The sequence below is a fragment of the Phoenix dactylifera genome, chromosome 2 (assembly GCF_051530095.1).
Source record: "Phoenix dactylifera cultivar Ajwa chromosome 2, Ajwa_hap1_PhDact_Kaust_v1.1, whole genome shotgun sequence".
NCBI classification, from domain to species: domain Eukaryota; kingdom Viridiplantae; phylum Streptophyta; class Magnoliopsida; order Arecales; family Arecaceae; genus Phoenix; species Phoenix dactylifera.
In genome coordinates, this window is record NC_143191.1 from 40,517,704 (window position 1) to 40,624,741 (window position 107,038).

Genomic DNA, 107,038 nt, shown 5'->3' on the forward strand with positions numbered 1-107,038 from the left:
CCTTAGCTACGGCTATGTATATATATAGAGGATAATTGATTCTCCAACAAAATATCAAGTAGTGCCTGGCCGACTGCTTCGTAGATGGGAAAGGTGGGAGATTAGTTCTTTCTTGAAGAGCAACATAGGCTTGTAGATGTTCTAGCTGAAGTACTTTGATGATTTGACTTAGAACTGCTGTTTTTCCTCGCAGCAAAAGGTGGTGATAAGGCTCGGCATGACGGATGCAAGGAAGGTCTCCAAGGCCCTCAAAATTGTGGTTGGATTCAATGGTAATTTTCATCCTAATTAATATCTTAAAGTGGAAATGACTCATTACTATATCATAAAGAATATACTTTTGTCTACACCGTTGTATCAATCATAGAGGTCCTTTGCTCCTCCTAGGCCTCTGGTTATTGGTTCTAAAAATCTGTTTAATTTCTCCATAAAGCCTTTTTGAGTTAGAAATATACTCCATTTCATGACTATTCAATAATTTTAATATAAATGCACACACACGCATGCAAGCATGCATACATTCATATTTGTAAATATTTATGATTTCTTTCATTTCTTTTTGTCTTAATCATTCTGTTTATTATCTATTTTTTTATTAAGGTTTATTATGATATAGATCTTACTATAACTATGATTTTTATCTTTTTAGGATATATTTTGTTGCAAGAAAATTTACGTAAAAAAAATTTGATTTTTTCTCAAATTAGTTAAATTTCTATCAAGACAAACAAAAAGGCTAAATTCTTCCAAAAAATTTTATATAATTTTTCTTGCAACCAAAGATATTGCTCAAGAAATATGATGATGTATATATGCAGTCCATGTTAGATATGGATGCCACTAGTTCACTTGAAGGTAATTCTAATATTGTTGAGTAGGTGTTAACTTTTTATAGTTATAAAAGCATCTTATATCACCTACTCATGGAATTATTGCAGGTGTAACATCTGCGAGTTTAGATAGTAAGAAGAAGGACCAAATAGTAGTTGGTGGTGATGGGATCGACCCAGTTTCCCTGGTAAAAAGGCTAAGAAAGTATATGAAATGTGTAGAGTTACTTAAAGTGGAATCGGAGGATGAGAAGGAAGAGAAAGACAAGTCCAAGGATTTGATCAAGGCTATGGAGCTCCTCGGTTGGCCTCATCATTTTGGCATAGGGCACCCATATACATATTGTCTAGATTATGACCCTTGGTGCTGCATCATGTAGAATTCTGGCCATCCTAATATATTGTAAATTTGGATGGTTTAGATGGGATGGTTGATGAACAGTTTGATTAGCTGTGGAAGAAAATTTGCTTTCCTTTAGTTGTGTAAGTTAGGTTGGAACCAGACGAAGTACATGTATGTGTTGGTAGTTTAGGTGGGGCTTGTTTATATTGTCGGATGTCATGGTAACTTTGATGTACTACAACAAATATAGTTTATAGTATCCGAATTTTAGCATGTTTGACAAAATCTATTACTACAAATGCCTTTTAGTAATAATTTTAAAAAATATCACAAAAGGTATATAATATTGTAGCTTGTTAAGAGTGTTACGGAAAGTTATTATATAGCAAAGGTACCTAATAATTATTAAAAAAATATATTTTATAGTAATAATTTTAAAAATTATCATAAAAGTACTATAATATTGTAATGATTATTTGTGTCCGTTGCTAAAAAAAATATTGCAATAGTACCCTATAAGGGCAATTTTTTGATTGAATAAAACTTAATTGGCAATAAAAATATTTTATAATTTTGGTAGTATGGATAGCAATGATTGCAGCTGCTCCAATAAGTTATACCAATGGTTACAAAGGGTCATTATAGGATGACTCAGTATCATTGTTATAGAGTTATTTATACCAACGGTCATCTAAACCATAATAAGACTTTCAGCGATGCCACCTGTTGTCGCGGTTTACCAATTATTATTATAAGTTTTACAATTTCATGAAATAATGATGCATACCAGTCATTTCATGAAAGAAAAAAAAAGAAAAAGTAGACAGCAGAGAATGTTTCCTTTACAATTTGAACGTCATAACCGTAATCATGAGGTCTCGTCCCAAAACTTTTGATAATGATTTAAGAATTCTCATGTATTAATTATTCCAGTTAAAGGCACCGTTGCTTTTGCTGCAAGCTACCTTAAACCTTCCTACAGTTTGCATACATAAAACTTTCAAATAAAAATGAAAAAAAACTGTTGAGCTTGAAGGTTCTTCTTGGTTTTTTCCAATTATCAGAGGATCAGCTGTCTAATTAAAATTTTAATTAATTAAGTACTGGCATAGGAAAATGGCATGCATCTCTCAAAGGTTCCATCTCAAATTGACGCGTAACTCTCGAATCATCTCTTTCAACACAGGTTGAGTACTATCTAAGAGAATTATTCCTGTCAGGATGGTAAAATTTAAGCAAACTCTACGACCCAAATTCATGCCTCTCTCTGAATACAGCTCGAGAAGGATTAGGGGGTTCAGGTTTTTTCCTGAAAATACAAAAAAAAAGCAACTCTACTACCCAAATTCACTAAGCTTATTCCCTGCCCGTCAATATTCTATGAGCTTCCATGCAGCATTTCAGACCCAAAATCTCTTACCATCCTTTATCTCTCGATCTTGGTCTTTCGCTCCATGTAGGAAATTACATGATATAAGCATACATGAGGAATTGAGGTGGGGACACTCCAAGCACAAGGAAATTTTGAGGGAATAAAATGTGGAAGACCAAGATCCTAGTAGGAGAGGGTGCAATGGAGGTAGAAGATAGGAGAGAGTGCACCCAACAAATTCATCTGGGAGGACATTTTCTAGCTTGTAAAACATCAAAGAGGAAGTTCCAGTTGATATTTTCAAAAGCCTTTTCGAAATCCAACTTGCAAAGCACACCTTTGTGTTTGACCTCTCACATTATCCAAGCATTAATTTCTTGTGCTGATAGAAACTTCTCAACAATACAACGTCATTTGATGCAAATGGACTGAGATTGATTCATCAATCAATAGGTGGAGGATTCGAATGCGGCCAGTCTTTTCGCAAGAATCTTCGTAATAATTCTAGAGTGGCTGCTAATTAATAAGCCTGATTGGTTGCAGATCCTTGACTGTGAGAAGACAAGTACTTGTAACATAAATAAAAGTCACTCTTCTCATGCATCTAAATATCACATTTTTCCAACGTGTCCTTGTCATTGGCTTATTCCATGTCCCTTTAAATAAATTTTGTTAATGAGGTTTCCTTCAATTAACTTGAAAGTGCGTTTTCCTTGCTCGTCCTACCTCCTTGATTGCGGTCATCTTAACTCTTTATTCAATCAAATTCTGGTGCCCTCAGTATCCTCATCACCTTTCCCTTATAAATTCACAAAACATGGAATACTTTGATGAAGCAGTTAGAAATGATCCTGCACCTATTGCCTGTGCTCATGGAAGACCTTCAACCCAAGCACCTTTCAAATTAAGAGAATCCCTCCTTTCTCTCCCGGCATGCGATGTGGCATCAAGAACTGATGAATTCTTTATACCATCAGTCTCCTGAATAGCACTGCCTCTTGAACATCGCCAATCTTCCTAATGGGACAGAGTTGTATCTTTGGCATGAAAGAAGTATTCACCTTCCTTTGAACGAATCCACTGTTGGATCATGGAATGGTAGCTTCCAGATCTATTCAAAAGGATGGAATATAGGAGCTTCGAGTGCAGGCCAGGTGCAATCCTACCGTCAACGTTGTCGAAGAGCATCAATCATCCTTTCGCGTGAAAGATACACAACCTGCGCCGCCCCCAATGGATCATAGGCTCCATTCGTTTGGAACAACATCTTTGTGGAGGGCACGCTAAAATGTTCCAATAAAAAACAAATTAGATTGTGTTTTCTGCAGGGGCAAAGAGTGAGATGCTGCTGCATAGACGTAACAAGATATACATAACGACTGTCAATAAACTTCGAGTTCTCATGACTTGGTGAAGCAAAGCAGACTAGTTGGAGCTTGCCCCCCTGTGTGGATACAAGTCTTTTGATCCGAATCTGCTAACCAAATTTAAGCCGGTAAGATACACCATAAGCCAAGGCTCGAAGATGAGAGTAGATTGAATAATAACTATCCAGATCCATTTTCAAATCCAAATCTATCCGAATATATATAAAAATTTAACTATTTTGCTAATATTTGTATTCGTACCCATATCTATAAAAAAAATATAGATATAAATAGACAACAATCCAAGCAGTATTCGAAAATCTGATTCTATTTATAATTCTATCTGTTGGGGGAATAAGATATTTCCCCCCGGTGACACAAATGCCCCTAAGAAGTCGCACAATCGCCGACCCTGGACGGCCGAAGTCGACGTCCGACCTCGGAGTGCCCGACCTCAAGACATCCGACCTCGGAACCTCCGACCTAGGAAAACCCTGATGCTCAAGGTCTACCCTTGTCAGCCACCTACTACGGCCATACCCCTCTGAGGTCCGGCCGAGGACCATACTCTGCCGCTCCCCCGGCATTTATTGCGCATGGCCACTGTAAACCTCCAGTTCACTCAACAATTAATGCGGATCTCCGGCTTACTCCACAATTAATGAGGATCTCCGGCTTACTCCACAATTAATGCGGATCTCCGGCTTACTCCACAATTAATGCGAATCTCCGGCTTACTCCACATTTAATGTGCATGGCTCCTGTCATCTACGGACTCTCAGCTCCTCACGGCAAGTTAGCCCAGCAGAGTCCAGTCGACTATGAAAAGTCTCTGATCTCGGCCTTACCTCCGACACCAACGCAATAATTCGCCAGATAGCGTGTTAGTTCGGGTCGTACGACGACCTCACCGCCGACATCAACACAATGATTCATCCGGCCGTGCACCGACCTGAACCACATGCCGAGCCGTACTATGGCCTCGCCCCGTTACATCACAGGTAAACCGACCCCCGCCTATAAAAGGGAGCCTTGGCCTCTCAGGAAAGGGGGTTGGGAAATTCCGTGCTCTACAAACACTATTTATCTCCTCTCTACACACTTTGCCCCCCTTCTGACTTGAGCGTCGGAGGGCCGGCGCCGAAAAATCCGGCCACCGGTTCGTGTGCAGGCACCCAGACGGAGGACGCCGCCCGTCGACGGATCGCCGCTCCCCTGCGAGGACCCCCCGCTCCCTCTCTCCGACCGAAGATCGCCCCCGGGTCCAATTTCCAGCAACAGTTGGCGCTAGAGGAAGGGCCCGAGTAGTGATCATGAAGTTGAGAAGCAAGGGAGCCTCCAACATCTCCCGGCGTCCCCCACAGAGTCCTGGACATTCCGTCCAGAATCCGCCTACTCCGGCTGACCCGATTCCTCAGGTCCAGCCGGAACAGTTTAATGCCTTGGTGCAACAAGTCCAGGCCCTGACCGCCGCCGTCCAAGGCCTGCGGCACGAGGAGGCTTTACCGACGCTTCCTCTACAGGCCCAGGTCCTGCCGGAATTTCCTCCCAACGGCCCAGTTCTCCCCGCCAGAATTTGCATGGCTCCTCCAGAGCCAACAATGAAGAGCGGACTTTCCCCCGGAGAGAGCTACCGGGGGAAGATTTCAACAGAAGACCCCAGCCTTCTGAGGCTGAGTCAGCCCCAGACCGCCGTGAGCCGGCGCAGACCACGGCGACAATCCCACGGGCGGGGGAGCTCGACAGGAAACTCGAGCATCTGGAGCGTCAAGTTGCAGCGCTCCACAGCAAGAAGGCGAGACAAGAGGGAGACTTTGAGTTTACTACCAAGTCCCCCTTTTCTTGCCAGATCGAGGATGAGCCGGTTCCCACAAGGTTCAAAATGCCTCAGGTGGAGCCCTACAGTGGAATCACCGACCCCCTCGACCACTTAGAGAGTCATCGGGCCCTCATGGCCCTACAAGGGTCCTCGGAGGCCATACTTTGCAAGGCCTTCCCAGCAACCCTCCGAGGGACCGCTCGGCTTTGGTTCTCTGGACTGAAGCCGAACACGATATCCTCCTTCGAGCAACTCGGCAGGCAGTTCGCCACCAATTTTGCTGCTAGCCGACGCCAACGACGGACGTCAAATTCCCTCTTAGACATCAAACAGAAGGAGGGGGAATCCCTCAAGGAGTATCTGGATCGCTTTACTGCCGCCACATGGGAAGTTCGCGAGCTAGACCAGTCAATAGCCATGTCGGCTTTGAAGACTGGGGTTCGCTCCTACCGATTCCTCTTCTCTATCGAGAAGAGCTTCCCGGCCGACTTCACCGAGATGCTGGCCCGAGCCCGGAAGTATGCCAAGGCCGAGGAGGCGGTCGCCTCCAGGCGGGGAGCAATTGAGCCCGCCTCAAAGAAGCAGAAGAAACGCCGCGAGGAACGCGGCCGACAAAGGAGCCGATCTCCCCGTCGAGAGAAGAATCTCCCCCGGCTGAGGAGCCCGCCCCGGCAGCAAGGACGACCCCAGCAGAGGACCCCTCCTCGACCGAGGTCTCCACCACGGCCTCGGACGTACACAGGGAGGTACAAGAACTACACACCTGTCAACGCTCCCCGGGCCGAGATTCTGATGGAAATCGAGGGTCGGGACTTCTTCCGGTCCCCGCCTCCTATGCGAGACACGGGAGTTCCCCGTAATCCCAGGAAGTACTGTCGCTTCCATCGAGACCGTGGGCACGACACGGAGGACTGCTTCCAGCTCCGGGACGAGATAAAGGCGCTCATCCGTCGGGGAATACTCAACCGGTTCGTGAGGAACCGACGTGAGAAAAGGAGGCCGACGGAGAATACCGTGCCGCCCGAAAATCCGGACGACAACAGACCCATCGCCGGCACCATCAACATGATTGGGAGGGCCTCGGCAGGAGCAGCCGCCCAGGGAGCACCCCCGAAGCGCCCACGTACTGATGAAGTCATCTCGTTCTCGGACGAGGACTTAGAAGGGGTCGAGACCCCTCACGATGACGCTTGTGGTCATCTCTATGATTGTAAATAGGTTTGATGTAAAGCGTGTCCTAGTTGACAATGGAAGTTCAGCCAACATTTTGTATTATCACGCCTACCAAAGAATGGGGTTGCCAGGAGGACATCTCCGGAGAATTAATGCCCCACTGGTTGGGTTCACCGGAGATTCGGTCCCAGTTGAAGGTGAGGCCAGTTTCCTTGTTACAGTTGGCCTCGCCCCCCGGGAGAGCACTGTGAGGACAGACTTCCTTGTGGTTCGTCTGCCCTCGGTCTACAACGCCATCCTTGGGCGGCCAGGGCTGAACGCCCTTCGAGCCGTAGTTTCAACCCACCATTTGCTCATGCGGTTCCCTACCGGCCAAGGAGTAGGCGAGGTCCGTGGAGACCAGCTGGTTGCCAAGCAATGCTACATGGCGGCCCACAAAGTAAGGCAACCAACCGAGGCGCCGATCCAGCCAACGGGCCCCTCACTATCCATAGAAACCCTCGATGCGAGGGACACTCTCTGGAAGAAGCAAGTAGAGCCCGGTGAGCTTCTTGTTCAAGTTCCACTACAAGAAAATTTTTTCGAGCTAACTGTGCAGGTCGGCTCCGGCCTTGGCGCCCGCGAGAGGGATCGCCTCGTCAGCTTTCTGCGGGATAATGCTGACGTTTTCGCCTGGTCGCCCGCGGACGTGCCAGGAATTGACCCTGAGGTCATGGTCCATCGACTCCAGGTGAAGCCGACCAGCAGACCTGTAAAGCAGAAGAAAAGGGGTTCCGCCCCGGAACGACAACGAGCTGCGGCCGAGGAGGTGGATAAACTCCTCGGAGCTGGCTTCATCCGGGAGGTCTCCTATCCGGACTGGCTCGCCAACGTAGTCCTCGTAAAGAAGGCCAACGGAAAATGACGCATGTGCGTGGACTACACCGACCTGAACAAGGCTTGCCCAAAAGACAGCTTCCCTCTCCCAAGCATCGACCAGCTCGTCGACTCCACCTCAGGACATCAACTACTAACTTTTATGGACGCCTTTTCAGGATACAATCAAATCCGAATGGCGCCAGAAGATGAGGAGAAGACGGCCTTCATCACCGACAAGGGCACCTACTGCTACAAGGTGATGCCCTTCGGCCTGAAAAACGCTGGGGCCACCTATCAGAGACTGGTCAGCCAAATTTTCAAAGATCAGATCGGCCGAAATATGGAAGTTTACGTGGACGACATTCTGGTGAAAAGCCGAGCGGCGGAACACCATGTAGCTGACCTCAACGAGACATTCTCCAAGCTCAGGAGATACCGAATGAAGCTCAACCCGACGAAGTACGCGTTCGGAGTCACCTCGGGCTAATTCCTGGGTTTCATAGTCACCCAACGCGGAATTGAAGCCAACCCCGAGAAAATCCGAGCGCTGCAGAAAATGGCGCCTCCGAAGACAGTCAAGGAGGTGCAGCGCCTTACAGGGCGGGTTGCTGCCTTGGGGAGGTTCGTCTCCCGATCGGCTGAACGCTGCCTCCCATTCTTCAAGAGCCTCAAACGGCCGAAGGACTTCCGATGGACAGAAGAATGCCAGCGGGCCTTTGAGGAGCTCCGGAGCCTTCTGACCTCTTCCCCGCTACTCACCAAGCCACAGAGGGGCGAAATCCTTTACTTATACCTGGCCGTCTCCCCAGTTGCAGTAAGCTCAGTCCTCGTCCGGAAAGAGGACAAGCTCCAAAAGCCGGTCTACTACATCAGTCGGGTCCTCAGGGATGCTGAGACCCGATACTCCAAGCTCGAGAAGACCATCTTCGCTCTCATCATCTCGGCTCGAAGACTCAGGCCTTACTTTCAGGCCCACACAATAGCTATACTAACCGATCAGCCTATGAAGCAAATATTGCAAAGGTCGGATCGTGCAAGGAGGATCGCCAAATGGGCGGTTGAGCTCGGGGAATTTGACCTCGAATATCGGCCCAGGCCGGCTATCAAAGCTCAAATACTCGCCGATTTCATCGTGGAGTGCACCCTGCCAGACGACCCCGAGCTACCATCCGAATCCACGGAGGAAGCACCAAAGCCACCATGGGTCCTACACTCGGACGGGTCTTCAACTTCGGGGGGTAGCGGAGCCGGACTCATCCTCACCAGTCCAGATGGAGTGGTGGCCGAGCAAGCTTTGCGCCTTGAGTTCCCGGCCTCGAACAACGAGACTGAGTATGAGGCCCTCATCGCCGGGCTTAAGTTGGCGAAGGAACTCAAAGTGGAGGACCTGACGGCCTTCAGCGACTCCCAGCTGGTAGTGAACCAGATCCAAGGAGACTTTGAAGCTAAAGAGCCATCCATGCAAAAATATCTCCAAAAGGTGCGGGAACTCACGTCTACCCTGAACTCTTTCAGTATTCAGCACATTTCCAGAGCGGAAAATCTCAGAGCAGACCAATTGTCCAAATTGGCGACCTCCCGCATGAGCGAGCTTCCCAAGGGAACAACGCTCGAGTATCTTCGGACCCCAGCACGGAGGAGCCAGAACCTACCATGTGCGTCAACTTTGAACCAAGCTGGATCGACGGGTTCGTCTGCTATCTCAAAGACAGGACCCTACCTCATGACGAGACGGAGGCTCGCCGAATCAAGCGCCAAGCCCCCCGGTATGTCTTATACGAGAATAGACTCTATCGTCGATCATTTACTTCTCCCCTCCTCAGATGCCTCCGCCCCTCCGAGGCGGACTATGCCCTCCGAGAGGTCCATGAAGGAATCTGCGGAAATCACCTGGGGGGTCGGGCATTGGCCCATAAGATCCTACGGCAAGGATATTACTGGCCCACGCTCCAGAAAGATGCGACGGATTTCGTCCGGAAGTGCGACTGATGTCAACGGAACGCTAATATCCAACGCCGACCTTCGGCCCTGCTGACTTCCATCATCGCCCCCTGGCCGTTCGCCCAATGGGGGATCGACATTCTGGGGCCCTTTTCCTTGGCCACCGGACAAAGAAAGTTCCTGGTCGTCTTCATCGACTACTTCACCAAATGGGTCGAAGCCGAGCCTGTAGCCCGGATCACTGAGCAAAAGATGCGGGACTTCGTGTGGAAGTCCATAATTTGCAGATTCGGGCTGCCCCGTATCCTTATATCCGACAATGGTCGGCAGTTCGACAATGTCCACTTCAGAAAATTTTGCTCTGAGCTCGGCATTGACCACCGCTTCACCTCGGTTGCCCATCCCCAGACAAACGGAAAAACTGAGGTTACTAACCGTACTATTTTGCAGGGGCTCAAGGCTAGGCTTGATCGGTCCAAAGGACAGTGGGTCGAGGACTTGTACAACATCCTCTGGGCGTACCGGACCACTTTTCGACTGCCCACGGGAGAGACCCCCTTCAACCTAGCGTACGGCACTGAAGCCGTCATCCCGCTAAAGATCGGCCTTCCTTCTCCAAGGGTGGAGCATTACGACCCTGACACCAATTCCTCCCAGCTCAGGAGCAACTTGGACCTCGTTGAAGAGACACGAGAAGTCGCCCGGGTCCATATGGCAAGATACCAACAGAGAACGGCCCAATACTACAACTCTAGAGCCAAGCCCAAGCTCTTCAAAGTGGGGGACCTCGTCCTCAGGAGAGCCGAGGCTTCTCAACCGACCGAGCAAGGAAAGCTCGCCCCAAATTGGGAAGGGCCGTATCAAATCGCCCGAGTACAGCGACCCGGAGCATACAAATTGAAGTCCCTAGAGGGGACTCTGATTCCACGAAGCTGGAACTCCGAGAATCTACGAATGTACTACCAGTGAAACCCCTAGGGGTTCAAGACAGTCAGGACAATGACTCAGCCTCTTTTCTGCAAATAATTCTCCCATCTTGATGACTATAATTCTCTTCTAATGTTGGGTCGTTTGTGATCCTCAGATTCCCCGACCTAAATCGGGATGCCTCGAGGCTCGACCGTAGAGTCCCAAACTCCCTCGACCTCGGAAAGTATCGCAGGACGATGAAAGCTCGACTTGGCGCAAAATTTCCTCGACTAAGGTCGGGATGCCCCGAGGGTCGACCGTAGAGTCCCAAACTTCCTCGACCTCGGAAAGCGTCGCAGGTCGATAGAGCGTGCCCAGACCCATCGACCTGACGAACGATCCCTCGACTAAGATCGGGATGCCCCGAGGGTCGACCGTAGAGTCCCAAACTCCCTCGACCTCGGGAAGCGTCGCAGGTCGATAGAGCGTGCCCAGACCCATCGACCTGACGAACGATCCCTCGACTAAGGTCGGGATGCCCTGAGGATCGACCGTAGAGTCCCAAACTCCCTCGACCTCGGAAAGCGTCGCAGGTCGATAGAGCGTGCCCAGACCCATCGACCTGACGAACGATCCCTCGACTAAGGTCGGGATGCCCCGAGGGTCGACCGTAGAGTCCCAAACTCCCTCGACCTCGGGAAGCGTCGCAGGTCGATAGAGCGTGCCCAGACCCATCGACCTGACGAACGATCCCTCGACTAAGGTCGGGATGCCCCGAGGGTCGACCGTAGAGTCCCAAACTCCCTCGACCTCGGGAAGCGTCGCAGGTCGATAGAGCGTGCCCAGACCCATCGACCTGACGAACGATTCCTCGACTAAGGTCGGGATGCCCCGAGGGTCGACCGTAGAGTCCCAAACTCCCTCGACCTCGGGATGCACTGCAGGTCAGCAAAGCGTCCTCAGACCCGCCGACCTGACACAAGACTCCTCGACCAAGGTCGAGGCACCCCGAGGTCCGAGTGTAGGGTCTCAAATTCCTTCGGCCTCGGAAAAAGCTACAGATCAATAAAGCCTTCCCCGATCCTCTCGACTTCGGCGGGCGTCATCGGGTCCGTAAGAGGCTCGAGCCCCCCCCTAACAAGTCAAAGCGACCCCGAAAGTCGACAAGGGGAACAACCCACTCTGCCGTGTGGAACACAATTCTGGGAATACAAAAGGTACATTTAACTCGACGCCCTCCTTGTCAAGTTTTATCTACGTTCTGCTACCGGAATCCCAGTCAAAGTTGGAGCCTTATTTCGCCCAAAGTTGGGCTACTCCAATGAGTCGGCCTAAGACCGATCTCCTAACAACATTATGCATGCTCCGCTTGTCAACTCTCCACAACTCGTACAAGTCTTCATAAATTAGGGCCCAACTCGGCCCCCATACGTAGATTCCGATGTCTAACTGAGAAAATGATCCCGACCGCGGGCGTACCAGTCGAACACAAAGATGCCGAGGCAATCTTTGAAAGTTCCAGCCTTGCTCACCGAAATCTCGGCAGAGTCCGAGAACGATAACTATGAAAACCTTCGGCGATAATTCGACTATTAGCCCGCGCTCCCTACGAAGGATCCGGGAGTCGAGTTCGGAAACCCGACTAGACTCTCCGAATAGCGGCACGTACAGACCTAGCCCGGTCTTACTTGAAGGGCTAAGGCCCGACCCTGATGCCTTAGGAACCTAAAGGCCAGGCATGGCAACTTCTGCGATTCTAAGATCCGAGTTATAGGACTTAGAGAAATTTTCTAAAAACCTAAGCTCGGAGCTCCCTTTGGTCGGAATGACTGGAATCCGAGAAGGCCAAGATATAGCCCAGGAAAAAGGGCGACTTCGTTAAGCAGCTCGAAAACTAAAATACAAAGTTAGAAGTCGGAGGAACGATAGATTAAGGCTCCGGCCTAATTCACGACGAGAAAAGGGAGAAGAACGAAGTAATAAAGGGGACCTTTCATTGATAAAGGGCCGGAAGGCCAATTACAAAATTAGAGGTCAGCCATTCGAAAACCGACCTCGGATACAACAAAAAAAAAATACGCCAAGTCCTAAGCGGCAGCAGCAGCGTCCGCATCACCCTCGGGGTCGTCCACGGTGATGACCTGGGGGCCTTCGGCAGGTGCGGGCTCGGGGTCTGTAGCGGGGGCCTCGGCAGGTGCCTCCGACTCGGCCACCGCCGTCGCGAGCTCGGCGGCGTCGCCTTCATACAATCCCGCCTCGGACGTCAAGATGGCGGGGATGTTGTCCGTATCTGACCCGTAGCCCAGGTTCATCCTCGGACGAACTGTGGAAAGATCGAATTGGGGGCAGATCCGAGCCATCTGCTTCCGGAAGTTGTCAAAACCCCGGAGAAACCCGTCCACCGTCTCCTCCTCTAACATGTCGCGGAACTCTTCCGACTCCTTAAAGAGTTCCACGGCACGCTCGGCTCGCTCGAACGCCCTCTTCTCCCGGGCCTCGAGCTGCTCGATTTTAAGGCGGAAGACCCCGCCCTCATACTTGAGGCCCGCAACCTCGGATTGGGCCTCCCCCAGGCGCGCCTCCAAAGCGCGCAGGGCCGACTTGGTCAAGGCATGGGCGGCCTTTTCCTCCTCGAGCACCTCCGCCATAGCAAGGCGCCCGGCCTCGGTGGCCTCCCTCCGAGCCTCGGCCTCGGCCAACGCTGCCTCCAGCTCGGCGATTCTTTTCTTGGCCGGCTCCAATTGCCGGCCGAGCTGCCGAGCCTCCTCCTGGCACCCTTGGGCGATGAATACCAGGGTGTCAAGCTCATGGATATGCTGCAAAGAAAGAAACAAAGATGGTCGTGAGTCGAAAAGCACATAAGTTCACTAATAACTTTAAGAAAATTAAGAAGAGAACTTACCCGGGCGGTGTTGCGGTAAGTACCGTCAACAACTTCCTCCAATGGCAGGTTCCGGAACTCGGCCCGGTCTGCAGGAAGCATCGCACGCCGAAATACAGCGCGTGCGACCTCGGCGTCATGGATGGCCGAGCTCCCCTCGAGAATAGGGGAGTCCGGCTCAGCCGACTCCTCTCGGAAGGCCCGGGAAAAGCCCGGCACACCCGAGCCCGAGGTCCCCGAACCACTCGCTTCGGGGCCTCGGGTCGGCTCGGGCCCCGGGCGCTGCAGCCGGATCATGGACGGCCCCTCCCGCTGGGCAATGGGGGCAGGACAAGTAGGGGCCGCTGGGCTCGCGTCGCTGGCGGCCTGCACCCGCCTCGGGTCGGCTGTGGAGGCTCCCGCCTCGGGGCCACTCGTCCCGGCCGATGTGGAAGCACCGGCCGACCTCGCCTTCTTCCGAGGCTGGGGAATAGCTCCCCCGGCCTCGGCCTCTCGCCTCTTCAGGCGGGAGAAGAGGGACACGTTGCTGGTCGGCATGTGAGGGATATCTGAAATCAAAAATTTTCCAAGTGTTAGACCAATGTAAGCGAAAAGAAAAGGCAGACAAGAAGGTAATGCAACTGCTCTTACCCTCGGGGCGCGCCGAGCTCAGACCCACGCTCGCCAGGGCGTCCTCCCGTAGGAGCTCGGTCAGGTCGTACCCCTTTCCGAGAGCCCGCAGAGCGTCCAGGACCCTCAGCTCCCTCCCCGAGGGCTCGGAGAGCTTGTTGAGGGTCTTCAGCCGAGGGTGCCCCCACCTTGGGTTGAACCTCCACGGCGCCTCGGACGCGAGGAAGAAAAACTTCCCCTTCCACTCATGAATAGAGGAAGGGGCCCCATGAAAGAGTGACATACCGCCCCAAAAGGCGAAGTATAGCCACTCTGCGTCCGCCGGGTTCTTCTTTAATAAGAAACACCGACGGAAGATGCTCACCGAGATCGGGATCCCATGCCCGAGGCATAGGGATAGGAACCCGATTATGGTTCTCCACGAGTTCGGAGCCAACTGTGCCGGGACGAGCTGGTACTCGACCAGCAGGTTGTTCACAAACTCGTGAACAGGAAACCGAAGGCCAGCCCAGAGGGTCTCGCGGTGAACCGCGATCCGACCTGGGGGCGGCCGCGTCACCCTATCTTCCGGCCCCGCAGTTTCGAGGCGAAACCCGGGCTGGAAGAAAAACCGAGAGCGGATTAACTCCAACTCCTCCCCCGACAGACTTGATCCCACCTCCTCAGGACCGAGACCCATTTTTACAGAAGAATGAAACTAGATTGAAAACTGAGGAGGGAAAAGGAAGAGGAACCCTAGCAGTTACAGGGTAGGAACCTACGGGACATCGCCGGAAATCGCTTCGGGCACCAACGGCAAGATTTGGTCAGGGGGTAGAGCAAGGAGGGAGACGGCGAAAATGGAAAATGCAAAGCAACCAAATGGAACTCTTAGGGCAGGCTCATGGGGTTTATATAGACCCCCCTGACGGCCCAGATCGACAGGGTCGGTTCCCATCCCCCGACTGGATTGCGCCACATGTCGACCTCGGAGGCCGAGGCACCGCATTCACTCCGGATCAATAAATCGGGTACGAAATCGAAACGCTGTCCCATCGGATCTCGGGGCCTCATCATGGGTCCGCAGGATCAAATCGCCTTGGAGAACGAGCGGACATCACCCTCGCTCCCCTCATTTAATAAGGCTCTGGGACACGTGGAGCCCCGATATAGCCTCCACCTCACTAGATCTATGATCCACTAACACGAGACCGGAAGCGTCCGATCTTAGGTCATGCCGCGTGTCCGTTTTGAAGCACGAAACGGCATGCTCATTGATGAGCAGGGAACCCCGACTACGAGATCGAGGCGCCGCCTCGTCGAGCTCGAGGACCCTCATCATGGGTCCGCCGCACGAAGCGATCTCGGAGATCCGAGAGGCGCCACCCCCGTTACAGCTGCTTCGGAAAACGTAAGGATACACGCCCCATCATTAGTTCGCTGAATAAAGCAACCTCGAAGCGCCCAAGGGCGCGGGTTCCGTCATAAAGGCGCCGAGAAGTGCAAGGGTGCGGACGAGATTCCCCCCCCCCCAACTTTAACGATAGTCTCTACTTCCCACATCCGAGCCCGCAAGCCGCTCGAACTCGGAAGTCGGGGGTAGTGTTGGGGGAATAAGATATTTCCCCCCGGTGACACAAATGCCCCTAAGAAGTCGCACAATCGCCGACCCTGGACGGCCGAAGTCGACGTCCGACCTCGGAGTGCCCGACCTCAAGACATCCGACCTCGGAACCTCCGACCTAGGAAAATCCTGATGCTCAAGGTCTACCCTTGTCAGCCACCTACTACGGCCATACCCCTCTGAGGTTCGGCCGAGGACCATACTCTGCCGCTCCCCCGGCATTTATTGCGCATGGCCACTGTAAACCTCCAGTTCACTCAACAATTAATGCGGATCTCCGGCTTACTCCACAATTAATGAGGATCTCCGGCTTACTCCACAATTAATGCGGATCTCCGGCTTACTCCACAATTAATGCGAATCTCCGGCTTACTCCACATTTAATGTGCATGGCTCCTGTCATCTACGGACTCTCAACTCCTCACGGCAAGTTAGCCCAGCAGAGTCCAATCGACTATGAAAAGTCTCTGATCTCGGCCTTACCTCCGACACCAACGCAATAATTCGCCTGATAGCGTGTTAGTTCGGGTCGTACGACGACCTCACCGCCGACATCAACGCAATGATTCATCCGGCCGTGCACCGACCTGAACCACATGCCGAGTCGTACTATGGCCTCGCCCCGTTACATCACAGGTAAACCGACCCCCGCCTATAAAAGGGAGCCTTGGCCTCTCAGAAAGGGGGGTTGGGAAATTCCGTGCTCTACAAATACTATTTATCTCCTCTCTACACACTTTGCCCCCCTTCTGACTTGAGCGTCGGAGGGCCGGCGCCGGAAAACCCGGCCACCGGTTCGTGTGCAGGCACCCAGACGGAGGACGCCGCCCGCCGACGGATCGCCGCTCCCCTGCGAGGACCTCCCGCTCCCTCTCTCCGACCGAAGATCACCCTCGGGTCCAATTTCCAGCAACACTATCTAATTTTATATAACACTAATGAATTTTTAGAGAAAAATAAATGACCATATTAACATACTATTAGCTTGATTTATCTTTTATTTAATATTTTTTGATTTGATAATTATAAAATTTAATTATCTGCCTTATATTCATACTTTCAGTATCCGATTTATATCTGTTTCCGTTTGAAATAAATATAGATATGAATTTTAGCATCAACTAACATCCGTATCTTTATTCGTCAAATAAAATAAATATAGATATGGATATACCGGTATTTGATCCATATCTGATCTAGTTCCAGCCCTAACAGAGCTTCAAGTTCCAAGTGACTTGTTCGATCATTGCGGATGGCTATGGGTTTCAGGGACTAGGATCAAACTTTTTAATTTTCCATGTACTTCAAAACTGTGCATATAAAAGGTACACGCACCTAAGCATGAATTATTGTATCAGAAAATCAAGTCATTTGGATCAAATTGCCTAGTAGATTATCCCGGATATCAAAATCAACCTGTCAAAAGGAAATGCCATTGTAGTCAGAAAGGGAGGGAATATGTCTTCCTCTGAAAGATCTAGTAGGACGAGTCGATCTTCGACGACAATGTGACGGGGTGTCTGCTGCGAAGCTAGTTGGGCTTCTAGTATCCTATGTTTTGGGGAAACTTGGATACTTCCAAAACTCAAAAACTGCCACTCATAGCATCGCGTTAAACTAATCGACATAGATTAGACCAGAATGAAGCCAACTTTAAAAAATTGACAACGGAGAGACGAGTCAATATCAGTTCCAGTTCACTCTTGATTTCTAGGCCAACTAAATCATGTTATCCAAATTCACTGCTGTTATCGTCCTTAGCAGTGGCTCCATGTATAGGGAGGATGATTGATTAGATTTTAGGCCATTTAGACATTACCAAGCACCCAAAAATAATATCCATTTGGTGTCTAGAGAATTGCTTCATAGATGGCAAAGGTGTGGGAAGTTAATAGAAGAATCTCTCTTTCTTGAAGAACAATATCATAGGCTTGTGGAATTTCTAGCTGAACTATTTGATGATTTGACTTAGAACTGTTGTTTTCCACACAGCAGAAGATGGTCACAATTAAAGCTCTGCATGGTAGATGCAAAGAAGCTGTAGCTCCAAGGCGTTCCAAATTATGGTTGGATGGAATGGTAAATTTTCATACTAATATTTTAAAATGGAAATAACTCATACTTATATCATAATGAAAACTTCCATGAAATTCCACTAGTGTATACTTTTATCCATACCCTTGGGCTTAAACTTGGTATCAATCATAGAGGTCCTTTGATCCTCCTATGCCTCTTGTTATTGATTCTAACTAAAGTCTGCTTAATTTTTCCATAAAGCCATTTTGAGTTAGAAATATACTCCATATCATGAACATTCAATATACATATTCGTAAATATATATGGTTTCTTTCTTTTCCTTTTGTCTTAATCATTTTTTTATTATCTATTTTTTTATTAAACTTTATTATGATATTTTGTTAGATCTTACTATAATTGTGATTTTTATCTTTTTTGGATATATTTGGTTACAAAAAAATTTACGTAAAAAGAAAAAAAAACTTGATTTTTTTCTCAAATTTGTCAAACTTCCATTATGACAGACCAAAAAAATAAATTTTACCAGAAAAACTCATATAATTTTTCTTGCAGCAAAAGATATAGTCAAAAAATATGATAGTATGATGCAGTCAACATCGGATATGGATGTCATCACCAACAACTGCAATATTTCGGTCCTTCTCCTTATCGTCTACATTTATAGATGTTACACCTACAATAATTCCACCAGTAAGTGATATAAGATGCAAAGTTGCTTAGCGTGGCATCGGCGGATGAGAAGAAAGAGAAAGCCAAGCCCACGAAAGAGGTCAAGGTTACAAAACCCACAAGTAGGCCCTGACAGCTTACAGCCAGTATTTTATCAATATTGCTTGGACACAATTATCGAATCTGATTTAATACAAATGGCCCAGCTAGCTTTCAAGATGGCCACATTAGAAAACCAAATCAATGCTACCCACCTAATGCACATTCCGAAAACCATCTTCATCTTCCTCGGTCATCTTAGTTTGATTAAATAAGAAACTAGAGAATCTCGAATAGTCCAAAATTCTAGTCATTAATGAATTGTTTGTCGAATGCATTGTCCACAAAGATGGTTTACAAATGAAGCATAGGAACTACCGCCCAATAGTGCTTTAAAAGCCGATATCTGGTGGACAGTGCTTTTGCTTTTCTTGTGTAATAGAGAGCATCTTTGGTTTGCTAAAATAGGAGCAATATAGATGCCATCACCAACAACTACAATTCGGTCCTTCTCCTTATCATCTACACTTACAGATGTTACACCTACAATAATTCCATGAGTAAGTGATATAAGATGCGAAGTTGCTTAAAATGGCATTGGCGGATGAGAAGAAAGAGAAAGCCAAGCCCAAGAAGGAAGTTAAGGCTACAAAACCCATAGGTAGACCCTGACGACTTCCACCCGGTATTTTATCAATATTGCTTGGACGCAATTATCGGATCTAATTTAATATGAGTAGTCCAACTAACTTTTGAGATGGCCACATTAGAAAACTAGATCAATGCTACCCACCTAGTGCACATTCCGAAAACCATCTTCGTCTTCCTTGGTCATCTTAGTTTGATTAAGAAGTCGGAGAATCTCGAATGATCCAAAATTCTCGTCATTAATGAATTGTTTGTCGAGTGCATTGTCCTCAAAGATGGGTTTACAAATGAAGCATAGGAACTACCGCCCAACAGTACTTTACAAGCCGATATCTGGTGGATAATGCTTTTTTTATTGTGTAATAGAGAGCACCTTTGGTTTGCCAAAATAGGAGCCTGGCCTCAAATATCATAATGAATCATCTAATATAGGGTTAGTAGTTACAGTGTCACTAGACCAAAATGGAAGGATCAAGTGTTTTGCTAACTTGCAACCCATACATGAAGACACATCAAACGAGTTAGAGGACTAAAAACTAAAATCACCTAAACACCCTATATATATATATATATATATATATATATATATATATATATATATATATATATATATATATATATATATATATATATATATATATATATATGTATGTATGTATGTATGTATGTATGTGTGTGTGTGTGTGTGTGTGTGTGTGTGTGTGTGTGAAATTTGTACTCTGAATCATGACCCTTGGTGTTGCATCATATAGAATTCCAGCCATCCTCATATGCTGCACATTTGGGTTGTTCAAATGGGATGGTTGACGAACAGTTTTGCTAATTGTGAAAGAAAACTTTCTTTCATTTAGTTGATTTAGTTGGGTTGGAACCAAGCAAAGTGCATGAACGCTTTGGTGGTTTAGGTAGGGCTTGCATTGTCAGATATCAGGGAAACTTTAATGCACTACAACAAATATAGTCTATAGCGATAGAATTCTAGTAACAATCGAAAAAATTTGTTACTATAAATATTCTTTAATAATGATTTTAAAAAATATCATAAAAGTTATTATATAGCGAGTATTCCTAAAAGTTATTATATAAAGATAGTTCTTAATAGCTGCAACAAAATATTATATTTTATACTAACAATTTTAAAAAATATCGTAAAATTATAATATTCTAACTTATTTATGTATATTGCTAAATTTTTTTATATTACGGTGATATCTTGTTAGGAAAATATTTTCTAGTTAAATAAAACTTAGATGGCAATAAAAATATTTTGTAATTTTGGTAGCATGTACAACAACGATTGCAACCATTGTAATAAGTTATACCAATGGTTACAAACTATCGTTGTAGGATAGCTCAAAACCAGGACGACCCAATACATTTGGAGGCCTAAGGCGAATTTAGAGAGGCTTTTTTTTTAATAATAAAAAATTTTAATAGGGACCTAGACATAAAAAGCTACTGTCAAGAGGGATTTAAATGGGAAATCAAACCAAAAAAAAAATGTATACAAGATAACTACTGAAATCAAATTGATCAATTAGTAGTTGCAAAGATGCCACAGATCAATTAACATGCATCATCTACTACTCGAAGAAGAAACATCCAGAAAAGAACAAACAACCAATCCAACCTACTCAAAGTAATCAACCACCATGTTGCCTCAGAAATGTTTATATTCAAAATTAAGAGGACCTATCATCCAGCATGGTCATAAATCTATATTCATATATTTGTGGATATATATCCATGTATATAAATTTACGTATCTATGTTGTAAGTATAAATATATCTATGGGTGTGTGCAGTGCGCGCGCGCACACGAATATATCTACGATGAAGTAAAACGGGTTCCTTCTTACCTTAGTTATTTCTCCATCATGCCTCCCTCAATTTCCTTCTCCACTCCAAAAAAAAAGGGGTTTTTTCTTGTTGAGGGAAAAATGGATTGCTCAAAGCACGTGGATATATCACCGGCAGTTGATGGCAAGCACGACGGCGGCAACCCTCAAGACGCCCGACTTCAAGGCGCCCGACCTCAGCGCGCTCGGCCTCAGAGCTTGCAGCCTTGATCTTGGTTAAGTTGAGCCCGATCGACCTCAAACCCAAAGGAGACCTAGTCAAAGGAAGAAGCAAACCCCTCCACTCCACCAAAAATCAAGTCCCCCTCCTCCTCATCCGGGGTCCAATCTCGCGATCTCCGCCCCAGCGACTGTCAATGATTAAATGCGCACGATCTCAACGGACCTCCAGCCAGCCCAAAATCTCGGGCCGTCCATGGCAACTCATTAATTCACACGATCACGTCCAATCATTATGATAACAATTCGCACAGTCATATCATAGGTAACCCATACACCCCCCTTATAAAAAAGGGGGACTTCTTCCTTCAAGAAAGAGATATTTTTCTTTTACGTAAACTCTCTGCTGGCTCCATCAAAAAACCCCTCTAACTTAAGCATCGGAGGGCCGGCGTCGGAGCTCCCGGCCACCGGCTTCTTGCAGGTCCCCCAGAGAAAGCTGTCCACCGTCGCACCTCCTGCCGGAGCTCCTCCTCCTCGGTTCGCGGTCACCCCCGGGTCTAATTTCCAGCAACATTTTTCAACCTATCTCTCACCCCTCATCAGCTTGATTCTTCTAAATCTATCTTCTAAAAATAAAATTTCATATTTTCAATCCATATCCTTTACACAAAAAACATGCCTAGATTACAAGTCATCGGACTTGAATTTAACCAACAGGTAAATTAGTCGATTAAAGTATTAACAAGCAAAAAAAAAAAAATGCAAAACATGAGATTTGAATTTGAAAACATAAAAAGACGAGGAAGATGAGCATCAAGATATATAAACTAACAAAAACAAGAAAATTAAAAAAAAAAATCAAAACTAACCAAAATCTAGCTCACTAACTGCCTAATCAGCGCCTCATATCAACACATCAAAATAACCCCAATGCTCATATCAAGAACCCCAACAAGAAACCCCAACCGAAGGAACCTAAGAAGCGTCATTTCTTTACCCAAGAAACGTCTCTAGGTCCTGACCGGATTAAAAAAAAAAAAGGTCCTTCAAGTCACTTTCTTGAATCGCTTCTTAATACTTACACCAAGTAACTGCAACAAAGAGAACAGAACACCCTAAAGGCGGAACAGAAGCTCACCTCCGGCGAGAATGGAGAGCTGGGCTGAGAAAGAGAAGAGACGCTATCTTCCGTCATGTCGGCGACGCCGCCTCCCTGATTCCCTCATCACTCTCTTCGGGCGAGTGCTAACAGCGACTCTTCTCCTTTGGCCGAGTGCCCACGGCCCGTCGGCAGAACCAGAAGGATGGTGGCGGCCGACGGATCGCCAGGTTCTTGCCTTCTTGGAGCTGGAAGATGGTGGACTTTGGAGTCGGAGGACAGTAAACTTTAGAGCGGAGTTGAGAAGGCCGGAGCTCAGAGGTCGGAAGAGCCAAGGACGGCGAGGAGAGCTGGAGAGGAGATCCGAACACCGGAGCAGGGGCGGCCCAAGAACTAAAAATTTGAGACACCTCAAACCGTCGACGGTTGAGCCAAGAAGGGAACTAGGGAAGGGCTAAAGAACTGAAGAAGCATTGGGGGGAGAGGAGAACTGAAGAAGCTGAGTCTGCCGAGAAGGTTTAGCAAAAAAAAAGAGCACCGACAGAGAAGGAGGGAGAAAAGAGGGGAGGAAATGTCTGTTGTTTGTCAATTGTCATAGCCGTCGTCGGTCGCCCGCCTGTAACCCTATTAGGCTATTACCTCACCTCAGTCACCTATAGCCCGTAGTCTGTCTGTCGTCGGGGATGCACTGTAGCAGCATAGCCAGGCGGTAGCTCACTGTCCTACTAGCTTTCGGTTGTGAAAGCTGTGCAGCGTTAAGCAAAAGAAAAAAAAATTTGTGCAGCGGTGGCAGAGCGGGGCCTTCCTTAGGCCGAGGGCCTTAGGCGTCTGTCTTAGTCGCCTAAGGCTCGAGCTGGCCATGCTCAAAACTATTGGCATAGAGTTGCTTGTACCAACGATAAACTAAACCCCAGCAATAATTTTTAGTGACGCTACCTATTGCCATGATTTTGACCACTATTATAGATATTTTTATTGTAGTAGTGACAGTTGGCTTGGAGTCAATTGAACCATATTCTCCATTCATATAATTTAAATAATGGGAATGAAACTTTGTTTCCTGGAGGCTAGGCTTTTAAGTTTTATACTTTCCCGCTTTAATTAGATAAGTCAATGATTTTGGCGTCGAGTACGACTTTTCATTGTTCCCGGATTTGCATCACGGGTAAATCTATTGATGACTTTCTTTACGTGGATAAAGAATTTTTTTCTAGGAAGGGCTCTAATTAACTACAATGGACAATTCCGTAATCACTTATACGACTAATTTATGCATTCTTTTATTCATTAAAAAATTTAACTCAATATTTTTCTTATTATTTATACTAATATAAAATAGCCAACATAAGAAATATACATGTCTATTTACAACTTTGCAATGGAGACAGAGATCATCGGACGAATTCATTATTATAAAATTTATATATTTTTATCTCTCTATATATATATATATACACACATACATACATACAACATACATACACACATGCAAAAGCATTAATTTGTACGTGCACATGTAAACTTGCACCGCATGTGTGTTTGTGTACATACATGTGCGTGTGCGCATGTGTGTTTGCATGGTGCATGCGTGTCTACTTGCATGCATGTATGTGCATGCCCATGTGCATGCATGCGCCATATGTGCGTCCGCGCGTGCGGCATGCTATAAAAACCCAATCAGGAAGGAGATAAAAGTCGCGGTTAGTAAACAAATGAGTGAGGAATTGGAGGAAAAAAAAATGCTAAGGTTGGGAGACAGCAATCATTTCACTAGAGAATGCCATAACCGTAATCGTGAGGTCTTGTTCCACAAATTTTGATAATGATTTAAGAATTGTCATTAATTAATTATTCCAATTAAAGGCACCTTTGCTTTTATTACAAGCTATCTTAAATGTTCGTACAGTTTGCTGTTGAGCATAAAGGTCTTCATGGTTTTTTCCTTTTATTAGAAGATCAGCTGTCTAATTAAAATATTAATTAACTAAGGATTAACAATGGAAAATGACATGCATCTCTCAAGGATTCCATTTCAAGTTGACGCATAACTCTGAAATTATATCTCTTTGAACGCAAGTTTAGTGTCTAAGGGAATTATTCTCCTCAGGATGAATAAAATTTAAGCGAACTCTGACCACCCAAAATTCATGCATCTCTCTGAATACAGCTTGAGAAGGAGTAGGGGGTCTAGGTTTTTTCTGAAAATAGGAAAAAAAAAAAAAGCAAATCTACAACCCAAATTCACTAAGCTTATTCCCTATCCACCAATATTCTATGACCACCATAGTTCCCAGTCATGTAGGAAAATACATGAAATAGGCATACATGTGGAATTGAAGTGGGACACTCTAAGCACAAGGAAATTTTGAGGAAATAGAATATGGAAGACCAAGATCCTATAGTAGGAGGAACAAGCAAAATAGCAAGAAGAACAAGCTTGGAGAAGCAAACAAACAGTCAATATTTCATTACTCAAACAAAATTATGAAGGAACTGACTTTGAGACGCTTAACATATTTCTTGCTCGCTTGGTTGTCCCACATACAAAATGGCTGAACATAAGGGTTAATATAGACGCAATACAATCTCGTGTATGTCCTTCGCATAAATCTACCACTACAACCCAAAAGGCACCATTACTGAATAACTATATAACTCTAAGAGACATTACTTAAAAGCACTAAAAGACATGCTCATGAACACTACATTAATTAGTTCTTATTAATTTTTATTATATTTGATTTCCTTTTTTACACCCTTTTAAACCCAGTTTTCTTCATTTGTCATTTTAAATAGCACTTCTAGCTATGCCTCAGAAATCTCTGATATCTCCGCATCCACTCCCACAACAATCTCCCAAAGATCTTGCCCTTGGATGTATACTTTCATGGAAAGCCTCCAATATTAGTAATTAATGTTGTTTAGCTTCTCCACTTCGAATTGGTTCAAACTGCTGCAGTTGGAGTCCATTCTTAGCAATACACGAATCATCCGCAGATATGTTTTTCTGTTGGTCTTCCTCCTCGCAAAGCTGCAGGCGCCACTAAGCCTTCCAAGGAATCCCTCATATTGTTTAGAGAGTAAAACCATTGTCAAAACTGTAGGTAGCCACCCTAGACTACATATGCAGGATCGTAGCAGAAGGATGAAATAAAATACCAAGAAGAACAAGTTTGGAGTTGCAGATAAATATTCAATATTTCATTACCTCAAATAAAATTATAGAAAAAAAAAACTGATTTGAAGACACCTAGCATACTGTTTGCTCACTTGATTATCCCACTTACAAAATGACTTAGTGTAGATGATTATATAGATAGAATATGATCCTTTGTATATCGCTTACATAAATTTATCACTACAATCTGAAAGGCACAACTATTAAATAACTACATAGAACTTCAAGAGACATCACTTAAAAATACTAAAGAGACATGTTCATGAACACTATTAATTGGTCCTAATTAGTTCTTCCTCAAATTTGATCCAATCTTCGATGTAAAACCATTTTATTTTTATCATGCTATAATCCAATTTTACTTTGCTAGACCATGCCCTTGCTTTCTTGGCTACTATAAGAATAACTTTTATGCACATCATTGTGAATTACGTATGCATACATTACCGATATTTTGTGCATAAACTCTTATAGTGTGCACTGAATGTGCATCATATGAGGAGGGCATGCATAGGCATGATTCACCAAATCTGTATCATATATAAGTCAATCACATAATACATGTTATACTCCCAAAACAAGAAAAAAAAGGCATAATAGATGTGATAACTTACAAAACCTCTCCTCTGAATTTATTCCAAATTATCACAAGCTGCATTCTCTATCTAATAGAGCGTGAATGATTGGTTGCCTTCTGGTACCATTGTATTCTTATGTGTGAAAAGTACTGTTATTTCATCCTGCGAGGAAAAGGTCTTAGGATAGATTGGTCCTTTAAGAACCAGCCATGATGATTTGTCATTTGCCTCAATTAGACGATATATATAGGAAAAATGCACTGGGGAACAAGGGACGAGTTGCATAGTAGACTCTTTTGTCTCTCTGAATCCTTCTTAATAATCTCTGAAAATATATGCTGTCATTTTGTCGGTTATGGCGTAGGCCGGTTTAAATTTTAGATCCTCTGAATACTTTTTGAGTTTTACAGTTGTACACTATTCTAGATATATGTCTGATTTGGACTGCACAAACTTCATGTTAGGCAAGAAGCTTCTGACAGCCATACTATACCGAACCGTTCTAAAGGAAAAAAGAGTTACATCAACCATCTACTACTGTTTAAAACCAAGGCTTCAGGTATATTCTGTCAAGCATTACAAGCCCAAGATACAAGAGGCCTCCAGCTTATACTAACATTTGATGGTTCATTAGCTCATATGATTTCATATCATATCATAAAGCATTATGTGTCTAAAATGATCGAATGAATTATAAGAAATGAGTCCATATACCATACAGATTCGCAGACTGGAAATCGGAAGCAGATGTTACGGAACCTGGTGCAAGTCCCGAAAAGTATATATGGGCGTTTTCATGAGAAGATGAATAATTTCCACCCCTGAAAACTAGAAAAAAAAGATGCCACTGCCACAATGTAATATCGAAGGTGCATCTTTCCCTGACTTCGGCTTTTAGTTTGTGGCTGTTCTATTCATCTGCAGCTTGGCTTAGCCAACGAACCATTAGACTAAAGCGTTTCCCAGCAACATTCCTGGAAAAAACCCTTCATGCATCGGTAGCGCTATGTATATATATATGCTGCCGTTCAATGACCAATCGTCCATGATAATAGCTGGCATGAAATGTAAAAATCCACAAACAAAATAGGGAAGGTCTAGTAGTAGGAGTGCACCTGAAACCAGTCGCCATGATTGGTTAAAAGGTCTGCATGACTCCCCGAATGCCAACTAGGAAGTGCATCAACCCTTTTGACGAACCATCTTAGATGGCATTCAGGGAGCCAGGCAGACCCATCCTGTAAGCCACACTGGACATCATATGCAACCTACATGGAACCCAAGAACATACATGTTAACGCATGCCACGCATCGATCCTTAGCAACTTACACCCATAAAATATCAAACAAAATCCCGTTTAACTTACATTCCACTTGCTTCTAAGAAGTATGCCAACCATGCCACTGGAATCGAAGATCAGCTAGCTCAGAGACTCGAAGTTAACTAGCGCTTTATTCTTTCGCTTAGCTCTCGCAACGATTCAAAGAGATGGGGAACTTATAATTAAACAGTATACGGAAGGAAAGACACTTGAATGGCTCTACTTATGGACAATGACTCACATCCAGTAAATTAATGAGGAGGGGAGGGGATGAGTATATGAAGGTAGGAAAGGAAGGAAAAGGAGGGCAGGGAGGACAGGGAAAAGGCCATCAAGGCATGTGGAAGGAGGGGCGGCCAGCCTCTCCTCTCTTAAAATGGACGGCAAACATGACTTCATCTGCACTATAGTTCCACGAGAAGAGCCAAAGGCAGCCTGGGTTTTGCAGGAAGAGGGCTTTGGATTCTTCTCTCCTCGTGGAGAGTGAGAAGAAAATTTCATAAAGTTGCAGGCTATAGGTTAACATAGACTTCGGTCTACATTAAATTCCAAGTGCTCGTACTCGTTTGGACCGTTTACTTCGAGTCAATGCTCGCATGGTCCGCGAGACAGCGGCTGTCGGGGTGCAGTGTTTCGTTGTTCCGGTGGAGCATCCTACCAGGGCGCTTCAAATAACCGGTAGTTGGCGGTCGAAGTTGACGGCATTGGACCATCGTCCGCCGGCGCCAGCAAGTAAAACATGGACATGGCCGACGAGGTTAGGTGACGGCTGTTTGGTACAAGTCCATGACGGGTGTGGTGTGGCCTGCTCTCTCATGGTCACGGTGCCATGGGTGCGCCGAGTCCAGGTGAAAAGGATCGAGGGGGAAAACGCGAAGTGGAATCTGGTGCGGTCCATTTCAGGTGGGTGGGTCGCTGCAAGAGGAGTCTGAACAACACCTAGCTAGGGCCCAGGCTCTGAACAACTTCAAAGTGACATGTGTAAGCGAATCCAACCGGGTAGGATCACTACCAGGATGCTGATGATCATAGAGGCTTATAAATCTGAAGGAAATTAAGCTTGTTTTTTTCTTTTCTTTTCTTTTTTGGATTTTTCGTTTTCTAAGGGAGATCCTTGACTTCGTGAGGACTGCATAATCGAAGGGTCTAGAAGAAACATGGCATTAGATTTTTTTGGAAGAATTAATTTGCTATTTTTTTTTCAATGGAAGACTGACAAATTTGAAAATCTTTATTTCTTGTTTTCTATTTTTAAAAACAAATAAAATTATATAAATAGAGACAAAAATATGTTTGGTACTAATGTTTTTATCTTTTATTTTTAAAATATATTTTTATTATTTCTAAAAAATGAAAGGAGGAAAATCTTTCTTCATCTTGACTACCGCCACCATTATTGCTATTGTCACCTCTATCGCTATCACTATCGTTGTTACCTTCATCAACACTATCATTGTCACCTCTGCTATGTCGTTGATGCTCTTGCCATTACTTTCACAACCACCATCATCGTCTTTGCCATACCATCATCAGTGTCACCTCTGACATATATGCCATGCACCCTCAAATTAATTACCAACACCACCATTATCTCCATCACGTTCTTTATTGCTCCTACCATCATTATAGTTGCTTTTGAAAGAATTAACTATACCAAAAAAAAATATTTGCTTTCTAAGAATTATGACAAAAAGAAGTAAAATTTTCTGCTTTTACATTTTTGAAAAATTAAAAAAATGAAAGTAACTCTAAATGCCACCTAAATATTGGAATTTTTTTCTTTTCTATGAGAAGTCCTATCTTTCCTTTGTCTTTATGAGAGATCCTTACAATCAGTTTGAAGACTTGGTGGAAGAATGTAGGTCCAAGATTTGAAATAAGTACTATGATTGTCAAATAATTTCTATAAAATATTAAGGAATCATTATGTTTTGCCAAATTTGTGAATGGCAAGTATAACTACTCCAACAAAAGACTATAGTAAGCTATTTCTAGTCTGTGGCTTTATTTTATGTTTACCTCTCCTTTTCATGGATGAAAAAACGCCTCAAGCTAAATTTACTCCAAAAATTGTAGGCACACACAAAATAGGAATTTTATTTTAATGTATAAAACTCTTCTTACCCCACCTTTTCTTAAAAGCATCCAAGCGCACTTCTTCTATAGTTGATTGACCAGCTTGAACAAATTTGTCATAAGATATATATATGTATCGGATTGTAATCGATTGTGCTTGAACAGAGAAGTTAAGTTTTTTAGATTTTTTTTTTAATTCAATTTGATAGTTTGGATTAAAAAATTGATTTACAAATTTATATCTACTCCTAGCTCAAGAAGTGGCTAGCTGATTTTAAAGCCCGATATATACCACCGAGGTGGTAGCCCAGTGGAAATGAGGCATGTCTTCCATCAGATTGATCCAGGTTCGAAATGCGCGGGCATTGATTAAATTCGGAGACCGGATGCTCCATGTCTGGACGCTGCTGGTGGGAGTGCATTGGTCTGCTGGCAACAGGAGTGGTGCTAGGGTGACGTACTCATACGTGGGTTACCACGAATGGGGAGGGCATGCGAAAATTTGCAACCTAAATCGAACATGCTCCAGCGGAGAGGGGGCCCAGTGGAGATTGCTACGCGGGTAAGGTTCTCCTCGTACCCTTCTTCTCTTTTTTTCTTACTAAAAAAAAAAGCCCAACATATCTACAAGCAAACAAGCCCTGGTATTCTAAGAACTACATGAACAGACTTGCCACAACATATTCTAGGCCCGACATGGGCACCTAACTTGACATGGAAGCCTGTGTGGCACCCGAGTAGGACGTCTAATCTAGGTTCTTCTAAATTTGAACCCCTCAGTAAATTTTCCTGCAATTTATAATCCCTGTCATTTATCATATAACCAACATATCTGCCAAACTACATGTAATTGTTCCAAGTCCGGACACGTCATTACTGCATTTTTTATAATTTTTTTCTTTTTATGTTTCAGAGAGAATTGCGAAGAATTAATACAGCGCAAACTGGCAACAGAGGTCATGGCAAAAGAGAGAATAAGCTTGTAGAAAGGAGCTCAACATTTTATTTATCAAAGAAATAAGGAAACCAAATACTCTCAATATCCATGTATTCCGCCTTTTTAAAGGGCACCGAACAAAAGAAACGGAGGAGGAAAAAAAAAAAAAAAATCAAGACCACATTTTGAAAGGTTCCCCACCAATATACCTAGCTGAAGTTCCTAATGAATTTTGGGCATAGTCATCTCCTTCAGAGGCAGCAAGTGATTATAAAAATAAGGAACAAACCAAATGGCTAAAATTCATGTTCACAGATGGACAGTCAGATTTTCATATCTAGAGGTACAAAGGACAATGCAGGAAGAGAGAGAGAGAGCGAAGGGGAAGCCTTTGAGCAAACACAAGAGGGCTGGACAGCAGATAAGATCCCCCACAATTTACGACTGTGAAGGAAGGTGTCTTGTTGTTGAAAGGATTGAGGGCCGTAACGTGAAATGTTGCACCTTGCTCTCTGTACGTAATTTCATCCATAATCTGTGGAAATCCATGTTATTTTTCCCTCCATATGGTACTTGATGAAAAAATAGGACTCCAATATGACCATTTAATAGTTTTTGTGTACCTCATCGATAAAAGGGACTCTGCAAAGTTCACGGTTCCGAAACCAGTTACTATAGCTTCCTGATAAGGTACGGCATACACATCATGCCAACGCACTATTTTCTCATGTCCGGCCATAATACTATCCGAAATCAAGCAGTACCGAACCGTACAACACAGAACACGATGATATGATGTAACATATATGGTACTAGATAGTTTGAGACAATTCCGATCGATACGAACAGATTCTTCTCACGTACCAAATAGGACCACGGTACCGAACAGTACCTTAGCGATACAATGCATACACTATAGAATGGTACAAGTTGGTACAGTAAATCTAACTCTATATGTATCATGGACGTTGCTTAATATTGCTAAATACTGATAATAAAGCATATAAAATTGCAAAAGTGAGATAAATCACTGTTGTGGTTGAAATCTGGCACGAGGATAACCACGTCGGAGGAGTCGCCGGCCGGGATGGAGAAAATGTGGCGCCTTTTGCGCTTCAGGGATACTGCACAAAGCTTTACCAGAGATTTCGCTGAGAGCCCTCCAAAGCTTAAGTTAGAGCGGATCTTTAGTGGGTTCAAAAGTCCTCAGACGTTATCTGATGTGGACTATTTATAGTCTCTATAAAGATACTCAGGTGGCGGAAGTATGACTCGTCCTCATCATAAAAAGAGATGGCTTTGGCCAAGTGGCGTGTAGCCAAGGTTTGCTTGAGGCACATGATTTGGGCAGTCTTTATGGACAGCATGGCGTTGACAGGTGTGGCAGGGTATGGCCCTTGGCAGTAAGCATGGCTGGGGCAGCAAAACATGGCCTCTGGTTGATACATCATAGCGTGGCCAGGAAGCAAGACATGGTGTGGTGAGGTTATGATGTACGGCCGCCTGCGCAAGTATGGACGCGTACATGGGTGAGGCCGCGGGCAAAGTCGGGGAGGCTCGGAGGCCGCGGCATACGCTTGACGTGGTCAGCTCGGTAAGCGCTGAGGTCAACCCAGCGTTTGGGCGAGGTCGGCTCGACCTTCCTCTGGCGGAGGTTAGCTCGTCCTTCGGTGGGGTCCAAGGTCGGCCTAGCCTCTGATCGAGAGGCCGACGCCATTATAGATTCCTATGGTCGCGGGAGCCTCTTCGGCTCTCGATCGACTCTGCAGGGCACCCTGAGTCCGACTCGAGGGTCGTCATTAATTGTAGGCACCTGCGGTCAACGGAGCCTCTTCGGCTCTCGTTCGACTCTGCAGGACGCCCCGAGTCCGGCTCGAGGAGCATCATTGTAGATACCTACGGTCGACGGAGCCTCTTCGGCTCTCGATCGACTCTGCAGGACAATCGAGGGCTGCTCGACTCTGAGGTCTGCTCGGCAAAAATTGAGTGACTCGAAGCTACAGCAGGACAATCCATTTTGCCTCCCATCAATCACCGTTTTGGAGTCATTTTCGTAATATAGGATCATAGCCCGCTTTAATGGTTACAAGGTTGTTGTAACGTTCAAATTGGACTTGCATGTTCGAGTTGGCTAAGGAAAAGCTGCAATTTGATGTGACATCTACATGCACATCCACGTGAACCAAAAGCTTCCCTCTTTCTTTATGTGGGCCCAATGTCAATGTGCGAGCACGAGCCAAAAGATGGCGGGGTGAGGCACACAAGACATGTAGGTGGTTATCATCTACAAACACAAATGTAGATCTTGCAACCTTAAGCTGCATCGGAGCATGTTACCATGGAAAGGTATGAGATGTGTGCCATGTTAAAATAAATAGATAAAAATAAATTTGCAGGCAAGAATTTCACTAAAAAGACTATAGAAACTCTGCAAAAACAGCTAATTACTGTAATTACACCGGCACCATATGACTTGTTCCACATACTTGGCTATTCAATAGTTTGACACCAAAAGTAATTACAAGAGCAACAACAATTTTCCTAGCAATTTATCTATTTCATAATTATTGATGACATGCGATATAGCTGGACATGAGATTTTGCCAAATGAACACCCAGAACATTTTCTTTGATCAATCATAATAGTCTGCCAACCAATCTATTAATAGTTTTTAATTAAAACTAACATACAGTATGTGCACTGCATGTTTAGTTTAAAAATACATTAGAGCAAAATAATAATTAATATTAAAAAAATTAAAAATAAAATAGGAAATAAAAAATTGAGACAGGAGTTAAAGATAGGAGGTAGATAAAGTTGTCAGAGAGAGATAGAGGGGTAATAAATTTGTTAGAGAGACATTAGCTAGGATAGAGAGAAGAGGATTTGGGAAGTTACAGAGATCCCATGGGATGCCAGAAGATGGGTGACACAGGATGTAAATAAATTGTGTCATTTATCATTATACTGTCAGTAAGCATCATTTGTGGCACAATCATCTGCAGAAGACCCACAAAAATCAGACAAGCTTTGGTGCAGATATAAATTCTCAATATAAGAAATAACTGATGCCCAATATAGAGAAATTCTCACAATATAAATTCTCGTAATAGGATTATAGATATGTGCAGATGTTCTGAGTTCCGGATGTTCATAATATATTACTGTACAGATAATAAACAATCAGCTCATGCTTCATTTTATTTGAGACTCATAGTTTACGTCGACTCATGTTTGTTAGATATAATAGTAGGTTTCATCATTTTTGTGACGTGTTATTTTCAAAATTTGTAGTTTATATTTTAGGTTTCTTATTGTATGCTATTGTGTGATAGATTGTTTGAGAGTTTATGTTTGTCCTCACCTATGTTAAATAGATTTTCTTGAATAGAACCAATAAACTTTTGTACGGATTTTTTCCTCAACTTTTGGATAACCCAAACCAACTTGATGTTGGTTGGGTTGGTCAGTTGGTTCCAACGTTGACTGGTTCAGTTTGGGTTCGAAAAAAATACAGAACCAATTAGTAATGTTTTGGGTATGGGTTAACCCCTAACCCAAACCAACCTGACCCTTGCGCGCCCCTAGAAATCACAGCCTCTAACTTGGATTTCCATTCAGTTACAGACAGCTCCAGATTGTCCCTCGACTTGCAAGATGCAATTAAATATATAAGAGAAACAGTGAGAGATGGTAATAGATGCAGATTTAGAGGGTGAAAAAAAAAATACAAGGAAGCAGTTGGATGTAATTCAGAAAAGTAAAAAAAAATTAAACTCATGGGCCTGAGGCAATTTCTATTCTTTAAAGCAAAGCTTCATCATAATGCAACAACAATCAGGATTGCTCCTACCAAATACTGATTTGAGCTTGGCAGACCCTTCGGTAACTGAATCAGTTGCTCAGCAAATGCAATCCTTCCAGTATATATGGGCATTGTCCATCTTGATAACAAAATAGATCAAGGTGAGACAGGCATATATGGTACAATCACCCATGTTCAGGACATGAGCATCATTTCTCAATGCCTCGAACGAGCTGCGGAACATTTTTTACAGGCTCCCTAAGCACCACACCTGTAGCAAAAACATTTTTTACAACAGACCATGCTTTTAATATATACATACGTACATACATACATAAAAATATACACAAAGGTATCTATGTGTATATGTGTGTGTGTACATATATGTATATACATATGTACATATATGTATATATGTGTGTGTGCGCGCGCGCGCATACATACATACATATATATATATATATATATGCCACCAATGCCTAAGTTAAAATAAAATCATGAATAATTATAACATTCACCTCCATCTAGAACTTCCCATCCAGAGCAACAATTTTATGTGACTTGTCCATAAACTCAATGAATGACTACTTCCTATCACATTGATCCAATGATTTGTGGTAAATAATACTGCATCTGAACTCACTTGACAATAAATGTTTCAGAGATAAAAGAAATGAATCTAAAACAATCTCGTGTGGTATACTAAAGCCAATTCATATCCAAAAGTAAGTAAATCAACAATGAAATGAGAAAATTATAATAAAATAGCTCAATCTGGTGAGGAGATAAAATGTTCAAGCACCGAGAAACAACCAAGCAGAAAACTGAACTGAATATCACACCATAAACATAAGCTTATCAGCATGAGATTGCTTTCTTATATAGTTAATGTATGTGGATGTTTTACAAAATGATCCTGGGAAAGGGTAAAGGATTCTTTCACCAAGGAGGAAAGCTTCCTCTTCTTCTTCTCCACTATCTCTGAGTCAGTCTGGCTCGTCTTGACCATCTCCTCAACCTCCTCATACCACCCACTTGTCTCTGATCTCATTGCCCTCAATATCACAAGTTGTTTCTAGTAATTAAAGGATACATATAGAAGAATTAGAAATCTCCAGTTGATATATGCTGTCCCAGCCAACAACCAAAACAAGATGCCTGTGCCTGAATTATCAAATCTAGATATAAGAGGCACTTAAAAACCCAAAAGACAATCAATTCTCAGACTAAGTTTCAAGTCAATCATGAGTCAGGTACAATTGACCGAGTTTGTTGTAATATCTACTAACCCTTCATCGACCATAAGTTGTTAGCTAGCATCCAATATTACTTAGGATGAGTAACTCAAACAATAATTGTGGCATAAATTTCTTAATTACCATGAGAATACAGACCCTTGATAACAGTTAAAGAGCTTCAAGCAAAAGACCTTCTAAGGATGGCATTCATATAATATTACATTACAAAGGAAAAGCACATGATGAAAAAAAATCATGGTCCACAACAATCGCCAATTCTAAAATCTAATTGTACTAAACTTATAACCAATCTGTGGAAAAAGCAGGATTTATATTTCTCACAGATGGCCAGAATGAACATAAGCAAAAAAAAAATGCTTAGAAGACATGTAACAAACGGTGGGAGAGAAAAGGAGGAGAAACTTCTATATGTTTAACAAAGGTTAAATAGATTTGAAATGGTAGGGAGAATTGACATGACTTTCAGTAGTTAAATGACATAAAGAAGTTTGCCGTGGTAAAGGGCATAGAATATAACTGACCCTACCAGATCATATAAGGATATAGACTGTCATATTGCAAAAACATGTAGAGCTTATTTAGTAAATTCTGTTTATATATATATATATATACACACACACATTCTGAATGGTCAGAGTTGGTTGGAAGAACAAAAATCTGGAATTGATTTAACATTCACAGCACTAATGTATAGTTAAATAAGATTTTAAAATAAGATCGAGTCAACTTTATGTATCATATTTCCTCCAGCTTTCACTTTCTGTGTAGATCCTCCATTGCAGCATAAAATTTTTTATGCAACTTGTCCATCTTAACTTCCTATCACAATGATCAAATGATTTCATGTGAATAACTCAGCATTCTTAAATCATTGACACTAAACATCTCAGAGACCAAAGAAAGGAATCTAATACAATTTCTTGTGGTATATTAATATATATCCAAAACAAGTAAATTAACAAACAAAGATTAAAAAAAAAAGTTATAACAACATAGCTCAACATGGTATAAGCAATAAGTGGACAGAAGACTTAAAATTTGATCATAAAAACAAGATTATCATCATTACATTGCTTTGCATGCCAATACATACTAATGATGAACAAGAATGCAATCGTAAAAGCTCAGATGATCAAGAATCACCAATAGCATACATAACACAACATTTCACAACATTAGGAAACAGAAGAGAAGCTACAAAATTGTTCCTGTAAAACTAATTTTAGGAAATAACTTGAGATCAGCTTTACTATAGGCATAATATCGACACTGATGTAATCAAACAGAGAAATCCAAAACCTGAACATAGAGGAGTGTGTGGGTGTGTGTGCATGCGCATGTGCATCCTTAATTGTTTGAAAATTTGAATTCCTAGCTTTTGTTTTCAATATCCAACAGCCAATAATTTATCAAAACTACTTTCAACTTTTGCAATAAAAGAAATTGCCTTAAACAAAAGTACCAAATAAGATAGGTGATGCAAGAGTGCAAATCTTGAGCTAAGAAATTCCTACATATGTCTCCGTCATAGTTCTTACAAGCCAAGACAAAATGACTTCTATTTTAACTGCAAACTTAACCATGTCATCAATGTGACAATATCCATAATTATACCTGTAAAATATCACATGAAATGAGAAAAGTACAAAGATTTGGATATGCCAGTGAAGTCAAGCAGTTGGAGACGAGAGAGAGAGAGAGAGGGATTTTTGACAGCTTAGCAACAAGAGAGAGACAATAGGAGAATTGGTAAGAAAAAGACCAAGCTAGAGTTCTTTCTCCAAGGCCTCTATCTAGGATACTTCTGCTCCTTGATGAATTTCATTGTGGCCTGCTCCCTGACCACTGAATCCCAAAAACAAAGATATTGAGGCGCAGAAGGAGAGAGAGAGAAAGAGAACAAAGGTGAATTTCAAAATCCACCTGCATTCTATCAAAACATCGCCAACCCTCATCGACCAACCCGGCATGCAGACATCACAACTACCAGCATCACATCATCAACCACCACCCCCTCACTTCTCATCCTATCAAACAAACCAGCCTATTTCGTATTGGGTTTGTAAATAGCTATTTCTAGGGTTTCTCCATTGTATATTTTCTATTTTCTTTTGCTTGATCCGAAATTGGGGTTTTGTGCTGCCAATAGATGACCTAATTTAACTTTCTTGGTGCAAGAATTAGTTTCAGAAAAAAAATTCTGTTTTTATTTTTTTTTAATTTCTTGATGACTCTCATAGGTGTCCTCTAGTTTGAAATTTTGCTGTAATTCTACGATAGTTGGTCTAGTTTTATTGCTGGCGTTAGTAACTCTAACCAACAACTTTGTTTCCAACGATTACATTTACTGAAAGTTTTGTTTTCTAAATATGCCAATGTGAATATCAGTTTGTATATAATATCGCTGGTCTTAGACTGTGTGATCTATTTTGCAATTAATTTTTTTTGTTGTTGTGAAGACATTTTTATTGTAATCACCATCTATATGGTCTCTGTTACTGGTGACTTTAATTTATGTCCTTCAGCGCTATGTTAGTAAATTAATCGACCATCCATTTTCACAGGTTCACATTCCTGCCAGGTGTATGGCTAGAGTAGACTTTTGGCCAAGATCTTCTCCCTCTTCTACAGCACAATTTTCTCATTCAGATTTTGATTCTGTTTTCTTCTCTAAAGTTTCTCTCTCTGATTATTTGATATTTATATCATTTCGGTTTCACCAATGATTGTGTTTTCTTCTATAAAATGTCTCTTTCAAATTCTTTGATCTCTATAGCAGCCACAGATCAAAGAGAGATCAAGGCACTAGAGAGGTGCGGAGGTGGAGGTGTACTTGAGGACATGAAGAGCTTGCATTCTCAAATGGATGGTGATTCCTTCTACTCCGTTCTTTTCTTTTGTTTGGTTGATTTATCTTTGGATCTCTAAATATCATGGAGTTTAGATTAGAGGAGTTCTCCTTTGTTCTCTCTCTCTCTCTCTCTCTATCTCTCTCTCTCTGCCCCTCAATATCTTTGTTTTTTGGGATTCAGTGGTCAGGGAGCAGGCCACAATGAAATTCATCAAGGAGCAGAAGTATCCTAGATAGAGGCCTTGGAGAAAGAGCTCCAGCTTGGTCTTCTCCTTACCAATTCTCCTATTTTCTCTCTCTTGTTGCTAAGCTGTCAAAAATCCCTCTATCTCTCTCTCTGCCTCTTTCTGTTTCTCTCTCGCATAAAACACTGAGACATGCACACAGACACACTACTACACATGTTGGCAAGAGAATGGCACATTCTAGTGGACAATCGAGATTTCTGTAACACTTTTTCCTGTTACAATGGCCCTGGATGTTGTCATTTGTGGCTGTCATATGGGAAACAACAACGTTTATAAGCTACCTCCAGACTATTTTATCTGGAAACTGGCTGCTGGAAAGGTTTTCTTTAGCCATTACAGTAGAGGGAAGTCTCCTCTCCTCCGAAGGAAATGGACAAGAATGCCCTGGAAGGGGAGCACAAAGCTCTGTTGGCTGACAGAGCTGGAGAAATGGAATGTTCGCCCTCTTTACAGGATCAGATCAATCAACTAAAGGTTGTAATTTTCATTTCTAAACCCTCTGCTAAATATCATAATATGTGCTCTAAAGTTTGAGAATAAGGGCCACTCGTATAGCCTATCAGGTGCTCATGAAAGGCTAAAAACAGCTGAAATGAACAAAATACTTATCTGACTGGCACAGACTATTATACATCGATAACTACGTTAGGACAGAGTTACTATTATAAAACCCTAGCTTTCACATTAATTGCATACTTTCTGGTAATATTTTCAGTAATCTTATTTCTCTTGGCTCCTCCCTGTCATTCTATAGCTTTTGTTATTATCATATTGAACAAAATATTTGTGTGGTTTTATGACAGATGTAAAGTAGCAATCAAATATGCAACGCCTCAATCTCTTTTTGATCCATGGCTGCCTTAGAGATCAAAGGATCTGAAAGAGAAACTTTATAGAAAAAACACAATCATCAGAAGAAAACAAAATCAGTGGCAAAATCTAGCTAATTGTGCTGTGCAAGAAAAAGAACATCTCAGGCAAAGCTCGTGTCTCAGATTGCTTGAGATAAAAGCCCTGCAGGCATGTGAGCCCATGATAATCGATGCTCATTTAAGTTTCTAACATAATGCTAATGAGCATGATCGCTTGCTTCTTATGCAGTAAAAAATATCTACAAATATTTGACAAGAGAGAAGACTTGCTGACTGAGACTTAACAAAAGACAACAGTGAGGTGGGCTAGGCTTTGATTGGAGACCACCATGACTTAAATTTTTTTGAGAATATATAACCTCTGCAACTTCTATGTTTAGAATATATAATTCCATGGAGGCTGAGTTTGTTGATGATTATAATATCCAAAAGTCTAACGTTAGAGCATCCAAAACATAATAATGATGATCAAGAATGCAACTGCCAAAAGAGCGGACATTAGCACACACAGAAAAGAGAAGTCATGTACACCTAGTTCTTGGGAGGAAGTAAATTGAAATCACTAGTAACAGATACCATAAAGAAGGTTGATCCAGTGAAAATAACTTGACAAAAAGAAGAAAAACTGGAATAGCAGAAGGATCCAACAATCTAAGACCACTAATACTATATACGAGTTGATGTTCACATTAGAATTTATAGAAAACAAAATCTTCCGTAAATTTTGTCCCTAGAAAACAAAATCCTCCGTAAAAAAAATAAAAAAATAAAAAAATAAAAAAAATAACATCGGTGATGACATTAGATCAACTGTAGAAGCAATACAGCAAAACTTCAAACCAGAGTACACTTCAGGCAAGTTGTTAAAAAAATTAAAGCAAAATATTTCTTCCAAAACTAAATCTTGAAAGCTAAATCAGGTCATCTGTTGTCTGTAGAAAACCCTAAATACAGATCAGGCGAAAGCAAATAAAAAACACATAAGGAAAAACCCTAATGACGGTTCCAGAAAACTCTCAAGAACCTCAATTCGGAATGAACTAAAATAAAGATATTTAATGCCAAAAAATTATCTTAAAAAACACTTAGAGCTCTCAAAAGAGATCGTGGATCACCCGCGAATCCACTATTGCCACAGCTTCGTTCCATGTCATGGCGACTCCTAATTTGATGATCAGTCTTGGAAGATCAGAAGTAGAATTCATAACATGCCTAGCATCGAAACCTTATTTTCTCCATTAAAACTCTATTCCAGAGAAATAAAAAGAAATAAAAAGCATCGAGGAACACCATTGTATTCATAAGTCGAAAACCTAAAATTTCTTTGGAAAGATCTCTAAGCACGATTTCGAGAAACATAAAACAATGATCGGAGCCGAAGAGAAAATTTTCTTGCTAGAGATCTCAAGAAGAAGCAACAAGAACGATCGCGAAAAAAAAAAGAGGGCCAAGAAATCATACCTAATGAAGAAACAACAAGAACGATCAAAAAAAAAGAGAGAGAATGACAAGAACTCATACCTCAAGAAGCACGAAGAACGATCAAAAAAAAGAGAGGAGAGAACGCCAAGAACTGAGAAGAAGCACCACGAACGATCACAAAAAAAAAAAAGAGTAAGAACTCATACGTTTGACCCAGAGCAAAGAAGAGGAGTCTCCAGCAATGGGCGAATGGAGGAGACCGATCCGATCGGGGCGTTGGTCGTGAATGAAGAGCTTGGGAGACTCGGGGGGACGGTCGGAAGGAAAAAAGAAAGAAAGAAACCCACGCCGTTTCGTTTCGACTTTCGAGAGCGGGAAGGAGGGAGATAACTCACTACACACATGAGTGAAGAGGGTGGGACCACAGTGGCGGAAGTGGGAGATGGAGGTGGTATTTATAGGCCTAGGGCTCGATACCATGTGAGTCGGGTAGAAAGACGTTACCATGTATAGATTTCTTAGGCGCATTGCGTGAATAGAACACGCTATGCGGTATGAGTTGTATAGAATACATGTAATTATGTATAATTATTTCTTTTATAAAGACGTCTAAGCAAGGAAGCATAGACTATGAATACGATTGCATATGTATAAAATATATAATCGGCCAAGCAGACGTTTGTCGATCGAAAGCCGGACAATGATCAATACATCAATCCTGCGTAAACGCTGCCACGCACGCATAAATAGCAAGCCAAGTGCAGACGAAGCTAGGCTTATACTCCATCTCGCTCACATTCCAATAATATTAAAATATTATTATTTTGTATAATACTATTATAATATAGTATAATGTTATATTCAATACTACAGCATAATAATATAGCATAATAATATAACATAATATGATATGATATGATATAATAATTTATTATTAATAGTACTGACTGTTGCCGCGTCATCGAGCCCAGCGGCTCACTCTCCTTCGATCATCTCTTTGGGCCAAGAAGCCCCGTTTCATCAAACATCTTCAAGTCAAATGACTCAATGCCAGTCTGCTGCAATATAATATCATATTATTTTAATTATCACATAATATATAATAAAATATTATAAAATAATATTATAAATATATGTTTATATTATAATAACATTATTTTATAATAATATAACCATATGATGGAATATAATATATCATTAATAGTACAATATTACTGCAAGATAATATAACATAATATTATATTATCTTGTTATATTATTAATAGTATATTATAATATTGTTGTATTAGTTTTATAATATAAAATAAAAATATATTATATGATAATTATTCATTACCACAATAATATAATATATTATACTATTATAATGTAATAACAAAATACAATATAACATAATATTTTATTTAATTTATTATTATATTATATTATATTTATAGTAAAATAATATATTATGATATGATGTAATATACAATATAATCACGAGATTTGTTGATAGACATTTTGAACATTAGAAAAATTTTATTAAAACCAAAAGGACATTGGTAGGAAAACGAGAAGCTCCAAAATAGAATTTTTTTCAAATAGACTTCAGCTTTCTGGCAAGACAAAACAACTTTCTGATTTTTTACTAAAAATCAGTCACCATGCCAGTGTACTATCCAAAAATGATTTTAGGGGTCTAGAAAGCACTTCCTAGCTAACCAAAAGTTTTAAAAAACTAAGCCCTACTTGTTTGTCATAGAGGAACTCACCTGTTGCACTTGTGCTTCCAATAACTTGGTATTAAGTTTGAAATTAGCTGTCATACATGGCTTGCCGGACCAGTTCAAAACTTAAGAAGCTATTACATATAAGACCCTAAAGAGGTTTTACTAAATATTATACCAGATTCTCTTAGTTTTCGCCATCAACTCGCATTCTCGTCGCCATCCTCTCTGATTTTTGCATAGGCTTTGTGTCAAAATGCTTTGGAATCTAGCTTTCAATATTTTCAATCTTCATAAATTATTTCAGATCTCGAGCGAGAGGACAGAGGATCTCCTGAATTTGAACGTGCAGCTGTTACGCAAGGGAAATGGCTTGTCACACCTTCCTCCATCTCCTCTTTTGTTCTTATAACCAGGGTAGTCTTCAATATTAAAATTAGAACATTCCACCAGAATAAGAGAGTTCATGAAAGCAAGTTCATCAACGTTCCATTTGTCAAAAGGATAGCATATTTTATGGCTCACATGCACTTCCCCGTAGGGTCGAAGCATGCGGCTGGCATTTTCAAAGAAGCCGTGCACTAGTTCCCTGTGCAACCTAAAGCACACACAATAGAAAAGATAGATCAGTTATCAACAATCTTCAAACATCACTAACACTAAAAACAGTACTATAAGAATGACATATCAATCATACACCTCTCTTTATACACCTTACATTCTATGACAACACAGATGCTTACTCGGGTATGTAGATGTCCTTTCTAGTCTGGAATTTAATATATATAACTACTAAGCTAGTAATAAATATAGAAAAAAGTACAAATTCTCTATTTACGGACCTTACGTTCTATGACAAAACATATGCAGATGCTTGCTTGGGTGTGTGGATGTCCCTTCTAGTCTGGAAGTTAGTACAACTATTAAGCTTGTAATGCATATAGAAAAAAAAAAAAAGCCACACATAATAGAAAAGATAGATCAGTCATCAACAATCTTCAAATATCACCAACACTAAAAATAGTAGTATAAGGATGACATATCAATCATAGACATTCTCTCTTTACACACTTCATATTCTATAACAATACAATGCTTACATGGGTGTGTAGATATCCTTTCTAGTCTGGAAGTTAATATAACCATTAAGCTAGTAATGAATATAGAAAAAAGTACACATTCTCTATTTACATGCCTTACATTCTATGACAAAACGTAAACAGATGCTTACTTGAGTGTGTAGATTTTCCTTCTAGTCTGGAAGTTAGTACAACTATTAAGCTAGTAATGCATATAGAAAAAAAAGAAAACCTTCATTTCATGAGAAGCATTTCATGAGAACATCATAAACTTAATCAATATAATTGAAATTTACAGAAAACACAAAAATGTAATATATTAGAACTTGATTTTGTCCAGGCAAATCAAGGCAATTATAGTTTGAAAGAAAGAGCATAGTTATTACAGGTAGATAAACAATCAAAACTTGCTTAGCATGTCTATAAAACTCATTGCTTATAAATATTAACTTCCGCTGGCAAGCTTCAGCACTGCATTCTGTGCATGGTTGCATGTGCAAACTGTATCTGACCAATTTTCAACAGCCTATGCCTGATCAGTCCAAGGAAAAACTGTGTTCTTATTTAAATTTGAGTACAAGGATTCCATGGATATAAACAGTATGGTTTCAAAGAGAATTACATTTTCTGGATGGAAAGAATATTTGCTGGAAAATGCAAACTGTAGGTGGCTTTATACTTATCGAGCAACAACATCATTAGATGATGCCGATCCTTCTCATCAAGTCCTTCACGAGAACTATGCAGTGGTCTCTAAAATAGCAATTAGCTTATTATTCAAGATTACCACTTCTATCCTCTAAAATACTTGTTATCCGTTCTTAGCACTATCTAGATCATACTAATCATGCATGCCCTTGAAGTTCTATTTTAGTTTGAGTTCTTTCTAGCACAAAAATTGTCACTAAAGCCAAACATATATGATTGCTGTCTGATTCACAATAGACGCCCTATCTATGAAATATTTTACAAATAAAAAAAACATGAAGCCAATTACATATATTTGCTATAAGTGTAGTTTGTTCTCATCTGATAATTAAGTATGATCACTGTTGGGGGGAAAAATGGACCACCCCACAAATACAATTAAAGCACCCAAATCCGACAGCGAGCCGAGCTCATCGGCCAAGCCGAGCTCAGAAGGCCGAGGCCGAGCTCAGAAGGCTGCCGAGGCCGAGCTCCGAAGGCTGCCGAGCACAGAAGGTCGAGCTGACCTCAGAAGGCCGACCTCGTCGTCTGTATGCTGCGGCCATGCCCTACAGCAGCCTCACCGCACCATGCTTTGCTTGCCGACATATCGATCAGGAACCATACCCTGCTACGACTGTCAACGCCTCACCATTCCCAAGAATGTACTGCACTGCGCGCCAGAAGCAAGCTCTGGCTACGCGCCATCTCCTCCCATGATGGGAACGGGCCATCCACGGCAACTCATTACTTCACACGCCCACGTCCAATCGTGACGGTAACCCATTAATTCGCCCAGTCACATCACAGGTAACCCTGCCACTCTCCCTATAAAAAGGGAGGCTTCTTCCTCCCGAGGGGGGACGGCTCCTAACTCTAATTTTCTGGCTTGGACTGCTACATACGAACTACATCTCCTTCTCCAAAATTAAGCCCCCCTCTGACTTAAGCATCGGAGGGCCGGCGCCGGGGAGCCTGGCCACCGGCTTCTTGCAGGTCTCCCGGAGGACGCCGCCCGCCGACGGACCGCCACCCGCCATTCTCGCGCCGGAGCTCCTCCTCCTCAGCCGACGGCCGCCCCCGGGTCCAATTTCCAGCAACAGTTGGCGCTAGAGGAAGGGCCCGAGTCGTGACCATGAAGCTAAGGAGCAAAGGGGCCTCCAACGCCTCCCGGCGTCCCGCACCAAGTCCTAGACACTCAGTCCAGAACTCGCCACCAAGGCCTCCGGCGGATCAAGTCCCTCAAGTCCAACCAGAGGAGTTCAACCTGCTTGTTCAACAAGTACAAGCACTCACTGTGGCCGTTCGAGGCCTACAGCAAGTAGAAGACCAGCCTCTACTCCCTCCTCACAACCATGAGTCCTCAGGACGCCGCTCGCAACATCATTTTTCTGTAGAGCGTCGCCACCACCAAAGCTCCCACCGAACTCGACCATCGAGCCGGGAGGGCTTGTCGCGCATCCATTATCCTGCGAGCTCGCGCCGAAGCCTGACGCCTCGAGCTCGGGAGCACCCATCTGAGGCGGGGCCTGCCCCATGCCGAGCTGCAACAAGAGTCCCACCCGAGCTCGGCAGAAAGGTCGAGAAACTCGAGCGGCAGATCGAGGCGCTCCACAGCCAGAAAGCAAGGCGTGAAGATGACTTTGAGTTCACCACCAAGTCACCTTTCTCTCGCCAGATCGAAGATGAGCCGGTCCCACCGAGGTTCAAAATGCCTCAGATAGAGCCCTACAACGGGACCACCGACCCCCTTGACCACTTGGAGAGCTACCGAGCCCTTATGGCATTGCAAGGGTCCTCGGAGGCCGTGCTCTGCAAAGCCTTCCCTGCAACCCTCCGAGGAGCGGCTCGGCTTTGGTTTTCCGGTCTGAAGCCGAGCACTGTGTCCTCCTTTGAGCAGCTCGGCAGGCAGTTCGCTGTCAACTTCGCTGCCAGCCGACGCCAGCGGCGAACATCAGATTCTCTCCTCAATATCAAGCAAAAGGAAGGAGAGTCCCTTAAAGACTACATCGACCGTTTCACCGCTGCAACGTGGGAGGTTCGCGATCTCGACCAAAGCCGCAGCCCAAAACTCAACGCCTACCTCCTAAGGGTCTCCAACGACTCTCCGCCGGTGCTGAGCTAAGTCCTGAGGGACTTCGAAGCTCGGGAATCGTCAAAATGCCTACAAAAGCTCCAACGTCGCCCCGATCTGAGTGGGGGCGCACGGTCGCCAACGGACGAGGTCCGTCGTCTCCGGATATCTACATCTCCAACGTCGCCCCGATCTGAGTGGGGGCGCACGGTCGCCAACGGACGAGGTCCGTCGTCTCCGGATATCTACATCTCCAACGTCGCCCCGATCTGAGTGGGGGCGCACGGTCGCCAACGGACGAGGTCCGTCGTCTCCGGATATCTACATCTCCAACGTCGCCCCGATCTGAGTGGGGGCGCACGGTCGCCAACGGACGAGGTCCGTCGTCTCCGGATATCTACATCTCCAACGTCGCCCCGATCTGAGTGAGGGCGCACGGTCGCCAACGGACGAGGTCCGTCGTCTCCGGATATCTACATCTCCAACGTCGCCCCGATCTGAGTGGGGGCGCACGGTCGCCAACGGACAAGGTCCGTCGTCTCCGGATATCTACATCTCCAACGTCGCCCCGATCTGAGTGGGGGCGCACGGTCGCCAACGGACAAGGTCCGTCGTCTCCGGATATCTACATCTCCAACGTCGCCCCGATCTGAGTGGGGGCGCTGCTGAGTCGACCACAAGCCAAAGAAGGCCGCTGAGTCAACCTGGAGTACTTAACTCCAACTGCATTAGAGGTACATCCTACTTGGCACGTACATCTCTATACATATTTGGCTATATTACAGGATGATCGACGACTGGACTACTTCCTTCGCCCGAGCCAAAAAGCAGCTCGAACTCGGAAGTCGGGGGGTAGTGTTGGGGGGAAAAATGGACCACCCCACAAATACAATTAAAGCACCCAAATCCGACAGCGAGCCGAGCTCATCGGCCAAGCCGAGCTCAGAAGGCCGGGGCCGAGCTCAGAAGGCTGCCGAGGCCGAGCTCCGAAGGCTGCCGAGCACAGAAGGTCGAGCTGACCTCAGAAGGCCGACCTCGTCGTCTGTATGCTGCGGCCATGCCCTACAGCAGCCTCACCGCACCATGCTTTGCTTGCCGACATATCGATCAGGAACCATACCCTGCTACGACTGTCAACGCCTCACCATTCCCAAGAATGTACTGCACTGCGCGCCACAAGCAAGCTCTGGCTACGCGCCATCTCCTCCCATGATGGGAACGGGCCATCCACGGCAACTCATTACTTCACACGCCCACGTCCAATCGTGACGGTAACCCATTAATTCGTCCAGTCACATCACAGGTAACCCTGCCACTCTTCCTATAAAAAGGGAGGCTTCTTCCTCCCGAGGGGGGACGGCTCCTAACTCTAATTTTCTGACTTGGACTGCTACATACGAACTACATCTCCTTCTCCAAAATTAAGCCCCCCTCTGACTTAAGCATCGGAGGGCCGGCGCCGGGGAGCCCGGCCACCGGCTTCTTGCAGGTCTCCCGGAGGACGCCGCCCGCCGACGGACCGCCACCCGCCATTCTCGCGCCGGAGCTCCTCCTCCTCAGCCGACGGCCGCCCCCGGGTCCAATTTCCAGCAACAATCACTATGAATGATGTCAGTTGGATGTGCCTATAAATTGTAAACAAAAACATAATTGTTTTTAGAGAATAAATGCCTATCTTTGTTTATTTTCCTGGAGATGATAGTCTAATGGCTCGTACAGATGCACCAGAATTTATACAATAAACAATAATGGCATTTTAAGAAATATTTATTAAATAAGATCATATGCAAGTTCACGTACTAGTCTTTCAGTAATTAGTCAAACAAGTCAGGACATTAAAAAATATATGAGAAATTACTTTTCCATCCCTCTAAAGACCCCGCTGTAACAAGAGGTTTCTGTTGACCCAAAAAAAAACTTCCCCAAAAAAATAATATGAGTGACTAGTTATACATACTCGATCAAATACATATGGCTCTCGTTTCCTTTAAAGCCTGCATGCGGAAAGTTGAACACAATCCGATCAAATTCCCTCATCTTCAAATCAGTATGAAGTTTCATTTTCGTCGCATCAACCCCATGTAAGATGGTTGCTCCCATCTTCTCCAGACTTTCCAAATGTGCCTTAGCTTTTGCATACTTGGCCACCACATCATCTGATTCAAGGTGATATGAATATTTAAGAAACTGCAAGAAGGGCGAACCTCAAAGAACAAAAGGTTAAAAAATAGAAATTATTTCTGTGCAAAGTCTAGTAAACTAACTAGAAGGGGGAAAAGTAACATCTTTGCAGCCAAAATCAGTGGAGTAACATTTTTGAGACCAATATTCCAGCGAGAAACTAGGTGGCTCGAGAAAGTGAAAGCAGCTAGCGACAACAAATCTCTATTTTTCATATCTAACTGATACCTCCTGTGAAGTGATATAATCTAATTCCCAAAAAAGATTAGAGATTAGTTATCACCCGGTCTACCAATCTATCTTTAAGCCTTCGAAGTTCCTCTGACAACTTCAAACGAGAAGTCTCCCAACGGAAAGTCTTATTGGACCGCTAAGATCTTCCGGCATCCAAACAGGCCCTTCAAGTGATCCTTGTGTTGTTTCAACAACATGGGAACAACACCCCTATATATACAGAATAACCCACTGGAAAAATATTTCCTCAGAAAGGACATCTTGCAGCTGCTAAGAGTTAGTGGTTTTTCTCCAAGGTAATGTTGGTGAGAGTTAAGATAGTAAGCAAATATTAACCATGATCGGTACGTAACAGCAACTTTAAGAGGTTGTGACTCATGAAAGTAAAACCAAAAACGCTGTGACTCATGAAAGTAAAACCAAAAACGCTCTCATACCATCCAAAATTTTGTGCAGTGTACAACGCAACTTAAATATCAGGTTAAAAACATCATCCTTTGCTTCCTATAGTAGGTTAAAAACACAGCAACTTAAATATCAGACTCTGAATTTAAGTATAAAAAAAAGGGTCAGAACCTGGATGAGACAATAGGCGAAAAATAGAAAATGGCAACACATAACGCTCATCGACTTTTTAACTTTTAAAGACTATCCGTTATCAAAAAAGACGACCCATCAGCACCCCATCTCCTCATAATAAAGAAAGGAAAAAAGCAATGCATCTAGAAAATCCATAAACGTTACTAATAATCCTACGTGCATTATCATACATGCATGCATGCATAGGAAAATAGAAACAAAGAAAGAGATTCGGAGAAGAGGGTGGGCGATGACCATGCGAATCTAGGGACGTGGCAACAATGTTGGATGCAGAGCCAAAGGCATGGGCTAGAGAGAGGGAGAAGGAGAAGTCTCCTTCCCCCACCAACAGTATCTCATGCACTGACGAGTAGTGATTGAGCCAAATCACCTTCTTCGTCTCCTCCTCGTTCGCCTCTTCCTTGGCTTCTTCCACAGCCTCTGGTGGGAGCTCCATTCTCGCTCTCTTCTCTTTCGAGTTCTCATTCCCTTGTCACTCTGCAACAGGATTTGAAGGCGGATGCATCGAAAAAAGAGGAATACGAGAAGGCGCGTTGGCCCAAAGCCATATGTTTCTTTTACCCCTTTTTTTCTTCTTGGTACTCTGCAAGAAGTTTTTTTTAACCTTCCTCGTAGCTGATATTATAATTTATGTTTTGAGCGAGTTCCCTCGGTTTCCTAGTTACTGATGATATTGCCACGAGAGCCGTTTGCGTTCCCGAACCGACAGTTTCTCGACGCCAAGTTTGAACATACCATTCGTGCCGTTTGGTTTCTCCGATAAACGCTAATTTTGAATGTTCCAACTACGTGATGAGTGTGCGATGTGACTGAAAATTTTATAAAGTTTTTTCCGTACATATCTTTCTAAATATTAAAACTGGCATAAATGTTTTTTCAAATTAATGTTTGCATATATATATATATATATATATATATATATATATATATATATATATATATATACAGTTTTTTTATTTTTCATGTATAAATATATATATATATATATATATATATATATATATATATATATATATATATATATCCACACCACCATCGCGAAAAAATTAATGTTTTAAAATTAAAACTAATTGTAATACACTTAATGCATAGACATGTAAAAAAAATATTGATAAAGATATATATTGCTCACAAAAAAAAAAAGATATATTTGATAATTAGATAATAAAAAAGTTAGAAAAAAAATTTCACTAACCAAAAATTATTTTATTTTATTTTTTTCATTTATAACAATCACTATACCTTATTTTATATATTATAGTCTTGAATATTAGTTAGATCTGATCACTAATATTAGTCTGTGAGTTCCGCGAGTCCATGTCAGGGTCTAGAGGAATGTCAATGAGGCTCCCGAAGAATGTCGTCCGAAAACTAATCTCTAAAGGTTTTCTCCTAATAATGCGTTCAGAAGCTTAGAGGAAAGAATTTGAAAAACCGACGCACCGCGTTCTTCCTTCACCTTCTGGAATTTCCCCTGCCGTGGGCAGACGTAGGCAACGTAGCGGCGAGGTGGAAGCGTCGCGCCACCCAAACAGCGAGCAGATATAGTGATGTAAAGGACAAGGAAAAGTGATGGCGCCGCATCTCAGGCGACGTTTCCGCTCGCCTAGGCGTCATGATAACATCATTTTTGAGATCTGCAACGATGGAGAGGCAGGCGAGCGAGCGAGCGAGAGAGGGAGTCGCTCGCTGGATGGCCCTTAGCACTATTTCAGAGATAGCATTTGATTAAGGAGCAAATTTTTAAAAAATATTATTTGTATTTTCAAAGAGATAAATTCATCCTATAAAAACAAAAAAAGTTTGGATATTTGATTAAAAAAGTAAATATAGAAAATAAAATGGAAAAAATGAGATGTATTTAATATATTTAATCATCCACTTTCTATGTGCGTATATGGTGAAGAGGACAAAATGATGAATGGAGGGAATAGGATCGCAGTATATAATGGCATAGTATTTACCTCTAATCATGCAGCAAAAAAGAGACATGGCACTCCGAACATGCATGAAATACTAATGCTAATCAACCAACAATACAAACACAAGTTTTACGCAAAAGGAGCAAACCATTCTAACAAAAGGGAGACCACAAAAGAATGTCAAATTCAAAGAAAGAAAATGGTAGAGCAAAGGTGAAACCAAAAACATGTTACTTCAGATAGGTCAGATGACTAGAAACATGGCAATAGAGTTCTTTTTATGCTGCAAGATCACGAATTAAGGGGAAACGCTGCTTGCTGCAACCAGAAGAGATGTCAAAGTTGTAAACAATAAACATCATCCTTAAGAATGATGCAAATTGCAGGAATTGCAGCAATCGCCTCTTTCATCTCTAAAGCTGATTATAAAAGAAATGCTGCAATCCCTGCATTAGCGCTGAGCTCATGAACTCAATGATAAGAATGCCAGCAATTTTTGCACTACCTGAATACTCTTACATGGTGGAAGACAATGCATAGAGATGCCTTGCAAATGAAAATTGATTGTGGCCCTGGACAGGAATCAGAAGCAAATAAAAGAAACAAATTTGAGTTCATGGGTCCGCATGAGAGAATGGTGGGCACTCACAGAGACTGGCTGGAGCTTCCCTTTTTTTTACTGAAGCAAGCTACATAGCACTCAATTACACCTCAGAAAGATACAAGGTGAGTATTTTTGTCAGCAACATTCGCACATATGTTGGAATAAATGCAGAGGCAGCAACAACCACCAGAATTTATGATTATAAACAGTCAATTTGGGGAAATTACCCTTCAAGTCAATCTTTCAGTTCCTCCGGCATCCATAACCTCGAAATCAGCCAGGAAATAGGGCCCAAGAACGAAATTTTCATCTACGGAGGAAACAAGGCTCCATGTGGCCAACATCATGCTAAATATTATACCACAGTTCATTGAACTGGGGTTTAGCAAGTCATACGCCTGCATTTTTCTACAGTTAAGCCGAACAAATACACCCTGAGTGAAGTTGTTTAGATAATCTGAAAAAAAATAATACGAACCCATGGAATTGGTAATAACTCAGGGGGACTGGTCAGTACCAAAACTAGTTCGCATAGCAGTTCAAGTATTTGACCATAAATTCATAATTCATATGGTCCTCTCAGATTCACCTTTAACATAACAAACTTAAACATACACCATTCTATGAGTTATAAGGCTTGGCGTTTTTGTAATTAACAAACACTAACATGTTTCACAAGCCACCGAATCTGATCTTCAGTGCACAATAGAAAAAGTTCCATATAAGGGTAGTGTCAACGATTCAGTGCAATGGCTTAAAATTCTCTCTCCATCCATCCGAGAAGGCCATTTTTTAGTCAACAATAATCGCATGGCAACTAATCACATGTCAACCAAATTTTCTTGAAATTGGAACATAAAGACATAAGAGCTAAAGCTCATATCAGCAGTTATGTGTATCTTGCTTCTCTGCTACTGCATGATCATTAGATCTAGCAATGTTAGTTGACATAATAACAAGCTGTGAACTTTCTTTTAAAATTAGGTTTGTCCTTTGTTTGGAAGGAAAGCCATAACTAAATACTATCTAAAAGCAACTGACTTCCTCAAAACTCACTACCCATATACTTGGTTAGTAGGTTTCTCTAACTAAAATCTAATTTTTCAACTGTAAGGGCTTTCAAATGCCAAATGCCCCCCCTTGTTGGAGATTCACTTCTGGACTCAATATGTTTTCCCTTTTTCTCCCCTGCTTAATTCTCTATCAGAACTTCAGTGTTACAATGACAAAAAGATCAGAGATCTTAATGGTGGAGTTTGCCGCTTGTCCATCACCACAGCCTTTTCTTTACCAAAATATGGTGAGGAAAGTATCTTGAAGCTAACAAAGATGAAGGAGAAGAAGTAAATCTTTGGAACAAGTTAGATGCATAAAGAACCGGAACAGTAGAGAAGATCACAATTGATGATATTACTTAAAGGAAGAGAGAATACTCTCAGAAGTTGTTGAGAGTTTTGGTCGCTAGCTCTTAAAAGTGAAGATAAAAAAGAAGCAAACACACTGTTCTGAAAAGTAGAGAAGGTACTGACATTTAAGAAAATTATATGAGGTTCCAGCATGAACGAAGAGTTCAGGCTTTAGGACCATAGTTAACATTAAGATTAGTACTAAGTCATGTGACAAGTTATTGTCATCAATCAACCTTTAAAATGAGATATTAAGGCAAGCCAACAATAAGGAAAGATAGGTGAAAAAAAAGACACACAAAACACACACATGTACACACAAAAATGCACCATTCATAGCTTATGAGTTCAAAGCTAAAGGCGAGGATACCTGAATGAAAGTAAAGAAAAATACCAAAAGTTTTGGGAAAACAATAAGGCAGTTTGCTGAGATAGAACATGTAGTAACTGAAGTTGTTTTTCTTGTATATCTAGGAAATTTCAAGCAAAGAACAGGTCAATTTTTTTCTTGGTTCAGAAAGCAAGGACAAAGCCCTGATGGCCCTTGGCTTTCACCATAGGCCATAGGCGAGGTTGAGAGCCATGCACTTGTTATACATGCATCAATCGTTCGTAATTCATATACTGGTGAGGAGACCCATAGATGCCTTATCCAAACCCTTCAATTTAGCCTAAACTACGTGCACCTGATACTTAAAACACAGGTATTGGTATGACACTTGAACACAGAGCCATAAGATGACGACTTCGGATATTTAAAGGATTCGACACAAAGACCCATACCCCCCCCCCCCCCTCCTCGCAGGCAAACCCAAGTTCATGTAACATAGCAGCTTGGTGTATCTTGCGTGCTTGGAGTGCTGCTTGATAAAACAAGGAAGAGAGTGCAACATTAAATTAGAGAGGAAATGCTACAGAATATAAATAATTGAAAATCGGTAAAAACAAAAGAGTGCACAGATGCAAATTCAAAGGGTATGTATGTGTGAAGGCAATATGAAATAAAAGCAATAAATTCCCCAAACATATAGCTTTCGCTACTCCAATTCCATTCAAATGGATGTAGAGATAAATAAGGATGCTCAAATAACATAATAGCAAGGTGGATGATGAGAAGGCGCACATTAATCACTACTGACTGACCAAATTCATCAAGACACCGAAGAACTAATAACAGGTTGATTTTAAATCAAAAAATTAAGAAGTCAAGAGGACATATGAGACTAAGATTGGTAGAAACTATGATGTTAATGCAAATCTCTAGTGTGAATAAAGGGATAATTTGAAGGAACACCTAAGAGAAAATAAATGGAGGCAGAACAATTTGAGATAGGTCGGCCCAAACAACTTCTAATCTAATTTTGCAAATTTCTGAGATGTGCACGCATCATTACAAATAGAAAAACAACTCTCAAAAAAATAAAGAGAAAACAACTCAAGAATACAATTTAATAATATCAAAGGATGGATGTGGATAATAATTCAGCATGAGCAGCATCCTTATGTTTCTTAAACTAAAGCCCCTTGATACAAGAAAATTGAAACACCCAAAGAAAAAAATGAAGGCATCATTACCTAATAAAAATTACCAATTCTGCAGAAATACTGAAGACTACCTTCCTTGACCGCACATGACGGTCACCATCAATTACTAATTCCCTACATGACAATAAGTCATGATCAAACTCTTGCCCAGATGTTAAGTAACAATTATGCCAAATGAATGGTTCACTACTATCAACTTTTATAGAGATAAGTAGCTTCCTAGGAAGTTTTTTATTCTCATGTTCTCAATTTACTGCTCCATGAATGGTTAAATTCATAGGTTACTTAGTCTTGCCTTTTATGTTCTCTACATAGACTCTTTCTGTCTTAGGGAGCTATCATGTCACCCGATTGCATGAGTGCATTTTGCAACTGACAAGATAAATCTGCTAGATCGGTGTTTAAGACCGCAAATGGGTCGGGTTGACCTATGACGCGACCCGGCCCGACCCGCTTAGACCCGATCCAATCCGATTTTAAAGACCCGTGAGGCCGGGTCGGGTTCTAAAATTGGAATCATTCCATTTTTCGGGTCGAGTTTGGATTTTCTGAATTTTTACCCGACCCGACCCATAAATATTGAAATCAGATTTTCCTTTCTCCATGCAGATCAGATTTTCCTTTAACTATTCCTTCGTATTTATATTTGTCACAGGTAATTGCATGCAACTTGAAGGCTTCCTAAAGCACAAGTTCCCTCACTTTATCAAAAAATGAAGGAGCTTCCAGATTGGCTGAGATGGTGGAATGGTCATGGTCCAAGCCAAGGAAGCCCAACTAAGAGTGGTGGGCTTTCCAACTTGGTACTAAAGCAAAAGATGGCTGTTGCTGCTTTCCATGGCTTGTTCTGTGCCACGACTAAGGCCCTGTTTGGGGGAGCTTTTAGAGGGCCAAAAAGCACTTTCTGGCCCTCCAAAAGTACTTTTAGGAAAAAAAGTGTGTTTGGTAAAATTTCCAAGAAGCTGTTTCAGCTTTTGCGGGAAGCTGAAAACAGTTTTTTGGCAGAAGCTCAATTTTGGAGCTTTCCGAAAATATTGTTTTCAGCTTTGTCGGGAAGCTGTATTTTTGACCAAAATACCCCCATTTAAAAGTTTCTTTTTCCTCCCAAAAATCTCAATCCCACCGCCTCTTTCTCTCTCACCATCCCCCCCTCTCTCTCTCTCCCTCCCTCTCTATCTCCTTCTCCTCAATGCCGCCGGCCCTCCTCTTTTTTTTTTTTTCTTTTTTTTTTTTGGGAGGCAGCCACCACGCCGGCCACCCGTGGCCGCGCCCCCCAGCCCCCATCCGAGCCCCCCGCCGCTGCGACCCACCACACAGCCAAAAAAAAAAGGAAGGGGAGGAAGGGGCCGCCATGGCCGCTGCCTCCCCGGCCGGCCCGCCGTCTCGGCCCCCTCCCGAGGCCCCCCCTCCCCCGCGGTCGCCGCGGCACGCCGTCCCGGCCCCCTCCGAGCCCCTCCTCCCCCGCGGTCGCCGCGGCACGCCGTCCCGGCCCCCTCCCGAGCCCCCCTCCCCCCGCGGTCGTCGGGGCCCGCCGTCCCGGCCCCCTCCCGAGCCCCCCCTCCCCCGCGGTCGCCGCGGCACGCCGTCCCGGCCCCCTCCCGAGCCCCCCTCCCCCCGCGGCCGTCGGGGCCCGCTGTCCCGGCCCCCTCCCGAGCCCCCCTCCTCCCGCGGCCGCCGCGGCCCGGCCCCCCTTCCGGCGCCGCCGGCTTCGCGGGAGAAGAAGGAAAGAGAGGAAGGAAGGAGAAGAAGAGAAGAAAAAAGAAAAGAAAAAAAAAAGAAGAAAAGGAAAGAAAAAAAATAGAAGAAAAAAAAGAAAAGGAAAGAAAAAGAAAAAAAATAAATAAATAAATAAATAAATATGTATATAAATGAACGAATAAATAAATAAATAAAATAATAAATAAATATATTTCAATGAAATAAAATAATAAATAAATAAAAATATTAGTAATTATTTAACCAATTTTTTCACCTAGTTAGAAAATTTGTTAGAGAAATAAATGGTCATCAAAAGAGTAAAAAATTAATTTATACTAATAATTATAATATTTTATACATTTATTATTGTATTATACTATAAATATAATATAATATAATATTATGTTATGTTAAATAATTTAATATTATTTTAAATTATTATCCTATAGTATACAATGTTATAGTACTATATTATAATAATATTATGTTACATTACATTAATATTATACTATATCATATATTTATGTATTAATATATATTATATTTTATTATGCACTATTGTATAATACTAGTAATGTCCTTTATGGTCATTTTGTCATACAAAAGTACTTTCTCAGTTTATTTACCAAACAAATGTTAAAGTGCCACAGCACTTTAGAAATGTAGTTACCAAACAGCAAACAGCTTTTTATAAAAGCTCTACTTCCAACAGCTTTACTTCCAACAGCTCTACTGCCAACAGCTCCCCCAAACAGGGCTTAAACCTCATTTGGGAGGGGTATGCTTGTATTATAGAAAATACTTGGCGTAGAGCATGCAAAAAACTATACAATACTTGTATTTGCCCATTCAAAATTTATTGTCTCAATGAAAACTTAGGCTTGTATATTATGCATATCATTCTTGAGAAAAGTAACATGCATGTTTGAGCTTAAAATCATCATACACAATTACCCCACACTCATTTTCTTTAAAAAATGCACCTTATTTTGTCCCTAATTTGTAGATTTCCTGTAGTATTATATCATTAATAATCCCCTCCCAATGAATACTGAAAATTAAAGGGGATTTGTTAATTGTACATGAATTGATAAAACACATTATGCATGAATACTGAAATCTGTTTCGTACTCATTTTGTAAAGTTGAATGGGCCCAGACCCAACCCGAACCAAACCCAAATTTTTTTAGTTGGGACTAGGTTATACATGGACTCGACTCGACCCAAATGACCCGTTTGGGTCAAAAATTTTATCCGTGGACCCGACCCAACCCGATCTTCTATTGGGTTGGTTCTGGATCCAAAGTTAAAACCCAAACAAGGAACCGGGTCGGGACAGGGTCACTCATGACCCAGTCCAACCTGATCCATTTGCACCTCTATCGGTGTTCTAGGTTAACTGCAAGCCCTTCTCTTTCTTAGAGTTGCCTTGGACAAGGACATGGGCACCAATTTATAGATGGTTTGTGTCAAGTGCAGCATGCATTGTAAAAATGTTCTCAACGGTTTTGGGGAACATGCCTATATCTATCATATCAGCCCTATATAATTGGAGTAAGGCTGCAACTAAAATTCATATGAAGAATTGAAGTTTGGATTATTACGTACCAATGCAATATTTCCCAATAAAATTCTTCAAATTTTACAATTGCATGTGCTTACATATGCGATTATAACAACAATTTAAGGTCTAATATTCAGAATTAACTCTTCCCACATATTACAATGCCTCATAGTTAACCCCCCCCCCCCCCCCCCCCCCCTCTCTTCCCCCTTTTTTTTTGTGTCAGATCTTGACTAATTGGTAAGAACCTACTTAACCACTAGAGTAATACAGCAAAAGAAGTAGAAAGGGTAGAAAAGTGCAAAACAAGCTTATGGAAACAAAATCCTGCTAACAATGACAATACAATACAGCCATAACTCTAACCATTTTATTTGTAATGATGAAAAAGAATATATAAAACCAGTAATGCATGGCAACCAGAAGGAGAAAGCTATAGCAGACAACAGCAGACTATCAGTATATATGTATAGACAGAAAAACTCTGCCGACTGATAAAGTACAAGAGAAACTAATAAAATGCAGGATAGCCTTAAGTCCCTTCAATTTAAAAGGGTGTCAACAGCAAGCATATTGGTCCTTCAACTATTATATTTTCCTCCCATATAACAAGTAATAATAATTGCTACGATGCCAATGTGTCACTAATACATTTGCAAGATGACAAGGAACAGCTGTAACAGGAGGCATCCACAAAAGAATATTGATGAACTTGCGTTGAAGCTAATCCACATGATTCTAATATATGAAGTCAAAAGCAATTTGATATTACAAGAGCAAATGATAGATTGTGGTTGGAGTTCCTTAACCTTTATAGCAAGATGATCAGGAATGCAACATCAACCCCATAGGATCTAGAATCACATGATATTTCTTTCACTGTCTTCAGTTTAAGAACAACAAGCACCAGCAAAAACTTCAAATAAACATGTAATTAATCAAGCCATAAAAATTCTAGAGTTCAATATTACTCCATAGATGCGGAACATGTCCTTATCAGACATAAGCATTACTATGACCAACAAACCTTATTGCAATTATTCTCTACATTCCTTTTTTTCAGATCTTGATTATTGACCACATTAAAATAAGAAGCACAGCAAAAGGAAGAAGCCAACCTCTCATCTGTTTTCTATAGTCAGGTTATAATCTTTTCTTCTTAACTATTATGCCCGGATGGAAGTTACTAGCATAAACCTAACACCCAAATTGGAATACAAATTCTGCTTCGAGAAAAAATTAAGACTGTTAAATGAAATCACATAATCTTCAATAAGATTACAAGATAATATATGCAAATCAACGCAGCATCTCTCTATGCTTTGAAAAGTTCATGTTTCACTATTCTAAGACGGGGAAAAGATTGTAAAAACAATAAAGTAATAAAACCTGTTGCTATTCAGTGCCTATCTAACTGGACTGGGATTCAGATGGAGTCTTTGCAACTATGGAGAGGGCGTGCAATCCGCTCTGCAACTCCTCCCGCAACAGGTCATAAACAAGCCTGTGCCTCTTCACCAAACTCTTCCCTTCAAACTCCTTGGAAACCACCCTCACGTTGAAATGGGTCTCTCCATCATTATTTCCTCTAACCCCAGCATGGCCCGCATGTTGGTATGAAATATCCTCCACCTCCAATTCCACCGGAGACAGCTCCCTCTCCAATCTCTCCCTTATCCTCTCCCTTCTCCCGCCAATCCCACCACCCGAACTTTTCTGCACCACATCGGCGCTATCCATGCCATCTCCATCAACCTTCAAATCCCCATAGGGTAGCGAATCGCCGCTCCCGTTTGCACTCGAAACCTCTCTAAAGGATGAATCTTTGCCAGTTTCATCGGCTTCTCCACCCAAGATCGAATTTTTATCCTCCAAGATTCCGCCCTGGGCACCCGAATACGATCCCACGGAATCTGAAGCCCCGTTGATTTCCGAATGACCGACCTCAGAATATAGCTGGAGGGCCTTCCGCTGCATGAGCTTGAGCATGTTGAGGAATCCGTTATTCCGCGAAGGCGTGAGGCTCTGCTGGAGGCCGAGGAGGCGGACGAAGCCGGGCGGGACGGCGGCGATGATGGGGGCGGGGGAGCCGGATAGGCCGAAGACGAGAAGGGCGGCAAGGCCCTTGGTGAGGGCGGAGTCGGAGTCGGCCTCGAAACGGACGGCGGCGGGGTCGTCTGGGTCGCGGAAGGCGCGGACCCAGACCTGAGAGACGCAGCCGCGGACGCGGTGGTCATCGGTCTTGAAGCGGAGGTCGAGAGGAGGAAGCTGGGAGCCGTAGTGGAGGAGCTGCTGGTACTTGGCCTTGGGTTCGGAGACGGACTGGAAGAGGGCGACGATTTCTTGTAATCTGGAAGGGAGGACGGAAAGATCGACGTCGGCCTCTCGCTGCTGCTGCTGGGCTCGGACGGGCTCGGAAAGGGGAGATTTGGGCAGGCGTTGGAAGGAGATAGGAGAGGAAAAGAGGAGCAAGGGCTTGGACGGAAGGAAGGGGGATTTGGAGACAACGGTTTTGGGGGGGATTTGGGGGAGTTTGGGATGGAAGAGGCGGAGAGAATAGGAGACGGTCGACATAATGGAAACAGGGGACGGAAAGATTCGCAGGGAACAGAGGCGAGGGGAGAAACGGAGAGAAGTTTATTGATCTGCTTGGACTCAGGCCTTTGGGAAGAGGCTTTTGGTGGAGGCGAGGGTGCGTCTTGTACTTGGCTTCTCGTTTCCGACACGAGGATGAGAAGATCCTGACCATCAATTTATTGGATCTTTCTGGTTTATTCTAGATTCGGCACTTTAATTATTTGTTTAATATATATAAAAATTTAAATTTTGCCACAAATCACAATCAAATTAGATTTTAGAGGAGATGAGACTCCCATTTTGCAAGAAATTTGGAAAGCCAACTCAAGGAGATCATTTCTTGGATGACGTTTACAAGAGCCTAATCAACACTAGAATCTTTTTCTTATCGTAGAAAGCTTAAGTTTGAAGAGTTTGATTTTGTTTTGTTTTGCTTTTTTTTTTGGGCTATTAAGGCTCAATCATGCATGTATCCTTGTATACATATAAATATAAAAAGATGGGAAGGCAAAAAGAGAGTTGGATTCTTCCGTTTATAATTTAATTTTTTTGGTACTAGTACATAATGTTTATTTGGTGGAGCTTACATTAGGAAGTACCTAGAGAAAATCCAAAAATCTCACCTCACATAGTTATTAATAAACTAAATCACCCAATATTTCATGTTTAATATACAAGGCATGCTCCTTTTTTTTGTACGCGTATCTCGGCAAATCATGAGCTGCATGATATGGCCATGGGTGGGGCAAGTAAGCTTGTGAATAGGCTAAGTTTTGAATGGATTTAGATTACTTGTTTATACATGATATCAATCCTCCCAGCACCCAAAAATAAGTCTAAAAATGATCTTAATAAAATTTTACCAAAAAAATCATTGGAAATAAAAATAAAGAATAACTTAAAAATACACAACAACACACACACATAGAGATATATATATGTTAAGATGAATGAATGTATATATGTGAATGCACTCTCAGCAAAAAGCATCGTCTTAATAACCAAAATATGATCCAAATCGCAAACTACTGAATACCCCACATCCTACCGGTCCTACAAATTCAGCCTGTATTAGGAAACTAAATAGTGATAGAGGCAAGGTAATCTTATATGTCTTTAGAAAATCTCTTATTGAAAACTTTAGCGGAACCAAGATGCAGGTGTCTTCCAATGCAATTAGATTAGCTAAACCAGAACCTAATCACCATATTTCATATGAACCCACTTGAACCATGTTTTGAGCTTTGACTAAGGTATAAAAATGCTAGGTGACATATCAGGAAAACATTGCACGACCATGCTACGTGGAGCACATCCCATGCATGTATTTTTCATCCAATTAGTTATATGCATCCGGCATTCATTTTTTAATTTTCACTGCATAATTCTCAATGTATTTAGTATTGTGGAAACAGCACAGGTGATCTAATAACCGTGATTCCCTTGGTTTTTTTTTTTTTTTTGGAAAAAAGAGCACATTCACATGCATGCAAATCAAAAGGAGCAAGTTGTAGATTACTGATTTTTTGTACTCAAAAAGAGAAAAAGATCTCCCATTCTTGTAAGCAGTTGCTTTAATTGTAATTGTAATTTATAAAAGAAACATCGGCATTTGTAAAAAAACCATTGATCCAAACTTTTTTCCAAAAAAAAATTAATTAGGCTTTTTAATTATTTTTTTAAAAAAATAATTCTAATAACACTTTAAAGTTGTTGTTAGAATAAGTATTGCCGACGCTTTACAGCGTCGGCAAATCTTCCATTATTTGCCGACGTTTTTCAAAAGTGTCGGCAAAAAAATTTCCACTCCCACCTAGCCGACGTTTTTAAAAGCGTCACCGCCAAAATTACCGATACTTATAAGCGTCAGTACAGACTCTAAAAACCGCCGGAAAAGACTATTTTTTTAGTGATAATGCTGATTTTGATAATTCTATCTCAAAATTATTGCACAGTCTTTCTATTATAAGTTAAGCTCTCGGCAAACATGATCTCAGCGAGCGTGATCTTGCATGGTCTCGGCTGGGCAAAGCCCGATTGACCTCAAGGCCAAGGAAGACCTAGTTAGAAGCTGAGACTGACCCCGACTCCACCAACAGTCAAGCCGGACTCTAAATCGGAGCGTCTGCCTAAAGAAGGGGTCACCAAATCCTCCATATTCGGAATCAAATCTCGCAGTCTCCGCTACAACAGCTGTCAACATTTGAATCCTTGCAATTTCAACCGATTGCCAGCTAGCCTGAATTTCCGTGCCATCTAAGGTAATTCATTTAACCCAAGATTTGCGCAATAACATCCGATTACGAGTAACTGCCACACCCCCTCCTATAAAGAGGGAGGGACTTCGGGGAGAGAGGCATCTTCTTCCGGAAGAGATTTCTCCATTAAAATATCTAAAAAACATTCTCTAACTTAAGCATCGGAGGGCCTTCGTCGGATCCTGGCCCAGGCTTCTTGCAGGTCTACCAGAGATAGCCGTCACCATCGCCGTGCAGCAGAAGCTCCTCCTTCTGATTCGTGGTCACCTCCGGGTCTGATTTCCAGTAATAACACTTCCCATCCTACGTGAAATGACCCTTGGGAGAGTTGAGACACCCGACCACGGCCTCATGAGAATCTCTTTGGTGGCAGTAGTTTGGACTAGAAACTGTTTGACGGATTGCCACAAAGGAATGGATTGTATCTTCTGTGCGGAAGAAGGATTCGTTTTCTTTCGCGCAATCACCGTTGGATCACTCGCTACACAGATCTGGAAGCACTCCGAATTCAATAATTTATCTGTTTCAATGTGACCAGTGGATGCTTCGACGGTGGATTCGCACAAGGGAAGGTGAATACTTCTTTCCCGGTCGAAAGATACAACCCCGACTCGCCACAAATCACCAGTAAAAGGAAATACTTATGACCAGCCCTGATGGAAGTTACTGTGTAGAATGATGCGGGTGTGGAAAGTGGTTTGACAAAGTTTTAGGCCCCCATTTGGAAAGCGCAACAGGCATGGAATAAGGGAGTTATTCCATCCAAACGGCCAAAATGGCTGGGTGGAATTGTTTATCCTCTAACAAGGTATAAACTATAAACTCTGTCAGCAATTTCATAGGAACGGGATGGAATTGCTATTCCATCTAATTGGCGAATCTTTTTACTGCAATTACCATTTTACCCCTTTTTCTCTCATTTAACTAATCAAAAATGAAAGGGCCATCTTGTCTTCATAGTATAATCCAAATCTATCATAATATCCGATACACTTTTTTCCTTCTCCACTTATCCTTTTCAACCAAACACCAAATCCTTACTCCTTTACAGTACATCATATGATTCACCCTTATCTCTTCAAAATTTTTCTTCATCCAAGAACAGCCTTAGGCTTCAAGTTCTTACCTGCTAAATTAGGCTTCAAGACATGCAGCTCCCTATCTACTCTACAACAAATTTGGGGGGAAAAAGCTCCGATTAGTGCTGCACTTATCGGTGGACAACCATATATAGCGAAATAATGCGAACAAAATAAAAGCTGTAGCATACACAGATATATATAATAAACAAGCATATATCTTGAAACAGTGCAGCTCCCACAAAACCGATCTAGAGTTCCTTATTTGTATGCTCCATGATATACTGGATCAAGCGTGTCATGTTCACATAGGATGACCCTCCTCCTTCCATTGCCTTCATAGCTTTCTCCTGCAGCTCCCTGACCCTCATTCTTCTCTCTTCACCATTCTCCCCTCCATCCATCAACCTCGACACCGCTTTCTCTACATCCTCTCTCTGTACCATCACACGACCATCGTCAGTTACATGGCTCATGGGCACCTTCACTCCAACAGCCACGCCAATTCTCAATTCGTCCACAATTAATTTCTCATTCAAGAATTGATCTGAAAACAGAGGCCATGTCATCATCGGCACGCCTGCTGAGATCGATTCCAGTATCGAATTCCACCCACAATGCGTCAGAAATCCTCCGACCGCCGGGTGCGACAAGATCACCATCTGCGGAGCCCACCCTCTAATTATAAGACCTCTCGAGCTGGTGCTCTCCTTGAATCCCCCGGACAGCCAATTCTCTATCTCGGGGGTTAATTCCACCCCCTTGATCACCCACACGAATGGCCGGTTCGACGCCTGCAGACCGCACCCGATCTCAATAAGCTGCGAAGGGCGCGTGCGTGCAGAACTGCCAAAATTAACATAGATAACAGACCCTGGCTCCATGGTTTCCAGCCATTTTGTAATAATATGCTCGTCCATGGACGCCTTGTTCCCTCTCGTCGCTTTCCTCGTCACATCCTTGTTGCAGAGACACAGCGGTCCGATGGACCAAACCTTCTTCTTCCCCTTGGCCTTCTGATAGCTCCTGATGTGCCAAGGCTCCAGGTCGTCATAGCTATTTATCACAATGCCATCAGCTGTGGACTCCGCCACCACCATCTCCTGCATAAAGTTGGCCCACTCAGGCCCGGTGGCGAACCCCAGCGCCTGGGCTTTGTTCACCTCGACCCGGCAAGGCAAGTCGGGGACGAGGAAGGGCTCGAACTCATCGGGGACTCGCTCGAAGATGCCGTGCATGGCCATGTTGTGTACGCAAAGGAGGTAGAAGCAGGAGGGCCCATGGAAGACGATTCTCGGTATCCGGAGCTTGCGAGCAACCTCCATGGTCCACGGGTTGCACATGTCGGCGATCAAGCAGCTGGGCTTGGGACGTAGCTCTCGGAGGAAGAGCTCCAGGGGTTCTTGAAGCACGCGTGTGCCTTCGAACATGGCCTTGGTGTATTCAATGGAAGGGAGGAGGTCGAAGCTCTCGCATCCATCGGGCAAGCCGGCTTTCGCGCATGCGAAGGGAAGGATGACGAATTGGATCGGTAGGTGCGATTCCTTCACCTGGTCGATGATGGCCTCGATCCGAGCGGCGTTGACGGGAGTGGTGATGAAGCTGACACGTGCTCCACGCTCGGCGAGGAGACGGGCCATGTCGAGCATGGGGATCGCGTGGCCTTGGGCCACTAGAGGGACCAAAATGAAGTGTGCTCTTGGATCATGGAGACTGCTCATGGTTGTGCTAAAGGGTCGTCGAGTGGAGTTTGGAATGAAGAAGAGGGACTCGACTCGAAATCTATTGGTGCGTTTATAGAGCAAAAGGATGAGATCTGACCCAAGGAATACCAGGGGCCGCTAGTGGTAGCGGCAATGCGAGCTGTAATTGACCAGCGTCCGTGGGGAAAGTTTCTGAGGTGTGACCCAAGGAATACCGGGGGCCGCTGGTGGTAGCGTCAATGCGAGCTGCAATTGACCTACGTCGACGGGAAAAGATTGCTGTGGCTCAATAAAAAGGATGTTGATGCCTCTACCATGGGCAGAGGATCCGATACATACGGCTAATTTCGACAGATTACAAGATTTTATATGTACCTTGATCTTAGTGCTAATGGGTTGTGATCTTTGACGAATCTAGAGTTGGATCATATGCTGTTAGTTCTCTTTCGCATGCTTTTAGTTTTGTACTAACATAGCATAATTTATACCGGGAGAGGTCATACATAGCAAGTATGTCTCCCATGGATTGAGGGTCATTTCCAGCAAGCAGCAACCACTCCCCCAACGATTAACGTGTCATACATGGCAATGCAAATCATCACTTATTAATATGCTCACGCTTAAATATCCTATTTCGCTTTTTTTTTAATAGTAAATTATCAAGTTAATTATAAAACAAATTAAGGAGAAGAAAGAGAGTGGTCAAGGGTCGGTGCCAATTGCGACGTGCCCGTTGCATATATAAAAACATCAATTTTAGATCCTTAAGAAATAAGCAGATAAAAAAATAACAGCAGGTAATTGAAGGAGTTGAGAAGAATTGGAAACGAAGGTGGTGTACATGCCTTGGCTCTAAAGGGTACATTAAATGGATCTCTAATTAACTCTTCTTTATTACCTTCTCTTTTTCTTGTATGGTTCCCACAATTGTGAATTTGTGATATATTTCTAGATTATACATGATGGTGGGCGGTATTAATAAGATAGTTTGGATGATAGTATGAAAGGAGCACCGACTCCATAGCTTCTCAAAATACATTTAACCAAGCGATATAACACTGATTTATTGAAGAATACTTGCATTGCAATCTAGATCTACGTAAATAATGGATATGTATTATAAAGTTATAAAATCTGTCAGTGCTAAATAAATGCGCATCAGTGAAGTAGTTTAGCTGTTGTTTCATAGTCAACGTTAGATCTATTGCATCCAAGTTTGCAGATTCCTAATCTGCTTCCAAGGCAGGATGGTTTCAAAACTTGCATGGCGAAGATCAAGACAATATTCCAAAATCTGTGAACTTGAATTAATGAATTGCCAACATGAATAACATCTGGAAGCTAGAAGCTTGAAAAACAAAGGATTGATGTTTATGACAGGCTTCACCATCTTTCTCCGTGGCAATTGGTGTTGAATATGAGCTCAAAGTTTGGATGGTGCCGCATGCAAGAGCATGAGATGTACCTTCTGCGACCTTGTACTCGTGGTGAAGTGGGCGTTCTTGGAAAATCTTCTATTAAATTTTATTTCTTTTTCACCCGATCTTTGGTCCAAGTAGCCGTTCATGGCGCTGCTTCCTGGCCCAAGTAATGGTTGATATAGCATTTTGACTTCAGTTGGCGATGGGAGTTGGATTTAGAGTTAGATCTCGGGCGCCAGGTACTGGTTTTGTTGGGACGCCATCGCCCATCGAAGAGGTGCCACTCCGAGTCCGGGATAGTCTATGGCACGTCATAGTAAACATCATTGGTGAGGCCGAAAAGTGACCATGTTCCCCCTTAGAGAAATTATTCTTTTTGGACACGTCATACGCTACCCTTAGGCTCGTCCCGCACTATCCTTTGGGCGCGTCGTACACTACCCTCCCGGCTTTATCCCACAAAAGGGCCTTCTGAAGAGAAAGGAGTCACCCCCCCTATTTAAGGCACAACCCTCTTGGTCACTCAAGCAGTATGGAACTAAATCCCGGAATCCGCTCCCCCCCGACACAAACCCTCCTGATGGAGAGGGTTGTGATTTTATTTTCCGATTTTACAAGGTCGAGAAGGTTTCCCACAGACGGTGCTAACTATTGAGGCAAAAAAATGACCGTTTTTCTTCTCAGAGGTATTATCCGCTTTGGGTACGTCGTACGTTACCCTCATGGCTTTGTCCCACAAGAATATAGGTCCTTTTCTCTTGGACTAATTAAGATTTTTGGGATAGACTTAGGTTTTAAAACTAGTTGGGCTCCGCTTTTGTCTTGATCAACAAGAGACCCGGAATTAGAGAAAAGCAGGAAAACTTAATCTTGAACGGATATTAGGATTTTCATCATCCAGTAATATGATCTACGACAGCCGAGATCTCCAGATATCTTGATTCTCTCTAGAAATTTCTCCATTTCTATAAATTGAGAACTGAAATTGAGATGACCAAGATAAAATTAGGTTTTTAACATGTCATCAGAGACTTTGCGTCTTCAATTCTTCTTTTAGGCACCCTGAATCTTGAGTCAATCCCATTGTTCCGTGATCCTGGGACATCTTGATTCTGTCCAAAAGTTTTCACCACCAACTATATCGGTCAAGATGAATTAAGATCTCAAATGAGATGACCAAGATAGCCTTTACAAATGTTTCCATCGCCCAACTTAGTTTTTTTTTTTTGGTACCACCATGGGCTTAAAGCTGAAATTAGAGTCCGGATGTATACAATTCTAAGAGACAGAAACACACGACTACAGGATCTGAAAAATCCAGCATACAGACTAGATATATTGCACTGGAAAGAGAGAAACGGTCATGCGTCCTTCCCCGAAAAAAAATATAAAAAGAAAATCAAGTTAACAGACAGCTGAAGCACTAAACTTCAACGACCATTCTGAACGTATTAAAACACACGACAGACAATTAAATGCTGGATACGTCTAATCTATTTCAAACAACATATATCACTCGAAATTTGGGTAGACAAAACAAAACCAATCTATAGTTCCTTGTTAATTTCCATGCTCCCGGAAGTACTGTATCAAGTTTGCCATGTTCGCGTAGGTTGATCCTCCTCCTTCGTTCATTGCCTTTGTAGCTTTCTGCTGCAGCTTCGTAACCCTCATTTTGCTCTGTTCCCCTTCCTCTCCATCCATCAATCTCGACACCGCATTCACTATGTCATCCCTCCTCACCATCACTCCATCATCCTCGCTTAAATGAGTGATCGGCACCTTCACTCCAACCGGCACGCCGATTCCCAGAACATCCACGAGCAACTTCTCGTTCAAGAATTGGTCGGCAAACTGAGGCCATGTTATCAATGGCACTCCTGCTGCGATCGCCTCCAGTGCTGAATTCCACCCGCAATGCGTCAGGAATCCTCCCACCGCGGAGTGAGATAATATCACCATCTGCGGTGCCCACCCTCTTATTATGAGACCTCTCGAGCTTGTCCTCTCCTCGAATCCCTCTGACATCCATTTCTCTACTTCGGGGGTCATCTCCACCTCCTTGATCACCCAGATGAATGGCCGGTTTGACGCCTCCAAACCGCACGCTATCTCGATTAGTTGCAAAGGCCGTGCGCGTCCAATACTTCCGAAACCAACATAGAGGACGGATCCTGGCTCCATGGAGTCGAGCCATTTTGTCACAGCATGCCCGTCGACGGATGCTTCGTTCCCTCTCATGGCCTTATCGCCAAAATCCTTGTTGTAGAGACACAGCGGCCCAATCGTCCAAACGTTCTTCCCCTTGGCCTTCCGATAGCTCTCGATATACCAAGGCTCCAAATCATCGAAGCTATTTATCACTATGCCGTCCGCTGTGGACTCCGCCTCCGTAATTTCATTCTTGAATTTCTCCGACTCGGACCTGAGGGCCCATCCAAAAGCCTGTGCTAGGTTTATCTCAACCTGGTGAGGCAAATCGGGCACCAGGAAGGGCTCAAACTCGTCGGTTATGCGCTCGTTTACTTTATGCAGAATAATGTTGTGTGTGGACAGAAGGTAGAAGCAGGAGGGCCCATGGAAGACGACTCGCGGTATCCCCAGCTTGCCGGCAACCTCCGCAGTCCATGGGTTGCAGGAGTCGGCAATCATGCAGCTTGGGCCAGGCCTTTGCGCTCGGAGGTAGAGCTCGAGGGGTCCTCGGAGCAGCTTTGGGGCTGCAACCATGGCGTCGATATAGTCTTCGGAAGGGAGAAGGTCGAAATTCTCGCAGCCATCAGGCAGGCCAGCTTCTGCGCATGGAAGGGGAAGCTCGACGAATTGGATTGGAAGGTGGGATTCCTTCACCCGGTCGACGACGGCCCTAACGCGATAGGCGTTGACGGGAGTGGTGATGAAGCTGGCGCGAGCACCACGCTCGGCCAAGAGGCGGGCCAGGTCGAGCATGGGGATCAGGTGGCCTTGGGCCACCAGAGGGACCAAAATGAAGTGAGGTTGTGAATCATGGAGATTCTTCATGATGTTTGTGTTTGTTTAGTTGCTTGGGAGTTCAGAAGGGTAAGTAGAGGCAACACTGACAAGGCTGGTAATTTCGTCCTAACAAAAACACAACCCTTTGAATTGCATTTATAGAGTAAAGATTGGCTCTCTGAGAAACTTTGGCCCAAGAATTCCACTGATGCCTACACCATGGGCAGTGGATTCCCGGAACCGGAATATGTAGCAGATTTTTATAGCTAGGCTACAAAGAAAATTGTTATACTCCAACAAGGTCCTAAGATTCACGTAGAGTTGCATTAATTCTTACTTCCCACGCATGCTTATACATATATATATATATATATGTGTGTGTGTGTGTGTGTGTGGGAAGTAAGAATTAATATGCCACCACGCCACATGGAATATGTGTGCCTGGATGGAGTTTTTAATGTTATTTTTGTCTTCGCACGTCACATTTTCTGACGGGCCATGGGCCCATGGCACCAGGTTGCTGACCTCTCAAAAGATTAAACTATGGGTCCATGGCCCATAGTTTAAGTGAGTGCCGAAGGAAAGAGCGTGGGGTGGGGAAGCCAATGCCACCCAATGGGCATGGTAGATAGAATCTTAGCATGACCATGGACGCATGGCGAAGTCTTTTGTTTTCATTTATTTTCGACGTAAGACGGTAAGAGTTCCGTGGAAGTAAAAAGCTACGAAAAACCATTAGCTCTAACCAAGCCTTGGGCCCTCGACAGCCAAACTGTCTAATTTCTTGCTGCGTGCGAAATTCCTGCAATTATATTCAGATGTTGACTCCGAAGGTCGATTCACTGGGCGGCGCCGCCGTGTTTCACAACAGCATGCTGGACATATATTTTTAATTATAAACTTTTATTTTAAAGTGATTCGGGCCTTTCTTTTCTTTTCTTTACTTTAAGTTTTTCTTTGTTTTATCACTCCTATGTACTCACTTCATGATAATTCTCTCACTAGTTTGCTTAAAAATAATTTCTTAATGACAAGTTTGATTTTTTCTCTCTGCTCTTGCTAAATGCAAAGAGATTTGGGCTAAAATGCTAAATTCACTTTTGTGATTTCCTAGATACCTGGTTTTACAACTTTTTGGCGGACGCGCAAGATTTGTCATCTAGCTGCAGGCTGACCTTTAAAGCTCGCCACGTGGCCAATTCAAAGATGTGTGGAGAGTCCTCCATTTTTCAAACTCTCTTTACAACTAGCAACAACTTGGCCGTAATTATTAGTTGTTTCTTAACAAACACGATAAACAAATCCCACGGTCGAAAAGCGGGGACGAGATTCACAAGTGAAATATGCGGTTTGTTGCATTATAGCCCTATACTACTTAGCGACGAGCTTCAACCATCGTCTATATATTGCGCTTCGAGAACCTTTTTAGGTAAGTTTTCTTTCGACTCTCTTGCATTGTCTCTCTGCCCCTCCAAGACTTCTTCTCTGAAAGTTGCCTCTGACTTTGGAGTATCATCCAAAGTCATTCCACTGCCGTTCAACTTCAACTCGTGGGTGTTTGATGTCGGGTTCACCGCATATCGAGCATAATGGCCACTGAAAAATCGCCATGAAGGCGTGCAACAATCCCATCTAATTTCACTAATTCGGATAGTAGATGAGCCGAGATTTCCAGCGACTTCTACTAGTTTGGCGTCTTGAGTCGAGCCAATTTTCAGCAGCAACAGATGGCTTTTCTTAATGTCATGCATGGGAAGCTAAGGGAGCTTATTTGTAAATCGAACCCGAAGTTGGAGATGGTCCCAGAGAGGATCTAGTTGCTTTAACGATAAACACCGCTTTGAGCCTTTGATGGAGGGGAGACAATGTGGAAAGAAAGCGGTATGGAAGGCCAATGCCTAGAGCTCATTCCTCATCATGAACTGGCAGGGGATCAAGATATAACTTCTGGTTATGATCGAATGGTTTCTGATCCATGTCTCACTATTATGGTCACTTTCTTGCACTTCCCTTCAATGCCAATCGACCAATAACCGAGAGATTCTAGAAAAGCACGGTTGCAGTATCCTTACGTGACCACGGACATCAATCGATGAGGTAGTCTTAGCTATGGTGTATTCATTTCAAACATCTTAGAGTCGCCATTGGTTGGTCCAATATTGGAAAACGAGGATGCCGTTCCTGTCCCTCCACTGAAGAACTCAATGGGATTGTTTGAAAACCATTGAAGGGAGGTGGTTTAGCATTTACATTTAACAAAAAAAAAAAAAACAGAGGTGGTTTAACGGCGAATAATCATACTAATATTGTGGTGGACCAAAATGACGTGCATCATCTAGCCGACGCCTTCAAAAATGGTGTGCTAATCAGGTGCCAGTGCGAAGCTAACTTCTGTCTCCAATGGACCATGGCCGTTTGCTTCAATGCCATAGCCCAAGTAATGGCTTATATAACATCGGCAATAAGAACAACTGTCACGCCCCGGATCCGGATCCGTGACACGGCCGTGCTATTGCCGACTATCGCCCACAGTAGCACGCAGCCTCATACAGGGGTAACAGGTAGCCAAAAAGGATTCATCCTTATATATATATATTAAAAGTTTGCAGTACAACCTTCAAGTTTGAAACCAAAAATACAGAACTTCTATGCTATTCAAATGTACAGAAGTATATAAGCTTCTCCAAAAATACGAAGCTCTGTAACAAAATAAAAACATATCTGATGGCGATCACTGGTGAGGATCTGAAAGAAAACGAAACATAAACAGATGTGAGCTACACGGCTCAGTAAGTAATCCTGCATAATCCTACCGGATCAACCAGTAGACTAAACATGTAAATCAGGGTTTTGAGAAGCTGACATGCATGTTTATCTAATAATCATCCTGGCATAATAAGTATGCAATTTAAACAAAGCAGTAGTGCAAATCACAAAATTTTCATATTATATGCATATGAAACCGTGCCCCCCGGCATGCCGTGGTCCTTTTACTCTCGGATGCTACTGCGAAGTCAGACTCGGCCACTGGCGGGGCCAGCTCAGTTACTATTCAGCCACTGGCGGGGCAAGCTCAGTTACTATTCAGCCACTGGCGGGGCAAGCTCAGTTACAATTCAGCCACTGGCGGGGCAGGCTCAGTTACTATTCAGCCACTGGCGGGGCAGGCTCAGTTACTATTCAGCCACTGGCGGGGCAGGCTCAGTTACTATTCAGCCACTGGCGGGGCAGCTCAGTTACTATTCAGCCACTGGCGGCTCAGTCATTCTCAGTAGCATCTTTGAGCCCATTATAGTGCCTCTGGGCTAGCTAAGACTTTATAAACTTACATGCATGATTATAATATCAGTATCATCATGTTGCATACATAGCCATAGCTTCTGGGATCATTAAAGTTACTTATGCATTGTAACATATCATGTATGAAACATATATACTTAAAATAAATGCTTAGGAAACATTAATAACATAACATGATCCATAACAGGATTAGGACAGGTTACTTACATTCTTCACTAATCATGCATACAATTCAAATTGTATGAAAAACACTGGTTCATCTTATAAAACGTAATACAAGATCTACGATAGGATTAAGACAGATTACTTACAGTGATTCGTTTTCTCCCAAGTTTCTTACGTCCTGGTGACGGATCCTGAGTCACCTAAAATCACATTATAATGAGCATATTATTTTCTTTTACTTGTTTGGATTCTACCCGAAATTTAGCCCAAGTCTAATGTGTTCATATTGGAGCCTTGATTGGGTCCATATGGTTTAATTGGCCTTCTAATTGGTCATTAGGCTTAATCCCAAGTTTAATTTGGGTTTAATTTTGGTTAAATTTATAGTCTGGCTTATCCAGACTTAGCCCAATTTGATTGGGCTCGGGTTTAGTCAAATTTGGCTAAACCCTTTCCCCTTTTTTTTTTTCTCTTTTTCTTTTTCTTTTTCTTTTTCTTTTTCTTTGGGCTTAACGGGTTGCGGGTTCGGATTCGGATCCGACCCGCGAACCCGTTATCAGGGTTTTTCTCCCCCCTTCCAGAGGCTTCCGCCTCTTCATCTCCCGCTCTCCTCTCTCTTCTCTCTTTTCTCCTTCGTCTCCACCGAAGCCCATGCCTCCCGGCCCTCTCCTCCGGCTAGATCTGTGGCCTTCCCCCCCTCTCGGTCACTCCCTCTCTTTTCCTCTCTCTCTCTCCCTCTTTCTTTCTTCCCTTCTCCCGATCCCTCTTTTCCTTCCCCCTTTCTTCTCCTGCGAAGGGAGGAAGGTGCTCTCCGGAGGGGCCGAGCCACGGCCGGCGGTACCTGCGGCCGATGCCCGAGGCCGAGCCCACGGCGTCCCCGGCTGAGCCCGTGGTCGGAGCCGACGGCTCCCTCGTTCCCACTATGGTGGGGAAAGAAACCCACCACCGCGACCATGGCTGCGGTCGAACTCGCCGCGACCAAGGAAGGTGGCGGTCGAGCTCACCGTGCCCGAGGGAGGGGAGGAAGGGCCTCCGGCCGTCGATGCTGCGACCACGACTGCGGCCAAGGTCACCGCGCCGGATCCACGGTCGAAACACCGGTAGGCTCCCCTCTTCTTTTTCTTCTTTTCTTTCTTTTTTCTTTTTCTTTTCTTTGGTCCTTCCCTCCGGCACCACCACCTCTTGCCGGAGAGGAGGCGGTGGTCCGTCCGGGGCTGGCGGCCTTGTGGCCACGCCGGTTGCCGGCTCGGCCTGACCGGCGGCCCGGGGCTGCCCCCCGAGCCCTAGGGTAGCCGCAGCCGAGGCTGCGGTGCCCTGCAGGCGGCTCGGCCCGAGTGGTCATCGGGCCTGGTCTTGGGCCGCGGCCATTCTCAGGCCGGTCCGAGGTCTATGGGTCCGGCCCGTGACCCTTTTCCCTTCTGCCGGTCTCCTCCTCTCTGTTTCATGGTTGAAACAGAGGGGAGAATCCTCCACAGAGGGGAGAATCCTCCACAGAGGGTTTCTCCATGCTTTAACATTTTATTAACAGGGGGTCCATACCTGGTTTTAGCCGGGTGTAGTCGGGCAGTGCTTCCTCCCTGGTAGTCCCCCCTTTCTCAGAGCTTCAGGGCTCCTTGGCCTTAGGCTCCAGGGCTTCGGCTCTCTCTCTCGTTCAAAGTTTAGGGAGTCTGTGATTTGGGGTTGCCGGCAGAGGCTTAAATATTTGTTTAGAGGATGAAACCCCCCTCTGAGAGGTCCCATCCTCTCCTTTCCTCCATACTTCGGGACTGGCCGCCGCCCCCCCTTGTCTCCGGCGCGTCGGCATCGGCTGCCAGCAGGGGGTGCGGTAACCCCTCCCTGTCGGTCTTATCCCTTCGTTTTTTTTTTTATTCCTGATAATAATTATGCTGGCTACAGTGAAATTTGGGCCCAACCCTTAACTGGGCCTATTTCTTATTGGGCCTAGTAGGTTGTGGGCCCGGACATTACATCCTTCCCCCCTTAAATAAATTTCGTCCTCGAAATTAAACATACCTCGGTTCTCGAAGAGCTGAGAGTAGCGTTGTCGCATCTCTTCCTCCAATTCCCAGGTAGCTTCCCTTTCAGTGTGGTTGGTCCACTGGACTTTAACGTAGGGAATGGTGCGCCTTCGGAGAATTTGCTCTTTTCTGTCTATGATGCGCAGGGGAGCCTCCTCATAGGTTAAATCTTTATTTAATTGCAGAGGCTCATGTGGTACCACATGGCTGGGACCCGGAACGTACCTCCGTAACAAAGAGACGTGAAAGACGTTGTGTATGCCTGATAGCTCTGAAGGTAGGGCCAATTTGTAGGCAACTTTGCCTATTCTAGCAAGAACCTCAAATGGGCCAATGTAGCGAGGACTTAATTTGCCGTGTCTTCCGAATCGGGTAATACCCTTTGATGGTGAAATTTTTAGGAAGACAAAGTTCCCCTCCAAAAATTCCAAGGCCCTTCTTCCTCTGTCAGCCCATCTTTTCTGTCTATCCTGGGCAGCCTGAAGCCTTTGCTTAATTAGTAGTACCTTGTCTCTGGTGTGCTGGGCCAGTTCGGGGCCTAGCATTTTTCGCTCCCCGACATCATCCCAGTGTAAGGGGGATCGGCATCTTCTCCCATAGAGAGCTTCGTATGGGGCCATCTGGATACTGGAATGGTAGCTATTGTTATAAGCAAATTCCATCAGTGGTATGTGACTATCCCAGTTTCCACCTAGGTCCACAGTGCAAGCCCTCAGCATGTCTTCCAGAGTTTGGATTGTCCGCTCTGACTGGCCGTCAGTCTGGGGGTGGTATGCTGTACTGAGCCTCAGTCCGGTACCCATGGCCTTCTGAAAGCTTTTCCAGAATCTGGACACGAATCGAGGGTCACGATCAGAAATGATACTCACTGGTACTCCGTGCAGGCGTACAATCTCATCGATGTATAATTGGGCCAGCTTGTCTAAAGGAGTACCAATTCTGAATGGCAGAAAATGAGCTGATTTTGTAAGGCGATCAACAATCACCCACACTGCATCATTCTTTCTCACCGTTTTGGGGAGTCCTGTAACAAAATCCATCGTGATGTGCTCCCACTTCCATTCAGGAATTTCTATTGGTTCCAGCAACCCTGCTGGCCTCTGGTGTTCTGCTTTTACTAGCTGACAGGTCAAGCATCGGGCCACAAACTCAGCTATTTCTCTCTTCATCCCCTTCCACCAGTAATGTTCCCGAAGGTCCCGGTACATTTTAGTACTGCCTGGATGAATAGAGAAACGGGATTGGTGGGCTTCTTCCATGATTTTCCTTTTTAGGTCAACATTTGCCGGTACACACAGTTGGTGGCCAAACCTTAGAGTGCCATCTGGGTGCATTTGGAGTTCGGGTCGCAATCCTTTCTCCACTTCATCCTTGAGCTGGCAAATGTGCTCATCAGACTGCTGGGCAACCTTTATTCTATCGATCAAGGTTGGTTGTATACTCAAGGCGGCCAGCAAAATTTTTGTAGTTTGGGTAACCACCTCAACCTGCATTTTATCGAGATCCTTCTGAATCTGTGGTTGAGTGGTGAGTAAAGCGGCGGAGCTTATAACTGACTTTCTGCTTAGGGCATCCGCCACCACGTTGGCCTTTCCTGGGTGGTATTTAATACTCAGGTCATAATCCTTCAAGAGTTCCAACCACCTTCTTTGCCTCATATTCAATTCCTTCTGGGTGAATATATACTTCAGGCTCTTGTGGTCGGTGTACACATCACAGTGTTCGCCATACAAATAATGTCTCCAAAGTTTCAAGGCGAACACTACTGCGGCCAACTCTAGGTCATGTGTCGGGTAGTTCTGTTCATAGGGTTTCAGCTGTCTCGAGGCATAGGCTACCACCTTGCCATCTTGCATCAGCACACAACCTAGCCCGTTCTTGGAAGCATCACTGTAGATGGTAAATTCTCCAGTTAAGGACGGTAATGTCAAAATTGGGGCAGAAACTAACCTTTGTTTAAGCTCCTGGAAGCTCCTCTCACACTTGCCGTCCCAGATAAACTTGGCCCGTTTCTTAGTCAACTGGGTCAAGGGGGTAGCTATTTTGGAGAACCCTTCCGCAAATCGCCGGTAATACCCGGCTAATCCCAAAAAGCTTATTATTTCCTTGGCGTTGGTGGGACGAGGCCAATCCACCACCGCTTCTATCTTCTTGGGGTCCACTGACACTCCTTCCTTGGAGATTATATGGCCGAGGAACGCCACACTGTCCAGCCAGAACTCACATTTGTTCAGCTTGGCGTACAGCCTCTTCTCTCGAAGGATTTGTAGCACCATCCTCAAATGGTCTTCATGTTCCTTCCGGCTCTTTGAGTATATCAAAATGTCATCGATAAAAACTATCACGAACTGATCCAAATATTGTTTAAAGACTCTGTTCATCAAGTCCATAAATGCAGCCGGGGCATTGGTCAGTCCAAAAGGCATAACCAGAAATTCATAATGCCCATACCTGGTTCGAAATGCAGTTTTTGGCACATCCTCAGATTTGATCTTCAGCTGATGGTAGCCTGACCTCAAATCTATCTTGGAGAAGACTTGGGCGCCTTGCAGCTGATCAAACAGGTCATCGATCCGAGGTAGGGGATATTTGTTCTTTATGGTTATCTTGTTCAATTCCCGGTAATCGATGCATAGCCGCATACTCCCGTCTTTCTTTTTCACAAATAGGACAGGAGCTCCCCATGGCGACGCACTGGGCTGGATGAACTTTTTATCCAGGAGTTCTTGTAGTTGTACCTTCAATTCCCTTAACTCAGCAGGGGCCATCCGGTAAGGAGCCTTGGAGACTGGCCCATCTCCTGGTGCGAGGTCGATTGTGAATTCGATCTCTCGGTCTGGGGGTAATCCTGGTAATTTCTCCGGGAAGACATCCGGATATTCTCTGACTACTGGAATATCTTCCAGTTTGGTCTCTTTCTGGGTATCCATTACATAGGCCCGATAGGCCATACACCCTTTTCTCACAGCCTTTCCAGCTTTCAAGGCAGAAATAAAGTGTAGTGTAGGAGCATCTTGAAGGGGTATATCGCCCTGAAAGAAAAATTCTTGCTCCCCAGGTATCCGAAATACCACCCTCTTGTGGTAACAATCAATGTGGGCGTGATACTGTGACATCCAGTCCATGCCCAAGATAATATCAAAGTCTTGCATGTCAAGCTGTAAAAGATTTGTCTCTAATTCTTTTTCCCCTATCTGAATTATGCAATCTTTATATTTAGTGTCAACAATTGCGGTTTTCTGAAGGGGTGTAGCAACATGCCATGGTTCCACTAATTTCTCAGATGTGCTATGTAATTGTCTGGAAAAGCTAATCGACACGAAAGAATGCGTAGAACCAGAATCAAATAGAATGAGGGCAGGAACCAAGTTGACCAGAAGTGTACCTGTCACCACTTGATCGCTAGCACTGGCATCCTGTCGAGTCAGTGCGAAAACCCGAGGGTTACCCCTCGATCTCTGGTCCTCTGGTGCAGTATGTCTGGGTTCGTCCTTCTTTCGGCTAGGGCAGTTGCGGGCGATGTGTCCTGTCTGCCCGCAAGAATAACAAGCTCCGGTCTTCTTCATGCAGGTACCCCTGTGGTTTCCGCCACAGGTGGGGCAGCCTCTGCTCTGTCTCTTCTTGGGCACAGACCCCTTGCTGCCTCCAGCCCCACTACTCGGTGCTCCTGATGACCGGGTCCTCTTCAGGTCCTCCCTCTCTCTCCCGGACCGTATCAGGTCAGCCTCAACCTTCAAGGCTCGGTCCAGTACATCTTTGTAGCTTGAGAATAAATGGGAGGATATTCGGGACCGAATTCCGTACCTCAATCCCTGCTCAAACCGGTTCACCTTACTTTTCTCATCCTCCATGAACTGGGGGCAAAATCGTCCCAGTTCGTTAAATTTATTGGCGTACTCCAGAACGGACATCTGGTCAGTCTGGGTTAGTGTCAAAAACTCATTTTGCTTCGCCAGGTGCACTGAGTCCGGAAAGTATTGATTGTAAAACATCCTCTTAAAGTCCCTCCAGGTGAGTCTGTCAACGGCATAAGCCGTCTCCATGGCCGTCCACCAGTATTCGGCGTTTCCTGTCAGCACAGAGGTCGCCAGCCGGACTGTCACCTCATCAGGAAAGTGGAGGGCTCGGAACATCTTTTCTATCTCCCGGATCCATGTTTCAGCCGCCATAGGGTCAGACCCACCCTCAAAGGTCGGGGGGTTCAGTCGGCGGAACCTCTTATAGCAGGAGTCTGCTGATGGCATAGCAGCCAACTGCATCATCTGCTGCTGTTGCAGCACTTGCGCCATAAGCCGATACACTCCGGCTAGGCCTGCCTGACCTGCTGCAGACCGTGGAGTATCCGGGGAAACTGACCGCTCGCTGGGCTCCGGGGAGTGTGGTCTCCGGTCGTCATCCATATCTTCCTAATGATCACCTAGCAGTCAAAAATTTTTAAAGTGAGGTTATGATAAACTAGCATATTATAACATTTTCTATGACGGTGACATTCTTAACTACCCTTTTCCTTAGGCATTTTATGGTTATTCTATTGTTTAACCTAAGGCTCTGATACCACTAGATGTCACGCCCCGGATCCGGATCCGTGACACGGCCGTGCTATTGCCGACTATCGCCCACAGTAGCACGCAGCCTCATACAGGGGTAACAGGTAGCCAAAAAGGATTCATCCTTATATATATATATTAAACGTTTGCAGTACAACCTTCAAGTTTGAAACCAAAAATACAGAACTTCTATGCTATTCAAATGTACAGAAGTATATAAGCTTCTCCAAAAATACGAAGCTCTGTAACAAAATAAAAACATATCTGATTGCGATCACTGGTGACGATCTGAAAGAAAACGAAACATAAACAGATGTGAGCTACACGGCTCAGTAAGTAATCCTGCATAATCCTACCGGATCAACCAGTAGACTAAACATGTAAATCAGGATTTTGAGAAGCTGACATGCATGTTTATCTAATAATCATCCTGGCATAATAAGTATGCAATTTAAACAAAGCAGTAGTGCAAATCACAAAATTTTCATATTATATGCATATGAAACCGTGCCCCCCGGCATGCCGTGGTCCTTTTACTCTCGGATGCTACTGCGAAGTCAGACTCGGCCACTGGCGGGGCCAGCTCAGTTACTATTCAGCCACTGGCGGGGCAAGCTCAGTTACTATTCAGCCACTGGCGGGGCAGGCCCAATTCCAATTCAGCCACTGGCGGGGCAGGCTCAGTTACTATTCAGCCACTGGCGGGGCAGGCTCAGTTACTATTCAGCCACTGGCGGGGCAGGCTCAGTTACTATTCAGCCACTGGCGGGGCAGCTCAGTTACTATTCAGCCACTGGCGGCTCAGTCATTCTCAGTAGCATCTTTGAGCCCATTATAGTGCCTCTGGGCTAGCTAAGACTTTATAAACTTACATGCATGATTATAATATCAGTATCATCATGTTGCATACATAGCCATAGCTTCTGGGATCATTAAAGTTACTTATGCATTGTAACATATCATGTATGAAACATATATACTTAAAATAAATGCTTAGGAAACATTAATAACATAACATGATCCATAACAGGATTAGGACAGGTTACTTACATTCTTTACTAATCATGCATACAATTCAAATTGTATGAAAAACACTGGTTCATCTTATAAAACGTAATACAAGATCTACGATAGGATTAAGACAGATTACTTACAGTGATTCGTTTTCTCCCAAGTTTCTTACGTCCTGGTGACGGATCCTGAGTCACCTAAAATCACATTATAATGAGCATATTATTTGCTTTTACTTGTTTGGATTCTACCCGAAATTTAGCCCAAGTCTAATGTGTTCATATTGGAGCCTTGATTGGGTCCATATGGTTTAATTGGCCTTCTAATTGGTCATTAGGCTTAATCCCAAGTTTAATTTGGGTTTAATTTTGGTTAAATTTATAGTCTGGCTTGTCCAGACTTAGCCCAATTTGATTGGGCTCGGGTTTAGTCAAATTTGGCTAAACCCTTTCCCCTTTTTTTTTCTCTTTTTCTTTTTCTTTTTCTTTTTCTTTTTCTTTGGGCTTAACGGGTTGCGGGTTCGGATTCGGATCCGACCCGCGAACCCGTTATCAGGGTTTTTCTCCCCCCTTCCAGAGGCTTCCGCCTCTTCATCTCCCGCTCTCCTCTCTCTCCTCTCTTTTCTCCTTCGTCTCCACCGAAGCCCATGCCTCCCGGCCCTCTCCTCCGGCTAGATCTGTGGCCTTCCCCCCCTCTCGGTCACTCCCTCTCTTTTCCTCTCTCTCTCTCTCTCCCTCTTTCTTTCTTCCCTTCTCCCGATCCCTCTTTTCCTTCCCCCTTTCTTCTCCTGCGAAGGGAGGAAGGTGCTCTCCGGAGGGGCCGAGCCATGGCCGGCGGTACCTGCGGCCGATGCCCGAGGCCGAGCCCACGGCGTCCCCGGCTGAGCCCGTGGTCGGAGCCGACGGCTCCCTCGTTCCCACTATGGTGGGGAAAGAAACCCACCACCGCGACCATGGCTGCGGTCGAACTCGCCGCGACCAAGGAAGGTGGCGGTCGAGCTCACCGTGCTCGAGGGAGGGGAGGAAGGGCCTCCGGCCGTCGATGCTGCGACCACGACTGCGGCCAAGGTCACCGCGCCGGATCCACGGTCGAAACACCGGTAGGCTCCCCTCTTCTTTTTCTTCTTTTCTTTCTTTTTTCTTTTTCTTTTCTTTGGTCCTTCCCTCCGGCACCACCACCTCTTGCCGGAGAGGAGGCGGTGGTCCGTCCGGGGCTGGCGGCCTTGTGGCCACGCCGGTTGCTGGCTCGGCCTGACCGGCGGCCCGGGGCTGCCCCCCGAGCCCTAGGGTAGCCGCAGCCGAGGCTGCGGTGCCCTGCAGGCGGCTCGGCCCGAGTGGTCATCGGGCCTGGTCTTGGGCCGCGGCCATTCTCAGGCCGGTCCGAGGTCTATGGGTCCGGCCCGTGACCCTTTTCCCTTCTGCCGGTCTCCTCCTCTCTGTTTCATGGTTGAAACAGAGGGGAGAATCCTCCACAGAGGGTTTCTCCATGCTTTAACATTTTATTAACAGGGGGTCCATACCTGGTTTTAGCCGGGTGTAGTCGGGCAGTGCTTCCTCCCTGGTAGTCCCCCCTTTCTCAGAGCTTCAGGGCTCCTTGGCCTTAGGCTCCAGGGCTTCGGCTTTCTCTCTCGTTCAAAGTTTAGGGAGTCTGTGATTTGGGGTTGCCGGCAGAGGCTTAAATATTTGTTTAGAGGATGAAACCCCCCTCTGAGAGGTCCCATCCTCTCCTTTCCTCCATACTTCGGGACTGGCCGCCGCCCCCCCTTGTCTCCGGCGCGCCGGCATCGGCTGCCAGCAGGGGGTGCGGTAACCCCTCCCTGTCGGTCTTATCCCTTCGTTTTTTTTTTTTAATTCCTGATAATAATTATGCTGGCTACAGTGAAATTTGGGCCCAACCCTTAACTGGGCCTATTTCTTATTGGGCCTAGTAGGTTGTGGGCCCGGACATTACAACAACAATAATGAATCTACATGCTAACAGGTTGAAATTTTTGAAATTAAAGGATGATTGTAGGTTATTCAAAAAATGAACACAAGTTTATGGCTTCATGTAGACTTTTTTATCTAAACTAGCAAGGGAAAGGCAAGAATGAGAAACTATATCCATCCTTTTTCTTTTGTGAGAGGATGAGGAAACCAAGATACCACCACCAGCAACCTCATGCATATGTGTGTGTATACATTCATATTGATTGCAATGGGACTGACCGAAGTAGTTCCAGTCAGAATGGCAATGTGCAGCTCCAGAATTCTGCTTCCTTCTTTATGCTTGGAAGATGGAGTGAATCGTGAATCAGTCAATTCCAGTGTCATCCAAAGATTGAAAAATATTTAAGCACTAGCATGCTTCAATCAAGCAACATGAGAGGGTTGTAACAATGTTGGTACCAAGGGAGGTCGTTCTCCGGCCTGCGCGTCCAGTGCTACGGAAAGATCTACTGCCCTCCGATCTCGTCCCACCGATCTCAGACAGCGGAGACGACTGCTTCTCCTCAGAGGTATTGTCCGCTTTGGGCGTGTCATGCGCTACCCTTGAAGGTCTGCGTAGGTACTAGCCCCTTGGGCGCGTCACGCGCTATCCTCACAGTTTTGCTCCACAAAAGGCGCCTCTAAAGAGAAAGGGATAGCCCCCTCCATTTAAAGAACAGACCTCTCCGCTATCTAGTCAATGTGGGACTAAGTCCGGACCCTTTATTCCCACAATATAGCCCCCCAGCGGAGGGGTCTGTGCCAGGGTCAAAGGCTCTCAACGAAAGAACCATTATTGAGGTCAAGGTGAGGTCGGGCTCCGACCAGCGCGTTCAGCGCTACGGGAGGATTTTCCGCACTCCGACCTCAACATTGATGAGGTCAAGGGAGTCGGGTTCTGGCCCGTGCGTCCAGCACTACGGAGGGATTTTTCGCCCTCCGACCTCACCATTGATGAGGTCAAGGGAGATCGGCCTCCGGCCCGCGCGTCCAGCGCTACGGGGGGATCTGCTACCCTCTAACCTCATCCCCACCGATCTCAGATAGTGAAGGCGACTGCTTCTCCTCAGAGGTATTGTCTGCTTTGGGCACGTTGTGCGCTGCCCTTGGGGGTCCGCGTAGGTACTAGCCCCTTAGGCACGTCATGCTCACGGTTTTGCACCACAAAAGGTGTCTCTAAAGAGAAAGGGATAGCCTCTCTCCATTTAAGAAACAGACCTCTCTACTATTTAGTCGATGTAGGACTATGTTCGAATCTTTTATTTCGACAACAGGTACCATATTTGGTTGAAGCAGCAATCCTTCGATCTCAATGGAAACAGAGCTTTCTCCCTGTTACTTTCCCATGCTGAGTATAATTTAGCAGGCTGGAATGCAATGACATGGTGGTTTTCCTTTTCGTTGTGTGTAAAGATGATGGAGCCCATCATTTAATTCATTAAGAATTTGAAAAGGAAATTTATGGACAGTTTGTGAACATGAAGACAAGTATGTAATTCAATCTCAATCCAATTGCAGCTTTAACTCCAATTCAACATGGACAGAGAAAACTCTTTTATCCTGAAACCAAATGCATTTTCCTGTGTTTTTCTTCAATGTGTGATAGAGATAATGTCAAGCATAATCACATGATACTTGAAAGAATCAGGAAAATCTTTCCTGAGACCACTTACCTTCTCTCTGAAAGAGATAGGAGATGGTGGGTACATGTTGAACCCTTAATTGGTTCCCCTTGCTCTACGAAATCCTCTTGATGGTTTGAGGAAGTGGTTGTCTCTTGAGCCAAGACTATAGCAGTCTCAAATGCACAGTTTTGCACGGGAACAAAGCATGCGAGGCATACATGTAAGGGACTTATCTGTAATAAGAATTTCTTTTGGGGCTCGTTTGGTTCGCGGAAAAAGAAGGGGAGAAAGTGTGGTCAACGGAAAAGTAATGAGATGCCTCTTGTTTGGTTGGAGTTTTCAAAGGAGAGAGACGGAAAAGTTGTATTCCATAAAAATATGATTCCCATATTTCATAAGAAAGTAACTTCTCCATGAGGCGGAAATCACTCCATTTTTATTTTTTTCAAAAAAAATCCTTCAGCATTAAAGAAGCATTAAAGAGGCACTAAAGACCTAATTTATATTAAGGGTATAATAAGAATTATACATAACTTTTCCAGAAAAGTGGATGGTCAACCAAACATAAGCACTTTGAAAATTTGTCACTCGTGGTTAACCAAACATGCCAAAAGTACTTTTTTAGGCATCCTCTTTTTAGAAATCTGCTTTTCAGAAATTATATTCCTAGGAGGAAAAGTGTTCCCCTCAACCAAACGAGTCCTTGGGGATTTCTTAGTAAACGTACTTATCTTGTCGCTCAAGCAGTTCCAGCAAGTAAGATGCTGAAGCTAGTTTCCCGTCGAGCCGACAAACTTGCATAAAATTTTTATCTTGAAAGGGAGGTTTGTGTAAATTTTGTTACGTGAAGTTCGACACTAGTCCCGACAAACGCGATGCCGAGACTAGTTCACATTATATTTTAGAATTTAACATGTGACCCCTAAATACGTTGATATTTGCTGGCTACTACCGCCGCTTCCGCGTTATAAAACTGGGGATCACTGAAAAAGGTAATTCCCGCTCCCAAGGCCTTGATTAGGGTTCTTCTTGGAACCCTAATGGCGATTTTTGTAGCGAATCGAGGCCTTCAATTCGCTCTCAATCTCCAGTCTCGGTACCTCGTCTTCTCGTTATGGTAACTGATCTCCGATATTTCCCCTTTGCCCATCGAAATCTATAGGTCGCAATGTCCGATAGCCTGCGTCAGAAATTGATTTCCGTGGAAAAATCCCTCTTTTAAAGCAGTCCATCCTGCTTTGTATCAAATTTCACATGTTTTATCGTATTCTTGGTTTACTTTTTAGGGCAAAGAAAGGATATAATTCCTCAGGTCCAGTGAGGTACGTTCCGAGAGATTATGCACAAATCAAGAAAGCCCATAAGTCTCCACCCTTGGGGATCTATGAGAAGAAAGAAACCAATTTGCTCAAAGCTAAAGCGTCAGAGGTTGGAAAGAGTGCTCCCCAAACCCCCAATTTTGATGATAATGGGTTTCATAACAGGCTTTTCAACGCCGGACCAAGTAAGTTCCTTAGAAACGTTTTGCTTAAAAAAAAGGGTTGCTTGCTTTATTGATATTAGTGAGGTAGGATAGGGCAGAGAACTTTGGTCATAATACAAAAAAAAAAAAAGGATCTTCTGACCGAACTTCTTGATAAACTTCAGGTACGCTAAACTTAGTTCTATAGCTATTAAAGTTTGAGCAGGTTCCCTCATCACTTATTTTAGTCTGGTTAGGTATCTCAGTCATTTGTTGATATATGGATTTTATGCCAAATAAATTGATGGTTATTTAATAATGAAAAACTGATCATGCTATAAGCTGATTTTGACATATGTCTACAAGTCATTTGCTGCAGAGTTTTGTCGAATCCCTATTTAACCAAACGACTCTTAGACTCAGCTACAAAGTGCAGGTTTTTGGATGTTGCTGGTTAAGTAAATTTCCTTTGTTGTTGCTCCTGGTCCCCCACCAAGTTTCTCTTTCAGTATCTGCTGAGTTTATAGTGATATTACCCTGTCATGATTTTATCATAAGCACATCTGTAGCTGTGTGATTGGATATATTTCCTAATCGAATTGAATTATGGTGTCTTATGTCATGGAGCAAGAAACTTTTTGAGTTGAAATTGAGTTTACAGACATATTAAGATAGACATTATGAAGCAGATGATTTGGTCAACTTGCAAGACACGTTCAATTCAGTAATGAACAGCTAGAACAAATGTTGATGCAACCAAGACTGCTGTAGAATGCATTAGTATTTTTTAATTTCTATTTAAAGCTTCACTTTTATAAGATTCTATTCAGACGCATATTTTTCCCCTCCCCATTCATGCAGTGAAATCAAGCGATATTCTTGAGCAGATTGAAGAATTTTCAGAGTTTGAAGATGCCAATGACACTGTTCTTGAGTTCGTGGACACTGATGTTAGGGATGAGTCTGAACTGCTTCTTGATGAGGCCTCAAATTCTTGTGAAATTAAGGGCACTAAACAGGATGAAGTAGTCAGCAGTAAGACTAGACAAGATGCTGAACAGCTGGCGATTGAATTACTTGCAGCAAGGTTAGAAATATATGTATATTTTGGACTGTTTCTGTACTGTTACAAAATCTGACTGAGACTTTTCTGGCTCTAATCTGAACTTCTCTGTGTTGACTAATCTATTTCTACAGATTATATTTTTGTGATATATTTTTGGAAGCTCATAATAAAGAAAACAATATAGTTCCTGCATATTTTTCCTATCTGGGCGCGTAACCATGATGTTATGTTATTATTTGAATAGATTCTTCTTTCTTGTACCACTTTATCTTACTGCTAATTTGTTCACTTTTGACTTATAGGTGTGAATTTATTTTGATATCTGAAAGATTCTTATGTTGTTTTTCTTTAACATGCGGAATATGTAACCTGCTCTCTTCTTATTTTTGTTTTTTTTTTCTCTAACAAACTTATATTTCTGTCGTATATTTGGAAGCTTATAATAAACAACTTAGTAAAATCTATATAATTTTCCCTTTGATGCATAACCATGGTGCTATTCTATTATCTGAATAGATTCTTCTTTCTTGCTTACAACTCGTTTACTTTTGACCTATAAATATGAATTTCTTTTGATGTCTGAGCAGATTTTTATGTTGTTTTTCTTTTACACCTGCAGCATGTCCACTTGCTCTTTCCATTTGTCCTATTCCATCCACTTAAATAAAAAAATAAAAATAAATGTGATAGGTCAGCTTTTAGCCTTTCAACGCTTGCATGTTTTTGAACATGTTGTTTCGCATATTAAACGTATTTTTACACATTTTGATTTCTGAGTCATAGGCAATATCAATCTTGCTCAGTTTACATGAGCAAATTCTGCATTTTGTCGCAGTAATGTGAGTCCATATTCTGAAAACATTGTCTTATTATCACCGAAATGATAATTCATTATATTCATGTTTTGCATACTTTCTTAATGCTTCTCCACCAGCCTTCTGCAAACTTCTTACTCTCCATAAATATTATGTGAAGTGGTTAATCTTGGCATCTCTGCACAGGGCATTTACAACAATCGAGCTTCAAAAGAAATTGCGTGGGAGGAAATACCCTCTTGATATAGTTGACTCGGTGATAGCCGAAATAAAGAGCAGGTAAATATCCAATATTCTCTTGTTATTTATGTTGTTTATATCCTGATCTAGTTTATGAATCAGAAAGAAGTTAACCAATTGCCACATGACGTTCAATTAGGAACTCAATATATATCAAAAAATGACTAAATTTGTATCATGCAACGTAATGGTTAGCTTATCTTCGATTGTGGGCAAACAGATTTGATATACATGCTATATTTGGAAAGATGAAATTAGGATAATTAAAATTGTGGAAAAGGTTGGAAAATCTTCTGAATCTGCTATCTATTCTGTTATGCTTGAAATGAAAGAAAACTAGGTCTTGGAGTTTCTTTAACTTTGTCAGACTGCATTATGCACGGTATTTTTGTTGGACAATGGAGATGGTGACTTGTTTTGTCATGTAGGAAGAACTGCAGGTCGCCACTTCAGATGGAAATAGTCTGGTAGTTGGCTCCTTTGCATGAGTATAAGAGCAGGGCCTAACTATTAAAGAGGGCCGCTAGTGGGTTTTAGAGTGAGGCGGTGGGAAGGAGGGAGGAAGAAGGGGGGGAGGGGGAAGAGAGAGAGAGAGAGATGAATTCTCTCATGTGCAGCTCAAGTATGGGTTTCTTGCAGCTATAATTTGTTCAAGGTTCATGATTGTATTTGGATTCTAGTTTCAGCATCTGACAACTGCAGACCGTGACAAATGGCAATTTTCATGGTTGGGTTACATTAACTCTGAAAATGGAACAGATGGTAGAAAATAAATTATTTATGGATATGTCTCATTGGATATCCTGGCTACACAGAAAGCATAGATAGTCATTGGAAAAAGTTATGCCTTAACCTTCCAAGAAAAAGTCTTCTTTTCAGCCTTTTGATATTATGTCTACTTAAAGTTCTTTCGTGATAGTTAACAGAGTTTTCCTTTCATCCTTCGTATCCCATATGGAAATCTATTTTTATAGTAGTTGGATATGCCTAAAAGGTCATAATAGTTCGTGCCACTTTGTTCTGATTGATCCACAAAACTTCAAGATGTTTTCTCTAAACATTTTCCCTTGTGCGTTTCTCATGTTTGATTCATAAGCAATGCTTGGTTAATTGATACATAAATCTTTGCGCATGCATGTGTATGTACTTGTCAAGCATATGCATGGAGGCTATTAGATTTTCTTTTCTTCCATTGAAGGGGCCTCCTAAGTGATGGCTTATATGCGGAATCATTCTCTCAATCTCGATGGCTCTCATCAACTTGGGGTCCAAGGCGTATCAAGCAAGTGAGTGCTATAACAAACTCTTTCTGTTCTCCCCATCCTCCCACCCACCCACCCACCTACAGGCACATAAGATTGTTTCAATCATACTGTTCTTTCACACTGTACACCGGAATGATATAATCATCTTTTTCCATGGTTTTCCCTTGCAACTTGGTAGCTGGTTTCTTTAAGTATGCTCAAACTTTGAGCATGTTCATCCATTTAAAAAAAAAATCATAATAGCAAAGCTGGATAATGTTGGTTGATTAAATTCCTACAATTTAAGCTGAGAAAAGTAGAATGGCAGAGGGCAAAACAAATGCATGATCGGTGATGCTTACTGATCGACATTCCTTAATTTTTATAGAAATACAATGAAGCATACTACTTATGTTTTATAATTAAATGCACTCGAACCTTGTAGTCTAAAATATAATTAGAATGCTTTGCCACTCCACAAGGTTCATTTGCAGTTATAAAACTACTATGGGTCGTCGATACTTGCTTATTTTATCTGAATGTAAAGAATAAGAAAGGAATTCAAAAATTTTTGTTTGACGAGAAGGAGATCTGTTTCTAGAAGGTGCTACAAATGCTATGAGATAATTCAGTAATAAAACTCCTTGAATAATCTAAGCTATCAGCATTTATATCTGTAAAGAGCATAAAGCCCTCATGTACAAGTCATTTTGAGCATGGAAACTTTTTTGGTGTTACAGAGCAAACTGAGAAATGAGAAGGAAGAGGCTCTTATTACTTAAATTTTTTTATTATTTTACATATCTGTTTATACATCAAATAGTAGGTAATAGAAAAACTGTTCTGCTTGTGATGAATGCTGAATCTTTCTGCCAAAAGTATGTTTCTTGATGTTGTATGAAACTATGGAAAGAAAATCTGTATTTAGTCATCCATATTCTACCATAATCCCATATAAAACTGATGGCTAAAAGTTCTTGAACTAGGCACTTCGTAAGAAGGGAATAAGTGAGGTTGAAGCAGATAAAGCAACAAGGCAGGTATTTGAGGACGACGACGGTAGTGGTGAATCCCCCAGCATGCAGCATGGCATGTCCAAGACTTCAATGGACCGTCTCTTTCTTCAGGCCTCCAAACAGTGGCTCCGAGGTCGCAGCACATCTCTACAGAACCGCAAGGCAAGACTAGTAAGGTGGCTCCAGTACCGTGGATTCAGCTGGGGTGTCACCAGCACCATATTGAAAAGGCTCGAATCTCAATATCCCTTGCGAGAGTAGGCTTCATGGCATGCAGAAACTGTCTTCGGGATTTAATCTGTGTGACTTGAGATTGCACTGGTGGGCAGCCTGCTTGGCATCTACTGTTAAACTGGATTTTATGCAGCGGAGACCAAGCATGAGGCAGATGGCAGAGCGGTAGCAGGAGACAGAAGCGAAAAATGTACACACTTCATTCAACATATGGCAACCATCATGGCATTGTGTTTGTTACTTGAAACTGCTGTGCCAGGTTATCAGTTAAAATGCTATAACAGATATGTTGATGGGATTTTTATGTCCATTGTGTTACAATAGGTATAGTTCATCTTCTTGGACGTTCTAGCTAAGAGGTCTTCTCTTTATTAGCCTCTGGTTTTAGAGATACTATATATTGTAATTTATGAACCTGGTGATTACCAAGAAATGATCCTTATGCCCCTCTATTGTGCATTTAGCATCTTCTTCAATCTTGAAAAGTCATCTCCGAGCCTCCTAACAGTCTTGGCCTGAGAATAAGTATGCCATGAGCTTTACGTTGCTTTGATTACAGCCGTCTTCTTTTCATGCTCTATATGATGAATTTTATCCACAGAAGCCAATAATTTGTTGCATGCATACTACTAAGCAGTGTCTCTCTGAAGTCTTTCAGGTTCCCCTCTTGCTGCAACAGTTGAGTCTCGTTACTACAACCCTATTAACACAAAACTACAGGTTGTATGGTTTGACCTTCTCATTTACCACTGGTACCAAGTAGCGTAGTTTAATCAACTGACCATCTGATTAAAAAAAAAATAAATCTATTCTGTTTCACGGTGCATAGTCTGGAAAGCACCGTTTTGGAGCAATCCATAATCCCGAAATTATAGGAGTCGCAAAGTGATCGGCCGAGCAATCTGCCAACGGCCATTACTATAAGCTCCAAAACCTGGGATTGACTTTGCTTTGTTCACCATTATTTTGGGCTCAATCTGAGCTTAATTTCTTCAAATCGAGTTGAACATGAACCTAGTTGTTAAGCTTGACAATTCTAAACCAAGTTGACATATAGTCAAGCTTGAATCAAACTCACTTTAAGCTTGGTCAAGCCAAGATTTTTGGCTTGGTCTGTAATGTTTTACTCGTTTAGGCTTGGTTTTATTTTATCAAACCAAGCTCAAGCTCGATTTTAGCTGAGCTCAAGTCAAGCTAGAGCTGTTCAGGTTGGTTGACAGCCTTACTTTCAGGCTATTATTAGTGGTTACAACTAAGGATCAAAGGTCATCCGGTGCATTCGTAATGTGGGCACCCAAACAGGCCTGAACCAGACATTTTTACAAACGGCACACGGGAGCACTTCAACATTGCCAACGTTAAATCAACTTGAACATGTTATGTCGTAGCACTGCTGGATGGATAAGATCATGTGGACTATTTTACTGAAGCCACAACCACTACCACTGCAACCCACAAAATACCGTTTCCCTTCTCGCCTAGTTTCCTGACCACCGTCAATGCAGTCACCAGCCAGATCCGACCTCGCCTAGTTTCCTGACCACCGTCAAAGCTGTCACTGGCCAGATCCGACGAGAAAAGAGATCTCCCAATCAAATTCAAAGTAAAAGTCTGTTTGAATGATTGAGCTAAAAGTTCTATAGAATTCTTAAGATTAAGATAGCTTTCAACTAGCAAAATCATAGAATTATAGCTTTAAACTAGATCTATATTTGCAAATATTCAGAAATACTTTTGGAACAGGCTAAGCCTAGTTTTTTTAGGAACTACCATGGTTTGACCTATGATAGAACTGAAAACCTTGATGCCGAGACCCGATGGGTCAAACAGGACACTATAACCCTACCACACACGGTGGTGCGGTCTAGGTTAACAATTTGGAACATAGGTAAGACATTATCTCTATAGTACAATTTCTAAAAGTCTATTTAGATGATTAGACTAAAAATTCTATAGAATTTGTATATTGAGTCAGTACAACCAATCAAATCATAAGATTACAACCTGATCTTTTTTTCGTCCTATATCCGACCAGCTCATTTCAAAACCTCTCATATTTATAAATATAGATCTAGTTTAACCTGTAATCTTATAATTTTGCTGATTGCCATTGCCCAATCTACGAATCCCCACAGAATTTTCAACCCAAACATTCAAACAAGTCCTGAAATTTAGAAATGCCTAAGCCTAGCTATAGATAAACAGTCAACGCAGTCAAGACTCCAGGTATCAGGTTCCGATCAAAGCTACATAAATGTAACAAGAAACATTGTTCTGACCATTTGCTTTGGGCGTTATATATTTCCTTTCTTGATTTTGTTATAACCTACTCCACATCTAAAACCAGAGCATCACCAATTTAGAACACATCATAGCAAATTGTACGAAGATTATAAGAACATGCAACTTCTCATCAGGGGGTGCAAGAACACCTTGCCATACAGTCCAGGAGTGACGATTCTCTTTCAATGCTTATATGCAAGAGGAAAATATTTGACACGTGACACATGAATAAAACCTCCAACCCGACCCTAACTATTTCAGTGGAGATTGTGGCACAAAGAATGACCATTATGTAGTCTCACATTCTTAGCATATTATCTACGAACCATAACTTAATCTTTATGTGCATTAGAGAACGACAGGCTAGAACTTTGTCTTACAATATTGCGTGATTACAGGAATCATCCAACTTAAAGAAATCATCAGCATCACCTTTTCTACCAGCCACCATGATAATATCTTGCAAAAATGTATACACACCTATAAAGGTGGAGAATCTTGACACCTCCATCAGATTACACCCAATCATTTTCACATTCTTTGCACTTCAAGCATCGAGTACCTGCCAAAAATGCAGCAAAACGCTACCAGATTACTATGTTTAAGATATTGATACAACTCATCTATTGTTAGAATAGAAATGCCATCCATGAAGTATATACGTACACAATATGGCAAAAATGATTTTCTGTTCTTTCACACAGCAGCAAAGAGTAGCGGACTGCTGGGGTGGATGGGTGGGATTCTACAGCTTTCACTAAGAACTAAAAAGCTTGTTGAATTTTGAAATATTGCAGTCAAGACTAGGGTTTTCAGTTTAGACTACTTGTGGCATGCAACGAGAAACTTATTATCTACTACTGTTGATGAATTTCTATCTCACTTTTGTTATCTTATAATGAAAATGGATTAAGCTTTGCATAACACTATTCCTGAGGAATAGGATACGTGTTGAAATAACTATAAGTAAAACCACCAAATTTCCACTCCCATTATATGTAGAGTAGGGAGAAGAGATGAAAGACAGCAATAGTAAACCTTATTATCTATGATGCATGGATGGAAAGATTATTTTGACAGTCTTCTTGTCCAAATATAATATTAACTACTTCTACAAATTGAGCTAAGCCATGAAACTCATACACGTAAAACATGCTTCATGGAAACTCAAAAGAGTTGAAATACGGCAGGTTTCAGTTCATGCTGAATTTACAATCAAATAAGGAAAATGCAAACTGAAATTCAGCGTAGCCAGAAAAGAAACAATTACAAGCATTTCAGTAAGATTGATTAGACAAGATGACTGGTGCAACTTTTGTAACCACAAATGACAAGTGAATGATGATGGTCATTCCATTTTGTTGGAAAAAAGTGGCCTAAAGATGGTCAAATGCAACTAGAATTGCAAAATGGACAATAAGTTCTCACATATCCCAAGGATGGAGAACTGCAACCAATGAAATAGTTTTAGTAAACAGCAGCTAATATATGAGCAAAAGATCTAAAAGAAAAAAAGAAATGAGTACAAAATGACACTTTCACAAATAAAAATGTGCATTGTCGAAGCTCATGGTTGGAGCTACTAAAGCACAACTATCAATGTGGTGGGTACAAATACAAGGATCAGAAAACAACACTAATCCAGATACAACGGAAGCAGCATGTGTAAACCAACAGAATAACTTCATTGTATTTTTCAAATTAAAAATAAAGATAGATGGTAAAATGTAGAGCATGATAAAACAAAAGAGAGGTACTAAAAAGTTTGAAGCATTGAGGAAGGATGCATTGTCAGTAGGGCTGAAAAGTTTGTTTTGTTTGACGAGTATGGATATGGATACAAATGTTAGTCGAATGCACAAATATATATCCATATTTGTTTTAAACGGATATAGATACAAATCAGATATCGAAAATATGGATATAACGACGGATATAAATCGGATGATTAAACTTTATGACCATAGAATCAAAGATATTACTAAACGGATTATAAATCAAATTAATAGCATGTTAATATGGTCATTTATTTTTATTAACAGTTCATGAGTGCTATATAAAATTAAATAGGGTTACAAATAGAATCAGATATTTGGATACAGATCGGATAGTTATTTATCCATATCCATATTCATATCCTTTTATCTTTGACGGATATAGATACGGATATTAGTCGGATGCTCAAATTTCTATCAATATCAGGATAGTTTCGAATATGAAAATGGATTCGGACGGATATTATCCAATCCACTTTCACCCCTAATTGTCAGGATATCCATAGTGGGGAAAAGGCTGGGGAAAAAACTTAATAGCAACAGATAGCAGAGGCTATAAACTAAGTTAAATAATTCAAAAATTTGTACATTAACAGTCAAATGGCCTCTAAGGCTTAGATACTGGGAAATGTAGGTTCTCACATAAACATATTTATAAAAGGGAATTTGATATAAGAGTTATTCTCACATGCTATTGTACAATTTTCACAAACAGCATCAACCATGTGAAATATGTAGGATGCATGATAAAAGACTGAGGCACCAAGCAAATTATGTTCCCAACTTTGTTGTTGATGGACTCAAGCTAACATTCAATCAGAAAACACATAATTCTCCTTAGTCATGTAAATCTAAAAGTTAAATTTCAGCACTAAATTAACAAAATCTATTTTTACCATGAAATGATAGATACTATGGCAAACAATAATGGGAGAATTGATAGATCAAATGTCAACTGTTTTCACCCACATATATGGCATGGATGGAAAAAAAATACCTGCCTACATTGCCATTTCTGCTTGTAATGCTGCAAGTTCATCTTCTTCGGCTGTATTTTTCTGTGGAGCAGGCCGAGCCTGTTGCCTGCCAGCAGGGACATGCACTGGAGCAGCAGGAGCGGTTGTGGCAGGTTGCAGTAGCTGTTCTTCCAACTCTGCACCCTCCAACTCTTCAAGTTCTGCCTCTAATTCATCCTGCCATTGCAGAGTACAAAAATAAATAACAAGATGCAAATTGTTAGAATGGAAATAACAAACTGAAATTAAAAGATGGTTGCATACTTCATCAAAATCAGCTGCAGCTCCAATCGGAGCAGATAGTGCTTCCTGAATTTGTTTCATGTTCTCTGTCTGCTCATTAATTTCATCCATAGTCTTGTCAACATCATCAATATTACTGCACCAAATAAAGTGGCATCAACGAGTATTATTTCACTTCCTCAATTTAAATAAATATTATAATCATTATGATAGCTTTACTTCGGAGCATGTTCACGGAAGAGAAGGCAACAATTTAATCATCACACACACACACATACCCACATATATATAATCCAAGAGTGGAGCGAAACAACTATCAATCATCACGCGGTGGGGGAAAAATGACAACTAAGGAATGCTTTTATCAGAAACTTTTTAAGTATGCTCTCTTGTGCAAGCTCAGGAGTTACATGACAAATCATGCATAGGATATAGAAAAATAAATTTTGTATAGGTTTTAACAGAATATATTTCAAAAACATGCTCCAAATATAAATAAAGCAGTAAAGAATAAACATAAATTTCACAAGAGCATAATATATTGGTATATTTACTCACGTTGCTTTCTGCATAGCCTTCATTGCTGCTGCTCCAGTTCTCAATGCATCAACAGTCTCTGTTGTAGCTTTTGCACCTTCCAACATTATCATCTGAGATGCCCAGCCAACAAACATTTAATACAGAGAATATACAAGTAATTACTACAACAACTAATCAATCAAACCTCAGGACACTGTTAGCATATTTAATTTCAATTGTACCTGATCATGAATACGCAATTGGAAATTCCCAAGTTGCTCAACTTGCTGCTCATAAAGCCTCTTTCTCTTCAAGCATTGTATTGCGGCTAATGTAAATACAAGATAAGGATTCAACATGTTTAAGCATAATTGGCATGAATATATGATAATTTGCATTGCATGGCTGCAGGGAAAAATGCCCATTCATAATGCATCATGAATTAATTCCAACTTTTCAGTCTTTCCCTTTGTACAACACCTTCAGACATTCTTCTAGGAGATGATCAATAAAAAATTATAATGAACAACAAAGGAAAGCATTACTGCTTATGCTATTTTTGGCATAAAATGCCAGATTGATGCATAGCAAAATTCCTAATCAGTTGCAAGGAAACCTGTCAATAGGTTCAATTCTAATGGTCTATAATATTTAATGATTGCACTAAATGCAAGATGGGTTCTATGTAAATGGAGACAAGGTAGAAATGGTTTGTTTCACTTAATTTATTTTAGATTTCAATCACCACACAACTGGAACAAATCAAACAAAGCAGATAATCTGCATATTCTAGAAGTTCAGAAATCCTCATAGAGAAAGTGAATATGAACTTTCTGCTAAAGGAACGCAAATTGCTACCTGCACATTCTGATCCATTACATATTCTGGAGACTCGAACAAATGGTTTTGCTTACAATCATCTAAATTACAAAAGGGAGAAAATCACATAAATCTCTTGTATTGATGGATTTCAACTGACTGGATGGAGATATCAAAAATCCAGTGCCAAAAGGATTAGAGCAGAACATATCTGATTGTGTTTGATACTATAACAAACAAAAAAAATATCAAAAAAAAAAAATCAAAGAACATCAAAATAAAAAAACTTAATGAATGCATAACAAGCCAATCAAAATAACATGGAAAAAAATTGGACATATCACATGCGAGCATGCATCTAACAATCCACACATGCAGCCTACAATAAAGGTAAATATATAATCCAAGCTCATTTCCGTCATAAAATTTTCCTTTTCAAAAATAATGAATATTTTTTCCTCTTTTGCCAATCATGAAGTACACTACAGTTTGAAATTCTTGTAGCAAGGAGTCCCCATCTTTTCTCCCCTATACTCACCCCCCCATGGGGGCTGACTCCAATCAGAATCAAACCCCCAAACCCTTGGATAGTATCTCATCTACTGCCATAACCATCAATATATTGGACAAGGACTTCCTATCATGGGTTCTTAGAAGGAACCTTGTCAATTTTTATTAAACTTGATCCTAGGTTGGAGTCAATTGAATCATTGAAAAAAAGTCCATCTTATTTATAACATCTCTTTGACTAAAGCAAATAAACAAAACCCTTCTAGCCCTTCTTCCTACAATGAGTTCTTAAGCATGAGAGTGGAAGTGGGAAAAAATGTGGGAGTGGGTTTATGTGGTGGAATGGGGAAGTGCACTTTCCCCTCGAAGAAGAAGAAGAAGGAGAAGGAGGAGATGGAGAAACAGACCAGTGTTGAAGTGCCTAGACAAAAATGGATGGATATGAGCCTTGGCGCAACAGTAAGATTGCTCCACTATGACCTAGGGTTTATAAATTCAAAACACGGAAATAGCCTCTCCACATGTAGGGATAAGGCTGCATATATTTTACCCCCCACTGCTCAAGGGACCCCACAACCATAGAAGCCTCGTGCAATGGGCTGCCCTTTTTTTATAACACGATTATCAGCCATATGAGTTGTAGGATTGTTTTCTTTAAGACTGAATTTGGTGTTTGTAGTCTACAAAAAACACAAAATGAGGACTTTGATGAACTAAGGTTGGTCCAAATAGTTATTAGTTTCAATATTATACATTCGGCCCCCAAAAAAAGGATATGAAGTGTAAGGAAGTGTAAGTCAAATTCTAGAAGTACATGCTACCACAAGATGAACATTTCAAACCACTAACAACATATTACTGATGCCCCACTGGATGAGGAAAAATGACAATCAAATCTCATGATGGATAAAAACTCTTTATCTTTTAAATCAACTCAAGGGACATCAAGGATAATAAGCAACCAGAAAATTATGGATATCACACTAGAATAATATCCATTCACTCATGGGAATGAATTCATAAATATCAAAAGAAAATGGATTAGTACTTTTGAAGGATAAGATGAATTTGATATCAGAAGAATCACTTCATGAAAAGGAGATAACCATGAAAACAAAAGATGGGGGCCGCATTGCATAAGGCTCCCATCACTGTAGGATTTGAGGAGGGTTAGATGTACACAGGCTTACCCCTGCATACGGCACAATTGTTTCGATGTTTCAAACCTGTGACACCTAGATCGCAATGGAACAACTTTAACATGAAATAACCATAAAAACAAAATATATTAATGTCTAAATCTTCACACATGCAATGGTGAGCTAGGATCTTAAAAATGTGATAGGAATCAAAGGGTCTAGAACACCTTAACACCACAAAAGGCTTGAAGAGAACCGTATGGTTGAATATACACAAGTTCTAACCTATATAGAGGATTACCATGCTCTAGCTGAGGAATAATAGACGCATTCATTAACCTCTATTATATTCTCAGAAAAAAGGCCTTTTCGCTCTCAGACTACTTGTGCAATCTCTCTCCATGCTCTTCTAAAGAAACTAACACTTTCACTTAATTTGGAACCTTCTTTTCTTTTTTTGATTGAAATGTAGAATCAGTTACTAGAGCAGAAGAAAGGAGAACCTTCCTCCACAACATGCAAAATAAGTTTAGAGCACACAATAGAAAGAAACAAGTAAAACAAAAGTTCAAAACTTCAAATCATTCTACCCCATACATAACAAGGTCTTCCAAATCTTTGACACAACACTAAAATTGAAGAAAAGGTAATTCTTAAATCTCAACCCTTGAAGTAATAACCCTAACCTCAGCACCAAGAGTGATATATACAGATGAATTTGCAACCATGTTGACCATAGCATAGGCAGTCAGAGTGAGCCACAAGTGCATGGATATGCATCATCATACAAAAATAACCCATGATTTCTGGAATATAGAGGCCAGAGGGAAGATTTTGAAAGCTTGTGGTAGGGGTTAAAATCTACATTAATTATAGAAATGTATATCTGGAAAAATTATGCCAACTATACCACTTGTACATAAATGAAAGCCATAGGATGTATAATGATGCATAGACCACAGATAACAGAAGCATACCCCTTTTATTCTTCGCTCTTGTGAACTCCTTAGCCTTTTCAACCTCAGCAGCAACCTTCTTCAAGAGAACTCTCTCCTTTTTCTCTAGCATCTCAAGTGTCTAATATATATGAATAGATGTAAGTTAGGAAGTACTCTTGCAGATAATGCAATATTTAGAACTGTGAGCTGCTTGACATAATCACACGACCCGAACATCATCCCATAGTTTGTAAATGTAAATGTATGTTTACATATGCACATGAAAATTTGATAATTTATATTACAAATGCCTTTTATTGGTATATCCACACACCTATATCCACCTAACATAAAGAACTGCAGATATTGTAAAGAACAAGTTCTTATATGATTTTTTGATCAAATACCCTATGACGGAATCATTTTCAGAGCATACTTTTATAAAAGATTATATTCTGTTAGCAAATATTCACAAACAGTGTACAAAATCATAATTCACTACAGAAAAAAAATCAGATTTTCCATCTATGACGCAACATTTTCGTTCATCTTGCCTGATATCCCCTAGTTCTCTTAAAGGTGATTGAACCGGACTCCATTTGCAAGTTGTAATTTCAACAAAGAAAGAATAAAAAGGAGGAAAACCAATGAACTGATGAGCTACCATTTGAATAGATTGTTTCTTCCAAAAACAAACCGATCGAATTTGATGAAGACTTGTTTCAAAGCAGTGTGATAAACATATAAGAGTTATTGAGTTTCATGTGAGAGCGATAAAATCTGGACAACCAAAAATACTACAGAAAGTGTAGTCAATAAAAAGGTTATCAGAAATAAATTATGGTCAACTCACCACCCAACACCTAAGCAAATGATGCTTTAGAGATGCCATCAAGTTGTTTTCTGGTCACTAGCTAACTCAACTACCTCAATCTAGGCTCCTAGTAAGCATCAAGCTCATCATCTTCCTTGTTCTAAAGAAAATTTTCCACAATTATGTCTGATTTCATGACTCCAATAGATGTATGATGCATTGGGTCCAAAAAAAGCACATGTAGCAAGATGGTTCTTTATTGTCCCCAGAATCATAAATAACTTGTGCTTGTTTCTTTGTTTTTATCAAAAGGTTTAAAGCAGTCTATATAAGAGCAGATACTTCACAATGTAATCTTCCCTGATGAGAATTTTAAGAAGACACAGGCATTGTTCAGACCCTTGTCAAGTTTTGTTTCCACAAAGCACACAGCTAGTAGCAGTCTATTAGCCAGCCAATTAATAGGTTCATTCCTATAGCTTCTTATACTCTGGATAAAAGGATCTGACAGCTATATTATGTCTTGTTTAGTATTAGGAAACAGGTTCTTCGCATGCCAAGGTGGTTCAGTCCCAGGTCTAAGAAGACTGATCAAATTTAACAAATCAAGCTCCAGATCCTATGGGTATATATTGTTTCTGATTGTTAATTAATTAGGATGTTGCCTTCTGTCTTCACTGCATCCATGGTCATTATGGATTCAAAGTAGACAACCGGCACAAAGAACAAAACTTCAAAACTAAACAAATCAAGATAATAGATTCCTAACCCTACGGCAAAATTTCAATTCACGGTCAAAACCATTACGCAAGATGCCGACAAATTTCGATCACATATCGTCCGTGCAAACACAATACTACCATGAAGCATATTTTTTTTTTCTAATAACTTAAGAATTGATCGACAGATAAATTGTATGAGGATGAGAAATATTATAATACCTCGTTTAACTTGTCGAGGGTGGCCAAAGCATTGGCCTGCTCCTTGGGCTTTCCGAAAATCCTACTAAACATGGTGGCCAGATTCTAAATAACTCGCCTCTGCAACGAAAATAACAGAATATTTCTCAAACTCCCAGCCCTATCCCAAAACCCAAAACGAACGCTTTCAAGATCCCTCCCATCGATGCAGGAGACAATTTAGAAGCGCATCCTTCGTTTAATTCAATCGAAACAAAGGAAGGAGAAGACTATAAAGGGAAGAAAGGAAGAGCTTTTGAGCGACAGTTCGATCAAATTTCACGATCATTGGGAAGGACAAAAATGTACCTACCGTATCAAGAAGAGTAGATCGATCGATCGATCAAACGATCGATGCAGGTTTTGGACAGAATGACCGAAAACGAAGAAGGAGGCGTTTGGATTGGAGAGAAGCCGACGGCGAGGGCTTCTTCGAGGAAATCGCAGAGGGGATGGTAGGTTCCGAAATCCCCCGCGTGAGAAAGGGACGGAATAAAAAAAAGCTAAGATATATAAAGGGGATGATAAATTCACTGCTCTTCTGGTGGATAAATCTCTGTTTTCGCGTAAAACGGAAGCAGCGACGAGTAAAATCAATTTAAAGGGGAGTATATATATCGATTATTTCAGAGGTTTACGTCGCGTCTAACTCGCGTTGATTGGGGGAATGACCAAACGCTGAAAGTTAGGCCGGCATTTTCATCTAATCTGTCCGTCCAAATAATGCCGATAGTTACCATCAACGTTGAAACTAGGTGAATATCAGGATATTATTCAAACAGACCCTAAATGATAAATATATTAGAATAGTAAATTGGGTATTATTACAGTGATCACAATCACGGTAGAAAATTGTGGAATTGAGTTTTGGATGGATGGATGCATAATTTATAGTCTTCACACCCCCCACTTCTCTAGAAAAAAAAAAAAAGATTTTGGGTTCAGATCTTAGGCGATGCATTATGAATATTGGGATCTACGTGATTAAATTGGATGAATCTTCCTCCCTTGGTCTCAATAAAAAATAATAATAAATAATAATAAGATAATTTTTTTGTAAGTTATGCCATGTGGTAATTCAATTCTTCTTTGGTTCTTTTTTTTCTTTAGTTAAAGAATGTTGTAGGGATTATATGCTTGCTTGAATGATTCATCCCTTTCCACTTGGATGAGGAGATAGAGTTTGATTTCAATTGGAGTGGGTGGATATAAGATATAAAAGGTAAGAATTAACCATTTTATCTCATAAAAAAGTTATGAAATTACATAGCATTGATAGCATCCTCTGAGGCATAGAATTATGTGGAATGGAGAAACAAGCTATACTTAAGTCACAAGATAGCTGTAAGGCATTGATGCTATAATCTTAGAGATGCTAAATTAGCATGTTCACCGGTTGATGTGGTTATCAGCACCTATTTTATGATCATGATGGGAATATGATAATTTAAAAGTTACCTTTCTAAGTCAAAGTCGATGAGAAGAATGGAAATGATTTAGTGTAGTGGATGTACAAAAGGTTTTATATCCTTCATCTTAATAATTAATTTTTGGAGTTCTCTTAGGAATGACTAGGGCTTTTTTTTGGATGAAGGTACAACGGCTGCTCACGCTACTCTAGTGTGAGTGTAACCAACAGAGTTGAGAGAAAGGAGATGGTGTAAGGATGGAGGGATAGCTATAAAACATGTCCAAAGAACCTCTTCCGAATGGTGAGCAGTAAAGAAGACGACCCAGTCTGCAGCCATAACTAGAGCTTTTGCAAACGTTTCATCTCAACGGAGCAAGAAGTATTGAATTTTGTGAACCTGACATGCTATATACCCTTTATATCTCCCTCGCTTTTAATTCCCCTTAATACAAACCAAAAAGAGAATCAACGGTGTATATGAGCTGACATTGAGATATCATAGATAATGTAGCAACTGAAAACAAAGTAATTCAGGCGGAGAGCACTGAACTGGAAGAATTGATGTCTCTCCTTTCTAATATCTGTCCATCCAATTATGCTGCCAAGCCACCATTGAAACCAACTCTGGACAGTCCCTTCTCAGTGTCATCCTTCCACGGCTTCCTTAATTAATAGATGTTGTTGTAGTAATCAACTCAAGAACTCAAATAAAACACTAATAATTTAATATCACTGAAACAACTGATTCCGATGCGTACCTCTTTGATGTCGTTTTCTTTAGATCCAAAATAAAATAGATAATACCTGTAGATCGGTCCGAGGCGTGTAATCACTGTCTTTGAAAGAGATTCGCCTCCTTACATGCACCGGATTCTGGCGATCCCTTCCCAAGATACAACGGACCGTTGATTTTGTAGACGTGCACAGTACTACAAAATCTCTTGAACTCCGCAGGGATTTTTTTTGTATGCTCGTACAAAACGCTTGAAAAAACCAGGAAGAAAAAAAACGCCGAAGGAAAAAGCTCTAGAACCGATGTCAAGAGAGAGAATTAATGGAGAGTGAAGAACTATCCTCTCTCTCCCATCTGGAGTAACGTTGGAGCCCAACGTCCCTTTGCATTTAGGATGGCTTTAAATGAGTTTAAATGGGGAGAAACGGTTCACAACCGTTTCAAATTTCAAATTCAAAACATCTTACATTCCCCACCAATTTGAAATTTCGAAAAAAAAAAAAATGAGATAATTTTGAAAATGTCAAAATTTTAAAAAATTCAAAGTACGAGCATTCAGTACACTTAGCTTTCGATAAAAGGTGTCTTCCGGACTTGAACCTTCTTCTAGTTGGTATTTTGCCATCCACACCGGTCCGAAGTGAACAAAGTCTTGAACTTGGACTTTATGTATAGATTTTAAAATACCGAACAACTAAGAGTTGACCCTGCATATGAGTTCCATCGGGGTAGCGCATTACGGCCGTGCGCAGGTATCTTGTTTTGTGAGTGTCTCCTAGAGAACAAGCCTTAATTCTCTATTTGACTGCGGCCCCACAGTCACACTCACATCGGTGATATCTCCAAGGGTATACTGCAACTCTATACCCTGCTATAATAGCCTTGATATCATTAAGGCATTACGCCATCCTCCTGTCTAGTGCAGTTGAGCACCTGCTCCATAGAGATGGGTAGTGAACCATGTTCACTTTAAATTTGGTGCTCCTACCAGCCACTCAGTCAGCTTGTTTGTCCCATTGAACCTACATCTTGGGATCTCCAGTCAGATAGGTTGGGTTGCCACCGACGGTGACTTAAAAATAGGCTTTAAACCCATCCCCCTCAAAGCATATTGAACTTGTCCTCTCGACAAGCCCTTGGTCAGATGATCTGCCAAGTTCTCCACTGATTTAATATAACTTAAAGTTATAACTCCAGTAGAGGTGAGCTTCCTTAAAATTTTATATCGAAGCTCAATATGCCTAGACGACTTCGAGTTGTGATTTTTACTTTTCACTTTTGCTATAGTCGCCTGATTATCACAGTTAATTAAAATAGCAGGAATAGGCTTATCCATCATGGGAATATCTGATAACAGACTCCTAAGCCAATCTGCTTCTCCACCAGCTAACTCTAAGGCTACCATCTCAGCCTCCATGGTGGATCTAGTAATCAAGGTCTGCTTGGAAGATTTCCAAGCGACTGCACCACCACCTAGTGTAAAGACAAATCCACTAGTGGCCTTTGTATCTTCGGAATCAGAAATCCAGTTAGCATCACTATACCCTTCTAGTACAGTAGGAAAACCAGAATAGTATATCCCGTAGTTAATGGTACCCTTCAAATATTTAAGAAGCCTTTCTATTGCATTCCAATGTGTTTTATCGGGATTACTAGTGTATCTACTTAGTCTGCCTACAGCATAGGAGATATCTGGTCTTGTACAGTTAGATAAATACATAAGACTTCCAATTAATTGAGAATACTTTAATTGGGAAACACTATCCCCACCATTTTTCTTTAATTTTATGCTAGGATCATATGGGGTGCTAACTGGCTTGTAATTTTCGTACCCAAATTTCTTTAACACCTTTTCAACATAGTGAGATTGACTTAGAACAATCTCATTTTGTGTCCTTCTAATTTTGATTCCTAAGATTACTTTAGCTAATCCTAGATCTTTCATGTCAAAATTATCACTTAAGTATTTCTTCACTTCAAAAATTGTGACATGTTCACTACCAAAAATTAAAATGTCATCTACGTATAAACATAGGATAATAATAGACCTATCAAATATTTTCCAATATACACATTTATCGAAGTCACAAATATTAAAGCCATATGATAAAATGACTTGGTCAAACTTTTCATGCCACTGTCTAGGAGCTTGTTTTAATCCATATAAGGATTTGACTAGCTTACACACTTTATTCTCTTGACCAGGAACTACAAAACCTTCTGGCTGCTCCATATAAATTTCTTCATCTAACTCGCCATTAAGAAAGGCTGTTTTCACATCCATCTGATGGATTTCAAGTTTATAAGATGCCGCCAATGCTATAAGCACTCGAATTGTAGTTATCCTAGTGACTGGAGAATAAGTGTCAAAATAGTCCATTCCTTCTCTTTGACTAAAACCTTTAGCAACTAATCTAGCTTTGTATTTTTCAATGGATCCATCAGGATTTTGTTTCCTTTTAAAGACCCATTTGCATCCTAGTGGTCTAGACCCTGGAGGTAAGTCGGTTAACACCCATGTATTGTGTGAAAGGATTGATTCCATCTCACTTTTAATGGCTTCCTCCCATAGAGGTGCATCACTAGATTTCATTGCTTCAGCATAAGTCAAAGGTTCATCTTCAACAAGGAATGTGTAGAAGTCATCTCCTAGGTTTTTCTCTATTCTAGGTCTCTTGCTCCTTCTAAGTTCAACTTGGGGTTCTATTTCAGTGTTATCATTTTGTGATTTAGAGAATTCTCCTATTTCTAACTTTCTCTTTTCTTTCATAGGAAACACATTCTCAAAAAATACTGCATCATTCGATTCTTTAATAGTGTTCGGTGTAATGTCAGGTACATCTGATCGTACTACTAAGAATCGGTATGCGTTACTATTTTCCGCGTATCCTATGAAAGCTGCATCGAAAGTCTTAGGAGACTGTTTAGTCATCTTGCTAGAGTTAATTTTAACTTTTGCAAGGCAACCCCAAACTTTAAAATATTTTAGACTAGGTTTTCTACCCCACCATAACTCATATGGTGTTTTCTGGTTATCTTTAAATGGTATACGATTAAGTATTTTACATGTTGAAATTAGAGCTTCACCCCACA

At 42.4% G+C, this 107,038-nt stretch overlaps 4 protein-coding genes and 3 pseudogenes across 8 annotated transcripts; 2 read left to right on the plus strand and 5 right to left on the minus strand.

The window, feature by feature from the left end:
• The first annotated feature begins 84 nt into the window (after positions 1-84).
• LOC120104190 (heavy metal-associated isoprenylated plant protein 39-like) lies at positions 85-1,365 on the plus strand. The gene is made up of 3 exons (XM_088714689.1): positions 85-93; positions 194-259; positions 905-1,365. Exons 1-3 carry the CDS (start codon positions 85-87, stop codon positions 1,208-1,210), a joined length of 381 nt encoding a protein of 126 aa, XP_088570815.1. The 3' UTR covers positions 1,211-1,365.
• A 41,412-nt stretch (positions 1,366-42,777) lies between these two features.
• Positions 42,778-50,151, minus strand: LOC120108867 (heavy metal-associated isoprenylated plant protein 41-like). The gene is made up of 3 exons (XM_039122597.3): positions 49,564-50,151; positions 48,272-48,470; positions 42,778-43,072 (listed from the first exon to the last, which is right to left on the minus strand). Exons 1-3 carry the CDS (start codon positions 49,763-49,765, stop codon positions 42,778-42,780), a joined length of 696 nt encoding a protein of 231 aa, XP_038978525.3. The 5' UTR covers positions 49,766-50,151.
• Positions 50,152-59,277: 9,126 nt separating this feature from the next.
• Positions 59,278-60,753, minus strand: LOC103723560 (sufE-like protein 1, chloroplastic/mitochondrial pseudogene; annotated as a pseudogene). Its single transcript, XR_015975593.2, has one exon. The product of XR_015975593.2 is annotated as a sufE-like protein 1, chloroplastic/mitochondrial pseudogene (transcript).
• Positions 60,754-63,783: 3,030 nt separating this feature from the next.
• Positions 63,784-66,223, minus strand: LOC103723563 (UDP-glycosyltransferase 73E1 pseudogene; annotated as a pseudogene).
• A 2,223-nt stretch (positions 66,224-68,446) lies between these two features.
• On the minus strand, positions 68,447-70,387 carry LOC103723561 (UDP-glycosyltransferase 73E1 pseudogene; annotated as a pseudogene).
• Positions 70,388-85,655: 15,268 nt separating this feature from the next.
• Positions 85,656-91,249, plus strand: LOC103723559 (regulatory protein RecX family protein). Of its 3 annotated transcripts, XM_008814512.5 has the most exons (6): positions 85,660-85,826; positions 85,996-86,213; positions 87,033-87,258; positions 88,239-88,331; positions 89,491-89,578; positions 90,523-91,249. In XM_008814512.5, the coding sequence occupies exons 1-6, from the start codon at positions 85,750-85,752 to the stop codon at positions 90,811-90,813; spliced, it is 993 nt and encodes a 330-aa protein (XP_008812734.2). In that variant the 5' UTR covers positions 85,660-85,749; the 3' UTR covers positions 90,814-91,249. The 3 variants fall into 3 exon arrangements, with proteins under 3 accessions (XP_088572545.1, XP_008812734.2, XP_026655945.2); XM_088716419.2 differs by lacking the exons at positions 89,491-89,578; positions 90,523-91,249 and adding an exon at positions 88,721-88,848 and having other exon boundaries at positions 85,656-85,826; XM_026800144.4 differs by lacking the exon at positions 85,660-85,826 and having other exon boundaries at positions 87,059-87,258.
• A 2,102-nt stretch (positions 91,250-93,351) lies between these two features.
• Positions 93,352-102,386, minus strand: LOC103723558 (vacuolar protein sorting-associated protein 32 homolog 2). Of its 2 annotated transcripts, none has more exons than XM_008814511.6 (8): positions 102,115-102,386; positions 101,784-101,882; positions 100,068-100,167; positions 96,865-96,950; positions 96,662-96,753; positions 96,125-96,239; positions 95,842-96,037; positions 93,352-93,631 (listed from the first exon to the last, which is right to left on the minus strand). In XM_008814511.6, exons 2-7 carry the CDS (start codon positions 101,853-101,855, stop codon positions 95,846-95,848), a joined length of 657 nt encoding a protein of 218 aa, XP_008812733.2. In that variant the 5' UTR covers positions 101,856-101,882; positions 102,115-102,386; the 3' UTR covers positions 93,352-93,631; positions 95,842-95,845. The 2 variants fall into 2 exon arrangements, with proteins under 2 accessions (XP_008812733.2, XP_088572546.2); XM_088716420.2 differs by having other exon boundaries at positions 101,784-102,031; positions 102,115-102,279.
• Between the last annotated feature and the right edge of the window lie 4,652 nt (positions 102,387-107,038).

Bases quoted from the DNA above. Each gene is read 5' to 3' on its own strand.
- LOC103723558 (XM_008814511.6), bottom strand. From the start codon at position 101,855: ATGTTTAGTAGGATTTTCGGAAAGCCCAAGGAGCAGGCCAATGCTTTG. The intron at 96,951-100,067 runs GTATGCTTCTGT...TATTTACATTAG, and splicing joins AAGAGCGAAGAATAAAAGGG to CCGCAATACAATGCTTGAAG. The intron at 96,038-96,124 runs GTATGCAACCAT...CTGCAATGGCAG, and splicing joins CTGCAGCTGATTTTGATGAA to GATGAATTAGAGGCAGAACT.
- LOC120104190 (XM_088714689.1), top strand. The intron at 260-904 runs GTTGGATTCAAT...TAGTTATAAAAG, and splicing joins CCAAGGCCCTCAAAATTGTG to CATCTTATATCACCTACTCA.
- LOC103723559 (XM_008814512.5), top strand. From the start codon at position 85,750: ATGGCGATTTTTGTAGCGAATCGAGGCCTTCAATTCGCTCTCAATCTC. The intron at 88,332-89,490 runs GTAAATATCCAA...CTTCCATTGAAG, and splicing joins ATAGCCGAAATAAAGAGCAG to GGGCCTCCTAAGTGATGGCT. The intron at 89,579-90,522 runs GTGAGTGCTATA...TTCTTGAACTAG, and splicing joins GTCCAAGGCGTATCAAGCAA to GCACTTCGTAAGAAGGGAAT.
- LOC120108867 (XM_039122597.3), bottom strand. From the start codon at position 49,765: ATGGAGCTCCCACCAGAGGCTGTGGAAGAAGCCAAGGAAGAGGCGAAC. The intron at 48,471-49,563 runs GTCATCGCCCAC...ACCTTGAATCAG, and splicing joins CACGTCCCTAGATTCGCATG to ATGATGTGGTGGCCAAGTAT. The intron at 43,073-48,271 runs GTATGTATAACT...TGTGTGCTTTAG, and splicing joins AGCCATATGTATTTGATCGA to GTTGCACAGGGAACTAGTGC.